Source organism: Acomys minous, assembly GCF_964271855.1.
Source record: "Acomys minous genome assembly, chromosome: 13".
Taxonomy (NCBI): domain Eukaryota; kingdom Metazoa; phylum Chordata; class Mammalia; order Rodentia; family Muridae; genus Acomys; species Acomys minous.
The window spans coordinates 107,460,900-107,601,381 of record NC_140495.1 but is presented as its reverse complement, the minus strand read 5'-3'; the positions used below and the strand labels follow the sequence as shown (position 1 = coordinate 107,601,381).

The 140,482-nt window shown below is 49.7% G+C and overlaps 4 protein-coding genes across 13 annotated transcripts; 2 read left to right on the top strand and 2 right to left on the bottom strand.

Moving 5' to 3' along the window:
• Positions 1-18,472: 18,472 nt before the first annotated feature.
• PIM1 (Pim-1 proto-oncogene, serine/threonine kinase) lies at positions 18,473-23,465 on the top strand. Of its 2 annotated transcripts, XM_084752504.1 has the most exons (6): positions 18,473-18,840; positions 18,935-19,041; positions 19,131-19,181; positions 19,272-19,638; positions 21,085-21,261; positions 21,979-23,465. In XM_084752504.1, the coding sequence occupies exons 1-6, from the start codon at positions 18,759-18,761 to the stop codon at positions 22,134-22,136; spliced, it is 942 nt and encodes a 313-aa protein (XP_084608630.1). In that variant the 5' UTR covers positions 18,473-18,758; the 3' UTR covers positions 22,137-23,465. The 2 variants fall into 2 exon arrangements, with proteins under 2 accessions (XP_084608630.1, XP_084608631.1); XM_084752505.1 differs by lacking the exons at positions 18,473-18,840; positions 18,935-19,041; positions 19,131-19,181; positions 19,272-19,638 and adding an exon at positions 20,610-20,772.
• A 19,674-nt stretch (positions 23,466-43,139) lies between these two features.
• TMEM217B (transmembrane protein 217B) lies at positions 43,140-70,031 on the bottom strand. Of its 5 annotated transcripts, none has more exons than XM_084754161.1 (2): positions 69,957-70,031; positions 43,140-43,871 (listed from the first exon to the last, which is right to left on the bottom strand). In XM_084754161.1, the coding sequence occupies exon 2, from the start codon at positions 43,841-43,843 to the stop codon at positions 43,289-43,291; it is 555 nt and encodes a 184-aa protein (XP_084610287.1). In that variant the 5' UTR covers positions 43,844-43,871; positions 69,957-70,031; the 3' UTR covers positions 43,140-43,288. The 5 variants fall into 5 exon arrangements, with proteins under 5 accessions (XP_084610287.1, XP_084610290.1, XP_084610289.1 ...); XM_084754164.1 differs by lacking the exon at positions 69,957-70,031 and adding an exon at positions 68,721-68,804; XM_084754163.1 differs by lacking the exon at positions 69,957-70,031 and adding an exon at positions 68,662-68,736.
• Positions 50,113-70,068, bottom strand: TMEM217 (transmembrane protein 217). Of its 5 annotated transcripts, XM_084754156.1 has the most exons (3): positions 69,957-70,068; positions 68,721-68,841; positions 50,113-50,866 (listed from the first exon to the last, which is right to left on the bottom strand). In XM_084754156.1, the coding sequence occupies exons 2-3, from the start codon at positions 68,770-68,772 to the stop codon at positions 50,283-50,285; spliced, it is 636 nt and encodes a 211-aa protein (XP_084610282.1). In that variant the 5' UTR covers positions 68,773-68,841; positions 69,957-70,068; the 3' UTR covers positions 50,113-50,282. The 5 variants fall into 5 exon arrangements, with proteins under 5 accessions (XP_084610282.1, XP_084610284.1, XP_084610286.1 ...); XM_084754158.1 differs by lacking the exon at positions 68,721-68,841 and having other exon boundaries at positions 69,957-70,059; XM_084754160.1 differs by lacking the exon at positions 68,721-68,841 and having other exon boundaries at positions 70,036-70,057.
• Positions 70,069-70,174: 106 nt separating this feature from the next.
• TBC1D22B (TBC1 domain family member 22B) lies at positions 70,175-130,805 on the top strand. Its single transcript, XM_084754154.1, has 13 exons — positions 70,175-70,369; positions 86,908-86,964; positions 93,007-93,314; positions 96,330-96,509; positions 97,580-97,650; positions 98,802-98,930; positions 100,875-100,940; positions 106,259-106,373; positions 121,026-121,132; positions 121,994-122,069; positions 123,669-123,796; positions 124,144-124,239; positions 128,592-130,805. Exons 1-13 carry the CDS (start codon positions 70,314-70,316, stop codon positions 128,718-128,720), a joined length of 1,518 nt encoding a protein of 505 aa, XP_084610280.1. The 5' UTR covers positions 70,175-70,313; the 3' UTR covers positions 128,721-130,805.
• Positions 130,806-140,482: the final 9,677 nt, after the last annotated feature.

Here is a 140,482-nt window from a genome sequence, read left to right as displayed (position 1 = left end):
TGGTTAATTGCTTTATTATTTTACTTTAGGTAGATTTTCAAATAGCCTAGGACAGCCTGGAATTTTCTGTGCAGCTGAGAATGACCTTAAATTCCTGATTCTCCCAAATGCTGGGATGTACGTTAAACACATTTTTTTGTTTTGTTTTGTTGTTTTGTTTTGTTTTGTTTTTCGAGACAGGGTTTCTCTGTGTAGCCTTGACTGTCCTGGACTCACTTTGTAGACCAGCCTGGCCTTGAACTCACAGTGATCCGCCTACCTCCCAAATCCTGGGATTAGAGGCCTGGGCCACCACCACCCAGCTTGTTTTTTGTTTTTCAAGACAGGGTTTCTCTGTGTAGCCTTGACTGTCCTGGACTCGCTTTGTAGACCAGGCTGGCCTCGATTTTTTTTTCTTTTTAATGCTTTTGTGTGTGTGTGTGTGTGTGTGTGTGTGTGTGTGTGTGTGTCTGTTTGTGTACATGTGTATATTTGGAAGGCAGAGAACCACTTGTAGGAGTCTGTTCTCTCTTTCTACCAGGCCTGGTGTCCTGGGATCACACTTAGGTGGTCAGGGGTGGCAGCAAGTGTTTTTACCTTCTGAGCAGCTGTTTTTGAAATGGAAGGTTGGACTTCTCTAGGTGTTGTTTTGTATTGATGTGTACTGATCTGCTGATCTCAATAGAAAAGAAAAGGTTGGAGATGGGTCTCAGTTGCTTTGCTTGGGATACAAGAGACTCTCAAAACATATAAACAAGCCAGCCTGGACTACAAGAGAAAGCCTGTGCGTACGTGCGTGCGTGCGTGTGCGTGCATGCGTGCGAGTAGGGGGGCTACAGGAACAGACCCTGCCTTGAGGGCGGAGATCCGGGCTTACGTCCAGTGGACAGTTGTTTACTGTTTTCTCTTCCCTTCTCGTGGATGGTCCTCAGCATCTGCTACCGTTGCTTTGTTTTCTGCATGGAGAGTGATGGCTCTGGCTCCGGAGGAAGAGCCTCGGGGTAGCTCCAAGTGGAATCGTCTGTGCCTTCACCTTTCTGTGCTCCAGGAACTGGGTCAGAGGAGTGCGAGTCGTGCCTGGAATGCACAGGTCTCTTTTTTCCCTCTACTGTCGCTTGATTTTGGAGAAACTCTGTAATCTTTCCTCTAAAATTCCCTGAAATGACTCTGATAGTGTGCCCTAGGAATTTAGGATAAACAGATTGCACAACACTGAAATTACCCTTCTGATAGCTTATTCTGTAGTTTTGGAAACAACGTGTGTGTGTGTGTGTGTGTGTGTGTGTGTGTGTGTGTGTGTGTGTGTGTGGTTTTACAAGACAGGGTTTCTCTGTGTCCTGATCTCGCCTTGTAGACCAGGCTGGCCTTGAACTCACAGCAATCTGCCTGCCTCTGCCTCCCAAACGCTGAGATTAAAGGCGTGTGCCACCACACCTGTCATTGTTCCTGGTTTTTGAGACTAGGCCTCACTATGTAGCCCAGACTAGCCTTGAAGTAGAAGCAATCCTCCTTCCTCAAACTCCCAGGAGTTGGGAATACAGATACCAGTTGTGTTTTTACTCAGTTTAAAGGTCGGAGCCATGATGTGGGGAGCTGAGGGGAGGGAAAGAGCCCCAGCCGCTCTGTGTCTTTTAAGTAATAAAAGAGACTTCTCCAGAATTTCCAGTAAAACCCCGTAAGATCAAGGCAGCTCATCCCCAAAATATGTGTGGGATGCTGGGAGCTCCCTGGATTTTCCAGGCAACCCCAACCCCCTTCCTATACCCCACAGAGGGTGGAGGGGGGAATACTCCCCAAGAACAAAAAAAAAAAAAGCAGATGAATCGCATCTGAACAAATCCGTCTCCCCTGGGGCCAGAGCTCTTTGCTCTAAACTCTAGCCCAGTGAATAGCCAGAAACCTACATTTGGTAAATTATTTATCTTATCTCTGGAACTCAGCAAAGCGTGGGGGACAGCGGCTTCTGAAGAAGGCTGCTGCTGTCTGTGGGCTGGGACTCCAGCTGGAATTTGGACTTTTACTAGAAAAGGGAAAAGTTCAGAGACCAGTGAGGGCTGTGAAGCAATCTTTTTTTTTTTTTTTTTAAGATGGCCAAAGCAAACTGACTTCACAGTTCCCTGGAACAGGTCTGGTTCGTGTTTTGTCTAGCAGGCTTTGCGCTCCCCGCCCGTATTAGGAGAACGTCAAAGCACACCAAACCAACAGATAGTAAAGAGCGTGAGCAACTCCATCCTGGACGCCCCATCCACCCACCCTCCCTTGGAAAGGACAGCCCAAAAAGACCCAAGGTGCTGACTCCTGTGTTGAACTGTTTTTTTTGTTGTTGGTGGTGGTGGTTTTTTTTTTTGTTTTTTTTTTTTTTTTTGTTTTTTCAAGACTGGGTTTCTCTGTGTAACCTCAGCTGCCTAGACTTACTTTGTAGTCCAGGCTGGCCTTGAACTCACAGCGATCCACCAGCCTCGGCCTCCCAAGTGCTAGGATTAAAGGCGTGCGCCACCACCGCCCAGCCTGAACTGTTATTCTTGCCAGTGCTGGGCCAGTATTTGGTACCATCTCCTATGTACTGCAGCCAGTGGTTGAGGGGTCACGTGTGGAAACCCACCAGCCTGGACTGTGGAGTGGGGACCTCAACAGTCCGGGTTGGTGTCTGTAGGATCTATGTATGCACTTTCCCTTAGAACAACATAGAGATTGGGAGGGGCTTAAGGGCTCTGATCGGGGTGTTGACCAAGGAACTAGCTTTTATAATGATCTTTTTTTTTTTCAAGACAGGGTTTCTCTGTGTAGCCTTGGCTGTCCTGGACTCACTTTGTAGACCAGGCTGGCCTCGAACTCACAGCGATCCCCCTGCCTCTGCCTCCCAAGCACTGGGATTAAAGGCGTGCGCAGCCGCCGCCACCGCTGCCGCTGCCGCCGCCATCTGCCATAATGATCTTGATGAATCAATTCCATTGTGGTTACAGATTTTGTGTGTGGGGGGGTTTTTTTTGTTTGTTTTTTTTGTTTGTTTGTTTCAGGATCTCACTACATAGCCCTGGCTAGCCTAGAACTCACGTTGTAAACCAGCCTAGCTTGGAACTCACAGAGATTCCATCAGCCTCTGCCTCTCAAATACTGGGATTAAAGGTGTGTTCATCTTTAGTTCATCATGTCTGGCCCATTACTCTTATATATTACTGCGTATTAGTTTTGCTGGGGTTTTTTGTTTTGTTTTGTTTGATTGTTTTGTGGCTTTCATCACTTTAAGCAGAAAATCTCTTTCTTATCACAGCAATGGTAACGTTAACTAAGACACAAATTGGTACCAGGAGCAGGGTATTATGCTGACAGACCTGACTGCGTTGTTTTGGGAAAGATTGTGGAAAGACTTTGGATTACAGGGTTAGGAAAACCATTGACTGTTCAAAGCCTGGTGAGCTGTTGTCTGGGAGCCTGGAGGATAAGGTTGTTGAGAGAAATGCTAGGGGATGGAAGCTGGGCTTGTGAAGTTCATGGGGAAGTTTGAGAGTTACTGAATGACTCTTTTTTAATTTTATTTTGTATTTGTTTTGTTTTGCTTTTGAAGCAAGATTTCTCTGTGTAGCTTTCACTTAATAACTCTATTGAGGCCATTGCATATTTTGAAGGCTTTGAACTCAAAGATCCATCGAAATTACAAGCGCTGGGATTAAAAGTCCCTCCAAGTGAGAATCAGTCTTGTGCAATTGATCCGGTTCCTCAGCCTTTCTGGGAGCTTTTCAACTGTATTCCTTTTTTCTTTTCTTTTCTTTTTTTCTTTCTTCTTTTTTTTTTTTTTTTCTGGAGACAGAATTTCTCTGTGTAGCTTTGGTTGTTTTTTTGTTTGTTTTGTTTTTTGAGACGGGTCTTGTGTGTTAGCCTTGGCTGTCCTGGATCGTTTTGTAGGCCAGGCTGGCCTCAAACTCACAGCAATCCACCTGCCTCTGCCTCCTGAGTGCTGGGATTAAAGGCGTGTATCACCATACCCTGCAAGCTTTTCTACTATGAAGTTCACATTAGCCCCTTCTCAGAGGGGATTGTGGGTCTCCTGTCATTTTGACTAATCTTAGCACTAGCTAAGCAACTTTCCCTAGATAAGTCCCTACCCACCGCCTTCTTTCTTTCTTTCTTTCTTTCTTTCTTTCTTTCTTTCTTTCTTTCTTTCTGATTTTTCAAGATAGGGCTTCTTTATGTTATCCTGGCTGTCCTGGACTCACTTTGTAGACCGGGCTGGCCTCGAACTCACAGTGATCCACCTGCCTCAGCCTCCCAAGTGCTGGGATTAAAGGCGTGTGCCACCATGCCCGGCATTTTTTTTTTTCAAGACAGAGTTTCTCTGTGTAGTGTTGGCTGTCCTGCTTTGTAGACCAGGCTAGCCTCGAACTCACAGGATCCTCCTGCCTCTGCCTCCTGAGTGCTGGGATTAAAGGCGTGCGCCACCACGCCTGACTTCTTTCTCTTTCTTTTTTCCAAGACAAGGTTTCTCCATGTGTATCCCTAGCTGTCCTAGATCAATTTGTAGACCAGGCTAGCCTCAAACTCACAGAGATCTGCCTGCCTCTGCCTCCTAAATGCTGATTAAAGGCAGGAGCCACCACGCCCGACTTCTCCTTTTTTTGACACCGGGTCTCGTTATGTATCTCTGGCTGTTCTGGAACTCATTATGTTGACCAGGCTGTCCTTGAACTCACAAAGATCTGCCTGTCTCTGTCCAGAGTGCTGGGATTAATGGCCTGTGCCACTATGCCTGGCCAAATCCCTAAAAAATTTTTAACATTGTTTCTAGAGTTTCACTTTGCAGCATCTTATAGCCGGGGGAATAAATGAATGGCTTCAACCAAACAATCTCACTCTTGCAATTTTAGGCAGAGGGCGTCTTCTCTGAACTCCTGGCCCACGTAGTTCCAGAGTGGATGCCTTTTCCTTGAAGTAACTCAAATGGTGTCATCCTTGTTGAGAGGAGGGGCCGACCTGCTTCTGTCATTCTGGGGTGCTGCTAACTGCATGCCTGGGAAGTTGCCAGGTCACGTGGGATAGGCAGCTGTCTACATGGTGTAATTTGATGGGTTTGAGGAAATCCCCCTGCTTAAAATATCTTCCCTATGGATGGCCTTGGCACTTGCCCTAAATGTATCACTTACCGTTGGTGCAAGGTGCTGCAGAAAACCAATGGTTACCCAAACGTGGCCAGAGAGCCACACTAGCTCCCACTAGTGCCTCCTGCATCCAAAGGAGCTCATCAGATAGGGTGAAGCAGACACAGGGTAGTTTCTTTTAATTAGAGAGTTGGTCCTCTAGGGTCAGAAGTCTGGGGTGACAGGACCGTGAAGAGGTAGGACACTTAAGTTACCTTATGGCTGGTCACAAGGCCAGCCCAGGAGACAGAAGAAGGTTGCTCTTCCCAGGAGGATTCTAGTCTGCTACTGTAGCTGGCCTGTGTGTCTTTAATCCCAGCGCTAGAGACAGATCGTCCAAGGCCAGCCTGGACTGCACAGTGAGGTCCAGGCCTCTAGCCTGACTCTGTTGTCTCAGAACATACAAAAATAAAATACACATAAAAATAAGTAAAACATTTCAAAACATCATCGTGCTCTACGTGTGCTGAACAGGTGTAAGCCTTGCAGCCTCTTCCAACAGGTCTGTTAATTACCAGGCTAAGTCACCGTGTCCCGAGTGCTTGTGATGTACTTGGCAATTATTGAGTTGTATCTATAGGATGGAGCTATTATTAGCCTCAAATTACAGGCAAGGAAACTGAGTCTTCAGAGGTTCAGCTTGCACAACCTCCAACTGGCTGAGTCAGGCCGGAGGTAAAACAGGAGCGCATGGGAAGTGTGTAACAGTGACCTTCCTCAAACATTGAACAGTCAACTATGACCTCACCGAGTCATTGAAAAAGAAGGTTGCCTTGCCATAGCCTTGGAAGAGTCTGGATTTCAGAGTCAAGTTTTGTTTTTGTCCCCCCCCTCACCCACCCAAAGCCTTGCATATGCTGAAGCAAGTAATCTACCTCAGAGTCAAAGAACCTTCTCCCCTTAAAAAAGTTATTTTTCTACTGGGTGTGATGGCGCACACCTTTAATCCCAGCACTCCAGAGGCAGAGGCAGGTGATCTCTGTGAGTTCGAGGCCAGCCTGGTCTATAGCTTGAGTTCCAGGACAGAGAGGGCTATGCAGAGAAACCCTGTCTTAAAAAACCAAATCAAGGGGCTGGAGAGATGGCTCAGAGGTTAAGAGCACTGCCTGCTCTTCCGAAGGTCCTGAGTTCAATTCCCAGCAACCACATGGTGGCTCACAACCATCTATAATGAGATCTGGTACCCTTTTCTGGCAGGCAGGCCCGCAGGCAGGATGCTGTATACACAATAAATAAATAAATCTTAAAAAAGAAAAAAGAGGGGTTGGGGATTTAGCTCAGTGGTAGAGCGCTTGCCTAGCAAGCGCAAGGCCCTGGGTTCGGTCCTCAGCTCTGGAAAAAAAAAGGAAAAAAAAAAAAAGACAAAATAACAAAAAAGAAAAAAGAAAGCTGGGCATGGTGGCACACGCCTTTAATCCCAGCACTTGGGAGGCAGAGGCAGGTGGATCGCTGTGAGTTCAAGGCCAGCCTGGTCTACAAAGGGAGTCTGGGACAGTCAAGGCTACACAGAGAAACCCTGTCTCAAAAAACCTTTAAAAAAAAAAAAAAGAAAAAAGAAAAGAAAAACCAAATCAAGCCAAATAAAATAGAGATAAATGAACTATTAATTTGTTTTCATATAGAGTCTTACTGTGTGGCCATGGCTTAGACTATATAGTCTATGTTGACCTTAAACTAAGGGGATATCTCTTCCTGCTTCTGCCTCCTGAGTGCTGGGATTAAAGACATTTCCTGTGATGCAGACTCAAAAAGCTTTGTGTGTTGTGCATTTGTGCACGTGTCCTTGGAGGCCAGAGGAGGGCATTGGATCCCCTGGAGCTGGAATTAACAGATGACAGCCACCATGTGGGTGTTAGGAACAGAACCTGGGCTTCTGGATGGAAGAGCAGTGAGCATTTTTTTTTTTTTTAAAGACAGGGCTTCTCTTTGTAGCCTTGTCTATCCTGGACTAACTTTGTAGACCAGGCTGGCCTCGAACTCACAGCGATCCGCCTGCCTCTGCCTCCCGAGTGCTGAGATTACAGGCCTGCGCCACCACGCCCGGCTCCTGGCTTTTTTTTTTTTTTAACATGCTTTTTCGAAACAGGGTTTCTCTGTGCAATTTAGCTCTCCTGGACTCACTTTGTAAACCAGGCTGGCTTTGAACTCACTGAGATTCACCTGTTGGGATAAAAAGCATGTGCCACTATGCCCAGCCACGAAGCTCTGTGGAGCTAATAAAAAAGAAATGAGGATCAGTGAGGTGACTTGGTAGGTAAAGGCATTTGCTGCCAAGCCTGATGACCTGAGTTGGATCAGTCAGCGTCCAGATGCTAGGACAGAACTTTAATCCCAGCACTCGGGAGGCAGAGGCAGGCAGATCTCTGTGAGTTCGAGGCCAGCTTGGTCTACAAAATGAGTCCAGGAGAGCCAGGGCTACACAGAGGAACCCTGTTTCAAAAAGACAAAACAAAACAAAAAAAAAGAGGCCAGGCAGTGGTGGCACACTCCTGTAATTCCAGCACTCAGGAGGCAGGGGCAGGTGGATCACTGTGAGTTCGAGGCCAGCCTGGTCTACAAAGCAAGCCTAGGATAGTCAAGGCTACACAGAGAAACCCTGTCTTGAAAAACAAAAAAACAAAACAAAACAAAAGGCAAAAGCCAAAACAAATAAAACACAAAAACAAAAAAGAAGCAGATGGTTGCGGCCACCCTACCCCCTCAACCCCAGTTTCTATACGGGTGGGTCTGGAATGGCCCCAAATTTGCATTTCTGACCGGCTTCCAGGTGCTGGGGCTCCAAGAGCCACACACTTTCAGAACCTTCCCCTCGTGACTGCCAAGACTGGGGCGAAGCAGGCAGGTGCGCAGAGAAAGGCCATTTTCCACATTTGTGCTGAGGAGACACTGGAAAGTCCCCAAGCACCTGAAAATTCCCCAGAAAAAGTTTTGGTTATCATAACACTCCAACTTGTAAACAGGTTACCGGAAAAAGCCTGCGTTGCCTATACCATTAACTTGCCCCTTGGCAAACGCAGCCTGTCATTAGCAGTGGTATTTTGGTGAGACTTCAAGCAGCCCTGCACCAGCAACCAAACTGCTTATGGCACCGCAGCCACAGGACTCTTAACAAGTCACCTGCATCTCTGTGACTCGATGCTGGTCATCTACACAGCAGAGAGCAGCAGTGTGTGTGACAGTGAGTGGGCGGCCAAAGCCACGTGTGAGAGCAGGAACGTGACGGTGCTCCTAGAGGTCAGAGGACGACCTCGGGTGTGGGTGCTTGCCCTCTGTCCTGAGTCAGGGTCTTTCTTTTATTTGCTCCCGGCAGCCACGTCTGAGAGTCTCCTGTCTCAGCTCCTCATGCTCCATAGGAACACCTGGGACTGCAGAGATAACGCCCTCCATCAGTTCTTTGTAGATTTGAACTCAGGTCCTCTTCACACTTGCTGGACGCTGAGTTATCACCCCAGCCCAGACTAGCAGGGCTGTCATTGTCCTAAAAGCTCTCAATCTCTATGAGTATGTGGACCATAACGTATATATCAAATAAATGACCATTAAACAGAGACCATGTCTTTGTTTATTCTGTTCTTTCCTGCTTCCCAGAACTTAGGGCAGGGCCCTGAGCATTGTACCCATTCAATATTAGTTATTTACTCATTTTTGTCACATTTAGTGCCACCAGGAGACTTAACAGCACAGCCAAGTGTGGAGGCACATGCTTGTAATCCAAGCACTCTGTGGGCAGGTGGATCGCTGTGAGTTCGAGGCCAGCCTGATCTACAAAGAGAGTTCCAGGACTGATAGCCAGAGCTATTACACAGAGAAACTCTGCCTCAAACAAAGAAAAAACAACAACAACAAAAATTCCAACTCGAAAGACTGTAAGAGTAAGACAGTCTTTTTTTTTAAATGCAGGGTCTCACTATGTAGCTCTGGCTAGCCTCCAATTCACTATATAGACCAGGCTGGCCCTAACTCACAGAGGTCCTCTGCTTCCCCAGTGTTGGGATTAAAGACTTGAGCAGCCAGACCAGGCAAATATCTTTATTATTATTTATTCTTTGGCAGCTTCAAACATGTAAACACAATTTATCTTAATTAATCATAAACATGTAACCACAATCTATCTTCATCATATGCACCCCAACTCCTCCTTTCACGGCTCCCAGGCATCCCCAATAAATATCCTGGGCCCTGTGATGTACTTTTTCTTTTATTTGATTTTGTTTTGTTTTTTGAGGCAGAGTTTGATTTGATATGTAATTGCTTCCTGCTAGTATGTTGCTTGGTCTTTTTGGCTTGTATAGGTTTTGTGCAGGTTCCCTAGCTGCAGTGTGCGGGCCTCCTGTCCTGCCCAGAAGGCAGCATTTCCCAGCATTCCTCCCCCTCCTCCAGCTCCTAATGTCCTTCTGATGTCTCTTCCTCCATGTGCCCTGAGCCTTGGGTGCGGTTGGTGTACACAGCCTGTTTAGGGCTGAGCCCTCAACAGTCAGTTAGTCTCAGCACTTTAGCCAGTTCTGAGTCTCACCTCCCTGGACAGTGTTCAACAGTCTCATTTTGGGCAACCATTTTTCCTCAAGAAATCTCCTCACACACAATAATTTTTGTGTTTGCATCTTTCTTTTTTTCCTTTCTTTCCTTTTTCTTTCTCTTCCTCCTCTTCCTCTTCTTCTTTGAGACAGGATCTCTCTGTGTAGACCTGACTGTTCTGGAACTCCTTTGTAGACAGGATGGCTTTGAACTCACTGAGATATAAGTGTGACACGCCCCCGTGCCCCCCCCCCCCCCCGCACTTCTGCCTTTTATATGCATTGGCCAGGATCAGGGTATCAACCCAGGCTGTGCGTGATTAGCACTCTCTACCGTGGAGACAGATCTCAGCCCTGGCTTTTAGAATTGTTCTAGGTGTCATTTCTCTTGAGCACGATGCTGTCTTTCCACCCGTTACCTCACTTCCTGATTCTCTGGAATGTGCCCCACCACTGTCAGTGATCTGAGTGTGCCTTCTAACACACAGAGAGAGACCCCAGGGATCCCTCAGGAATGAATGACAGCTTGCATCTCCTTCACCTGTGGTCCTTGGGCAAGTTATCTTATTTTCTAGGTATGCTAGCAATTAAGAGAATTAGAGAAAAATATGCACATATGTGCCATATGGCACATGCATATTCATGTATGTGCCATATGTGCCATCGAAAATGATTAATTAACACACAGCTAATATTAGATAGCAGCTGGACATGGCGGTGTATACCTGTAAACCGATGACAATGATGGGATCGGCTAAGACCAGAGAACTGTACGCAGTAAGTTCAAGGTCAGCCTTGTCTACACAGTGATGTCTGGGCCAGCTCTCGGTGAAGGTAGATTTTATTTGTTTTGATTGTTTGCTTGTTTAAAGAGAGTCTTGTGGTTTGGTGTAGTTCCGGCTGGGGTGGTTGAACTCCCTATGTGGCCAGAGATAATTTCAAATTCTTGATCCTCCTACCTCTACCTTCCAAGTCTAGGGTCGGATTCAGGCACCACCATGCCCGGCATAGGTTTTTGTGTGTGTGAGTGTGTGGTTTTGTTTTGTTTTGTTTTTGCTTTGGTTTAGTGTTTTTGAGACAGTTCCTCTGTGTAGTTTTGGCTGTACTGGACTCACTTTGTAGACAAGGCTGGTCTTGAACTCACAGCGATCCTCCTGCCTCTGCCTCTAGGATCACATTCAGGCACCAATTGCCCTATGTAGGGTTTGTGTGTGTGTGTGTGTGTGTGTGTGTGTGTGTGTGTTTGTGTGTGGGGTAGGTTTTTGTTGTTGTTTGTGTTTGGTGTTTTTGAGACAGGGTTTCTCTGTGTAGACCTGGCTGTACTGGACTCGCTTTGTAGACCAGGCTGGCCTTGAACTCAGAGATCTACTTGCCTCTGCGCCACCACCTCCTGCTGTAGGTACTATTTCTTTTATTAGACCACACCTACTTCTCTAGGCCTTAGCTTTAGAAAACTGCCCATCTTTTTATTCATTTATTTGTAGTTGTTTATTTCTAGTATTGGGGAAAGAATCCAGGACCTCGTAGTACATGTTCTACACGAGCTCTGTGCCACTAACATAGTTCCCCTAGCCTCGAATCTGGAAATCAAATTATGCAAGTACCCTTTTTTTTTTTCTTTTTGATTTCAAGACAGGGTTCCTCCCTGGCCTGGAACTCATAGCAATCTACTGACTCTGCCTCCCAAGTGCTGAGATTAAAGGCATGCGCTGTCATGCCCACCTGTGCTTACCTCTCCGGGCAGAGGACCTGAGTTCAATTCCCAGCACCCAAGTCTGGTGGCTCAGGTCCCCCTGTTACTCCAGCCCTGGTCAAATGTATGTCCTATCCTGGTCCCCTCAGGCACCTGCCCACACACACACACTCACATGTAATTTAAAGTAAAAAAAACTGTGTGTTTAAGGGCCGGGCGTGGTGGCGCACACCTTTAATCCCAGCACTTGGGAGGCAGAGGCAGGCGGATCTCTCTGAATTCAAGGCCAGCCTGATCTACAAAGTAAGCCTAGGACAGCTAAGGCTACAAAGAGAAACCCTGTCTCGAAAAACCAAAACCAAACCAAACAAACAAACAAAAGAATCAGAAAAATCATCTAAGAGGCTTTGGGAAGACAAAAGCCATAATTGTGCTGGCACAGCTAGGTAAAAAGTAGCGTTTGTTATCGCTAAACTGAACACTAATCAAAACAACCTGCAGGTCATTTCCATATGACAGAGTTAATCAACTCAGGGTCAAAGGTCAGCTGACAGTGTTTGTAAACAGATTAGCATAAGAGGAAGTTTGAAGTGCTATCCTTACTAGTTTTTTGTTTTTGTTTTTTTGGTTCTAGTTTTGTTTTGCTTGTTTGTTTTTCCAAGGCAAAGTTTCTCCATAGCTTTGGCTGGCTGGCTGGCTGCTTTGTAGATCAGGCTGGCCTTGAACTCACGGAGATCCTGTTACCTCCGCCTCCCAAGAGCCTCCCAAGATTAAAGGCGTGTGCTACCACCAGGCTTGGCTTCCTTGCCAGTTTTAACGTCCTTTTTTTTTTTTTTTCATTGCTAGGGATCTAATCCAGGGCCTTGGACTCAGCAGGCTGGGGTACACACCAACTACTGAGGTCAGTGGAACCACCCTGCTGGGCTTTTGGGACCAACTAGGACGACTTGGCTTTTCTTGTTAAGGTTTTTCAATTAATCCAGTAGAAGTAATTAGTATCTGTGTCATTTATTTCTCTCTTACAAAGTAATTATCCTAGGCTGGGTGTGGTGGTGCACGCCTTTAATGCCAGTGCTTGGGAGGCAGAGGCAGGGGGAATCGCTGAGTTTGAGGCCAACCTGGTCTATGTAGTAAGTTCCAGGCCAGATAGGAGGACAGAGTGAGACTCTAACTAAGATAATTTTTCGGGGGCTAAAGAGATGTCTCAGCTGGGTATAGGTGCTGTTGCTCTCGCAGAGGACTCCTGTTCAGTTCCCAGCATCCCCATGGTGGCTCACAACCTTCCCACCCCCTCTTCTGGCCTCTGAGCACACCATGTAGGACGTGCACTTGCAGAAGAACAGGACATAGTAGCACGTGTTGTAATTCTAGCAGTGCTGAGGAGACAAAGGCCGGCACATCTCTATGAATTCTTGAGAGGGGGAAAAGCCTGGTCCACATAGTGAGTTCCAGGCGTCTCAAAATTAAAACTAAACTAATAAATACTGTCTGTTAAAAAGAAAGTAAGAAAGGGGAGGGTGAGGCTGGAGTTTAGTCCTTAGTGTTTTCATAACAGGATTGAAGGCCTGGGCTTGATCCCAGGCACTCCTAAGCTGAAAGTGGTGGGCCAGCGAGAGGACTCAGTGTAAGGCGAGAACATAAGAAGCTGAGGGCAGCTTAATGGACCGAGCTCCAGGGCCCCCAGGGCTGTTACACAGAGAAACTCTGTCTCAAAACTAAACAAACATAAAGGTATTCCATGACTAAGTTCTGACAGTATGGCCAAGGCAAAAGGTTCAAAGAAGGTGAAGAGACCTAGGGAGGCTCCGTGTGGATCTGTTTTGGTTTTGGTTTTGCTGTTTTGAATCAGGGTCTCAATGTGTAGATCTGCCTCATCTTGGATTTACACAAACACAAATTCCCCTGCCTCCACCTTCTGCGTGCTAGGATTAAAGACATGCACCGACAACACCCAGCTTTTTAAAAAGGGATTTATTTTACTTTAAAAAAAATATTTATTTGTTTGTTTGTTTTGTTTTGTTTTTCAAGACAGAGTTTCTCTGTGTAACAGCTCTGGCTGTCCTAGATTTGATTTGTAGACCAGGATGGCCTTGAACTCACAGAGATCCTCCTGCCTCTGCCTCACCTCCCCAGTGTTGGGATTAAAGATGTGCACCACCATGCCCAGCTTAAAAATGGATCTTAAAGTATGAAGTATGACTATGTAAAAGAACCTAAAAAAGATGGGTGTGGTGGTGCACGCGTTTAATCCCAGCACTTGGGAGGCAGAGGTAGGCAGATTGCTGGGAGTCCAGGCCAGCCAAGGCTACACAGAGAAACCCTGTCTTGAGAAAAAAAAAAAAAAGAAGAAAAAATAGTAAACTCTATTCCAACCCTTTATGGGTAAAAGGGGGTTGGGGGAGGCAGGGGTTAGAGGACAACTTGGGGGCTTTGAGGACCCTGGGGATCAAACTCTGCTTGGCAGCACCTTTACCCACAAAGCCATCTCTGTTGCCCTTAACTTAGCATTTTCACCTTTGGACCCTTCCAGGAATAAGAACATTCCAACACCAGCTCCCGAGAGCTGTCCTCTGACCTCCACATGCTCACTGCCGTGGGCGCCCATCCCCCTCCCCTCGCCCCACACAGATGTAATAATAAAAGAACGTTCCAACGCTCTCTCCTTCGCGCCGCTCTCACAACTGTCATCACAATGTGCATTGTTGTCATCGTCATCCCTGGCATCAGGTCTGGGGCAAGGCCTCGCACTGACAAGCAGACTTTGCCTCTCACAGCGAGGAGGAGGTGCATGATATTACCTACATCCAGGCTACACCTTGGGAAGAAAGGTTAGGTGACCTCACCACAGCCACCAGGTACCACGTCTCAGGACAGAAAGCTGCCTAAGGGAATCTGCTGACTCATTTTTTCTTTTTCTTTTTTTTTTCCTCACCCTTTGCTTTATTTTTCCTGAGTCCACTTAAACTTCCTGGGTTCTTGTTGCCCAGATGGGGATGAACCCCAGGAATAATGGATGAATGTTTTGTCATTGAGCTACATACTCAGCCACACATCTTTTAGCCGGGCGTGGTGGCGTAGGCCTTTAATCCCAGCACTCCAGAGGCAGAGGCAGGCAGATTTCTGTGAGTTCGAGACCAGCCTGGACTATAAAGTGAGTCCAGGACAGCCGAGATAACACAGAGAAACCCTGTCTCAGAAAACTAAAAAAAAGAAAGAAAGAAAGAGGTACGGTCTTGTATATCATTGTCTGGCTTCACTACACAGCTCAGTTTGGCAATCCTCCTGCCCCAGCCTTCCAAGTACTGGGAATACAGGTTTGAGCCACTACACTTGGTTCAAAAGTGGATTTTAATCATGATCTTTATGTTGGGTCTTATCCTTTCTCTTCCAGCAGTAGCCACTGGATGAAAGGTGGGTATGGTGGGGCAGGCTTTTAGTGTAGAAACTGGGAAGGCAGAAGCAAAAGAGGCCCGCCAGGGCTCCAGAGCATGTAGTGAGACCCTCCATATACTAAGGAGTATAAAGGAAAGGCAGGTGGAACCTTGCGAGTTCAAGGCCAGGCTGGTCTACAACGTGAGTCCAGGACAGGACAGCCAAGGCTACACAGAGAAGCCTGTCTTGAAAAGCAAAACAAAGAGAAAAGTAGAAAAGAGCCAGGCACAGTGGCGCACGCCTTTAATCCCAGCACTCAGGAGGTAGAGGCAGGCAGATCTCTGTGAGTTCGAGGCCAGCCTGGTCTGCACAGAAACCCAGTCTCGGAAACAACAACGAAAAGAAGTAGAGAAGGGGGGAAAAGCGGAGAGACGATATAAATGAAGAGACAGCCTACAGGAAGCTTTTCTCCTCCCTCGTGACAGGGCCTCTTTCTGTAGCCCCGGATGTCCTGGACTCGCTCTGTAGACCAGGCAGGCAGGCTGGCCTTGAACTCACAGCGATGAGCTTGCCTCTGCCTCCCGAGTGCTGGGATTAAAGGTGTGTGCCACCACATCCCGGCCCCAGGAAGCTTTATTGTTGTTGCTGTTTTAAGACAAGGTCTTGTGTATCTGACTGACTGTGAGCTTCTGATCCTTCCATTAGCTGCTTCCTCCATTGTCCTGGGATCGCGAGCATGTGCCCACTATACCGTTTGTGCAGTGCTGCGGGGTCAAACCCAGGACTTCATGAATGTCTGGCAAATACCCTGACCATTGAGCAGCATTCCCGGGCCAGAAGGATGTTTCTTTTTTTAATAACCGCACGTGACTGTCAGATGGGTGATGGGAGGCAGTGCAGTGAATGCTCGGAGTTTGTCCAGCAAAAATGTGGAAGTACAGCCGGGTGTGGTGGCACACCCTTTAATCCCAGCACTCCGGAGAGAGAGGCATGAGGATCGCTGTGAGTTCAAGGCCAGGCTGGTCTACAAAGGGAGTCCAGGACTTCCAGGACTACACAGAGAAACCCTGTCTTGGAAAAACCAAACCAAACCAGGAAACAGAACAAAACCTCCTCTCCCCACCAAAGAAATCCCCGAAACCAAAAAGGGTGCATAATAAGACCCTGGATTTATTTCCTAACATCATATTCGTTTATGGTCCAGGGCACTTCCAGGACAGTTTGAGTTGAGTCCAGGGAGGCACAAAGTCTGGAATGCGCTAGGAAAGTGAAAACAAGAGGGAATAGTCCTGTTTGGAAGAGCTGCGGGTCTGATAGAGGACGGCTGGTGTTTTAAAAAATATGTATTTATGGCTGAAGACATGGCTCAGAGGTTATGAACAAGCCTTTTATAGCAGAGAACCCAACAACCCAAGTTCGGTTCCCAGTGTCTCCTATGACTAATCACAAGGATCTCGAAGCCCAGAGTCTGTGCATGCAATCTCTCAGAAATCCAGGGGTCGGGGGTGGGAGGGGCAGGGGAACCAATGGACAGAAAAGGAACAACAACAAAAATATGTATTTATTTAGGGACAGGGCTTCCCTATGTAGACCAGGCTGGGCTGGCCCAGGATGCTGGGATTGAAGGCTTGTGCATCACGCGAGGCATTCCTGTTCTTTTCCTGGTGCCCTGTTGAAAGCCAGTGTGGTAGGGGTTCTAAGATTGATTAAAGGGGCCGGGCGTGGTGGCACACGCCTTTAATCCCAGCACTCGGGAGGCAGAGGCAGGTGGATCGCTGTGAGTTCGAGGCCAGCCTGGACTATGAAGCGAGTCTAGGACAGCCAAGACTACACAGAGAAACCCTGTCTTGAAAAACAAAAACAAACAAACAAACAAACAAACAAAAGATTGATTAAAGGGAAGGTTTTGAACACTCAGGAGCAGAATGTGGGTCATTTCATTGGCTCCCCTGATGTTACGTTAGTTAGCTGCTGTATGCCCCTGTGTCACCCTACTTACGTTTCATTTTCCTATCTGCAAAAAAAAGGGAAGTAATTCTTGTTCCCCTGGGTTTTCCCCTTTCGTCATAAAAAATGAATGAGATAGGCCCCAGAACACAAACAAAAGGGAAATATGTAATATTTTGTAACAGGCATCCATAAAAGTTACGGAGTCTCAGGGCATCTTTTTAAGCACCATGGAAAATGTGTAAAGGAAACATTTAAATGCAGTTAATAACTGCATCTATAACAGGCTCATTCCTCCTTAAAGGTCCCCCGGACTTAAAAACAAAACAAAACAAAAATAACGGGAAAAGGACATAGTTAGCTTTCAATTACTTTGGCCACTAATACTTTAGACTTGTGGATTACATAGGAGAGTTTACTCATTCCTCACATCGTTATCAACTCTCCGTGAAGTTTAAGAGGACAAAAGATGAAAGTGGAATCGGTTGGCTTTCCGTGGTATTTCCACGTGAATATGGGGACTTTCCTTTGAGACAAGGCTCAGGTCGGGGCCAATAATAGCTGGGCTCTCCTGACTACTAATACCGAGCTGACGAGAGGGTGACTACCCGAACAACCTCTGATTAAACACCGCGGCACCCTCCCACCCTCGCCCGCGATCAGGAATTTTCCTCCTCCTCCCGCCCTCTCAGAAGGGGCTGAGGCAGCATCTGGCACGAGAAAGCTAACATTTGTGTGGTGATTTCCCCTCTCCCAGGCGCTCGGACACGGATCGTTTGTGGAGGGATCAGGACCTCCTGGCACCTTCTAGATCTCCTTATTTTGTTTACTTATTTATTTATTTTTGCATTTCTAAATTGAGAATCTTTGTCACCGGCTCCTCGCAGCCCCAGGTCTCCCCTCACTTTCCTCGGAGGCCTGTGACTCCTTCACTCCTTCGGTGTGGTGTGACTCACGTCGTGCACAGCCATCGCCCCCCAAAACACCCACCCCCACCCCCAGGATCTAGCGCTACAGCGCATCGTGAAGCCACCCCAGCAGCCTTGGAGGTCTCGGGGCTGAGTCACACAAGAGGACCACCCTAGTCGGCACACACACACACACACACACACACACACACACACGCGGTCCCTCCTCACGGCCTCCGCGCCGGCCACACCAACGCCCTTCCATTGCTCACTACTTGCTACGCTCCAGCTCGGGCCCTCGACCCCCCTCTCCACACCCCAAATCTCGGGGAAACCTAGAGCCGGCGGAGCTGGCCTCGGGCGGCCTTTGATGGCTTTGTTATTGTTTGGGTTTGAATCGATACGCCCCTCCCCATCCTTCCTCCCCGGCCGCGCGCGCCACCCAGCTCCCGCCTCCCTGCACGCCCAGCGCCCCTCCCCCTCCGTTTTGGCGCCTTTTCCTTCCCGCCACGTCGTGGCGGCGTTAGAGACCATTCTGACCGCGAGGCGCGGGGCGGGGCATGGGTGGAGCCAGCAACGCCTTATGCAGATGAGGCCGCTTCTGGTTGGCTGGAGCCCCGCCCGCGGGGCGGGGCCGGGGAGAGGGGCGAAGCCGCGAGGGGGCGGGGCGGAGGGGAGCGGCCCTGGTCCAGGCGTCTCCCCGCCCCCTCTCCGCCCTCCACCGCCGCGCCAGCCGGGCTCCCCGCCTTGGCCTCCCGGAGAGGCCCCGCCCCGTCCCCGCCCGCCGCGCGCGCCCTCCCCAGCGGCGCGCTCCGCCCCTTTACTCCTGGCGGCCGGGCGAGCCGGGCGTCTGCAGCAGCGGCCGTGGTGGCGGAGGAGGTTGGAAGGGAGTCGGCAGCGCCGGCGGCGAGATCGGCAGTAGCAGCAGCAACAGCAGCAGTCGCAGCCAGCAGCAGCCCTGGGTCCCGCGGCGCCGCTCGCCCCGCCGCCGCCTCTCGCAGTGCCTGACCCGGCCGGCGAGCCCGCCCGCCGCCAGCCCCGCCAGCGCCCTCAGTCGTCCTCCGACTCGCCCTCGGCCTTGCGCGCCAGCCGCAGCCCGAGCCGCAACGCCACCCGCAGTCTGAGTCCCGGTCGGCGGCGCAGCCCCAGCTCGCTCCGCCGCCGCTGCTGCTCGTCCCGGCACCGGTCCCGCACCAGCACCCTGGAGGTGGGGATGCTCCTGTCCAAGATCAACTCCCTGGCCCACCTGCGCGCAGCGCCCTGCAACGACCTGCACGCCTCCAAGCTGGCGCCGGGTGAGTGTCCCCACCCCATCCTCGGAGCGCGGGTCGTGGGGGGACCCCTGCGTGGGCCACGCGCGCTTAGTGTCCCTTGCTGCCCCCTTCCCAGGCAAAGAGAAGGAGCCCTTGGAGTCGCAGTACCAGGTGGGCCCGCTGTTGGGCAGCGGTGGCTTCGGCTCGGTCTACTCCGGCATCCGCGTAGCCGATAACTTGCCGGTGAGTGGGCACCCCGCCTTTGGGGAGGGGGCGCGGAGGGATGCTTTGGGCAGACGAGTGTCTGATGGAGACTCGGGGTTCTCTTCCAGGTGGCCATCAAGCACGTGGAGAAGGACCGGATTTCCGACTGGGGGGAACTGGTGAGTGAGCCGGAGACCCTGCACATGGGTGGGTGGGTGGTGACGGGCGTGCCGGAACCGGCGCGCTAACCCTCGCCCTCATCCTCGCAGCCCAATGGCACCCGAGTGCCCATGGAAGTGGTCCTCCTGAAGAAGGTGAGCTCGGGCTTCTCGGGCGTCATTAGACTTCTGGACTGGTTCGAGAGGCCCGATAGTTTTGTGCTGATCTTGGAGAGGCCCGAACCGGTGCAAGACCTCTTCGACTTTATCACGGAACGAGGAGCCCTACAGGAGGAGCTGGCTCGAAGCTTCTTCTGGCAGGTGCTGGAGGCCGTGCGGCATTGCCACAACTGCGGCGTTCTGCACCGCGACATCAAGGACGAGAATATCTTAATCGACCTGAACCGCGGCGAGCTCAAACTCATCGACTTTGGGTCCGGGGCGTTGCTCAAGGACACAGTCTACACTGACTTCGATGGTGAGCCAGGCCCCGGGGAGGGAGCTGCCCAAGGTGCCGGCCTGGGAGCCGCTGTCGGCCTCGGCTCCGGCCCTTTGTAAAGGTCATTGGGCCGCCTGGCTCAGAGCTGGCAGGGGTGGGGCACCGGCAAGCTTCCCGGCATAGTACAGCCGGGGATTTCAAGCCGGTTGAAGGAACCTGCAACATTTCTGTCGTGGTTGTTTTGTTTTGCTTTTACCCCAGTGGAATTTAATAAATTCCATGCTTTCCCGGTGAATAAGAGGTCGTGGGCAACCGGCTGTAGCCCAGATTTCTAAAGTGTGACCCACTTTTTCTAGCCAGTAGCAGGTGGAGCCGGTGGTGGCGGGAGACATTGATGCCGGTTTTGTAGTTTGTTTTTGTTTTTGTGGGGGAGTTTTAAGGTAGTTCTTAGAACTGCAGGGGTTTTTTGTTTTGTTTTGTTTTTGAGGGTGAAGGAGTAAGCGCCGTGGTTTCACTACACTTGGGGGGGTATTGTGGGGTGACGAAGCCTGGAACGAATGTTGTGAAATAAGATCTGTTGCTGGTTTGAAAATTAGTTGGGTGTCTCCGCAGGGAGGATGAAAAGATGAGAGCCTATCTATCATAGGGAGGGGCTTGGATCGCGTTCTTTCAGGAAAGGAATGGAAGGATCGTAGATCAAAGCTAGAGGGTGGGTCATGATTATGAGTGGCTCACCCCAACAAACGACGTCCTTTCAAAACTTGTGACTCTGGCTTGTGGTTTGAATTTCTTTGGAGGACGCTGGGTTGGGCTGCATTTTTTGTATTTCACAGTTAATGGCTGGCTGAGTCCTCCCCTGTGTGTGTTTTCCACCCCTGGGCAAGTCTTTGCTGCCCCCTGTTGAGCACCATGAGGCTAGCACTTTTTTTTTTTACTACCCAAAGTTTGTAAACAGGAATCACGTGGTCTGAAACCAGCCGGGCAACTCTGCCATTCCAGTCTAGGGAGGGAGGAGTTGTAGGTGTGTGTTCCTTGCTTGGCTCAGAGCTTAGAGGAAAGCTCCCCACAGGGCACCCTGACTACAGTGTTGTGTAAGGTTCCTCACCGGATCGGTCTAGGTGAGACTAATCTGGCAGGGTCCTCAGGGTCACCGCAGTTCACGGCTATCCCATTGTGAGTGGTCCGATCGCTTAGGGCTTCTAGACTTGATGTTTCTGGATGCTCTGTTTGTCTTTGGGGCAGGATATAAGGGATTTCGGCTTAGGGTTTGGGCTCGTGGAAAGGTACCATGTAACACTTAACCCATTTTCTCCGCGGGCCTAAAAAAGTATGTTATATCTCTTAGTTCCAAGACAGCCAGAGCTACACAGACAAGCCTTGGGGGGGGGGCGGGGGGGGGCGCGGGGCTAGAATTTTTAAAGAAGCTACCCAGACTAGTTGCTTTGTTTATTTTTGCTAATGTTTTCATTCTATTCCCTCTGGCAGGAACCCGAGTGTACAGCCCTCCAGAGTGGATTCGCTACCATCGCTACCATGGCAGGTCGGCCGCTGTCTGGTCCCTGGGGATTCTGCTCTATGACATGGTCTGCGGAGATATTCCGTTTGAGCACGACGAAGAGATAGTCAAGGGCCAAGTGTTCTTCAGGCAAAGGGTCTCTTCAGGTAACACCCTGTAGCCCTTGCTATGTGGCGGTTTGCTGACACCCCCCCCCACACACACACACAGGGTTTGTGTATTGGAAAGGCTAGTTTTAAGAATTCCTCCTACTTGCTAAGATTGCAAAAATGAAGAGACAGTGGGAGTTTTGCCCGGCCGTCTTTTTTATTCTTTATTCATTATCTTTTGGGGAACCCCCAAGTGCTTTGAAGCAGGTTTTATGTACATCCCAACCACTAGACCCTGTAAAGTTTTAAGTATCAGCAGAGACCTAGTCTCTTAATAAAGCTTTAAAAAAAAAAAAGGCTGTTTAAGCATCTCCCCTTAAGGCTGTAGCTCTCTAGATATTGTGGTCCCGGTGACCTCATTCTGGGTGTAAGCTGGTAGGTGAATTGAATCATCTCTTGCTCTCGGTGATGGCTCATCAAAACCCTTGTCACCCTTCCTATTTCTGGCGAGTGGGTGTCGTGGGAAAGGCCCAAGCTATTGAAGTTTGAAACCACAGGTTTAAGAGGGGAGCCGCTTTTTAACTGAAGCTGGCTGGAGGCTCTGGGAACCCATCCTTTCCCGCTGAGAGGACCTAGCAGTGTTGATATTAAAGTACAGGCCTCTCTTATAAAACAACAACAACAACAAAACAGACTTTGGGTCTTGGGGAAGAAGATCTTTTGCATCACAAAGAAAGTGAGCGTGCCTAACCTCTCCTGTCCCGCCCCCTGCAGAATGCCAGCATCTCATTAGATGGTGCCTGTCCCTGCGACCATCAGATCGGCCATCCTTTGAAGAAATCCAGAACCATCCATGGATGCAGGATGTCCTCCTACCCCAGGCAACGGCCGAGATTCATCTGCACAGCCTGTCATCGACGCCCAGCAAATAGCAGCCTTTCAGTCAGACCCTCTGGGGAAGGAGAGCTTGTCTCTGGCTTCCTGCAGGGACAGTAGTGACAACTCATTGCAGACTCCAGGACCCGGGAACAGCCTTCCACAGGAAAAGAGACTATTATACTTGTCCTGGGCCTCTCTTCCCTGACACAGACTCTCTCACCACGGAGTCTAGTGTTGCTGGGCCCCCGAAGAATCCCGGGGTGGGGGGGTGGGGGGGGCCAGAGCCCTGCCTTGGACCTTCAGTCGCCATGGAGACTGCAGGTCACCAAGATGGGCCCAGGGTAGGGACGCCGTTCCGGGGGTGGGGTGAAACTAGCACCACATATAAGTCCCTGTCACCTCTTCCAACTACTCTGAGTGCCTTCTGTGGGGACTCCGCCTGTGCTGGGAGAATTACTTGAACTTGCCTCTTAACCTGCTGCTTCTCAAATTCTGCCTGGGTTTGGTTCCCTGTTCTTCCCTGTGCCCTCCCCTCACCCCCACTTCCTAGGAACGGTGCCATGGAAGAGGCTACAGGGCCATTTGCTGAGCCACCTGCCCATTTTCCGCCTCCTATAGTAAACCTCCCAAGTGGACTGGTCTTCCTTTTTATTTTTTAATTTTTTTTTGTTTGTACTTAACTGTTTCAAAGCCAAGACCTCACATAGAATGCACAACCAATGCAACAACCAGACAAGCTGTAAATGTGTGTACAGCCGGCACGGTAGCCTGCGAAAAGGATGGTAGTTGATAGCAATTTTAAAGAAAAAAATGCCTTTAAGTTATTTTATGTGTTGGGGTTGCTTTTTTTTTTTTCTTTTCCTTTTTTCTTGTTAATTTGTTTGTTTTGTTTTTGAAAGATGGCACATTCTAGCCTGGAAGTCAATGTTTAATGTATTTATTTATTTATTTATTTGGTTACCTTCCTGTTCCAAGCTTCCACTGGCTGTTGCCCTAGGATTTTATTGTCATGTTCTGTTTGTTTGGGGTTTTTTTTTCCCTCTCCTGACTTGGGGACCTTTTGGGGGGAGGGTTGCAACGCTTGCTGGGGTGGTGGGACTCTGGTGGGACAGCCGGCCAGCCGCTGTAACTCCCTTCTGTGCGGTCCCTTGTCTACTTGCTGGAGTGGGTCCGGGCTGACTAGGAAGGAGCACTGCTGACTGTACATAAAACAGAAAGGCAGTTCTGGCATGTGTGCCTTCCGGATCCTCTCCGAGGCTGTGCTTTGAGCAGCATGTAGCCTGCTGGTTTAATCTGAGTGACATACTGTACAGGGGAATAAAAGAGATCTTATTTTTTTTTTTTATACTTGGCATTTTTTGAATAAAAACCTTTTGTCTTAACTTTGTGTTTTCCATTCATTCATATAAAGATGTATGCTTGGTCTAGAGCCAGGTAGAGGAGGAGGTACTTTTAAGTCTTGACTTTCCTGCTGGGGCGCAGAAGTACTGGGCTTTTTCAACAACCTGGTGCTGCCTGGAGCCCGGGCAGAAGTTTGGGGATGGTCACCTCAGAGCAGGTGCCAGCACCAGGACTGTGGACAAGACTTGGCTAGCACTAAGCTTTTTAGACGTGATGTCATGTGACTGGCTGGGATTGAGTGCACGATGCTGCTGCACTGCACGGCTTTCAAACGCCAGCATTCTGGGTATCACGGCAGGCTATGCTGCTTTTGTTTCCTGTAGCCCAGTCTTCCTGGGTCTCTATCATGTAGAGAAGGCTGGCCACTACCTCAGACCTGGCCACCCTGCCCAGTCAGTGTGCTGGGATCAAAGGCAAGTATAAACCTGGTGTGGTGGTGCATGCCTTTAATCCCAAGACTCGGGAGGTAGAGGCAGGAGGGTCTCTCTAAATTCAAGACCAGCCTGGTCTGCCAAGACTACCTAGAGAAACCCTGTCTTGAATGCCCCCCCCCAAAAAAAGCATGTATAACCAGCATACTGGTGGGTTTTGTTTTGAGACAAGCTTTTTTTTTTTTTGAGACAGGGTTTCTCTGTGTAGCCTTGACTGTCCTGGACTCACTTTGTAGACCAGGCTGGCCTTGAACTCACAGCGATCTGTCTCTGCCTCCCAAGTGCTGGGATTAAAGGTGTGTGCCACCCTGCCTGGCTTTGGCTGGCCTGGAACTCATCTGCCTGTCTCTGCCACCCAAGTGCTGGGATTAAGTGATTTTGGTTTTTCGAGACAGGGTTTCTCTGTGTAGCTTTGGCTGTCGTAGACTCACTTTGTGGACCAGGCTGGCCTCAAGCTCACAATGATCCGCCTGCCTCTGTCTACTAAGTGCTGGGATTAAAGGTGTGCGCCACCACACCTGGCTGGAAAAAGATTTTGAAACCAGAGGTAGCATCTGCCTAGCAGAATGGTCGCCTGAGCCCAAGGTTAGCATTACCGAGCTCTAAATAGAGGCAAGAATCAGATTCAGGGGTTCAAGGTCAGCCTGGGATAAGTGATACCTAGCTAGCCTGAAAGATAAGCACTCAGGTAGGGCCAAGTTCAGGGCCAGTCTGGACTACAGAGTTCCAGCCTCACTAAGAGGCGGTAGGAGGGGAGTGGAGGCCGAGTTATGACGAGGTGAGTAAGAGTTCTCCCAGAGGACCTGGGCTCAACTTCCAGCACCTGTGTGATGGCTCACAACCTTCCAGTTTAGAGGATCTAATGCCTTCTTTTGGCCTCCAAGGGCACCAAGCCTGAATATAAACATGTACACGTACAACTATGCAGACAAAACCCCCATTAAAAAGAAAACACTTCGGGGCCGGGCGTGGCGTCGCAAGCCTTTCTTTACTCCTACCGCTTGGGAGGCAGGGGCAGGTGGTTCTCTGAGTTCAAGTCCAACCTGGACTACAGAGTGAGTTTCAGGGCAGCCAGAAAGCTACATAGAGTAACCCTGTGGGGCAGGGGGTGGGGGCAGGGAAGAGAAAGGAAAAACTGCTGCTCTTGCAGGGGATGTAGGATTGGTTCCCAGCACAGGTATGACCTCAGAACTATCTGTAATTCCAGTTCCAGAATCTTGGACACATACACAGTGTGTATACATACATGTAGATAAATACTCAAAGGAAAAAAAAGCCTTTTTTTTTTTAATGTACCTGGGCATTGTGGCCCCTGGTCTACAAAGCAACTCCAAGACAGCCAAGGATAACACAGACTCTTAAAAAAACAAACAGCCGGGCGTGGTGGTGCACACCTTTAATCCCAGCACTCGGGAGGCAGAGGCAGGCAGATTGCTGTGAGTTCGAGGCCAGCCTCTGGTCTACAAAGTGAGTCCAGGACAGCCAAGGCTACACAGAGAAACCCTGTCTCAAAATAAATAAATAAATACATTTTTAAAAAGTGCTGAATCAGCCGGGCGTGGTGGCGCACGCCTTTAATCCCAGCACTCGGGAGGCAGAGGTAGGTGGATCGCTGTGAGTTCGAGGCCAGCCTGGTCTACAAAGTGAGTCCAGGATGGCCAAGGCTACAGAGAGAGACCCTGTCTCGAAAAACCAAAAAAAAAAAAAAAAAAAAAAAAGTGCTGAATCAGGCTGGAGAGATGGCTCAGAGGTTGAGGGCACCAACTGATCCTCCAGAGGTCCTGAGTTCAAATCCTAGCAACTACATGATGGCTCACAACCATCTATATAATGTGATCTTACGCCCTCTTCTGGCCTGCAGGGGTACATGCAGGCAGAGCACTGTATACATAATAATAAATAAATAATAAGTCTTTAAAAAAAAAGTGCTGAATTTATGTACCTTTGACGTATGTAGCTTACTGAAGTGTTTGTTCCAATCTAACTTTGTAGCCCAGGCAAGTCTCGAACTCACAGCCTTCTCCCGGTCTCTGCCTCCTGAGCACTGGGGTCACAAATGTGGACTACAGAGCTGGATTAGGGCTTGGTTCAGGTCCCTTCACCTTCAGGGAGAGTGTTAGACACCGACTAGGTGGAACTGCTGGGCTTGCTGTCTGGTTTTCCCCTGCAGCCTGCTTGACAGTTTACGCTGGGACTGTGTGAAATGTTTCGCTCAAACATCTTTAGTCCTTGGTTTCTTTTCTTTTCTTTTTTTTCTTTTCCTTTTTCCTTTTGTTTTGTTTTGTTTTCCCAGACAAGGTTTTTCTGTGTAGCCTTGGCTGTCTTGGACTCACTTTGCAGACCAGGCTGGCCTCGAACTCACAGCGATCTGCCTGCCTCTGCCTCCCGAGTGCTGGGGTTAAAGGGGTGCGCCACCACGCCCGGCTTAGTCCTTGGTTTCCTGGGTCAATCTGTTTTGTGTGTTAGATTATACTAGGAGAGGGGACACCCCCCACCCCCGCCATACCTCCCCAGTTTGCCTCATATGTGTGATCTGATTGATTCCTAATATTTGAATTACTGCTGATTCGTGTTTTCATGTACTCAAAGTAAATGTGGTTTTCTTTTTTGAGGCAAGGTCTCCTGTAGCCTAGGCTGACCCGAAACTGCTTGACTAGCACAGCGTAGCTCTGAACTCCTCCTCCTGATCTTCCTGCATCAAGGGTCACCAGCTTGCCATCCCCACACCCAGGTATAATGTTGCTTTCTTGTTTATTTATGTACATTAGTAACAGTTCTCACATTCCTAGGCCTCTGTGGGTCATCTTGACCTCTTCTCCGGTTCCATAATCTCTTAGGAACTTGGCCCCATGCACTTGTGCTGAGTGGAAGACCCAGGCCACAGCGCCCTCTCTCTCCCCCACACCCCCCTTCGTTGAACTCTCGTGTACCGCTTGATCTTGGGCTAAGTCCCAAACCCCAGCACAGCCTCCACGCGGCTGCAGAAAGGAAGGAAGGATTTCTCAGTTCTTGGGGGCTGATTTTCTTAAGTTCCTCTTTTCCTTACCCCTCCTCCTTCCCGCATACGCGCTGCCCGGCAGCTCCAGGAGGCTAGGCGGCCTTGCACCCTTTCCAGTAAAAGTTGCAAGAGAGCGATCGAAAGTTGCTAGAAACATCTAATGAACTCTGGCAGAGCCTCATCCTTCTTGTCCTTGAAATAAGCTGGGGGCCCTTTCCCCAGCTACTGGGACTGCTGGGGCCCAGACATTGTATCTAAAGAAAAGCTCATGGGTTATCACTGGGTGGAAGAGGTCAGAGTTCACAGGAGATTTTTTGTTGTTGTTTATACGGTTCTTGTTTGTCTTGTCTTTGTGAATTTTGTTTGTTTGTTCATTTTGTTTTGTTTCCTTTGTGTGTGTGTGTTTTTTTGTTTCTGTTTTTGTTTTTTGAGACAAGGTCTCACTGTGTAGCCCTGGCTGTCCTGGACCTCCTTAAGTAAACCAGATAGGTCTCAAATTCACCAAGATACACCTGCCTCTGCCTCCCTGAGGGCTAAGCTTAAAGATTTCTGCTACTATACTCTGTTTGATTTGTGTGTGTGCATGCCCACGCTCTATTTTTGAGACAGAGTTTCTCTGTGTAACAGACCTGGCTGTATAAACCAGCATTTGTAGACCAGGCTGGCCTCAAACTCACAGAGGTCGGCCTGCCTTTGCCTCCTGGAGTGCTGGGAATAAAGGGAGGTTTCTTTTCTTTCCTTTTCTTTCTTTCTTTCTTTCTTTTTTTTTTTTTTTAACAGCATCTATTACATTCCAGGTTAGACTTGAACCCTGGCATTATAGGTGTGTCATGCTGAGACCAGGCGTTCCTTGAGAAGAGGAAAGGTCCTAGCCAGTCTCTTGTCAGGATCTCTGTGGCAAGCATCCACTGGGAACCAGCCTTGAGTTCAGATCCTACTGTACCCCTCATTCTCCATGACCTGGTCATATTATCGGGCCCAACGAGGGGTGCCAGTGTGTAGAAGGACCTCTTCTCAGTTTGGTTATTAGACACAATGGTTGGATATTATTGGGTGCATGCGCTTGCAAATCACTCTTTGGTCTGGATGTAGACATGCAACCAAGTTCGGGACAATACGAGGCAGGTCCTGGGGGTGGGGGTGGGGCTCAAATTGTGGTTGTCACTTCTAAGGAGTAAGAAGGGGGTTGCAGCTGGGCAGTGGTGGCGCACGCCTTTAATCCCAGCACTCAGGAGACAGAGGCAGGCAATCTCTGTGAGTTTGAGGCCAGCCTGGTCTACAAAGCGAGTCCAGGACAGCCAAGGCTACAACAGAGAAACCCTGGGGCGGCGGGGGGTGGGGGTGGGGTGGGGCGGGTGGGGGGGGAGGGTAGAAGGGGGGTTGGGACTGGGGAGAGGACTAGGCTCAGCTATCCTAGCACTGCTTCCTGTCTGAGAAGATGAAGGTGTTTAAGTCCCTCTGGGGTTGCCTTTTAGTGTGCACCAGGTGTTTTGAGATTACGGACGCAGCTGTGCTTAGCGTACGGGAGGCAGGAGACGTGGCATGGAAACCCTAAACTGAAATGATTGGGCAAGCTTCAAAGTGGAAGCAGCATCATTGTACTTTACTGTTTTTCAGATAAGGTCTCAATAGGTAGTACTGGCTGGGTCCTGATGCCATGGTGGCATGTGGAGGAGGTCAGAGGACGACTTGCCCGATTCTGTCCTTATCCCAGGAATCAAACTTAAGTTATTGGGTGATCAGGCTTGGCAGCAAGCACCCTTACCCTCTGAGCCATTTCACTACATTTAAAAAGTATTTCAGCCAGGCATGGTGGCGTACACCTGTAGTCCCAGCACTTGGGAGGCAGAGGCAGGTGGATCACTGTGAGTTTGAGGCCAACCTGGTCTACAAAGTGAGTCCAGCCCAGCCAAGGCTACACTGAGAAACCCTGTCTTGAAAAACCAAAATAAAATAAAATAAAATAAAAAGTATTTTGATAAACTCCAGAAGCGTGGGCTCCATTTTCATATTCACCTTTTTCCATTTTATCCTATGTGTATGATGTTTTACCTACATATATCTATGGACCATGCACGCGCCTGGTGCCTGGGGAGCCCAGAAGAGAACATAGCGCCGGGCGGTGGTGGCGCACGCCTTTAATCCCAGCACTTAGGAGGCAGAGGCAGATGGATTGTTGTGAGTTCAAGGCCAGCCTGGTCTACAAAGTGAGTCCAGGACAGTCAAGGCTACACAGAGAAACCCTGTCTCAAAAAACTAAAAAACAAACAACAAACAAACAAAAACCCAAAGAAAGAACAGAAGAGAACATAGGAGCCCCCGGGACTGAAGTCACAGATGCTGTGAGCTGCCATGTGGATCCTAGAGCCTGAACTCAGGACCTCTGGAAGAGCAGCCAGTGCTCCGAGCCTCGGAACCTCTGAGCCATCACCTCTCAGCCCCTCATTTGACACTCGCACACCTGTGTCTGATGCATGCCGATCTCGGTTACTCCCCACCTGCCCCCCCCCTCTTGTCCTCTCACTTATGACACAGGGCTAGCCTCCCTTCCAACGCCTTGCTGAGTAGTAGAAGGTGACCTTGAACTCCTGACCCTCCTCCTCCAGCCTCTTGGTACTGGGATGGTAGGCTTCAGCCCCGGTGTATGGCCCAGGGACTTTTACATTTGAAAGTGTGTGATGAAGAATGATGAAAGTATTTTGAGTTTCTGTGAGACGGATCCACACTGGCAGGTTAAAGGCTCTTCCTGCCAAACCTGATGGTGTGAGTCCAACCCAAAAGTCACGCAGTGGAAGGGGAACCAACTCTAACTTGTCCTCTGACCTCCTCAAGTGTACCATGGCCGGTGCCTCCCCATCAATAGATAAAGTTTAAACAAGGAAAAAGAAAAAAAAGCATTTCTTGACATGTGAGCTGGGTGTGCCCAATCTCCCAGGGTTTGGGAGGGGAAGACAGGATAGGAGTTTGGGCCATCTTTAGCTTATCCAGTTTGAGGCTAGCCTGGGCTACCTGAAATTGTCAGGAGGAGGAGGAGAGAGGGAAGAGGAGGTATGAAAGAAAGAAACAAAGGAAGGAAAGAGAAAAATGACATACTAACACATGATAAGGAGAGACTCTTAGAATGTGGGTGCAGGTCATCCATGGGCACTCTTGGGTTACACAGCCACCTTTTCCCTCTTGGTGACAACAAGGTACTGAGTGGTTGGTCATCTCAGGTCCCCTTTGGGTTCCAGGACACGGAGGTCAGATCAGAGCTGGGGAAGGAACCAGGCTCTGTGGAAATAGACATAGCCACCACCTGTGCGTCCTGGGAGGGAGGAAGGGCTGGAGACCGCAAAGGAGGGGAAAAGGGGGGTGGGGAGAACAGGGGGGGCGGGGCGGGGCGGGGCAGGGCTCGTTTCTCGTAAGTGTTGCTCAGCTCCTTTAACTGCTCTGCTGGTTCTTGGAAACCCTCACCACAAGGACCTATCGAGAGTAGTGTTGGAGCAGATATGGCCTCGCCCCCCCCACCCCCCAGTTCATTTCCGCAGTAGCCTTGTGCTACTAACCCCAATTGCCAACAGCAAGGTTGCAGTGACCCCTCCGCTGGGCGGCTGTCTGAGGAAGTGGAAACAGAGCAGACCTGGGGCCAAGCTGAGAAGACCTATTATTTTTATTTACTGTAATAGGAGAGCCAGTGTGTAGAATTCTTGGTGACCCTTGATCTGGGATACAGTCTCATGACCTATGTAAACAAGGCTACTATTGACTTGTATCGTATTAAGCAAGCTAGGCATGTACACAGGAGCATGGCAGTGCATGCGCAGGTAACCCCAGCACTCCCGAGGTAGAGGCAGGCAGAGCTATGTGAGTTCGAGGCCAGCCTGGTCTACAAAGCGAGTCCACCTGCCTCTGCCTCTGCTGCCCTCAGTGTTGGGGTTAAAGGCGTGCACCACCACCCTAGGCTTGAAAATACATCTTAGGGGGCTGGAGAGATGGCTCAGCGGTTAAGAGCACTGTCTGCTCTTCCAGGGGTCCTGAGTTCAATTCCCAGCAACCACATGGTGGCTCACAACCATCTATAATGAGATCTTGTGTCCTCTTCTGATGTACAGGTGTGTGTGTATGTGTGTGTGTCCATGTGTGTGAAAGCAGGGTCAAAGGTGTATGTTTCTGTGCCTAGTTTATTGTTGCTGAGTACAGAACCCAAGATTAGCTAAGCCTTCTCTAAATTGAGTCACATTGCCACTTGTGGCCATAAGTTGGAAATAAATATTAATGTTATATTCTCCAAAACTTTACCATTGCGTGTAGGATACCCTTTTATCTGACTCCCCTGAACCTTGGGAGCCCACATGAAACCAGAACCCGCAGCAGTTGGTTTCTAAGGAGCAGCCCCTCCCTGACTTAGAGACACAAGCACAGTTGAGTTTTGTTCTGACTTTTTCTCTTTACATGATCTTGGCAGATATTTAGGTTATAAGTTTTGGTTTTTCTGTCCATGAAAGAGAAATGGTTATGAGTCTGTAAAGTCTGTTATCCAGTTCCTACAAGTGAGGCACAGCCTGTAAGACGCTGTCGGATGAAGATTTAGAACCAGTTAGCCTAAATCGGAATCAATGGCAGAAAGTAGCTTGGTGGTCACCTGCAGCTAGTGGGGTGAGGAGACAGACTGAAAAGAAAAAGAAATGAAAGAAAACAAAAATGCCAGAAACTTCTGGGGAGGGGTGTGGACATGTTTTTCCTCCTGAGTGTGGTAAATGCTTACGCTGCTGTGAACCTTTGTCAGGAACACACCCCACTTGCCAAGGACGGTGGCGCACGCCTTTACACCCAGCGCTTGGGAGGCAGAGGCAGGAGGATCTACGTGAGTTCGAGGCCAGTCTGGTCTACAAAGCGAGTCCAGGACAGCCAAGGCTAACATAGAGAAACCCTATCTCGAAAAACCAAATTTAGAAAAAAATAATTAAAATAAATAAATTAATTAAATAAAGCCATACTCTATTGAGCAAGCACTTAAAACGTGCGCTGTATCTTATGTGTATAAATTGTCCCCCAGGCAAAATGACTTTTTCAAGAAAATGTTCCTTTTTTTTCTTTCCCCCATCAATGAAAACACATCCCTGAGCCAAATATACCACGGAAGTTTCCTTTCCGGTTAGATAATTCATGGTAGCGCGTACACTCTCCCCATGGGTTGATAGAAATAAATGAGAATTGGCTTATTGTCCCGGCTCCCTTTCTGACTGTAGTGTAAAATTGGAGAGATGTGTCATCAGGGGGCGGAGGGGGCAGATGCCGGCACCACGCTGTGACGGAGATACACTTACATGCCACGCGTTTTTAAAAATCACAAACTAAAAAGGAGAATTTTTTTTTTTATGCCTGGCGAAACACGACCAGCCTTTTACGCAGCAAGATGATAGTTGGGTGCGATGGCGGCGGTGGCGGCGGCGATGGCGGTGGTGACGGTGGTGACGGTGGCGGTGGCGGCGGCGGTGGAACAAGCCTGGAAACCCAGCACCCTGGGAGGTGGAGGCGGGAGGTTCAGGCATTTGGGGTTCTACAACACTGGGTGAGCTGCACACGTGAGACCCTGTTGCTAAACAACAGCAAGATGAGGGCACGAGCTGCAGGTTTTGATATCTGCAGCATCCATGGGAGCCATGTAATCCACCTGCTATGTTTTCCCACCACACGGCACCCCTCATTTCTTTGCTCCTTGAGGCGAAATGTACATAACCAAAGCATCTTTGAAGGAATTTTTCTTTTCTTTCTTTCTTTCTTTCTTTCTTTCTTTCTTTCTTTCTTTCTTTCTTTCTTTCTTGTTTTATGAGGGCACCAGATCTCATTACAGATGGTTGTGAGCCACCATGTGGTTGCTGGGAATTGAACTCAGGAACTTCGGAAGATCAGCCAGTGCTCTTAACCTCTGAGCCATCTCTCCAGCCAGAATTTTTCTTTTTCTTTCTTTTCTTTTTTAGTTTCTCGAGATAGGGTTTCTCTGTGTTAGCCTTGGCTGTCCTGGACCTGCTTTGTAGAACAGGCTGGCCTTGAACTCACAAAGATCCACCTGCCTCTGCCTCCCGAGTGCTGGGAATAAAGGTGTGCACCACCACGCCAGGCGGAATTTCTCTTCAGTATTCGGTTTTGCTTACATCTCCTTGGCTTTTGTTGTGTCATGTGTCCACAGTTAGCTGCAAGAGAAACTTCAGCTACCCACGTGGCTGAGCAGAGACGAGAAGGCGAGAAGATCATGGGTTCTGGAGTAGATTTCTACCCATCTCTATGCAGATGTATATTAGGGGCAGCTGTAAGGTCAGAGCTCACTGTCCTGAGCAGGCGGCTCTCACCTGTCAGTCACCCCAGCTCCGGGAAGAAGGGAAAACAATCAGAAGGTCAGGGTTATCTTTGGCTATGTACCAGAGGCCAGTCTGGGTTACAAGAGACCCTGTCCTTTTTATTTTTTTTCGAGACTAGGTTTCTCTGTGTAGCCTTGGCTGTTCTAGACTCACTTTGTAGACCAGGCTGGCCTCAACCTCACAGGGATCTGCCTGCCCCTGCCTCTGCCTCCCAAGTGCTGGGATTAAAGGCATATGGCACCATGCCCAACTCGAGAACCTGTCTTAATAAAATAAAACAAAACTTTAAGAAAAGTTTTTTTTTAATGTATGCGTGCTCCATCTGCATGTACGCCTGTTGCCAGAAGAGGGCATCAGATCACATTATAGACGGTTGTGAGCCACCATGTGGTTGCCGGGAATTGAACTCAGGACCTCTGGAGGAGCAGACAATGCTCTTAGCCGCTGAACTGTCTCTTCAGCCCCCAAGGGGGGACATTTTTTTTTTAAGCTTCTAGGAGCTGAAGAGACGGCACAGTGGTTAAGAACACTTGCTGCTTTTCCGGAGGACCTAGATTCAATTCCCAGTGGATCCAACTTCAATTCCCATCACCCAGATGGTGGATTCATTGGCATCTGTGTGTGGTATTGGGATTTGAACTCATGCTAAGCAAGTGCTCTACCAGTGAGGTACACCCCATCGCTATAACCCACGGTGAGCACGTGGAGGTCAAAGGACACTTGGGGGCCAGTTCTCTCTCTCCCACCATGTGGGCGTAGGGGATCTAATCCTGCCCTCTAGTTTATTTTGTACTACAGGAGCTCTTATTCTTGTCACTTTGCTGTGTTTTTTTTTTTCAGAAAAGACTTATTTATTACATATACAGTGCTCTGCCTGCATGTACACTTGCACACCAGAAGAGGGCACCAGATCTCACGAAAGATGGTTATGAGCCACCATGTGGTTGCTGGGAATTGAACTCACACGCCTTTAATGCCAGCACTCGGGAGGCAGAGGCAGGCGGATCGCTGTGAGTTCGAGGCCAGCCTGGTCTACAAAGCAAGTCCAGGGCAGTCAAGGATACACAGAGAAACCCTGTCTCGAAAAACCAAAATATATATTGAAGGAGAGAAACCTGTTCTTTAGGATCCCAAGTGTGGCATCGGAACGGTCTAGTGAGAGAACAGGTGATGTTAATTCACTAGAAGAGCAACCACCTCGTGCAGGAGCTTAATTGCTACCAGATGAAAAAGATCCCGTGAACAGACTCTGGGAGGAGATATATAAATGAGCCCAGAACTGGCAGCAGGGCGGATTGAAGACTTGGGATAGATTTGGCTGTTCGTCGCTGCCCTTCAAGACGCTCCTAGAGAAAACCGCTTGAGGGAAGGCTTCAGAGCTCCGGCTCCTGCGGAGGCTCTGAGGTCTTGTCACCCCCGGTTCCAGTGGAAGAAATCTTGCGGCTCCTGATCGGAGAATCGTTCCTCGGGACTCATATCCTTAAGGTTTTGTTGTTGTGTCAATTAATCCTCATTTCCTACTGTTTTGGTTAACTGGGTTGTAAATGACGTAGGCTCGGTCAATAAGTTGTTAATAAAATATTTTGGTTAAGAAAACTGAGTCAGGGGCTGGAGAGATGGCTCAGCGGTTAAGAGCACTGACTGCTTTTTCCAGAGGGACCCGGGTTCAATTCCCATCACCCACATGGCAGCTCACAACTGCCTTTAACTCTAAGATCTGACACCCTCACACAGACATACATGCAGACGAAACACCAATGCACATAAAAGAAATAAATTTAAAAAAAAAAAAGAAAACTGAGTCAACAATATATATTTTTTTCAGGCTGGAGAGATGGCTCAGAAGAGCACTGACTGCTCTTCCAGAGGTCCTGAGTTCAATTCCCAGCAACCACATGATGGCTCACAACCATCTATAATGGGATCTGATGCCCTCTTCTGGCCTGCACGTGCACATACACGCAGAGCACTGTATACATAACAATAAATAAAGAAATCTTTTAAAAAATATATTTTTTTCTCATGTGTATGACTGTTTTGTCTGCGTGTATGTTTGTGCAGCAGGTACGGTGCCTAATGCCCTCCGAGGTCAGAGAAGGGAGTTGAGTGGGATGAGCTGGCACTGGAGTTAGGGTTGGTTGAACTGCCCTTTGAATCCTGATCCTGATTCTCCCCAAGAGCAACATTAGCTCTTAACCCCTGGGCCATCTATCTAGCCCCCCCTTGTTTTATTTTAGTTGCTGGGGGTTGATTTGGGGTCAAAAACAACTTGTTTTTTTTTTTTTTCGAGACAGGGTTTCTCTGTGTAGCCTTGGCCATCCTCGACTCACTTTGTAGACCAGGCTGGCCTCGAACTCACAGCGATCCGCCTGCCTCTGCCTCCCGAGTGCTGGGATTAAAGGCGTGCACCACCACACCCGGCAACAACTTGTTTTTATTTGCGTTTGAGGTCTCAGCAGGCGGCCTGGTATGGGGCGTGATACGGATACATTTGAGACAGGGCTTCACTGTAGCCAGCCCTGACCTGAAACTAAAGTAGCACTGGCTAGCTATCAACTTGTAGCAATTCTCCTGCTTCAGCCCCCAGGTCCTAGGATTGCAGGTGATGTGCTTCCAGGACCCAGGGACCAGAGAAGTTTTTTTGATGACTGAGTAAATGAGAAGAGGGGCACGGGGTGGTGGCGCACGCCTTTAATCCTAGCACTTGAGAGGCAGAGGCAGGTGGATCGCTGTGAGTTCGAGGCCAGCCTGGTCTACAAAGCCAGCCCAGGACAGCCAAGCTCACACAGAGAAACCCTGTCTCGAAAAACCAAAACAACAACAAAGGTAACAAATAATACCTATAATACTGCCCATTAGGCCAGGAAATGGAGCTGGCCTGAGTGGGAGGCTGAGTGGGAAGGCACTAGGCTGGGATCTGGGTGGCAGGTGACAGATGACTCAACCTCAGAGGGTGGACACCTGAGAACAGGGGCTGTGGGAAAAAAATTCGGAGACTGTCTTCTCTCTGGGGAAGTCAGTGACTGCGGCTTCCTCTAGCCACCCTGGCCCCTGTGCAGAGCCCCTCCTCTCGGCCGAGGTGGGAGGGGGTGCAGAAGAGTGCTACTATCCCGTGGGCAGCTTCATCCTCCTAGTTTCCCACCTCCCTCCCTCACTTCACCCCCTCCTCCACACTACCTCTTCTGTTTTCTGTATCGGGACTTGAACCCAGAGCCCTGCAGATGCAAAGCAAACACTCTACCACTGAGCTACACCCAGTCTTTTGCTAAGCTGCCTAGGCTGGCCTTGAGCTTGCTCTATAGCTCAGTAGTAGACTCTGTGTGTTTGTGTGTGTGTGTGTGTGTGTGTGTGTGTGTGTGTGTGTGTATGTGTGTGTATGTGTGTGTGTGTGTGTGTGTGTGTGTGTGTGTGTACACATGCCTGCATTATGTGTGTGCACTGTGTACATAGGAGCCTGAGGAGGTCAGAAGGCATCAGATGACCTGGAGTTCCTGCCTCTGCCTCCCACGTGCTGGGATTAAAGGCGCGTGTCTCACTGCGCCCGGCTGTTTTTCAAGACGATTTTCTCTGTGTAACAGAGCCCTGGCAGTCCTAGCACTAGCTCCGTAGACTAGGCTGGTCTTGAACTTACAGAGATCTACCTGCCTCGGCCTCCAAGTGCTGGAACTAAAAGTGTACTCCAAAGCGAAAGCAAAACAAAACGGAAACAAAGCCAACAAAGCGAGAAACCACCGAACCCCAAACCCTCCACCGTTCAGCATTCCTTCCCTCGGGATGGGGAAACAGGCCCGACAGGCGCGTCTGTGCAGCGGAGGGTCTGTGCGTTTTCACTCCGCAAGTATTTATGGAGCACCTGCCATGTGCTGGGCGTTGTTCTAGTTGTTGGGGGAAAGAGCCGAAAAACAAATACGGTGTTCCCAAGTCCTGGGGAGAGGACACGGTGGTGACTATGTATAGTCAGTCAGGGAATAATATGTGCTGTGGAAGAAATAGGCAGGGGTGCGGTCCTGCGCCAAGCAGGCACAAGGTCCAGAGTTTGATCTCCGCCCGGCCCCCGCCCCCCCCCCGCCGGCCCCCCTGCCAAGCAGGGGAGGAATTGCTAATAAAAGGACTTTCACAGAGGCAGGCACAACGCTGTGAGTTCGAGGCCAGCCTGGTCTACAAAGGGAATCCAGGACAGCCAAGGCTACACAGAGAAACCCTGTCTCGAAAAACCAAAAAAAAAAAAAAAAAAAAAAAAAAGATATGGTCTCTCAGAGACTCTGAAGTTAGTCTTATGGTTAAGAGGGCCCCAGCAATCCTCCAGTCTCACCCCCGCCCTCCCTTTTCAGCATGGGGGTTACATTTTTTTTTTTTTTCCTTTTTTGAGACACGGTTTCTCTATGTTATCTTGGCCATCCTGTACTCGCTTTGTAGACCAGGCTGGCCTCGAACTCAAAGCAATCCACCTGCCTCTGCCTCCTGAGTACTGGGACTAAAGGCGTGCGCCACCCCTCAACCCCCCTTTTTTAAAGCATTTAGAGGCTTTTTATGGAAAGGAGTAGTGGTGGTTTGAGGTGTGGGAAAAGATGATTGGAGGAAAATTAAGGTAACCTGTGGTCAGCACGCACGAAACCAACTTCACTGCTCTCTGTAGGAAGTGTGGACCTGTAGCGTGATCTAAGTCAGGGTGGAGGTTTGGCAAGCCAAAGTCAAAAGGTCACCCACAGGACACCCTCACAGGCACCCGTCAGGGGTCAAGGATGTCAGTCTACCTGAGCGATCTTTGAGTTCCTGAAAAAAAACAAAACAAAGCAGCTTAGGCAACTGTTATTGTTATAACTGCTGGTTAAAGGTGATGTCAGAGCCAGCCTAGCAATGACAGTGCTCCTCTTAGCTCAGTGACCTCTAGAACCAGACAGGAAAGTGCAAGCAAACTTACTCCCAGCTTGGACTTGGCTTCAGCTATTGGTGGGGAGAGAGTGGCCGCTGCCCTCCGTGGCTAAGACTCAGGGTTAGTGTGCGCTAGTTCCTGTGAGAACCCAGGGCCCCTTCCCTGAGGCCATGACTCTCTGGCAGGTTGACTAGGGGAGGATGTGCTGCCTGGGTCACTCAGGGGTTGTTCCTAGGATTCAGCTACTTAGGAGCTGTTGTTTAGAGACATTAGTGAGTGAAAAAAAAAATGAAAGAAAAGAAAGGTATGGGGCAGGAATTTGTTTGTTTGTTTGTTTTTGGTAGATGTGTAAGAGAGAGCATAGCCAGAGGCAGGGACATCCGGGAGAGTCCAGAGTGGACGAGACCCCAAGCCTGCCTTTGTGAGGAGAGTAATGGGTTAACAGAAAAGACCAGATAGCAAGAACGGTTGGATTGTATAGGGAAGGGCAACCCAGCCCCCCCTCCCCTGGGGGCTGGAGGCATGGTATGCCAGCCTCACCCTGCGACAGGCCAGGGGGCTGAGGGATGCAGGGACAACACCGACGTGTTAAATAGGAACCTCAGTTGGCTGTTTGTCCTGGGTTTGAGACCCAACAATTAGTTCCAAGCCAAACTAACCTCTCCATAGGGAGACTGCCAATTCAGACGCTGTCTTCTTGGCACCAGCAGCCCTGAAATCTGTATAGTGTTAAAAACAAACAAACAAACAAACAAACAAACAAAAAACCTTGGCTGGGCAGTGGTGGCGCACGCCTTTAATCCTAGCACCCGAGAGGCAGAGGCAGGCAGATCGCTGTGAGTTCGAGGCCAGCCTGGTCTACAAAATGAGTCCAGGACAGCCAAGGCTACACAGAGAGACCCTGTCTCAAAAAAAAAAGCCCCCCCCAAAAAACCTGAAACAAAACAAAAAGCAGCTTTTTCAAGGTGGGGGAGACAGCTTAGTGGGTGAAGAGGCTTGCTGTCAAAGCGGACAGCAGCAGAGTTAGTCTGAACCCTGTAGCTCCCATGGTCTAAGGGGAAAACAGACATCCACAAGTTGTCCCCCGACTTCCCTGCCTGCTCCATGGCACACCAACCCCTCCTAGCAAATAAACAGATGAAACATAAAATTTAAAGAGATGTCATTTTCTTTGTTTCTTTAAAGACAAGGTTATAGGCTGGAGAGATGGCTTAGAGGTTAAGGGCAATGGCTGCTCCTCCAGAGATCTTGAGTTCCATTGGCAGCAACCACATGGTGGCTCACAACCATCTATAATGTGATCTGACGCTTCTGGCCTGCAGGTGTACATGTAGGCAGAGCATTGTATACATAAAAGTAAATAAATAAATATTTAAAGACAGGCTGATACTGTGTAGCAGCTTGGCTGGCCTGAAACTATGCAGACCAGGCTGGTTTTGAATGGGAAGAGGTCCTGGCCTTTGCTTCTAGAGTGCTGGATTAAAGGTGCTGTCACCACCGCACCTAGACAAGATTTATTTTATTTTATTTGTTTTTTTCAGACAGAGTTTCTCTGTGTAGCCTTGGCTGTCCTGGACTCACTCTGTAGACCAGGCTGGCCTCAAACTCACAGAGATCCACCTGCCTCTGCTTGCCTGAGTGCTGGGATTAAAGGTGTGCACCACCACCACCCAGTAATTTATTTTATTTTTAAACTGTGTATGTGTGAGTGTGCATGCATGCATGTATACACACCTATATACATATATACACATGTGTGCGTGCGTGTGCATGTGACTGTGTGTACCTGAGTGCATGTGTCCTCAAAAGCCAGATCCTCTGAAATGAAGCTACAGGTGGCTGCAATGGGTCCCAATGACAATTATGTTTGTTTGTTTGTTTTGAGACTGGGTCTCTATGTGGCCCTGGCTGTCCTGAAACTCTGCACAGGGATCAGGCTGGACTAGCTTTGTGGCTTGAGTGCTAGAATTAAAGGCCTGTGCCACCACACCTATCCCCAACAATAGAAAATTTAAATAGACTTTATGTTAAAGATTTAAATTACCACAAGCAGTAGTGGCGCATGCCTTTAAATCTCAGCACTTGGGAGGCAGAAGCTGGCAGATCTTTATGGAGTTCAAGGCCACCCTAGTCTAAAGAGCAAGTTCTAGGACAGCCAAAGCTACACAGAGAAACCCTATCTTGAAAAACAAAAACCAAAAACCAAAACAAAACAAAAAAGAAAGGATCCGGGCATGGTGGTGCACGCCTTTAATCCGAGCACTCGGGAGGCAGAGGCAGGCGGATCGCTGTGAGTTCAAGGCCAGCCTGGACTACAAAGTGAGTCTAGGACAGCCAAGGCTGCACAGAGAAACCCTGTTTCGAAAAAACCAAAAAAAAAAAAAAAAGAAAGAAAGAAAGAAAGAAAGGAAAGGAAGCAGGCAGAGGCAATCATGCCTTTGGGGGTTGGGGTATATGTAGGAGCTCAGTTTTGTGTATCCTACACCAAGTATCTTTTTTTCTTTTTTTCTCGAGACAGGGTCTCTCTGTGTAGCCTTGGCTGTCCTGGAGGCATGCACCACCACACCCGGCTTTTTTTGTTTTCATTTTTGTTTTTTTTCTCCACCAAGTATCTTTCATTGTCTCTTTAAAAAGCTAAAAAATTTCGTGGTTTTTGTTTGTTTGTTTGTTTGTTGTTTTTTCAGACAGGGTTTCTCTGTTTTAGCCTTGGCTGTCCTGGACTCACTGTGTAGACCAGGCTAGTCTAGAACTCACAGTAGTGCACCTGCCTCTGCCTCCGGAGTGCTGGGATTAAAAGGCATACGCCACCACGCCCGGCTAAAAAGCTAAAAATTTTGTCATAGAGTCTTACTAAGTTGTTAGGGTTGGCTTTGGATTCTTACTCTGTTGTCCGGGCAGGCCCGTAACCTTCTGATCCTCCTGCCTCCGTGTCTGCAGGTGGAATGGCCCACTACACCTGGCCCAGCCCACGTATCTCTTAGTTAAACTTATTTCTGGAACTCTCCTTGCTTGTCACTGTTTGACACACAGGTTCCTAAGTTCTCAGCCTCCTCACTTTGGTCAAAGGCTAAAAACACTAGGGTTAGTTAGATCCGGTTACAGGTTCCAACTCTGCTTGGAGAATCTGGTTTTGGGGGGAGGGGGAAACGATACAAACTGGAAACTTGTCGCCTACTGCCATCTAGTGGCTATCTGAAGAACTGCATTGGGTCCAAATTCATTTTCTTGCAGCTTGCTGGGAAAAGGTGATGCTTAGGTTTGGGAGGAATGTGGTCCAAACGGTCAGTGCTGGGGTCGGGGAGAATGGCTCAGTGGGTAGGAGCTGAACGAGCATGGGTTTGGATCACAGAACCCAGCCTGGAGGGTGACATGCACCTGGAATCCTGGTACTGGGGTTGGAGACGGGAAGATTGCTTAGGTTTTGCTGGCCAGCGGCTTAGCCAAGAAGTAGGAAACTCCAGCTTTAGAGACTGTCTCTAGGGGATAAAAAAGACTGGTAGAGGACATCTGCCAGCTGCCTCTGGTCTCCACGCATGTGTATCACCCTGTGACTTAACAGCTCTCCTCAATTCTCAAAAGTTTATTTTATTTTATTTTTTGAGACAGGATATTTATTTTTATTTTTCCTCCCCAAGACACAGTTTCTCTGTTTTAGCTCTGGCTGTCCTGGAACTCTCTCTGTAGACCTTGCTGGCCTTGAAATCACAGCGATCCGCCTGCCTCTGCCTCCCGAGTGCTGAGATTAACACCACGCCCGGCCAGGGTCTTATTATGTAAACTAGATCCCTCTCTGTAGAGCAGGTTAACTACAGCTCCCAGACACTGGCCTCCCAAGTGCTGGGACAGAAAGTGACCCACTGTACCCAGCTCCTAACTTTTTCATTGTTGTTTTGTGTTTCCCACACAGTGTCTCATGCTCCCAAATAGCCCAGGCCAGCCTAGGCTAGCATGGAACATGAGATGCTGATGAGGGTGACCTTGAACTCCCAATTCCTCTGCCTGCAATCGCTTAGTGCTGGGATTCCAGGCCTCCGCCTCTGCCATGCCTCCATTTAGCGGGTCACTTATTATTTAGTTAGCTAGCTTGTTTTTTGAGACAGGGTTTCAAAGGAACTGGGTAGCGTGTAAGGGCAAAATTCAGAGAGGTAACCCCATTGCCCCATTCTGCATTAGGGTGGCTGCATGCTAGGCTTTAAGAAGTGAAAGGAAGGTACTAGAACATACTACATCTTCTCCAGGAGGTCAGCCAGTATGACCTAAGTCCTGCTTTTATTATTTTATTTTATTTTTTATTTTTATTTTTTGGTTTTTTGAGACAGGATTTCTCTGTGTAGCTTTGGCTGTCCTGGACTCACTTTGTGGACCAGGCTGGCCTTGAACTCATAGCAATCCACCTGCCTCTGCCTCCTGAGTGTTGGGATGTGCCACCATGCCTGACGTTTAAAGATGATTTTTATAAAAAGATTTATTTATTATTATGTATACAGTGCTCTGTCTGCATATACACAGGAAGGCCACAAGAGGGCGCCAGACCTCATTATAGATGGTTGTGAGCACCGTGTGGTTGCTGGGAATTGAACTTAGGACCTCTGGAAGAGCAGTGAGTTCTCTTAACCTCTGAGCCATCTCTCCAGCCCTAAAGATGATTTTTTTAAAAATGGCTGTGTGTGGTGGCTGGTCTAGAGGTCCAGACAGGAAGATCTCTGTGAGTTTGAGGCCAGGACAGCCAGGGCTACACAGTAAGATACTGTCTCACAAAGAAAAGAAACAGCCGCGGGTTGGGGGTGGGGGTGGGGGTGGAAGGTGGGGCATGGTGGTGGCGGTGGCGATGTAAGCCTTTAATCCCAACACTCGGGAGGCAGAGGCAGGTGGATCCCTGTGAGTTCGAGGCCAGCCTGGTCTACAATGCGAGTGTAGGACAGCCAAGGCTACACAGAGAAACCCTGTCTTGAAAAAAAGAAAACAAACACAAAGAACAATTTAAAAATAATTAAAAATAGGCACCAACAAGATTGTCAACACAAAGATAATTTTTTATATATTAAGTAACCGATACTAAAATAGGCTGCATAGAACTTGAAAATTCTGAAGAGACAAGCCGTGTGAACAGCTCGGAAGCCAGGAGGGGTTCACCGTGCCTGAGCACCACCCGACTCCTGTTTCAGCTTGATTTGCGGTACAGAGACCCCAGCCCGACAGGCGGCCACGAGTCCACGGTGCTGATGGAAGAGCGCTTGCGGCGGCCGGCTATGCTCACGGTCTTGGGGTCCTTGTAGAACATGAAGCCTTGCCTGACAACGAAGGGCAGGGAGGCGAAGTGCAGGAGCATGCGCGAGATCTGCAAGAGCAGGTACAGCTGGCTCAGCTCTTTGAACTGCTCCTTGATGGTACCGTGGATGAGCAGGACCATCGTGAAGCTGAGGAGCTCGTACGCGACGATCCACACGGTGTAGATCAGCAGTCCGATGAACATGTTCCTGTCGAGGCAGAAGAGCAGGAAGCAGCTCACGGTGATGGTGGTAACGGACAGCCCTGTGCAGATATTATGCCTGTAGACCACCGCCCACAACGAGACCTCGTAAGCGGTGTCCACGTAGAGGCTGTATTTGTCTTCGAAGCCAATGTGTGTTATCTGGTTCAGCTCAAAGATGATGAATTGGATGGTATTGAGGATGGAGAAAATGCCCGCCATGGTGGTTATCATCCTGGAGTTCATTTTATACCGGATTCAACCAGGGTGGGTCCTGAAGGAGAGAATCGGGTCCCGCGGGTCAGGGGAGGGGGCAGGAGTGGGGGCGGGGGAGGTAAGCGTGGTGAGAGGCAGAGCTAGTCCAAGACCAATTCCCCAAGTCACCGGCTATAATTAAGGCGTGGGAGAGCAAAGATGATACGTGGGAGGGCTGTGGACCAAGGATCTGAGCCATGCTCGGCCAACAGTAAGCTATTACCCTGTGTATGAGGTCACATAACTGATTGAGAGAATCACACGTTTTTTTTTTTCTTTTCTTTTCTTTTCTTTTCTTTTTTTTTGAACGTTGTATCACGTGCCTCACTGCAGGCTTGGTTCTCAACATGCATTGCGGAGCGTTACCCAAACTCATGCCTGTGCCTGTGGAGGCCGGTAGGGAGTCACCATGAGGGTGCTGGGAATCAAGCCTAGGTCTTGTGCCAGAGCAGTGAGGCACACGACACAGTGATAGGCGCTGCCAGAAACACTTTGGATTCATTATATGTTTGGTTTGCTTTCTTTCTTTCTTTCTTTCTTTTTATTTTTTGGAAACAGGGCTTCTCTGTGTAGCCTTGGCTGTCCTAGACTCTCTTTGTAGACCAGGCTGGCCTCGAACTGATTGCCATCCACCTGCCTCTGCTTCTCGAGTGCTGGGATTAAAGGTGTGCGCCACCACGCCCAGCTTCTCAGCTTTTCTGTGATTCCCTCTGATCCCTCTATCAGTTACGTGACCTCACGTACTGTTTGAGAATATGTCTGCTAGAGAGCAGTTGAAAGCCTGGCCCGGCGTCTCTCTGAGGAGATCAGAGAAGAGTCCTTTCCAGTCAGTCAGAGGCAGGTAATGCTGCCACTGGCCTCCAGCTTTCTTCCACAGTGCAGATCAGGACAGGAGCTCCAGGCTTGTCCTCGAACCCTGTACAGCCGAGGATGAGCTTGAGTCCTGCTCTTTCTGCCGCCACTTCCCAAGTGCCCGGATTACAGGCATCCGCTCCCACTGCCAGATAATGCAACGCTCAGAACTGAACCCAGGGCTTCCCGCGTGTCAGGCAACCTCTCTACCAACGGAGCCACGCACCCATTTCTACCTGCCCTTTGTAAGACAGTCTTACATAGTTGACCTGGACTCACTGTGTAGCCCAAGGTGACCTTTAACCTCTCCGATGCTGACCCTGCAGGAGTGTGCCTTGACACTCAGCCACCCCTACTATTCTTTTGTTTTGTTCTGTTTTATTTTTCTAGACAGCCTTTCTCCGTGTAGCCCAGGCTGTCCTGAAACTAGTGCTGTAGACCAGGCTGGCCTCGAACTAAAAGAGCCACTTGCCTCTGCTTCCTGGGTGCCGGGATTAAACTTGTGCCGCCATGACCTGATGCTGTTCTTAGTATAAGGTTCATCCCAGCCGTTGCTACACTTGACGCCTCGCCGGGTACACAGACCCCTCGTCCCCCGCATTGTGTCCTGCTCTCGGAGAGGCCCGTGTGGTTGGTGGATAGCTGCACTGACACCTCCCATTACGTCCACGTCCCTTGGTCTCCCCCACTTCAGACTCCTGGAATAACCTGGCAGAGTTTCTTCTAGCACATTCTACTCATTTGACACTCAGCTAGCGAACATCTGTTGTCTACCGAGTGCAGAAATATGTTCTATAATTTGATAAATCAAGACAGGGTGGCGGGTCTGCTCTGGCCTGCACATATGGGCAACTCGGCTGCAGTCAGTTCTCGCCTTTCGTCCTGTGGCCTCTGGGTCTTCAGGCCTGGCCACGGGCACCTCTACCTGCTGAGCCATCTTGCCAGCTCAGCTCAGAGCGCCTTGGACACAGGAAGAGGCCTAGATCCAGGGGCCAGATCAGGACAGAGCCTGACCTGCCTCTGATTGTGTGGACAATACCCTAGAGCAAAGAGCCAGAGGAGAGAGAGGGAGAGGGAGAGAGACAGCCTTTGTTCTGATGATACTTTTTAGCAGTTTCTACCCAGCACCAGGGTCTGTAGAGAGCCCCATCCCCCCCTCCACCCCCTCTATAACATCAGACATGATCTCTCTGCAGTTTGTGACAAACCCTTACCTTCCCCCCCCCCCCCCCCCCCCCCCGAGACAGGGTTTCTTTCTGTAAAGCCTTGACTGTCCTGGACTCGGCTTTGTAGACCAGGCTGGGCTCGAACTCATATCAATCTGCCTGCCTTTGCCTCCCATGTGCTGGGATTAAAGATGTGTGCCCCATACCCTGGCACCCCTTAGCTTTTAAAAGTATGGAATGGAGGGCTGGAGAGATGGCTCAGAGGTTAAGAGCACTCACTGTCTGCTCTTCCAGAGGTCCTGAGTTCAATCCTCAGCAACCACATAGTAGCTCATAACCATCTAAAAAGAGATCTAGTGCCCTCTTCTGGCATGCTGGTTCACATGCAGACAGAATACTGTATAAATAATAAATAAATAAACCTTAAAAAAAAAAAAAGCAATGGGCTTGGTGTGCACGCCTTTAATCCCAGCACTCGGAAGGCATAAGCAGGGGGATCTGTGTGAGTTTGAGGCTAGCCTGGTCTACAAAGCCAGTCCAGAACAGCCAAGGCTACACAGAGAAACCATCTCTCCAGAAAAAAGAAAAAAGAAAAAAAAAAAAAAGAGTACATAGTGAAAATCCATCTAAAACAAACCCAAAACAAACCAATAAAAGAAGCCAAAAAATAAAAGATGTAATGAGCGGCTGAGCTTAGTCCCAGCTCCCACAGCAGGTGGCTTATAACCACCTATAACTCCAGGTCAGGGGATGCCACCACCCTTATGCTGGAAGGAGAGGACTGACTCCCACAAGATGCCTTCTCACCCCCGCACGGCGCATTACACCCCTCCCAGATAAACAAATGAAACAAAGCTTACCCCCCTTTCCAAGCCAATTGACTATATAGAAAATGCAACATTTACAAAAACATTGCAAACCGCCGGACACGTGATCAGTTGGTAGAGCGCTGGTGGCCCCAGAACTCCAGAGGTGGGGACAGGAGGATCAGAAGTTTAAGGTCATCTCAAGATCATCCTTAGCCACATGGTGAGTTCAAAGCCAGCCTGGGCTACATGAGACACCTGTCTCAAAAGCAAAAACAAAACAAACAAAAACCCCTATTGTCTGTCCCAACATATAAATGAAGCTGCATTGTGGTGTGTAAGGTCAACACTGTTTCTGTGTGCTAATGGCAAACCGTTAGATGTTGACGTTAAGAGATGACGTCATTACCACAATGTCAAAAATATGTAACAAATGGCTCCAGTGTAGGTAGGGAATCCCTTTAATCCCATGACTCAGGAGGCGGATGGAGGTGGGCCGCAGTGAGTTTGAGGCCAGCCTGGTCTACAGTAATGAGACCTTGTGAGCATGCATGATGTGCACATGGAGAGAGAGAGAGAGAGAGAGAGAGAGAGAGAGAGAGAGAGAGAGGGGGGGGGGGGGGGAGACCTGCTAGCAATCAAGGATTTGGATCTGAATAGAGAGATTGCGGTTGTTATGGCTCAGAAGACACAGTGGCATGAAAACGAAACTCTTACTGAGGGGACAGCCTAGTGAAAGGACACTTGCCTAGTCTGTGTGAGGCTTTAAGTTCAATTCTTAGTACTGCCCCACCCCCACCCTGAAAATGTTCATCTGACCCTACAGTTCACATGTAAATACATGCATTGCCTGGTTTTATGTCAACTTGACACAAGCTAGAGTCGTTAGGGAGGAGGGAGCCTCAACTGAGGAAACCGCCTCCATCAGACCATGCTGTAGGCAGGCCTGGAGGGCATTTTTCTTTTTTCCTTCCTCCTTTCTTTCTTTCTTTCTTTCTTTTTTGGTTTGCTCAGAAAGCAGACTGAGCAAGCCAGGGGAAGCAAACCAGTCAGCAGTGCCCTCCACGGCCTCTGCATCAGCTCCTGCCTCCAGGTTCCTGTCCTGCTTGAGTTCCTGTCCTGACTTTCCTTTGGTGATGAACTAAATTGCTTTGGTTATGGTGTTTCTTTCTTTTTTTCTTTTTTTTAAAGATTTATTTATTTCATTTATTGCATATGAGTGCTTTATCTGCAGAAGAGGGTATCAGATTGCATTATAGATGGTTGTGAGCCACCATGTGGTTGTTGGGAATTGAACTCAGGACCTCTGGAAGAGCAGGCGGTGCTCTTAACCACTGAGCCATCTCCCAAGCCCCTGGTTATGGTGTTTCAATACAGCAATGAAAACCCTAAGGAAGACACTACACACAGGACCGTATTGTGTCTGTGCGATTGTCCTTTCTGAAACTCATGCTAAATTTTGTCATTGTGACAGTATATTGAGGGTGGTTGGGGCCTTTGAGAGACACTGGGACCCTGGGCGTGGTGGCACAAGCCTTTAAATCTCAGCCTTCGGCAGGCAGGGGCAGGCCGAGTTCTGAGTTTGAGGCCCGCCTGGTCTACACAGGAAGTTCCAGGACAGCCAGGGTGACACAAGAAACCCAGTCTGGAAAAAAGAAAAGAAAACAAAAGAGGCGCTGGGAGGCTACGGTGGGGGATTGGTACCATGACAAACAGGCCCAGAAGAGTGACACTCTGACCGTAGTGACCTATGCCATCATGTATAAAAGGAACTTATTGTAAAACGTATACTTCAGCAAAACAAGGAGATGTGTGCAGACTCACAGAGAGAGAGAGCTACACCTCAGCCAGGCTCCCCGCCCAGAAATACTATCAAAAGAGCTTGCTTCTCTTCTGAACAGAGCAAGCCCTCTCTGGGAACACACCTGTTGTGCCTTTTATAACATATTTCAATACATTCCTTGTCTCTGATCTAGAATCTGGTAAATTCTATTACTGTCTGTACACCTGGCCTTGCTGATGTCGCCAAAGACAACAGCCACGCCTGGCTCAGCTTCATCTTTTCCTTCTTTGGAAAGCAATAGTTTTTCTCCGGTGGGGTGGCACGTTCCTTTAACTCCAGAACTAAGGCGGCAGAGGCAGGGAAATCGCTGAGTTTGATGCCAGCCTGGTCTACATGGTGAATTCCAAGCCAGACAAGGCTGCATAATGAGACTCTTGTCTCTAAACAAGTCTTATTTTTATCTGTATGTACATGTGTGTCTGTGTATATATATGAACACATGTGTACAGTGGCTGCAGAGGCCAGAGAAGGCATTAGATCTCACCAGAACTGGGGCTACAGGTTCCTGTCAAGTGCCTGATGTGGGTGCTAAGATTTGAACTCTGGTCTTCTGAAAGAGTAGCAGGCATTCTTTTTTTTTCTTTTTCTTTTTCTTTTTTGGTTTTTCAAGACAGGGTTTATCTGTGTAGCCTTGGCTATCCTGGACTTGCTTTGTAGACCAGGCTGGCTTTGAACTCACAGAGATCCACCTACCTCTGCCTCCCCAGTGCTGGGATTATAGGTGAGCACCATCATGCCAGTGTAGCGAGTATTCTTAATCACCGAACCATCTCTTTAGCTTTTTTTTTTTTCCTTTTTCTTTTTTTGGTTTTTCGAGACAGGGTCTCTCTCTGTAGCCTTCACTGTCCTGGACTCCCTTTGTAGACCAGGCTGGCCTCGAACTCACAGAGATCTGCCTGCTTCTGCCTCCTGAGTGCTGGGATCAAAGGTGTCCGCCACCACACCCAGCTGTCTTTAGCTTTGTTAGAGGAGGCGTGTCTCTGGGGGTGGGCCCGTGCCAGGCTCAGGCTCTCCCTCTGCCTTCTGCCCGTGGATTAGGATGTAAAGCTCTCAGCTACCTCTCCAGTGCCATGGGTGTCTCCATGCTCCCTGCCACGATGATAACGGACTAAAGCTCTAAAACTGTAAGCCAGCCCCAGTTAAATGCTTTCTTTTGTAAGCATTGCTTTGGGCGCGGCATGGTGGCTCACACCTTTAATCCCAGCACGTGGGAGGCAGAGACAGACAGATCTCTGTGAGTTCAAGGCCAGCCTGGTGTACAAAGAAAGTTCCAGGACATCCAGGGCTATTACAGTGAGAAACCCTGTCTTGGAAAAAAAAAAAAGCATTGCTTTGGTCATGGAAGTCTCTTCACGGTGACAGAACAGTGACTGTTGGTCACTGTCGTGCAGTGCCTGTGTAGTCCAAGAAGAAGGTACTGGACCCATCGATCTGGAGCTACAGATGGTTGTGAGCCGTGTAGGTGCTGGGAACCAAACTCGCCCCGTGGAAGAGCAGCAAGCGCTCTTCACTGCAGAGCCCTCGCTCTCCAGCCCCTTTGACCACTTCTTGCCAGACTATGTATGATGTGTATTGGGGGTGAAACTGAGAAACTCAGAATTCTTATGGTTTTACTTATCAGGTGTATGACAGAAGACATAGCTAGGGGTTGAGGCAAAAGAAAATACAACATATCAAAAGCACACAACCCCAAATATGTATGGGGGGGGGGGGCCGTGATTAGGACTACCCTGAGAACCTCCAGGGATGGAAAATGGCCGCTGTTAATCATTGTAGTGGTGGGAAAAGCTTATAATCCTTGATTTCCGCCGTGGAGCGTCTACGATCCCCAAAGAGGTGCGCCTGTGGTAAGAGATTATGTTGCCTTGTTTTTTACTCTGGTAGATGGTTTGGGCGTGGGTGAAGACGAAGTAGAGCCAGAAGCAGTGGAGGGAAGCCCGGGACACCCAGCCGAACCAGCGCATGGCTCTGACGAGGGCGATGCTGAACTCGTCCGTGAGGATCTGGACGGTCAGGTTGGTGAACTCATAGGTCAGGATCCACGCGACGTAGCTCATGAGGCCCCCGTGGATCTTGGCGTAGATGGAGTACAGGAGGAGGCAGCTGACCATCATGGTGGTTAGCGACATGAAGAGGATGACCCTGAAGCTCCAGCAGATGAGGAAGCGGCTCAGGACGTTGATCTTCTGAGTTTGGAGGCTGTCTGTGCAGTTGCCGTTGCCAAGGTGTCTCCTTTCAAAGATGAGGTGCATGTGGGTGGCCATGATGGAGAAGACCCCGGCCAGCACTGCGCCCATCTTGGCTGTCAGTCCACACCAGGTCTGATGCTTCATGCTGGCGGCGGCCCCTGCGGAAGGAAGTAACCCCACGGGAGTTCACTTTCTGTCCACACAGGAAGTACCGGGCTCTCCGAGCCCCATCTCTGTCCCTCTTGGATGCAGCGAGAAGAGAGGAAGGTGGGAAAGAACAGATTTGGCTGACAAGAGATGTTGAACTTGACTGGGGGGGTGGGGCGTGTGGGGGAGGGCTGGATGGCTCCTTGTGGGTCAAGGGCTTGCAGAGGATTTGGGTTCAGGGCCCATTTAAAAAACCCCTGCGCTGGCCTGTTTCTGTAATCCAGGTCTTTGGGTAACGGGAGGGATGGAGACAGGCAGATACCAGAGATTTACAGGCCAAGGCAGAACAGAGAGGTTTAGTTTCAGTAAAAGAACCCATTTCATAGGAATATAACAGAAGCTGGAGCAGAGTGTGGTGGTGCACGTCTTTAATCCCAGCACTTGGGAGGCAGAGGCAGGCGGGTCACTGTGAGTTCGAGGCCAGCCTGGTCTACAAAGCGAGTCCAGGACAGCCAAGGATACACAGAGAAACCCTGTCTCGAAAAACCGGGGGGTGGGGGGTGGGGGGGTGGCAAGAATATAACTTAGAGCAATAGAGGAAGACACCTGACATTCTCCACAGTCTGAAGGACGGCCTCTCCAGAATGTTCTAGAAGAGCAAGCCAAGCAAAATAGAATTGTCTCATCATGTCTTGGCCTGGATCCAGAAGTCCACAGTGACCATTCCAGCACTCTCTCTGCTCCTCAGAAGCCAGCCCCACATGGTGGGCCAAAGACAGAGGGAGGAAAATTCCATTCTCCCCAGTGGAGGAGGCTTTTGTCAATGTACAAGGAACGAGTGTTCATGATCCAAACCTGAGTTTGCCACATTGGCCAAAGACACAGAAGACATCGCAGCGAGGAAGGATTCACAGTGAGTTGATAAGCCCTGGCATTTCTTAGCTTCCTTCTGAGACTAAGGGCTCTGTGTTTACCACTACGTCAAAGGCTCTTGGCTAGTCTTTTCTTGAGTGTCTGATGTTAATGACTGATGGCACGTGCGTGCGTGCGTGCGTGCGTGTGTGCGTGTGTGTGTGTGTATGTGTGTGTGTATGTAAATGCACGCATGCACACACACATTTTACAGGAGAGTGAAGTGCTCACACAGCCAATGCTGAGCCACACACAGTACCATAAGAAAATGCAGTTTGACAGGTAGTGAGCGGACAACAGAAATCAATAAAAACACAACAGGAGAGCTGGGACCTGGCCGAATCCATACAGTGCTTGCCCCCCATGCACTAAAACCCAGGTTCCATCCCCAGCACCACATAAAACTGTGTGCACACTTGTAAAGCCAGTACTTTGGAGTGCGGAAGCAGGAGGATGGGAGTTCCAGGTCATCTGTGGCTGCCCAGTGGGTTTTAAAGGACAGTTTCAGTTACAGGAAAACCAGTCTAAAAGAAAAGAAAAAAGAAAAAGGAAGGAAGGAAGGAAGGAAGGAAGGAAGGAAGGAAGGAAGGAGGGACTTCAATAAAGAACGGGCTGCAGGGGGCTGGAGAGATGGCTCAGCAGTTAAGCGCACTTGCTGTTTTCAACCCAGAGGATCCAGCTTCAATTCCCAGCAACCACAGGGCAGCTCACAGCTGCCTATAACTTCAGCTCCAGGGTTTCTTTTGCTTTTTTTCTTTTTTTCTTTTTCTTTAGTTTTTTCCGGGAAGGGTTTCTCTGTGTAACAGTCCTGGCTGTCCTGGACTCACTTTGTAGACCAGGCTGGCCTCGAACTCACAGCAATCCGCCTGCCTCTGCCTCCCAAGTGCTGGGATTAAAGGCGTGCGCCACCACCACCTGGCCCCAGCTCCAGGGTTTCTGACACCTGCACCCAAACATACATGCAGGGAAAACACAAGTGAACATAAAATAAAAATAAATCATTAATCCCAGCACTTGGGAGGCAGAGGCAGGTGGATCTCTGTGAGTTCGAGGCCAGCCTGGTCTACAAAGTGAGCCCAGGACAGTCAAGGGCACACAGAGAAACCCTGTCCTGAAAAACCAAAGTAAATAAAAACTAATAAAATACAAAGAATGGGCTGGGGCTGGAGAGATGGCTCAGAGGTTAAGAGCACTGACTGCTCTTCCAGAGATCCCGAGTTCAATTCCCAGCAACCACATGATGGCTCACAACCACCTATAGTCAAATCTGGTGCCCACTCTTGGCCTGCTGGCTCATATGTAGGCAGAATACTGTATACATAATAAATAAATAATTTTTCAAAAGATTTATTTATTATGTATACAGTGCTCCATCTGACTGTACACCTGCATGCCAGAAGAGGGCATCAGATCGCTTATACATGCTGGCCCGAAATTAATCCCCAGACTAATCAGAAAGGAGAGAACCAGCCCATAAAGTTGTCCTGGGACCTTCACACACATGCCACAGCACACATATGTTGGGGGATGGTCTGATGTATTTTAACGCTAATTACTGCTTCTTGTCCTGTGTCTTACCTTTTGCTTAATAAAAAGCCGTCCCACCTGAGCAGGGCAAGGAGAGAGGTGGGGCTTAGAGAGGAAGGAATTCTGGGAAGAAGAAGAAGGACCATCACCAGGAGAAAGGAGACCTGAAGGGAAGAGAGGAAGGCCACCATGGCTTAGCTGGAAGAGAAGCACATGGCCGGCGTGGATGGAGAGTTCTGCCCAGATGAAGAACATGAGCAAGTATTTGGGATTATAGATGGGAGGAGCTTGATAGAAGTTATTAGGAGCAGATGGCATGGGATTGAGGCAGGGATCCCATGCCTGCCCCACTATGGGAGGTAGTTTAGAGGATTAATGTCTGCCCTGCCGCAGGTTAACTAAGGCTATTTTAAAATATAATAAGTGTCTGGGTCTTAATTGATCGCTAGGCAGGCCTACAGATAATGTAGATAATACATGTAATTTTAAAAACAATACACATCACCCCCATTATACACACATGATAATAATTAATGAAGATATAAAAGTAGGAACAGCCGGGCAGTGGTGGCACACGCCTTTAATCCCAGCACTCGGGAGGCAGAGGCAGGTGGATCCCTGTGAGTTCGAGGCCAGCCTGGTCTACAAAGCGAGTCCAGGACAGCCAAGGACTGTTACACAAAGAAACCCTGTCTCAAAAAACCAAAAAAAAAAAAAAAAAAAAAAAAGAGAATGTTAAATGGTTGTCAAAATGAATCTCACCTCAGTGGCAACAGACTACAGTACGTTTGAATCTTAGTCTGGTCCCTAGGGCCCACAGGGTGGAAAGAAAGAACCGGCTCTGGGAAATTGCCCTCCGTCAGTTTCCACAAGACTGCCACGGCACGCAAGGGTACATGCCTTGACACAAGATGGGGGGGGGGGAGATAATTTTTTAAAAATTAATATAAAACTTGGCAAAATCTCCTGAAGGCCTAGATGAGCAAATATGTTTGGAGGGTTTTGCGCAGGAGAGCACGGAGCGCGGGCCGGTGCTCCTCAGTCTTTACGCCAAGGGCTGACCCCTGCTTACTCTGCGTGTTGAGTACTGTTTGTTAAGCTTTGTGCTTTCCACGCTGGTTAGTGTGCCCTTTGCCTGCCCGTTTCCCCCCTGGCTAAGAGAGTCGGCTTGTGTTCACGATGGCAAGAAGCCTAGATCCAGCCACTGCCTTCCTAGACGTGGCCTTGACGTAGGCACGCCCACGGACGCAGTTCTACATGAGACACGCATGGCAATCCGCAGGGCGCTCTGTCAAGACACTTCCTTCCTCATAGTGGAGGAGGATGTGGGTGGTACAATTCTTATATTTTATTTTCCCCTTTTATCAAGATTTGGGGTGTGTGTGTGTGTGTGTGTGTGTGTGTGTGTGTGTCCAGAACAGGGCATCAGATCTCTATGCTGACCACCCATGCTTTGAGCTCACAGAGATCTGCTGCCTCTGCATCCCGAGTGCTGGGATTAAAGGCATGTACCACCACACCCTGCTAAAAGCTTTTTATTTTTTATTTTTTTGGTTTTTTGAGACAGGGTTTCTCTGTGTAGCCTTGGCTGTCCTAGACTCACTTTGTGGACCAGGCTGGTCTCGAACTCACATCGATCCACCTGCTTCTGCCTCTGGAGTGCTGGGATTAAAGGCGTGCGCCACCACACCCAGTAGTAAAAGTTTATTTTTAAAGGTAGGCTCTCTCATTGGAACTCATCAAGTAGGCTAGGCTGGCAGCCATGTGAATCCTAGGAATCAGCCTGTCTCCATGCTTGGATTATAGGCATGTCTGCCTTATTAAAAAAATGTGGGCTTGCCGGGCGGTGGTGGCGCACGCCTTCAATCCCAGCACTCAGGAGGCAGAGGCAAGTGGAATATTGTGAGTTCGAGGCCGGCCTGGCCTACAAAGCAAGTCCAGGATAGCCAAGGCTACACAGAGAAACCTGTCTCAAAAACAAAACAAAAGTGGGCTTGGGCCTGGAGAGATGGCTTAGAGGATAAGAGCACTGGCTGCTCTTCCAGAGGACCTGAGTTCAATTCCCAGTAACCACATGGTGGCTCACAACCGTCTATCATTAAGGGCCATTTGAGGGGTAGTATGGAAACCTAATACAGTAGAAAACTACTCAAATATATATGCATGTGAAGGCGATCTAACAGAAACCACCAAACAATGGGGGAGACAGAGCCCTAATCAGCCATCTCTTGTCACCAAGTGAAGCTTCCAGTCCCAGGATTGGGTTTACATCTAATTGAGCTGTTGGCCAAAAGGGACCCAATAGGAATCCCCAAACACCCCAGGCTGTTGCCAAGGCTACAGGTTGCTCTTCACAAACTGATGGCAAGGGCCCTTGGCTTAAGACAGCACCTATGTAACTCATGGGACAAAGGGAGGTCAAGCTGGTGTCCACATAGAGCCTTCACCCCTACGTCCTGGCGTCTTTGGTGCAGGGAGGTACGCTGCGCACTACCAACAGAAAAGCATACACACCAACCCGGCCACAAACCCGTGGGTTGACAATGGTGTCTTGCCTGCAAGATGCAGTGGTGCAACGGTGGCCTGAACCTTGTGGGGGTAACCACCCAGTACCTGATTTGGCCTGAGGCCCACTCCGTGAGGTGGAACGCATACCTAACACTGCTTGGGTGGCCAAGAACCCGAGCCTGCATAGCCTAGGGTGCGAGGGGAAACCAAATACATTGGTCTAAAAAAAAAAAAGCAGCAATAAAACGACTCCTAAAAACATTCTGCTACACTCATAGAAGAATACCTTGTTCTGCCGTCAGAGAAGCTTCCTCCCGCAGCAAATGGGAACCAATACAGAGACCCCCACGGAGACATATTATGCCACCTTGGGACACTTAGCCCTGGCCTGGCTATCTTCATCCAATCCCTCCCCTCAGGGCTCAGGGAACCTGGGGTAAGAGGAGACCGAAAGAGTGTAAGAGCCAGAAACCAAAGGCCCTCAAAATCAACGTTGTAAGTGCTCGCCTGGACTCACGGGGCCTATGCGGGTCTCCGCCAGGTCCACTGTGCTTACTTACATCATGGCTTCCAGGTTAGTGTTTTTATGGGACTCCTGAGTGTGTGAATGACAGAATCTGTTTCTTGGGCTTTTGTTTTTTTGTTGTTGTTGTTGTTGTTGTTGAGACAGGGTTTCTCTGTGTAGCCCTGGCTGTCCTTGACTCCCTTTGTAGACCAGGCTGGTCTTGAACTCACAGGGACTTGCTTGCCTCTGCATCCCGAGTGCTGGGATTACAGGCGTGCGGCATGACACCTGTTTTCTAAGGAGAGACAGAAAGGGGGTTCAGATGGGAGGTGAGGTCAGGAGGAACTGGGGGGAGTAGAAAGGGGAAGCCATAATCAAGATATATTATGTGAGAAAAAAAATCAATTTTTAATAAAAGGGAAAAATATGATGCTAGCATCTTGTTTTTTAGAAAGGCAAACTAAATAAAATAACATAAATCCCAGCACTTGGGAGGCAGAGGCAGGTGGATCTCTGTGAGTTCGGGGCCAGCTTGATCTACAAAGAGAGTTCCAGGACATCCAGGGCTATTACACAGAGAAATCCTGTCTCGAAAAGCAAAAAAAAAAAAAAAAGGCCAGCACAATGTTGTACGTCAACCGCAAACCTCAGCAGTTACTGCAATGACAGTGTCTTTATCTCACCTGTCTGTGGAGTGAGTTCAGGCTTATCTTGAGGCTGGCTGAGCTGGCCTGAGCTCAGCTGGGCTCACTAGAGTGAGTGCGCGTGGATTGTCGGTTGGCCAGGAAGCTCTGTTGATTTTGGTTGGGCTCATTCATCCAGCTGCAGCTCAACTTGTCTGTTGGCTGACCTAGCATGACCTCAGGCGGCCTCTCTTGGAGGGGGTTGGCCCGGGTCCACATCCTGCGCAGGGCGGCTAGCCCGGACAGGCTCTCACGGCGGTGGGTGACAGCAAGCCCAATTCCACAAGCGCTGTTTTCTGTCCTGCTTGTGTAACGTTCCCAAAATCCCCATCGACAAAGGCAGCTGTAAAGGTGAGCCTGGGGCCAGAAAGGAAAGGTCTCCAAGCGAAGAACGAGGGCGGCCATTGATGCTTGCAGGCAACCAAGGCGCTAGCCAATGGCACGCCATGGCACTGGGCCACCAAAGACACTGCTGAGCCAATGAGGAGCATATGACTGTGTAGTTACGCTGGGAGTCTTTTGGCAGCAGATCCTGGGGGCTACCCCTCCCTCCCTTTAATGTAACAGCCTTTTTCTTTTTAAAAATCGTCTGCTTTGCATACTCCTGACTCAAAATCTAGAGCTTTTTTGGTTTTTCGAGACAGGTTTCTCTGTGTAGCCTTGGGCTCCCTTTGTAGACCTCGAACTCACAGCGATCCGCCTGCCTCTGCCTCTGCCTCCCAAGTGCTGGGATTAAAGGCGTGTGCCACGACGGCCAGGAACATTTTTTTTTTTTTAAATAGAGCCTGACTTAGTTCCTAAGGAAGACGGAAGAGGGGCGGCTTCAGTCTCTAGCGCTGAGGAAGTGAGTAGCTTGTATGTGTGGCTGCGGGTGGCAGCAGGGGTGGGCTCAGCTCCCTCAGTGACAGAGCCTGGGAAATTCCCCACGAATAGCAAAAGGGCTTGTCTGGTGGGTCACTAAAAAACCAAGACAGCACAGTGGTGAGCACGGGAAGGGGGAAGAGAGGATGACAAAGTGGAATTCTTTCATTCCCTTGTTTTTTGTTTTTTTAATTAAGCAACGCCTTAATACTCTAAGAACTAAAAATTATATTTACTTGTGTTTGTGTGAGACGGAGGTACACGTGCAAGCGCCGTAGCACACGTGTGGAGGTCAGAGGACAATATTCATGGGTCGGTACTCTCCTCTGTCGTGCAGGTTCCTGAGGATCTAAATCCGGCCACCAGGATCAGCAGTGAGCGTCTCACTGGCCCAAACTAATCTTCAAGTTTCTCTCAAGTCATTGGTAGCATTGCTGCTTTTCCAAAGATTCCCAAATAGGTTCTGAGCGCCCAAGTCAGACAGCTCCACAGGCGCCTGTAAATCCAGCTGTAGGGATCTGGCGCCCCCCTGTGGCTTCTGTGGGCACCTGCATACAATGGACTGTGAATGCACACACACACACACACACACACACACACACACACACACACACACACACACAAATGCACACGGGAACACGTGCACCCCTCCCCCCCAATCTTTGTTTTCCTTCCTTCCATTCTTCTTTTTGGCTTTGTTTTTGAGACAGGGTTTCTATGTCTAGTTGTGGATATTCTCACTCTTTAAAGAAAGATCAAAGCATCTAGGCAGTGGTGGCGCACACCTTTGACCCCAGCACTCGGGAGGCAGAGGCAGACAGATCTCTGTGAGTTCGAGGCCAGCCTGGTCTACAAAGTGAGCACAAGGACAGCCATGACTACATAGAGAAACCCTGCCAAAAAAAAACAAAAAACAACAACAACAAAAAAAAAAAGAAAAGAAAAGAAAGAAAGGAAAAGAAAAAGAAAAGAAGAAAGGAAGGAGCAGGACAAAACAAAACAACAAAACTTGCTGACACAGTGCTGCTCAAAGGCGAAACTAGTAGTGATGAAAACGAAGACGCACTTGCGCATGGCTGTGTGTGCCACTGTGGAGAATAGACTTGAACTCCCTGTATTAACAGAACGCTGAGGGAGAGAAGGCAGGTGCCTGAGCATATGTACAGCGTGATGCTATTTATAAACTTTCAAAACACAAGAAACGTGTTGTTTCTGCGTACACACATATGTAGTAGTCTGCAGTGCGTGTGGAGACTCTGCCTCCGGGCGGGGGCTTCCTATGCAGAAGGGAGGAGAGCAAACAGGGAGGGGGTGGGACCTGCTGCTGTAGCCACGGCTCAGTCTCTTCATCACCTGCTGTGTCCTTACTTACTGCCTGGGGCAGCCAGCCAGCCGCTGTGGGACGGATCTGCTGTGTAAGGCCTGTGAGCTAAACATGGCTGTTACATTTTAAAATTGTTGGGGAAACCGAGAGAACATTTTGTGATGTGCGAAAATGTCACAAAGTTCCAATTTGCTGTTTATGATAATTCTTATTGGAGCACGGGCTTGCTATTTTACCTACCAATGGGCTAGTCAGCTTTCCGGTCGCAGGGCAGTCCAGCGGGGGTGGGGGTGGGGGGTTGAGGGCTGGGGAGGGAGCAGGCGGGGTGTGGGGCTAGAATGTTTAAAAGACCTAATTATGGGCTGGAGAGATGGCTCAGCGCTTAATAGCATGGGCTGCTCTTCCAGAGGTCCTGAGTTCCATTCCCAGCAACCACACCATTTATAATGAGATCTGGTGCCCTCTTCTGGTGTGCAGACCTACATATAGGCAGAACTGTATATATAGTAAATAAATAAGCCTTTTAAAAGACGAAAAAAGAGGAGGAGGAGAACTAATTACTGTCAGGCTGTGGTGGTGCACACTTTTAAACTCAGCATTCGGGAGGCAGATGTAGGCAGAGTTCAAGGCCAGCCTGGTCTACAAAGCAAGTTCCAGGACAGCTAGGGTACACAGAGAAACCCTGTCTCAACAGTCCCTGCCCCCCCACAAGTACTAATTATTTCTCTGTGTTTGAGTGCAACTCTCAGGAATGGGCTCTCTACTGCCACCTCCTGGATCTCAGGGATTGAACTTCAGTTGTCAAGAATGGCGTAAGTGCCTTTATCCACTAAGCTCCTCACCAGCCCACTCGTCACTGCTTTAAAAAAAAAAAACCAAAAACAAAAACAAAAAACTAATGTGGGAACTGAAGAGATGGCTCAGTGATTAAGAACACTGTCTGGCCGGGTGTGGTGGCGCATGCCTTTAATCCCAGCACTTGGGAGGCAGAGGCAGGCGGATCGCTGTGAGTTCGAGGCCAGCCTGGTCTACAAAGTGAGTCCAGGACAGCAAGGCTACACAGAGAGACTCTGTCTCGAAAAACCAAAAAAAAAAAAAAAAAAAAGAACACTGTCTGCTCTTCCAAAGGACTGGGGTCCAATTCCCAGCACCCACATGGCCGCTCACAACTGTCTGTAACTCCAGTTCCAATGGCTCTGACACCCTCACACCAATGCACATAAAATAAAATTAAATAAATTATTAAAGAAAAAAGAACTAATGTATGCTTGTGTGAGCGCGGGTGGCTGGAGGCTGGAGGGCAGCCTCGAGTGTCCTCCTTTGGACCAGTACCTATCTGCCTTTCTTTTGGGACATGCTCTTTCATTAGACTGGCTGGGCCAGCAAGCCTCAGGCTTCCTCTTGTCTCTGCCTCTGGGATGCTGGCCCAGCATCCTTCCACGGGTTCTGAGGATGGAAGTCAGGCCCTTAAGCCTTCGATGCAAGTGTGCTACAGAAGGCATCACCTCCCCAGCCCCTTTTCTGGCCCCTTATAGAAAAGATCTCCAGCCCTGCCTACTGCCAGAAGAGGGCGCCAGATCCCCTGTAACTAGAGTTACACAAAGTTGGAGACGCCCTGCAGCGGCTGGGAATTGAAGCCAGGTCATCCCCAGTGTCATCTTCTGGCCTCTTCAGGCACCAGGCATGCAAGTGCACAGACATACAGACATACCTGTAGGCAAAATCCATAAAATTAAATGAAAAATTAATTTGTGTCTGTGTCTGTGTGCTTGCACAGGACAACGTTCAAGAGTTACTTTTCTTCTACCATGTGGGTTTCTATGGCTCCAACTCTTGCCATCTGGCTTGGCAGCAAATGCCTTTGCTCACTGAGCCATGTTGCCTGCCAGTCTCAGGTTTGTACTTTTTTTTTTTTTTCCCGAGACAGGGTTTCTCTGTGTAGCCTTGGCTGTCCTGGACTCACAGGCTGGCCTCAAACTCACAGCGATGCAACTGCCTCTGCCTCTGGAGTGCTGGGATTAAAGGCGTGCACCACCACGCCTGGCTGTTTGTACTCCTTCTTCTTCTTCTTCTCCTCCTCCTCCTCCTCCTTCTTCAAGATTTATTTATTTTTGCCCAGCAGTGGTGGCACATGCCTTTAATCCCAGCACTTGAGAGGCAGAGGCACAGATTGCTGTGAGTTTTAGGCCAGCCTGGTCTAAAAAGCAAGTCCAGGACAGCCAAGGCTACACAGAGAAACCCTGTCTAGAAAAAAAAGAGATTTATTTATTTTTATGTGTATTGATGCTTTGCTGCATGCGTGTCTGTGTGAGAGTGTCAGATTCTCTGGAACTGGAGTTACAAGCAGTTACAAGTTGCCATGTGGGTGCTGGGAATTGAACCCTGGTCCTCTAGAAGAACACTCAATGCTCTTAACCCCTGAGCCGTCTCTCCAGCCCCTCTACTCTTTAATAGCATAATATAACTCAAGTTAGAAACCACAAACTGTAATTTGTGTGCTCGCTTTCTCATGTTTAAACCTTACACTGTATTGTTTTGAAGGGTCCTGTGTAGCCCAGGCTTGAGCCTCTGTGTAGCCACACATGACCCCGAGCTCCTGACCCCCCTCCCTCCGCCTCGCAAGCACAAGATACGGGTGTGCACCACCACGGCTGCTTATTTCCTTCAACTTCTTAACCGTCACCAAGCCAGTAATAGTGTGCGCACAGTCTCTCACTCCTTTCTTCCAACGTGTGCCCCCTCCTCTCTCTCTCTCTCTCTCTCTCTCTCTCTCTCTCTCTCTCTCTCTCTCTCTCTCTCTCCTTTTGGTCTCTCAAAAGTCAGGGTTTCTCTGTGTTATCTCTGTCCTGGACTCACTTTGTAGACCAGGCTGGCCTTGAACTCACAGTGATCCCTCTGCCTCTGCCTCCCAAGTATTGGGATTAAAGGCGTGCGCCACTCTACCCTGCTCTACAACTGGTTTCTCAATGGAGACTTTTAAAGCCTCCAACTGTTTTTCTTAGAATGAATTCCTGGCAACAAATTGCCACGCCCACCCGCCCTCCCCTCCCGCCCCATGCTCTGGCTGCTGTCTCTCTCACCCTCCCAATCCAGCAGACTCTGGCTTCCCTGCTCGTCCACCTTCTGAGCCACCCCCTTCTTCCTTGGCTCTCCCTAGGGGAGGCTGGCAGCTTAGAGGGATCTCCTGCCCCTCAAATCCCAGCCCAACCTAAGGCTTCTCTCCCACAGACCAGGGCTCCCGCTCAGTGTCCCCAAGTGCACCGTGCTGCCTTTCCTCTGTCAACGCTCCCTCTAGCCACACTGCCCCTCCTCTCCATCCCTCTCTTCCCCGGGGTTAAATAAAGTTCACCTCCTTTCTCTCTGCAAGTCCCAAGGCCTCTACTCTCTATTGACATCGTCCAGTGGCATCTAATACCTGAAATTAAGTGAGGGGGGCCGCACTGAGAGTACTCTATAGTTTAAAAAAAAAAAAAAAAGGCCGGGCGTGGTGGCGCACGCCTTTAATCCCAGCACTCAAGAGGCAGAGGCAGGTGGATCGCTGTGAGTTTGAGGCCAGCCTGGTCTACAAAGTGAGTCCAGGCCAGCCAGGGCTAACACAGAGAGACCCTGTCTCGAAACCCACCATACTCCCAAAAAGGTGAGGTGGGAGGAAGCACTGAGGTGGACCAGGAGGGAAGGGCATGTGCTGCCACATTTGACGCCCCGAGTTTGGGCCCCCAAAGACTGGAGGAAGAAAACCTATTCTCCCAGGTTGTCCTTTGACCTCCACTCTGTGGCACGGGCTTGTGCTTTTGTGTGCATATGCACACAAATAAATATGCTTTTTAAAATGAGACATGTCTCGGGGCTGGAGGGATGGCTCAGTGGTTAAGAGCACTGCCTGCTCTTCCAAAGGACCCGGGTTCAATTCCCAGCACCCACATGGCAGCTCACAACTGTCTGTAATTCCTGTTCCAAGGGATCTGACACGCTCACACTAATGCACATAAAATAAAACTTAATAAATTATTAAAATGAGACATGTCAGCCGGGCGTGGTGACGCACGCCTATAATCCCAGCACTCGGGAGGCAGAGGCAGGTGGATCGCTATGAGTTCGAGTCCAGCCTGGTCTACAAAGTGAGTCCAGGACAGCCAAGGCTACACAGAGAAACCCTGTCTCGAAAAAACCAAAAAAAAAAAAAAAAAAAAAAAAAAAAGAAAAAAGAGACATGTCTCATAGAGAGACCCTGTCTCAAAAAAAAAAAAAAAAAAAAAAACCTAAAATAAATAAATAAAATGAGACATGTCTCAATAAGGGTTCTATTGCTGTGAAGAGACCATGGCAACTCTTATAAAGGAAAACATTTCACTGGGGCTGGCTCATGGTTTCCGAGGTTTAGTCCATTACCATCATGGCAGGAAGCATGGCAGCGTGCAGGCAGACATGGTGCCGGAGGAGCAAGAGTTCCACATCTTGATCCGCAGGCAGCAGGAAACTGCGTGCCACATAGGACATAGGAGCACAGGACACCCCCAATGCCCGCCCCCGCAGTGACATGCTTCTCCAACAATGCCACACCTCCTAACAGTGCCACTCCCTGCCCAAGCATTCAAACACTTAATTCATGGGGCCTTTCTTATTCCTTTCTTATTCAAACCACCACAAGACAGAGTCTCACTCTGTAGTCCTGATGGCCTACAACTCACCACATGGACTAGGCTGGCCTGAAGCTCACAGACATCCACCTGCCTCGGCCTCCTGAGTGCTGAGACTAAAGGTGTGCACTACCACACCCGGCTCAAATCAATGCACATACTAAAATATTTAAGGAAAATCCTTAAGGCAAGTACAAGGACCATGGGCGCATACCATGGTGACAGAAGGTCTGAAAAGCGAAGTCGTAGGTCCACATCAGTGTCACCGAGGGCATTCAGGAAACGCAGACTTTGGGCATCACCTCAGACCCACTAAATTATAAGTCAGGCTGTTTGAGACCAATTTCACACTGTAGCACAGGCTAGCCTGGAACTCACTAAGTAGCCCAGGTTGGCAGGAAACTCACACATTTCTCTCGCCATAGCCTCCCGAGTGCTGGGATTTCATGCCTTAGCCACCACGCCCCACTAGGATTTGGTCTATAACACAGCCCACAGTGCTGAGCGCTCCACGGAACCTCAGACCATTGACTGGTCAATGCGTAAGGATGTAAGGGTGAGCTGGCCTCAGAAGCCATATTCCTTTAAATTATTTTTTAAATATTTATTTACTTATTTTTGTTTTTTATGTACATTGGTGTTTCCCCTGCATGTATGTATGTGTGAGGGTGTCAGATCTTGGAGTTACAGATAGTTGTGAGCTGCCATGTAGGTGCTGGGAATTGAACCCGGGTCCTTCAGAAGAGCAGTCAGTGCTCTTAACCGCTAAGCTGTCTCTCCAGCCCCAAGTTTTATTTATGGATCCAGGCGTGGTGGCCTGATCTACAGAGTGAGTCCAGGACAGCCAAGGCTAACATAGAGAGACGTGAAAAACAAAAAAACAAACAAAAGACTTATTTTTCATGTCTACAGTGTTTTGCCTGCATGTGCACTTTCACGCCAGAAGAGGGCACAAGAGGGTTGCTGGGACTTGACCTCAGGACCTTTGGGAGAGCAGCCAGTGTTCTTACCCTGAGCCATCTCTCCAGCCCCTAAATTTTTTTTAAACTACTGACTTATTTATTTTGTGGGGCAGGGGCTGGTGAACACACCCCAGCATGCAGGTGGAGATTAGAGGACAACTTTCTTTTTTAATTTTTTTGTTTTTTTGTTTTTTGAGACAGAGTTTCTCTGTGTAACCTTAACTGTCCTGGACTCGCTTTGTAGACCAGGCTGGCCTTGAGCTCACAGAAATCTGCCTGACTCTGTCTCCCAACTGCTGAGATTAAAGGCGTGTGCCACCATGCCCACCTAGAGGACCACTTTCTTTTCTTTTTTTTCAGTTTTTTGAGGCAGAGTCTCTCTGTGTTAGGCTTAGATGTCCTGGACTCGCTCTGTAGATCAGGCTGGCCTTGAACTCACAGTGATCCTCTGCCTGCCTCTGCCTCCCGAGTGCTGGGATTAAAGGCCGTGCATCACCACGCCCGGCTGAGGACAACTTTCAAGAGTAGTTTTTTTCCCTTTCCTATATGGGTCTTGAGACTCAAACTCACAGCATCGGGCTGGACAGCACGTGTCCTTCATTACTGACTGAGCCATCTTGGCAGGCCACTATCACCACTCTCTGACAGACAGAGCCGCTGCTGCTGTTCTGGCTAGGCAGGTAACCTCTCTGCCACGTCATCTGTGGCCTCATCTGTATATGGCTCAGCCCGCTGAGCCGCAAAAAGCCTTGAGGAAGACACTGTTTTCACAAGTTGAAGATCTTTGACAGCAAGAGGCCATGCAAGACTTTACATCTTTAGTAAGTGAGGCAAGTACTTTGTAGGTAAGGATACAGTTGTTCCCAACCAAAAATGTGCGAAACTGCGCCTGGGTGGGGTGGCCCAGTGGTTGAGAGCACCTGCTGCTCTTGCAGGGGACCCAGGTTCGGTTCCCAGTACCCACATCAGCAACTCATGACTGTCTGCATGTAACTCTGGTTCCGGGGGAATCTGACACCTCTGGCCTCCCCGGGCACCAGGCCTGCATGTGGTGCACACATACACGTGACCTCGCTCACACAGACACATCACTCTTTTAAAATGCACAGGACAACATGAACCCAAAGACACTATTTACCCTTCACCTCCCTCAACCAGTGACGACGGAGTAAGCGCCTGAACTATGCTGCTCTCCGAGAGATGTCAGACACACAGCAGGCTACCAAAGTCCCTGCTTAGTGATGCTCACATTTCCAGGGGTGGAACTGAGTCACAGACGTGTGTATAACTCAGCACCTTAGCCGTTGCCTTAGATGAGTGGTTAGAGTGGGGCCAAGCAAGGTGAGGGAGCTTGCGGCTATCGAAGGCCATGAGAGAGTAAGTTATGGGGGGAGGGGGGCCCCCGGGGGAGAATTCCAAGCAGAGGAAAGAGTTAGAGTAAAGATCTGTCTTAGAGAGTCAGCAAAAGGCTAGACTCTTGCTCGGAAGTGTAGAGCAGTGAAGGGTCAAATGAGGCTGGTGGGATGAGTGGGTGGGGCCAAAATGGGCGGAGTCTATAAGGAGTATGGGTTGGGGGCTGATGAGTTGGCTCAGCAGATAAAGGCACCTGTCTCCAAGTGTGAGGGGTTGAGTCAGAGTCCCAGGACCTACATGCTGAGAGGAGAGAACCACACACATACACACGCACACTGCACGCACACACACACAGTAGCTCCAGGTAGACCTCTGTGGCTACATAGTGGAAACTCTATCTTCAAATAAATAAATAAAATGAGAAGTGTGCAATGGTTTAGATTAGGGCGGCTGTAGTGATGGTGGGGAGAGAGGGTTTAATATTCTTGGCTCCTCTAGCACATATTATTTAAAATATTAGCACCAGGAGGCCGAGGCTTTTCTTTTGGAAGAAATTTTGGGTAGAAACTGGGTTAAAAATCCCAGGACTTGGGAGACAGAGGCAGGCAGATCGCTGTGAGTTCAAGGCCAACCGGGTCTACAAAGTGAGTCCAGGACAGCCAAGGCTGCATAGAGAAACCCTGCCTTAAAAAACCAAAAAAAAAAAGGAGAGAGAGGGAGAGAGAGAGAGAGGGAGAGAGAGAGAGAGAGAGAGAGAGAGAGAGAGAGAGAGAGAAGAGAGAGAGAACTGGGTTAAGTGCAGAGAACAGAGAGCAGGGACTAACAGGGCATTTCACACAGGGAATAACACGTCCCTCAGGAGCTAACGGTATTTAACAGTTCATAGATGATTTTTTTAAAGAAGGAATTCTTTGGGACACGTCAAGGTGCATAGGATATCTTTTCACTTCCAGGTAGTAAAATGTCCAGACCACAGAGAGCGTCTGAGCCGGGGAATCATAGTGATAGCCTGTCATCCAGGCACTTAGTGGGCGGAGGATCCTGTAGGATTGGGAGTTCAAGGCCTGCCTAGGACGCGTGACATCCCGCTTCAAAACAACAGTGACAAAAATAGGGAGTGTGATGGCTAATCTCAAATGACGAGATTCAGAACCTCAAGGAACACAGGCCTCCGGACACTCCCGTGGGGGGTTATGCTGGGTAGGTGAGTTAAGGTGAGGCGAGCCATGATGGCTGAAGCCATTCAGAGGGATGGGATCCTGGACTGTATGAAAGAGGAGGAAATGGGACCGAGCACAAGCATTCGTTCCCCTGCTTTCCTAACTGTAGTTGCCATGTGACCAGTCACCTCAAGCTCCTACTCCGTGATGACGGCAGCCTGGAACTGAGAGCCAAAAAAAAAAAAAAAAGGCCAGCAAAAGTTCTGGCCACTTAGAATAAAGACAAAAGAAGCTGGAGAGATGGCTCGGTGGGTAAGAGCACTTGCTACTTTTACAGAGGACCCAGGTTCAATCCCCAGCACCCACATGGTAGCTCACAACTGTCTGTCACCCCAGTCTCCCTAGCCCCAGGGGGATCTGATGCCCTCTTCTGACCAATGTGGGCATCGGGCACTCACATGGTGCACATACATTCATACAGACAAAACACTCATGTACATAAAATAAAAAAATAAGTGTATCACTGAGAGTTCAAGGCCAGCCTGGTCTACAAAGTGAGTTCAGGATAGCCAAGGCTACAAAGAGAAACCCTGTCTTGAAAAACCAAAAAAAAAAAAAAAAGAAAGTGTAAACACATTAAAATGAAAGAATAAAGACAATATCATCAGCTGCGACAAGACTTCAGTCTTCTCTCCTGTTTTGCAGCATTATCCTCAGAGCTAAACAACTGCCATCTTCAGGACTTCGGCCACCTGTTTGCAGAAGACCATCCTAGACAGGCTTGTTGGTAGCTGGCATTCCCTTATAGAGGGAGGGAGGGAGGGAGGGAGTGGGGAGGGCCGTGGGGTCCTCACTTGAGGGTCCAGTTACTCCCCCCAGTCACTCGTCTTAGAGTTTTGCCCTAACTGAACGTGGCTTTGGGGTCGTGGGGAGGAATCAGCGTTCCCTGGCGGGGGAAGGGGCTCCATCTGGGGTGCCTGTGGGTGAGCAAGCGTTTGTGCGCCGCGTGGACTTTGCAGTGTGGCTGCTTTAGGTCACCCACACTCCTGGCTACAGCCCCTCATGTGCTCTGAAAGCAAGCCTACTAAACTCATGCGTTTCCTAGGGTGAACTTTGGCAGAGTCAAACTTTTGGGGTTTTTTTTTTTTGTTTGTTTGTTTGTTTTAGACAGGGTTTCTCTGTGTAGCCTTAGCTGTACTAGACTCACTTTGTAGATCAGGCTGACCTCGAACTCACAGCAATCTGTCTGCCTCTGCCTCCCGAGTGCTGGCATTAAAGGCGTGCGCCACCACTGCCTGGCTTCGATACAGCCCTTTTCATACAATGCTACTGTTCTTTTTAAAATGTGTGTTTGTGTGTATGTGTGCTCATCACCTGCACGTGATGTCCACAGACAACAAAAGAGCCTGTTATCACAGGCCATGGTGAGCCACCTGTTGTGGGTCCTCGGGAACTGAACTCAGGTCCTCTTCGTGAGCGGCACATCCGTTTAACCTCTGGGCCATCTCTCCAGGCCGACAGTCGTCTTGTTTTACAGTTAGCAAGCAGAAGAAGCTTGAAAACAAAGAGTAATGTCTGTGTAGAAAGCTATCAGTGGAGGACATATTTAAAAGGCCTTCCTTCAGGTGAGGAGAGAAGGCGACTTAGGAATCCTCCAATGTGTTGGGCTAGCAGGATAGCTCAGTGGGCAGAGGTGCGCGCTGCCAAACCTGAGGACTTGAGTTTGATTCCCTGGACATAAATGGTGAAAAGAGAGAACTGAATTCTGCAAGTTGTCCTCTGACCTCCACACTTCACACACACACACACACACACACACACACACACACACACACACGCACACACATGCACGCACGCATGCACGCACACACGTAGAAGGATGGATTGGGGGCAATCTGCACACATCCACAGTCTCTTGTCTAAGCAAAAACTTCTTAGGAGTAGGAAGTACCCTCCATCTTTCCCCAAATTGTCCTAGGACACAAACATTCAAAACGAGGAGCAATTAATTTAACACCCAAAGGAGGCAACATGTTAAAATTGGATCTCACTTTGAGTCAAAATTAGATTGAGAAATGAACCTAAAGGTGGAAGATTTATAATCGGTTAATAAGAGAGTTAAAGATATGAGGGTACATCCTTCATCTTTCTGATTGTTGCCATGGAGACGTCCGACGACGTCCTTAGAGGAAATGGTACTTGGAAATCGGAACTGGGAGGATAAAATAATATTTCCCAAGCATGATTTCTCAGTATCCGGATCCTCATAAACAGAAAGAGTAAGGCCCGAGGGAGGGATTACATCACGGTGTTCAGTTAGCAGAAGAAAAGGGAGGTTCTGATAAGCCAACTGCTGCTCCGACAACAGTTTCCCACACTGGGCTATGGCCCGGGCCTATCTTCCAAGAAACTGGGATCATAAGGCAACAAGGCAGGGGTAACAACCCTGGGTACCGATGAGGTGGGAGACGTTCAAAAATGGCCCACAGTTATCACATGAGGCCTTTCTTGTAGATTAAAGACTTTTGTATATAAGTGTTATGGTTTCTCCTTACCCCTCCCCCATCCCCACCTCCCCCCAACTGAGACCCAGGACCTCAGAACATCAAAGGCAACAGTCTCATCTCCCTCCTTCTTCCCAGTAGGTCTTTTTCTTTTTTTTTTTTTACCTGGTTCACTGCCACCTCCTCTGAGTAGGAACTTTCAGCCCCGCCTTCCTGCCCATCTAAGCCCCGCCTCCCGGCCCACCTGTGTGCCCAGCCCCTGACGTTGCCGCGGGGCTTCAGCGGCCCGCAGGATCCCGGATTCTCATTGGTCAGTCCGTCCACCGGCCTGCTCAGCCCACCAATGGCAACGGCGCTGGGCGGGGGGAGTGCCCACATCCAAGATGGCGCCCCCAGGAGCTGGGAGCGGGTGACCGGCGGCGGGGAAGCGGCCTGGGCTGGCCCTCAGATTGCGGGGTCTCGGGGGCCTGTCGCGGGGCGCCCCCGTGACCCACCGACCAGGCCTTCCCCCGGGCCGGAGCGATGGCCGCCGAGAACAGCAAGCAGTTCTGGAAGAGGAGTGCCAAGCTGCCGGGGAGGTGAGCCCAGGACGCTGAGGGGAGTGGAGATTGGACCCAAAGCCTTCCAGATCCCCGATTCCTGAATCCCACGGGCCTGGGGTGAGCCGGGGGCCGCCCCCGAGGCCGGAGGGCTGGTGTCCGGGTAGCCCAAGCTGGGACAAGCTGTCAATCAGAGAAGCCTGGCCAGCTTGGGTGTGGGGTGCAGACTGGGGTCTGGGGCTGGGGAAGCTCAGCTCGGAGGTGTCGGGGGACCCGGTGTGAGGGGCAGTGGAGTTGGGCGAGTTGCTGCTGTCAGCCAGGTATTGGAGGACCACCTGCAGACCGCTTTCCACTTTCTACAGAACTCCTGGGGCGGGGGGTCTCTAACAGCATTGGTAGCTGCTTGCATGAGGATAGCCCTTGGCCTTGGCCTCCAGCCTAGCCCACTGCTCTTTCCCTTTTGGACTCCATAGGGGTTCTGATGGGGAACCTGGGGCAGGCCTGCGGGGGAGGGGGTGTGAGCAGGAAACGTGAGGGGGCATTCTCAAGCCTGACCTTACTTTGTCTCGAGTTGGCCCTTACTCATTAGGAATTATTGCGGGGTGGGCACAGGACGGAGAGTAAGTTACTCCTTTGGCACTTGCTAAATCGTTTGTGCAATCCAATGTAACCTCTCCCCCGCCCTCTCCCCACCCTGAGAGGTAATTTTCTTTTTGTGTAGATGGCATTAAATTCTTTGATCCCTCAGTTTGGGTGGGAGAAGTGGGCCGCCCAGGCAACTTGTCTTCTTAGTTTTTCTTTCTCTTCTTGGTGTATGTTGACATTCGGAACACCTGTCCATCCGTCGTCACTCTGCCCTTGGTTTATTGGCTCAGGTTGTTTTGGGTGATCCTGACAAGTGAAAGGAGTATGTGTTAAATTGCTGAACGTAAGATTTGTGCCAGCCACAGGCTGCTTTGTGTGAGACTTTGTGTCTGGCCAGGCTATCTCTCCTTATTGGTGTGCCTGTAAGTCTCTTTTGTGCAGGTGTCATCCTTTGACCTGTGACTTCTCTCTCTTTTAGCCTCCTCCCTTCTCTTCCTACATTGCTGCATACCTCCCTCTTTACCTCTCCCACTCCCTCTCTCCCTCTCTCGCTTTCCCTCTTTCTCCATCTCTTCTTCTCAAGGCAGACATCGTACCACTGAGCTACAGCCCCCACCCCACCCCCTTCTCCAAGCAAAAGAGATATGAGAGGCAATATTGGCTGTGTAACTTACCTAAGGTGCTATTAGAGAAAACCAGATTTTGTGTGTGTGTGTGTTTTCTTGAGACAGGGTTTCTCTGTGTAGCCCTTGCTGTCCTGGAACTCACCCTTGTAAACCAGGCTGTCCTGGCACTCGAGACCCGCCGGCCTCTGAGGAGCCAGATTTCAGTGACACGTATTAGTATAATCCCGGGGAGGAAGGTAGCTTTGGATTAATGCTGTGGGGTTATGGTGTTCACACATTGTACAGTGACACTCTGTGTTTTTAGATAAGCTTCATTTCCTGCCGCCGATTTCGCTTCCTTCCTGCTTGAGTGAGCTCTCCAGCTGTGTGGACTGCTCTTCTCTGGGAGTGTGCTGTGGAGGGATTGTTACTATTTGATATCCTAAGATAATAATCAGTGGGAAAATGGCCACACCAGGAAGCAGTGGCAAGGGCAGTGGGAGGCGGGTGGTCTCTGTGACTTTAGACTGCCAGATCTGGTGAGTTCAGAGTCTGTGGTTACTTCTACTGGACTATAGGAAGTCAACGTCTTAAAAATACTACTTTTACAGCCGGGAGGCAGAGACAGGTGGATCGCTGTGACTTCAAGGCCGGCCTGGTCTACAAGGCGAGTCCAGGACAGGCAAGGCTAACACAGAGAGACCCTGTCTTGAGAAAAACAAACCAAATCAAAAAACAATAAAGCCCAAAACTTCTTTTAATAATTATTTTTATCTATTATTGTGTGTGTAGGTGTGTACATGCCACAGAGCTCATGTAGAGGTCAGGGGACAATTCGTGGGAGTCAGTTCCCTGCTTCCACCTTGTGGGTCTCAGGACTCGAACTCAGGTCGTCAGGTTTGGTAGCAAACACCTTTAACCTGCTAAGCTAGATGGCAAGAGTCTTAAGTTTCTTCACATCTCTGGCATTCTTTTCCATTTTGGAACATAGAGCGGGGCAGGCAAGGGCTCTGGCGTCCAGATGGTGGTGATGATGATGATGATGATGGTGATGATTGTTACTCAGGGTCTCTTACTTGGATGATGGACAGTATATCTAGCCTTCAGTTTCCTAATCTATGAAACGGAGAGTAAGACACTTCCCTCAGGGTTACAGTGAAGGCTGAATGAAGTGCCCATTTGTAAAGAACCCAGCACAGCGTTTATTTAGTGCACTGTACTTGTTCCCATAAACAGTCGCTATTAATTGCGTTGTTGTTGCTGTTAGAGCAAGCAAACATTTAACAGGATGCGTCTCAGTTCCCCAGGACCAGTTGTTTGTCTTGTTTATTACTGGGGCATGAAAATGTTGCCATGATGCATAAACCGTGGTCCGTACTCTGCCCTGTGAGGGAAGTACTGTCCCCTGTGTTCGCTTGGCAGAGAGCCCCAGGCTCAGGGCTGTGGGGGAAAGCTGGGGTGCTTTTAATTCCAGAACAGAACTTTTACATCTGAGCTCCTTGTGCCTGGAGAAGAGACATCTACTCCTGAGCCAGGAGCTGAGTGAGCCTGTGCTGGGTCCTCAGAGGCTGGGAGGAAACTGCTTTGCTCTGCTCTGCAGTTGAAAAGGTGGGAAGAGTCCAGGCAGTGGCTGGTAACTTTCAGTTTCTTTGATCATGATGGAGTGACTTTAGTGACAAGTAGAAATTTTGTTAAGAGTAGCCCAAGTTAAAAACCAAACAAACAGCTGGGTAGTGGCGGTGTATGCCTGCAATCCCAGCACCCAGGAGGCAGAGGCAGGCAGATCTCTGTGAGTTCGAGGCCAGCCTGGTCTACAAAGTGAGTCCAGGACAGTCAAGGCTACACAGAGAAACACAATCTCTCAAAAAACCAAAACCCAAAACCAACCAAACAAATAAACAAAGGGGGCTGGAGAGATGGCTCAGCAGTTAAGAGCACTGGCTGCTCTTCTAGAGGACCTGAGTTCAATTCCTAGCAACCACATGGTGGCTCACGACTATCTATCATGAGATCTGATGCCCTCTTCTGGCCTGCACTCATATACATAAAAATACATACATACATACATACTTATTAAAAACCCCAAAACCCAAAGCATTCTTTAAATTTTGTTTGTTTTGAGACAAAGTCTCACTATGTAGCCTTGGCTATCTAGGAATTCACTATGTAGACCAGGGCTGGCCTTGAACTTACAGAGATCTGCCTACACCTGCCTCCCTAGGCCTGCCTCTTTAAATATTTTTTAAAAATTGCTTTGTTGTGTGTAAGTTTTAGCTATGCATGGAAATCTTTGCATCTGTGTCTAGTGCCCACTGAAGCCAGAAGAGGCCATCAGATCCTCTGGGACTGGAGTTACTGACCTTATGGCCATGTGGTGGGGAATAGAACCCAGGTCATCTACAAGAGCAGCCAGTAATCTTAATTGCTGGGCCATTTCTCTAGCCTTTTTCTTTCTTTTCTTTTCTTTATTTTTTTTTAATGTTATTGAGATATAAAATTCACTCTTTAATTAATTAATGAAATTATTAGTTTATTTAATGCTTTTTTTTGAGACAAGGTTTCTCTGTGTAGCCTTGGCTGTCCTGGAGCTAGCTCTGTAGACCAGGCTGTCTTTGAATTCACAGAGATCCGCCAGCCCCTGCCTCCTGAGGGCTGGGATTACAGCTGTGCACCACCAGGCCCAGCTTATCTTTATTTTAAGTGTTCAGTGTTCTGCCTGCATGTGTGCCTGCGCAGCACCACACGCACGCCTGGTTTGCTGGTAGAAGTCATAACAGCGATTTGGATTCCCCAGGAGCTGGAATTGTGAATGGCTGTGAGCTGCCATGTGGGTTCTGGGAACCACACTCGGGTGCTCTTAACTGGAGACATCATTCCAGCCCCAAATCAACTTATTTATTTTTCCCTTATTCACTCGTAAATGCATGCTCCAGTAGTGTGCAGTGGGTCCACCCTGAAGGTAGATGCTTTTGACTATCTACCACCACTGATTTCAGACCGCTTAAAGGGATTGGCTTTTATTTTATATGTTTGTATGAAAGTGGATCCTGTGTTTGCAGAAGTCAGAAGAGGGCAGCAGACCCCTCAGAACTGACGTTGCGGGTGACTGAGAGCTGCTGAGACCTGACCTGGGTCCCCTGCAGGAGCAGCCAGTGCTCTTAACCACTGAGCCTCCTCTCCAGCCCCTGACCTCAAGACACTTCTGAAAAAATATTTATCTTCAGACAGTGTTTTATTATGTAGCTGTGCTTGGCCTAGAACTCACTGTGTAGTCCAGGGTGGCCTTAAGTTTACTGAGATACAAAAATCTTAGCACTTGGGAGGCAGAGGCAGATAGATCCCTGTGAGTTTGAGGATAGCCAGGGTTACCCAGAAAAACCCTGTATCAAAACAAAACAAAGCAAAACAAAACAAAACAAGCCATAGCCACATGCCTCTGCCAGGGCTGGAGAGGTGGCTCAGAGGTTAAGAGCACTGTCTGTTCTTCCAAAAGTCCTTAGTTCAATTCCCAGCACCCATATGGTGGTTCACAACCATCCATAATGAGATCTGGTGCCCTCTTCTGGCATGCTGGGCACACATGCAGGCAGAGCACTGTATACATAATAATAAATAATCTTTAAAAAAAAAAAAAGAAAGAAAGAAAAACCATAGGCCTCTGCCCCTGACCTTTGGTGTTAAAGGCCTGTGCCACCACGCCCAGTTTAGGTCATTGTTTGATGTGCAGGCGGATAAGCAGAATGCTTATCTTACAGAATGCAGGCTGTGACCCGACTGACCCCAGTTCTGGCACTTTCTAGCTAGGGGACCTGTCTCAAAAAACAAAACAAAAAACTAAAAAGAGGGCTGGGATATATAGCTCAGTGGTAGAACACTTGTCTGAGACCTTGAGGTCAAGGGCCATTCCAGCAGACCCGAGAAAGTGGCTGTAAGCTATTTACACTCCCCGCTGCTTTTACCCACTTAAGGTTAGGAAGGTGACCAGATACTGGGACAGAATACTTTCCTCACATGTATCAAACATTACCAAACCTTGCAGCACCTCCCCTAAGTTCTGCGAGTGTAGGTGCAAGAGGCCAGTCAGGTGGCCACTGTCTTCACAGTGAGCAAGGTGGTGACAGCTGTGCCAGGGCAGGGAGTAGGAAAGAACAGTTGAATTTGGATCCTCAAGACTTTGCAGGTCATTGAAGGCATAGAATAGAAAGAGGGAGGAGGGGTCACCCCCAAGTGCTGAACTTCAGAGAAGGAGTCAGGTGGAGAGGTTAGAGGGCAAAGGTGCTGCTGTCAAGCCTGAAGACCTGAGTTCGGGCCCCAGGTCCTACATGGTAGAAGGATAGAACTGACTCCCCAAATTGTCCTCTGGCCTCTATGTATGTTATATGCACACACACTCAGAGTAATTAAAAAATAAGCCAAGTTATACAACAAAATCCTGAGCTCCGCCATACATGATTTCCTTCTCTATGGGATGAAAGGCTTAGATTGAGTGAGCCTTGAGGGCTGGACCAGTCCTGAAGCTGAGCATTGCATGCACACGTCAGCTCCCACTCACCAGGCACGACTGGTGTGGATCGGAGCAGACCTGAGGGCTGGTGCAGAAGATGGGCCCTTCCGTGTTGTCCTTTTGAAAGTAGCAAATTGCTGGCCCGGGTGAGCAGCTGACAGCGGCAGAATTTGCTGAGTGCTAGCACTCGAGGCTGAGACTCCCTTTAGTTAGGAAAAGTGAGGCCAGATGGGGAGGTGACTTTCCCGAGGCCACAGAGCAGACTTCAGGGTTCCTTGCCCCAGTGCTCTCCTGCCCCTCTCTCCCCAGTGCTTCTTGTTCCCCTCAGCCCTGGTTGTCAAGGCAACTCTGCTGACCGAGGAGTGTGGTCACTAGTCATGATGGGATGGGAGAGACAAGTGTGAGCTGCTGGCTCCCCGCATTCTAACCCCCAGGCCTACTGCAAGGCTTGTCCTAAGCAGAAAGCTCTTCTGAGGTTTTATTTTTGTTTCTGTGTATGCCTGCATGTGTACCTTGGAGGCCAGAAGAGGGCGCTGGATCCTCTGGAACTGGAGTTACAGACAGTTGTGAGCTGCCACATGGGTGCTGGGCTTTGAGTCTGGGTCCTTGGGAAGAGCAGCTAGTGCTCTTATGAGCCGATCCATCCCCCCAGCCCCCAAATGCTTGTTATTAAAGTCGAGGGCTGGGGTATAGCTGGGTTGGTAGAGTGCTTGGCTAGGATGCATGAAGAAGGCCTGGGTTCAGTTCCCAGCACCTTAGAAAACCATGTGTGGTGGTGCTGCTGTGTGCTTGTAGTCACAGCACCGGGGAGGGGAGGCGGGTGGACTACACGTGGAATTGGAGATAACCCCGTGCTACCCGAGTCTCAAAAAAAAAAAAAAAAAGAGTCATTATTAGAATTAAAGTTGAGGCTATTAGTATTAAAAGAAGTTGAGGTGCTGGCCCCTACTCTGGAATCTTAAAATTTGTACAGTGGAGACAGGAGGACCAGGAGTTCAAGGACAGTCTAGACTATTTGAGATAAGAAAAAAAAAGGCGTTGTTGAGAAGCTTGGGGTGGAGTAGTCTGGCCAACACTCGGTTCTGTCCCCTACACTGAAGAAAAGAAAAGGAAAATTTGAGAAAAGTGGCCAGTCTTTTTGTTTGTTTGTTTTTTGAGACAGAGTTTCTCTGTGTATCCTTGGCTGTCCTTGACTCACTCTGTAGACCAGGCTGGCCTGGAACTCACAGGCATCTGCCTGCCTCTGCCTCCCGCATACTGAGATTAAAGGCGTGTGCCACCACACCTAGCTTGGCCAGTCTTGAAGTCCCCAGTCACTCACGCATTTTAACTGAAGTCTTTCCCTGTCATTTGAGGAAAGCCCAGTGTAATGGTTGGAGTTTGCCAGGGCAGGTCTATGACATCCCATTTTCGGCTTAGAAATGTCTTTGCTGATAGAGTGAGTGACTAGAAGGTTCTGAGTTATTGCTGAAGCCGTGAGCCGTGGGCTCTGGAAGTCTTCCACAGAGCCCTGGTGTGAACGGAGTTTTGTTGCCAGAGTTCTTGGCATTTAAAACGGACAGCTCTATTCCGGTGTTTGCTCAGCTTCCGGGTTGGTATAAGCCACCTGCTGGCCTTCCCACCAAGGCTTTCCCACTGTGGCCACTGGGTAAGACGCCTCTGGCAACACTTTCTGTGGGTTTGTCTTCTCCAGCGTGGCATGGCTCCTTGGCTGCGTGCTGTCTGTTCAGGGCATGCGTGGTGCCCTCTGGGCCACAGCACCTCAGTCTGTGGCTTTCAGGTCTACCAGCAAAGAGTCAGCTGAAGTAGAGCCCAGGCCTCTGCAGTTCTCACCGACCACAGCATAGGAAGTGCCTGCTGCTGTTCTGCATTCTCACCTGTCCTGAGGGAGCCACAGACAGGCCACAGGTCTCTAGAAGTTGGAAATCTGCTCTGCACTGCTTTCCCTGCTGAAGACAGCAGACGACCAGCTTTCCGGTTTTCCCACTAAGCATGTCAGGCTTGTTATCAGATAAAGTAGGCGTGGAGCTGGGTGGCAAGAGCCAGGTGTGGAGGGATCCTGCTGGGCTGGGCCTGGAGCTCAGGGTCAGGGTGCTCACCTCTGGGAGGTGAAGCCCTTGTTCTCCCCAGCATCACAAGAAGAGGAGGAGGAGGAGCCACAACAGCAGTGACACTGATACATAGACATTAATTAGGGCTAGTGAGCATGCTCAGTGGGTAAGAGACTTGCTCCCAGAGACCTGACCTCCTGGGTTTGATCCCTAGAGCTCACCATGGAAGGAGTGACTCCTAAAAGTTGTCCTCTGATCTCCAGCCATGAGCCATGGCATCTGCGCTTACAGGCACACATCATACACCAAAACAACAGAGAAAAGAAATTAGTGAGGAGTGGAAGCAGACAGAGAGGTCCCTGTGCCTTAGGCAGAGCTGGCCTGTAGGGGGGAGATGTAGGAAAATCCAGTCTCCCTAACGGTTTATCTTCCCTGGGGGCTGGACACGGGCCAAGTGTTACCGTGAGACTAGACCCGGTCATTTTTTTTTCTTTGCACTTTCCTTTTTGCCTGAAAATGGTGATGAAATGCTTTTATACATTTTGTAAGGTAGAATCTCATGCTGTAGTCTACCCTCCCTGTAGCCAAGGCTACCCTCAGCTTCCCAAGTTCCAGAACTACCGATGTGTGCTGCCACCCCACCCTGACCCCTGATGAGGTGGCGTGGTGACAGCTTGTTCTAGCATTGAGTGTATATGGAGCTGTGGAGGGGCCTGGTTGACGCAGACGTGTAGGTGAATTATATATTTTTTAAAATATTGAATTATTTTGTGTTTATGTCTGGGACAGAAAAGGGTGTCAGGTCTTCCGGAAATGGAGTTTGAGCTACTATGTGGGTGCTGGGAATTGAACCCATGGCCTCTGGAAGAGCTTCCAGCACTCTTAACCACTGAGCCATCTCTCCACGCCCCATAGGTGAGTGATAAAGTCAGTAGGTGGGCACCTGCGCTCCGGCTCTTGCAGTCTGTCTTTGTCCAGCCCCTGTGATAGCCTTGGCTTCTCCTTTTATAACTTCCCACCTGTCTGTATTGAGGCTCAGCAAACCGATTTATTATACACGGTGTCCTTGGCTCACATACATCATGGTCTAGTTGAAGAGCAGGCTAAGAATTCAGGTTGCGATCCGATGCCTCTGCTGCTGGGGTCCGCTGTCCGTCTCAGCCCTCCTGCCTGCGCTGCCACTTCAGCCAGTGTCTTTGAAAAGCAGTCTCCTGCGACCTGAGGAACCTCTTCCTCCATAGGTGGTGGCCTCTGGCCTGTAGGTCCATATGATGAGAAAATTTGAAGATCTTACTTTTTTATCCACTCAACTAACCCAACTGGCCTGGTGGGATCCGCCTGCCTTGTAGCATTTAATGGTTGACTACAGAGAGAGCTTTGGACTTGAGACTTCAAGTGCCCGAATCTGAGAGGATCTGAAAAATGTTAAAATGCAAACCTGTGACCCTCTGGATCTCTGTGGTTGTGTTTTAATTTATATTTTTGTGTAAGCCTCCTTGTCCCTCGTTATGGGAGCCAGACTCTCCCTGTACTCTCTGGTACCTCCCGGCTTTTTCCTTTCCTTTCCCTCTGTCTACGAAACACTAGGAACACAGCGGCATAGCCTGAGTGAATAGTTGAATAGGGGAATGAATCACTTAGTAATCTCCCAGAGAGGCTTAGGGAGTTGACATCCTTACAGCCGAAAAGGTCCAGAATGTGCAGAAGTCAGACTCGCACGTGAGAAGATTCCCTCCGAACTCCAGACAGGCACAATGTGGACACTTTGTTGGAGAATGTCATAGTGATACCTCAGATCTGATATGCTACTCTAAAAATTAAAAATGACATGACGAGGAAGTGATTGACTGGACTACATTCTTATTTGAAAGCATCTTACGGATTTCCTGTCATAAGAAACAAAAATGCTGGGCGAACGCGGGAGCTGGAGAGCTGGCTTAGTGATGAAGAGTGCTCACTGCCCTTAGGAGCATCTGGGCTCAGTTCCCAGCACCCACACCAACTCCAGATCCAGAGGGTCTTATGCCGTCTTCTGGCTTCTGAGGGTACCGCATGTACGTGGTGCATGTGTGCGGTGCATGTATGCTCACACAGGCACGCATGCAGACACATGAATAAAGGAATAAGTCTGAAAATAAAGCTTGCTAAACCCATTCTGTTTTCTAAACATTGGGTGAAGATTAAACTATAAACATGGGAGGGAGGAAGCAAGCCAAGGTCTCTTGGCAGCGGGTGCTGGGTTGAATTCTTGTGTGTGTGGTCCCACCTCACAGCCTGCTCACCACCCACCGGGAGCTGTGCTGAGCCTCCCAGCCCTCTCAAGGGTGGAAAGGAACACCCTTTGCAGGGAGAGCAAGCGTGCTGCCTCCCCGCGGCCTGCCGTGCTCTGTAGCCTTCCACCAAAGCTCTGCACCTGCTGTCCCCCAGTTGTAAGATACATTTCATTTTAATACTTTTGCAGGATATGTGGAGTCATTATGCACGCAGGCCTGCGTTGTATGCTATTCTTGGTTGTCAACTTGACTATGTCAGCAATCAACTAAAACCCGAGTGGGTGGGTGGGTACACCTGTGAGGATGTCTTTCCTTTCCTTTCCTTTTTCCAGACAGAGTTTCTCTGCAGCCCTGGCTGTCCTGGAACTCACTCTGTAGATCAGGCTAACCTTGAACTCACAGAGATCTACTTGCCCCTGCCCTGGCATATGCCACCACTGCCACTGGGCTGATGTTTTTCTTAATTAAATCATTTGAAGTGGCAAGAGCCATTTCTTTTTTTCTTTTTTCACTTGTTCTTCTCTCATACAATACACCCCCTCTGTTCCCTCCCCTCTCTCCTCTCTGCCCAGCCTCCAGCCCCGACCCTCCCCGCCCAGATCCACTGCTCCTCCGTCTCCCTTCAGAGAAGAGCAGACCTCTCAGTGATAGCATCTGAACATGGTATAACAAGATGCAACAAAACTAGGCACGCCTTTAATCCCAGCATTTGGGAGGCAGCAGCAGGTAGACCTCTATGAGTTCAAGGCCAGCCTGGTCTACAGAGTGAGTTCCAGGATAGCCAGGGCTGCAGAGAAACCCTGTCTTAAAAACAAAACAAACAAACAAACAACAACAGAAAATAACCTGAAAAAACAAAAAACAAAACAAAACTAGGCACAAACCCTCATATTAAGGCTGAATGAGGTAACCCAGTAGGAGAAAAAGGGTCCTAGGAGCAGGCAAAAGAGTCAGAGACACCCCCTGTCCCACTGTTAGGAATCCCACAAACACCCCAAACTAAACACCGTCAGTGTGAATGCAGAAGACCCAGCAAAGACCCATGCCAGCTCTGTGATGGCCGCTTCCGTCTCTGAGCCCCAGGAGCCCTGCTTGGTTGGTTCTGTGGGCCCTGTTCTGGGGTCCTTGACCCCTCTGACTCCTACAATCTGTCTTCCCCTTCTGTAGGGTTCCCTGAGCTCCAACTAATGTTTGGCTGTGGGTCTCAGCACCTGCTGCTCCCCATCAGCTTCCAGAGGGAAGCCTCTCTGATGACAGTTGGGCTAGGCACCAGTCTATGAGTATGGCAGAATACGTTAGGAATTGTTTAATTGACTTTTTTTTTTTTAACCAGCAATATTTGTTCTGTCCCAGGTCCGTGATGCACACAGTGTCCCGTTCCTGGCCACGCAGGCAGTGTCAGGCATGGGCTCCCTCTCGAGGCTTGGCTCTCATGCTAGACCAGTGATTGTTTGGACATTCTCACAAGCTCTGAGCCACCATGGCCTCAGCACACGAGGCAGGACAGGTGTGAGTGGAAGGTTTTGTGCCTGGCTTGGTGTCCCGGTCCCACCACTGGGAGCCTTGCCAGGCAATTGAAGATGGCCAGTTCAGGCTCCATACCCTCCGTTACTAGGAATCCTCGTTAGGGTCACCCTCACAGGTTCCAGGAAGTTTCCACTACACTGTTTCCACATCTCCCCTAAGTCCCCCCCCCCCCCCCGTTCCAGTTGTCTCTCCCTGTACTCTCCCCCTCCATCTCTCTTCCCCCACCTGGCGCCTCCTATTCTCATCCCCACCCAACCCTAGAATCTATTCTGTTTCCCCTTGAAGGCCTCCTTGTTGCTCCGCCTCTCTGAGTCTGTGGGTGGTAGCGTGATTATCTTCAACAGCTAATCTCCATGTGCATAGCATGTGTGTCTTTCTGGGTCTGGCTTGCCTTGCTCAGGATGATCTTTTCTGTTTTCATCCATTTACCTGCAAATTTCCTGAGTAATTTTTTTCTAACATCTATGTAAAACTCCGTTGTATAAATATACCACATTTCTTTATCCATTGATTGGTTGAGGGACATCTGGGTTGTCTTGAGTTTGAATCAAGCCACTATGAACATAGTTGAACAAACATCCTTGTGGTAGGATGGAGCATCTTTCGTGTATACGCCCAAGAGTGGTATAGCTGGGTCTTGAGGTAGATCCATTCCCAGCTTTCTGAGGAAGCGCCATATTGCTTTCCACTGTGGCTGTACAAGGTCTCATTTCCACTAGTGATGCAGGAGTGCTCCCCTTGCTCCCTGCCCTCGCCAGCATGAGCTGTCCCTTGTGCTACTGACCTTAGTCATTCTGACAGGTGTGAGATGGAACCTCAAGGTAGTTCTGATGTGCTTTTCCCTGGTGGCTACGGATGTTGGACATTTCTTTAAGTGTTTCCCAGCCATTTGTGATTCCTCTGTTGTGAAGTGGGACAGACCCACTCTCTAATTTGGATCTTTGAGGCAGGAAGATCCACCTCCTCTGGGGCACACCTCTGGCAGCCTGTGTAAAGGACACGGGAGCTTGTGCTCTTTGCCTGTTGCTTTTGCTGTCACTGGCAGGTCCTTTCCTTCGCTGGCATAGAGCCGACTTCTTCGGGATTCTGAGGTACACTGAAGACCAGCTGAGACATCCAGGCTCGTGGCTGAACACTGCTGGATTGTTGACCTCCCTTTGGTAGACAGCCATGGTTGGACTAGCTGGACCACAGCCTGTGAGACGTTCTAATAAATCCCCTTTCTTTATATGAAGATTCATTCTCTAAGTGCTGTTCCTCCAGGAACACTGACCAATACAGCAACATATGCAGTTAAGTTGGCATTTATTTCATGTCAGTGGGGACAGAATATTCTATTTACTTAAGATGCATGTAATTTATTTAACTAGCTCCTTTTCTGATAGAGATCTGTTGTTGCTGTTTGGTTGGTTTTTTGAGCCCTGGACTCACTTTGTAGACCAGGCTGGCCTTGAACTCACAGAGATCCTCTTGCCTCTGCCTCATGAGTGCTGAGATTAAAGGCGTGCGCCACCATGCCTGGCTATCTTTTAATTTTTTTAATTATTATTATTATTATTATTATTATTATTATTACTATTTTTTTTGGTTTTTGGTTTTTTGAGACAGGGTTTCTCTGTGTATCCTTGGCTGTCCTGGACTCACTTTGTAGACCTGGCTGGCCTCGAACTCACAGCGATCCGCCTGCCTCTGCCTCCCGAGTGCTGGGATTAAAGGCGTGCACCACCACGCCCAGCCTATCTTTTTATTTTTTAAAGTCAGTTCAGGTCACTTTTATTTATTGGAGTAATTAATAATTGGTCTTTGTTTTCTTTTCTTTCCTTATTATAATTTATTAATATTACATCCTGATTGTTACCCCCTCACTTGTGTCTTCCCATTCCCACCCTCCCTCCTCTTCTGCCCTAGACCTCTGGGGTTGTTGCTCCTCCCCCACTGTCTGACCACAGCCTATCAGGTCTCATCTGGATAGCCTGCATCCCCTTCCTCCCCACTGAGGGTTGGTCTTTGTTTTTCTTTTCAGTTTTTTTAAAAATAATTTTTCCCTAGGTTGAGGTAGTGCATACCTTTAATCCCAGCTCTCTGGGAGGCAGAGGCAGGTGGATCTCTGTGAGTTCGAGGCAAGCCTCCTCTACAGAGTAAGTTCCAGAACAGCCAGGGCTACACAAAGAAACCCTGTCTTGAAAAACAAAAATAAGTAAATAAATAAAATAAAAATTAAAAATTCACATTATGGACTAGATTGTGCCTACATGTATGTAATCTGCAAATTTGGACGTTTTATGTATTCTAGCCATCATGCTTGTAACTTTTTATTACAGTTATTTATTTATTGTGTATATGTATATGTGTGGGTGTGTGCATTTGTGATGCACGTGTGGAGGTCAGAGGACAACTTACAGGCGCTGGTTATCTCCTTTCAACCTGTGGGCCCTAGGACCGAACTCAGGTCCTCAGGCTTGGCAGCAAGTGCCTTTCCCCTCACAGCCATCTTGACAACCCCAGGTCAATTTTATTGTGTCATATTACCCCACAGAAAACGGTACGAACCACAAATGTGTGGTGTAATGGCTTGATGGGTAATCAAACTGAACATATGTGCTTATTCCCCAGAAGCCTCTGGGTGTCTTGCTTCTTCCCTTCCACAGAGAGCCTGTCCTTGTCTGTTGGCCATTCCTTTTTGTTTTGAGACACGGTCTCTCTATGTGGCTCTGACTAGCCTGGAATTCACTATATAGACCAGGCTGGCCTCAAGTTCATAGAGATCCACCTGTTTCTGCCCCCACTTCCCAAGTGTGGGGATTAAAGTCGTATATCACACCCAACAGAAAGATAGTGTTCACTCTAGACTTAGCTTTTGCTAGGACCAGTAGAGATAGATTCACAATGTTATTTACAGGCTCATTTCCTAGTGTCACTGGTCTGTAATGTCCTGGTAACATGTTACCGTTTATTTTACTGGGTTGTAGAGGGACATTTGTGGTGTTTCTCCTTTGAGTTTCAGAGAACCATAGTGATTTGAGTACTTTTAGGAACAACTCCAGATACACATGGCTTTGTATTTTCCTTAAGGCAGGTGCTTGCAGGGGAGGGTCTGGAGAGGTAGTTTAGCAGTTCCCAGCACCTATATGGCAGCTCACAGCCCTCTGTAAATGCAGTTACAGAGGACCCAGTGCTCACTTCTGTCTGCCCGGGGCACCAGGCACACAACACATAGACATAGATGTAGGCAAAACACCCATTCACACAAAAATAAACTTTTTTTTTTTTTTTTGAGGCAGAGTCTCTCTACGTAGCTCTGACTGTCCTGGATCTCACTATGTAGACCAGGCTGACCTGGAACTCTTAGAGATCCATCCACCTCTGCCTCCTGAGATTAAAGGCGTGAGCCACCACACATGGCCTGTGGTTTTCTTTTTAAAGATAGGCATTTGGAAATGAGAATATACGGGTCTTACGTTATATGTGCCTCATTCCTCTTGGAGAGGGCCACATTAATTAATTTAATTAATTGATTGATTGATTGATTTTAGCAGAACTAGAGTTCATGAAAAGGAAGTGTTTAACATATGTTTAAGCAGATCTTATTAGAACCTGCTATGTACATTTCCTCCAGATGGAAACATTAGCTCTTGGAGCCAGGAAGATCTGAAAACTCTGGGAGATAGGCAATTTACTAATTCTCAAAAGAGCTGGGTGTGGTGGCACACACCTTTAATCCCAGCACTCAGGAGGCAGAGGCAGGTGGATCGCTGTGAGTTCGAGTCCAGCCTGGTCTGCAAAGTTAGTCCAGGACAGCCAAGGCTACACAGAGAGACCCTGTCTTGAAAAACCAAAAACCAAACCAAAACAAAAACCAAACTCTCAAAAGGCAAGAAAGTTGCAGGAGTCACAAATCTTTCCCATTCTTATAAAACCAGTAAGCTGGGGTTGGAGAGATAGCTCAGAGGTTAAGAGCACTGGCTGCTCTTCCAAAGGTCCTGAGTTCAATTCCCAGCAACCACATGATGGCTCACAACCATCTGTAATGACATCTGGTGCCCTCTTCTGGTGTGCAAGTGTTACATGCAGTCAGAACACTGTATAATTAATAAATAAATAAGTAAATAAATAAATAAATCTTAAGGAAAAAACAAAAACAGTAGGCTGTTGCCAGAACAGTGCAGCTGCCTGCCAGTTGTGCAGAGAGCTCCAGGGTGCTGCTTTCACAAGTGGTCCATGTTAGCGTGGCTTTAAGTGATGCAGTGGCCTTTGAGTGGCCATGCTAACTTGCTGGTTTTCCAAGCTGGACTTGCGTGGGATGGTTTCCCTGGTTCATTGTTGGTGTCCTGTCTTTGGAGAAGGGACATTCATTCACATCTTCCCAGGAAAAGTCATACAGCAGAAATGCTTAGCGAAGTCTAATCCACACTTCCCTTCATGTTGCCATGCTGTCTTCAGTGGCCTCATCTTACAGTGAAGGTAGTGTCAAAGGAATCCAGTAACTGCTGGATGCTCAGGTTGGCATTGGTTGATAGCGATGGCACTAGAACTCTGCTCTCACAGGCTCTGTCGCCTGTGGTCCCTCATGCTGCCTAGTTTGTTATTATCACAGTGTGTTGGAATAGGTGCTATGGAGCATGTTTGGTCAAAGGAACTTTCAGGGGGTGCTTTTCCCTTCTGGCTTCTTGAGGCAGGGTCTCTTGTCCTGCCAAACTGCGTATCCTTGGCTAGCTGGCCTGCGACCTTCCACAGTCAACAAGCTGGAATGGTTTTTGGATATGGATAGAAAACACTTTACCAGTGGCGGCATCTCGCTGGCCCCACCCTGCTAGTCTGTAAAGACAGGACTGACTGCCGGTCAGGAGTGCTAGGGCACTGGGACTTCCCCAGGGAAAACGAGCCCTGTCTAGGGCTGCCTTGAAGCGCAGGCTACTGTCTTCTGGAACGATTGGGTGTCATTCCTGGAAGCAGGCTGCTCCTTCAAGTCACGTCAGATTCCCAGCGGGCACATTTCGCTTCCTCACTGAACTTATGTCTCCCCTGCTTCTAGCATTCAGCCCGTGTATGGAGCCCAGCATCCTCCTCTGGACCCTCGGCTCACCAAAAAGTAAGTCCCTCTACTCAGCTTTGGCCGTGGCCCACCTGTCCCCTCTATTTTGCTGAATGACTGTGGACCAGTAGCAATCTTCTCACTAGGAAGATTCTCACAGAGATCTACCTCCCTCTGCTTCCCGAGTGCTGGGATTTTAAAGCATGCATCAGTTTGCCTGGCAAAAGGGACAGGTTTTTAAAATTAATTTTGTATGTGTGTGTGTGTGTGTTTGCCTGAGCACATGTGTGTGTACTGTGTGCACCGTGTGGGTACAAGAGAGAGTTGGATCCCTGGAACTGGAGTTGCAGGCAGTTGTGAGCAGCCATGTGAGTGCTGGGAACTACATCCAGGTCTGTAGCCATATTTTTTTGGCTGCTTTATTGGGTTCCTATATTTACCTCCCTTCTCTATCCCAGTCCCTTCCAACCCCCCAACATTACGTAGGTGAGAAAAAAGGTTAAAGGGGAAAGAAAGGGCATAGACCTCTTCAGACTGCATCCTGCTGATTAGGAGCGTCAGGTTCCTAGGGGCAAGTTCAATCTTCCTTGTCAGAATACCCAGCAACCCAGCCATAGCAAGTGTAACAGCAGGAACCAGCAGCAGCAGGGGAGCAGCAGCTGCCACAGGCCCTCTCAGGGCTCTCCCATTCATACCCTGTCCAGAGTCCCCAGAATTAAACTATCTGTAGCTACCAAAAATCATGCCCCTCCTAGAGCATGAGCCAATCAGAGTTAACAGCTGTGGACAATCTGAAGCACACCTGGGATTACAACAAAAACATATTCACATAATATAACTTGTGTGTTGTTTTGTTTTGTTTTAAGACAAGGTTTCTCTGTGCAGCCCTGGCTGTCCTGGACTCACTTTGTAGACCAGGCTGTCCTTGAACTCACATATATCCTCCTGCCTCTGCCTCCTAGGTGCTGAGATTAAAGGCATGTGCCACCATGCCCGGTTTAACTTTTTGTTGTTGTTGTTGTTGTTTTCCGAGACAGAGTTTCTCTGTGGAGCCTTGGCTATCCTGGACTCACTTTGTCTTAAAACTTTGTAGACCAGGCTGGCCTCGAACTCACAGTGATCCACCTGCCTCAGCCTCCCGAGTGCTGGGATTGAAGGCGTGCGCCACTATGCCTGGCTAACTGTTTTTTTTTTTTAAACTGGGTTTTTAAAGAAACTAAAATTCTTACTACATTTTCCCCTTTCAGTCCAAGTAAGATTATATTTTATTTATTTATTATTATTTAAGAGTTATATTTATAATATCCAGTCTATATGTATTTGGCAACCTTGGAGAAAGTACTCTACTATCTGTCCTTTCCAGATGAGTCTGAAGTTTTGTACCTATATCATTTTCTTATCACTTGCATTACAACTTTTATTTTATTGGTTTTTCCAGACAGGGTTCCTCTTTGTAACCATCCTGGCTGTCCTGGATTCACTTTGTAGACCAAGGTGGCTTCAAACTCAAAAAAAGTCCACCTGCCTCTGCCTCCTAAGTGCTGGGATTAAAGGCGTGCACCATCACTACCTGGCTACATTTACCACCTTTAAAATATCTTCTTAGACCCTAAAACATTTTTATTAGATCTTAAACAACTTATTAAACTGTTACGTCTTTAATCTTTAAGAAGGAAAACTAAGGCTATAACTATTTAGTCTTCAACCCCATCAGAGACCTGAGAAGTACAAATATTACCTGAGAAAACAGAAAGTACAGAGCAAGCAGCTTCTAAAACTATAGAAATGACAGAGACTGCAGCTGCCTGGACAGTCACCCACGGTTCCTCTGTGTGGTTGGGGCATCTATCTTCGGCCTACAGGCTCAGAGTATCTGACTTTTCTGTGAAGCAGGAATTTTGAAGGACTGGCCTACCTTATCTTTGTAAAGTTGGTCAGTTGACTTGCCAGCGTTCTGCTTGTCCAGTTTGGGCAGCATGCCTGCTGTCAGTAGTTGAGGTAAGAGCAGTTGTTTTGCCTAGTGGCCAGCTTTGCCATATTTGAAGCAAACTCCATATGGAAGTTCTTCACTGCCCATCATCTTCTTTGAAATAGATTGGGAGCGCTGCTAAGGGCAGATGTGTCTCTTTGTCAGTAAAGCCTTTTATTATTAAAACATCTTAAATGCCCTATTCTGCAGTTTTCGAAAGTGTTTGAGGACCATCTGTCCATCTGTAGTGTATTTGAATAGACAAATGTTGCTTGTTTCTGTCTGTTTACTATCTGCCTAACTTTGAAACCATATACAGGAGGCTATTTATTTAACTAACCAGACTGGTACCTAACAAGACTACAAGTAAGACAGGTCCTCTACAAAAGCAAGTGGGGTTTTTTTGTTTGTTTGTTTTTGAGACATGGTTTCTCTGTGTAGCCTTGGCTGTCCTGGACTCACTTTGTAGACCACGCTGGCCTCGAATTCACAGTGATCCGCATGCCTCTGCCTCCCGAGTGCTGGAATTAAAGGCGTGTGCCACCACGCCTGGCAAGCATTTTGTTTTGTCTTTTCAAGACAAAGTTTCTTGTGTAGTCCTGGAATTCACTTTGTAGGTCAGGCTGGCCTTGAACTCACGGAGATCCACCTGCTTCTGCCTCTAGAGTGCTGGCATTAAAAGCGTGTGCCACCACCACCTGGCCTAGCATGTTCCAGGTCCAGGAAGGAGCAATTCTTTTTTTTTTTTTTTTTTTAAGATTTGTTTACTATATATACAGTATCCTGCTTGCATGTGCCCGCCACAAGAGGGCAGCAGATCTGACTACAGATCATCCCAAACCTCAGTGTTGTGTCCGAAAATTGAACTCAGGACCTTTTGAAGAGCAGACTTCACCTCTGAGCCAGCTCTTTAGTGCTGAAGGAGCAGTTCTTGAGTCAGAGAACTGCTATGTAACCCAAGCTGGTTTTGCAGTCTGGCCCTTCCTGCTTCTGCCCTCCCAGGGCCAGGTTATGGGCATGCACCACCACTGCCCAGCTTCATGGAAACTTTTAAAAAGATTTTTAATTTTTAATTTTTGGTTTTTCAAAACAGGGTTTCTTCTCTGTGTATCCTTGGCTGTCGTGACTCACTTTGTAGACCAGGCTGGCCTGGGACTCAGAGCGATCCGCCTGCTTCTGCCTCCCTGACTGCTGGGATTACAGGCATATGCTACCACACCTAGCGTTTTTTTAAATCTTATTTTTAATTGTGCGTGTGTTTATGTGTGTGTATGAGTGCCCACATAGGCTAGAAGAGGGTGTTGGATCCCCAGGACCTTTGAAGTTATAGGCATAGGTGAGCTGCCAGACATGGGTGAACTCAGGTCGTCTGCAAGAGCAGTAATCGCTGTTAGCCAAGCAATCTCTCCAGCTCCTTTGAAGTTCTTTTTAATGAGGCAGACAGACAGACAGATGGACAGACGGACAGTATGAATGAAGTGAGTGAACTGTGACCTGCGTCCTGCTTCCTTTTGAAGTTGGTGTTCAGGTAAGATACCCTGGGCTGTGGCCAGTGACTGCAGCCCCAGGAAAGGCCAGGGACTAGAGGTGTCCACCCAGGGGCTGACAGCGTGTCCTCTGCAGTTGAGTATTACTGTAGAGAAGCTCCCCATCGCCCAGAGCCAGCTGCTGGGAGATGCCGCCCAGCAGTCTTACAGTTGCCCAAGAGCCACGTAGCTCGCGTGTAAACCCACTGTCCACACATCCCACGGGCAGTGGGGACACTTCTATGTTCAGGTGCTGCCCCTCCACCTCACTGTGCCCATCATCAACTGAGTCCCCTCGTTCTGGCTCGAGGGTGGATCTTCAGCAATCAGGAATATGGCCGTGTCCCAGACTGTGCAGCACACTTTAACAGCTTTGTTTTCTCACTTGTTAATGGCGTAAAACCGAGGACACTTTCCCTGGTCACTCCACAGAGTCACACTGTAGTTGGCTTCACTTGGCTTCACAAATCAGAGTGAATTCCCTCTGATTAGCGGCTTTCCCATGTGTATATATACGCTGGCTCGGTGTTAACATCTGAGCTCGGGCACCATGAGTGCAGCTGCAGGCTGTTTACAGCCTCAGATTGTTGCTGTAAAACATTTATCGCCCTTGGGTTGGTACCTTTGGACGTTCTGACTGCTTTCTCTGCTCAGCTCCAGACCATCATCAATTACCCTGAAGTTAATCTCCATCCTAATAGAAGCTTCCACATCCGGTCTTTAATGATCTAAGCTGCATGAACACACTAAGTCATCTCCTGTCCATGGGTAGTGACTCCAATTTGTTAAATCATTGCTATTAGTGGCAGTATCACCTGCAATAATTTTTATAGCTTAAATAAAACCCGTGTTATTGCTGAGCAGCCCCGTCAGCCACTTGCTGGCACGACAGGCTTCTAAGTGGGTTGTTTCCTAAATGTGGGGCCAGACGGGGCTCCAGGGGACTGCGTTTGTGTGAGTGTCTTTGAATTCCCTACTTGTTTTATGTCAGTCACCCAATCCCAGACATTTTTCGAATATAAGTCTCCACGCCCTCCTGAATATGTACAGCCCTCACGTCAACCCCAGCAGTTCTGTAAGTAGGGCAGTAGTTGGGGTGAAGCAGGGCAGTGTTGTCAAGTTATAAGATGACGGCGCTCTTGTGTTCCGAACAGTATAACCCATGGCCACGCCTTTTAAAAATGTCCTTCACCAAGTTCACTCACAGGTATCATTTGTTGTGCGTTTGAGAATTTGTAGTGCCACTTAGACTTTTTCTTTTTTGATTCCTTTTCTAAAGATTTCTTTTTCTGTGTGTGAGTATTTGCTCCATGAGTGTAAGTGTGCTGTATTTTTTTGTGCCTGGTGGCTCAGGAGGCCAGAAGAGGGCAGTAGAGCCCCTGGAACTGGAGTTATGGGAGCCAGCATGTGGGTGCTGGGGACTGAACTTGGGTCCTTTGCAAGAGCAGCAAATGCTCTTAACCACAGAGCCATCTATCCAGCCCCAAAGATTTATTATTTAGTAAAAAAAGGTGTGTGTGTGTGTGTGTGTGTGTGTGTGTGTGTGTGTGTGTTTCTGTCTCTGGTGGTATGTGCTCATGAGTGCAGGTGCCAGAGGAGGTCAGGGGGGTTGGATCCCCTGGGAAGATACTTTAGAAATAGGGACTCTAGCCAGGCGTGGTGGCGCACGCCTTTAATCCCAGCACCCGGGAGGCAGAGGCAGGCAGATCACTGATCACTGTGAGTTCCAGGCCAGCCTGGTCTACAAAGTGAGTCTAGGACAGCCAGGACTACACAGAGAAACCCTTCCCGGAAAAACCAAGAGAGAGGCAGGGGACACACAACTCTAGCTCTTCTGGCCCAGTGGCCCTGCTATCTGGAGTGGCCTGCCTTGCGGCTCAGCGGGTGAGGGGAGCGTTTTAGTGATGTCTTTACGGCACTGCACTCGGTTTTCCATGTACTGTAGACTCTGCTGTGGCTTTGTCCCTCTGTGAAGCCTGAAGTTAACTGTGATTAAGGGGGAAAGGCCCAGAGCAGCACCAGGCTCAGACATCTTTCTCTAGGTTGGCAGAGTGAAAAGAGGAGCCTTTTCATTTTGAGACTTAATGCCGCGTGGATGGAAAGTTAACATTATCCCCCCTGGCTCCCCTCACTTCCTTCCTACTCTGACAGCTACTCTAGCTTATGTTAGAGTAATCAACCTTGACACCTCCATGGATTCTACAGTCAGGGCTTGGTTCTTGCTTATGGATGCCGAAGTGGGGTGGGTCGTGGTAGAAGGCGGGCTGAGTCCACCTAGTCACTCAGTGAGTCAGGCAGAGGGAGGACCTGCCACCTGGAGCTCTGCAGCTCACGTGACCAGGTGGGGCCACGGGGCGCCTACCAGCATGGCATGGCGCCTTCCTTCTCTCAGCTCAGACTAGTGTGAGTGTGCTGTGCAACGAAGAGCGTGTGGAGGCTGATGGCCCTGGCTCCGCGCCATCTGCCTGGGATGCTCCTCACGGGTGAGCAGTGGCTACGGGGGGTCTCTCTGAAGGTGTACAAGTGTAATTGGTTATTGTATGGCAGAGCTAATGGAGTGGTCAGGTGTCATGCTGCTCAGTAATGCCCTCTCCTTTCTTGAAGCTTCATCAAAGAACGGTCAAAAGTCAATTCGGTTCCTCTGAAGAACAAGAAGGCCTCTAGTTTCCATGAATTTGCCCGGAATACCAGTGACGCTTGGGACATTGGTGATGACGAGGAAGAGGACTTTTCCTCACCTCCTTTCCAAACTCTGAACTCAAAAGTGGCTCTGGCAACTGCAGCCCAGGTCCTGGAAAACCACAGCAAGCTAAGGGTAAAACCGGAACGGTCCCAGTCGACAACATCGGACGTCCCTGCCAACTACAAGGTCATAAAGTCCAGCAGTGATGCCCAACTGTCCCGAAACTCCAGTGAGTCCATCCTGCCCCTCCATAGCCCCAGCTGCTCAGCGGAGAGCAGCGAGGGAGAAAAGAGGTCCCTTCAAGCTCCTGCTCAGATCTTCCATGGCCGGAGGTCTGCCACCAGCAAGCCTACCATCCGCTGCGTCTCCACTTCCCGGCCGTTCTTACCCTCTTCCCTTCCCTGATGGGGATCCCCAGCTTTCATGGTTACGTTGTTCCCCATTACTTTAGGCCTAGGCAGGTTCACAAATACTAAATGTACTTAAAGGTGTCAGTGAATGACGTCACAAATGGGTCACCTCGTCAGCCCTGGCCACCCACCTAACGAGGCCTTTTTCCTGTTTGTGCTGCAGGGCCAGGTCATGCTTCCTGACCTCAGCTTGCCCAACAGTGGGATGGGCTGCAAGGAGAGACCTGCTTTGTTTCTTAGTTACTGTTAGATGTCTGGGGACTTTCTGTGTACATTTTAAAGGCCCCATCGCTGTGCTTGATGCTGCTCCACAGGGTTTTATATAAATATGTTGGCTACTCTGAGGTGGGCAGGGAGTGCCCTCATCCTCGGTACAGCCAAAAAGGCTCGCATACAGGTCATGGGTGTAGAGGGCAGAGGATGTTGGCGCTCCACGGTGCATCCTCCCGCAGGTTCTGTGAGGCCTCAGTCATCACACAAGGCCATGCAGTTTGGCTCTAGGGTCTTTACTGAATTGCTGTCATTTGCCTCTGCTCAGGCAGGGCCCAGCTTGAACCCACAGTACCAGTCTGACACAGGCATTCAGCGTTGGTTGGCCAGGTGGCTCAAGCTATGGCTGAAGTTCCCAGTGACAGGAAGGCCCCTGTGCGATGGCTGCAGGCTGCCCTGTGTAGCTGGACCACCCGCATTTTCTCCTGTGGCGGTTCCCTCTGTGTGCATCTGCCTGAAAGCAGCCAGTGCTAGAGATGCCCTACTGTCTAAGCATTCTGCTTGTGTTCTGCATTTTCTAGGCCCCAGTTGTCACTGTCAGCATCCCAGCCAGGTGCCTTGTGGCAGCTGTTGCAAGCTTCTGCAGTGCTGACTCATTTCTATTCAGTGTTCAATATGTTCATTTTAAGGCCCAGGTATTGAAGGATGGGACCCAGCCCTAAGAGGCAATCCCTGAGACGGTTTTCTTCTCTTTCTTTCTTTCTTTCTTTCTTTCTTTCTTTCTTTCTTTCTTTCTTTCTTTTTTGGTTTTTCGGGTCAGGGTTTCTCTCTGTAGCCTTGGCTGTCCTGGACTCATTTGTAGACCAGGCTGGCCTCATCCTCTCAGCCTGCCTCTGCCTCCCAAGTGCTGGGACTAAAGGTGTGCACCACCATGCCTAATGAGACAGTTTTCTTTATGGCAATTGATTATGAAGTGTGTAAGGCTGGAAGCAGTTGAAGGAAGAGAGGGAGCAGGACAGGAGCCCAGCATAGATGGCACCTGAAAGACTCCACCCAGCAGGGCGTGGAAGCAGAAGCCAGACTTTGGGCAGAGCGCAGGGAGTCTTATAGATAGAAGGACCTGGAGGGGACAGGAGCCAACAAATCTGGGCCCAGGGGGCTGGCAGAGACTGATGCACCAAATAAGAACCATGCTTGGAGAGGACCTAGGCCCCCTGCTCAGATGTAGCCCATAGGCAGCTCAGTCTCCATAGGGGTCCCCTAGTAAGGGGAGCAGGGGCTGTCCCTGCCATGGACTCTGTTGCCTGCTCTTTGATCGCTTCCCGCTGGTGGGGTCCCTTATCAGGCCACAGAGGAAGAGGATGCAGACAGTCCTGATGAGGGTTGATAGGCTGGGGTCAGTTGGGAGTTGGCAGTGGAGAAGGGTTCCCCCTTTCTGAGGGCTGGGGGAGGGGCATAAGGGAAGGGGGGTGAGCGTGGGACTGGGAGGAGATGAGGGAGCAGGCTACCCAGATAGCCCTGAGGCATCACCTCCCCTACTTCCCCAGGCTGAGTCTGTTCTTTCTTTCTTTTTTTTTTAATTCTTGTTACATCTCAATGGTTATCCCATCCCTTGTATCCTCCCATTCTTCCCTCCCTCCCATTTTCCCCTTATTCCCCTCCCCTATGACTGTTCCTGAGGGGGATTAATTTTTTTTTTTAAAGATTTATTTATTTATTTATTATGTATACAGAGCTCATATACACAGGAAGGCCAGAAGAGGGCACCAGACCTCATTATAGATGGTTGTGAGCCACCATGTGGTTGCTGGGAATTGAACTCAGGACCTCTGGAGGAGCAGTCAGTGCTCTTAACCTCTGAGCCATCTCTCCAGCCCGAGTCTGTTGTTTTGTAAAGTAGTTATTCGTTCTTAGCAGGTGTCATAAGGGACCATGTGAGAGACCATGCTGAAATGGCCTTGATGAGCACCAGGCCTGCACTGGGACTCCCTCCACCCGCCAGCTGGTTTAGACCGGCTCTAGTGAAGCACAGAGCTCGGTTCTGCTGCTTCCACCGCTTCGCTGGTAACACAGCAGAGTTCAGAGCTGCCCTGCGAGCGGGGAATGTGGAACACAGAGGACCCAGCCGCTCAGCCTGGGTTGCCTGAGGCCAGAGCTTAGTACCTGCCTCAGGGCTCCCTGTGGGCCAAGTGTGGGCTACAGTTGTGCCTGGCTGTGAGGGCAGCGTGTCCTCTACAGTGTCATGGCTCAGCCTTTCCTATGCTCTGCTTCGGGCTGTGTAGCTCCTGCACTCCGCAACAGGCTCTGAGGACGGATCCAGTTAAGGCAGGAAGAGTTTCATCTCCTTGGCATCACCACACACATTCTTAGAAGTCACGCATGGCAACATCCGGGACAGTCAGTCGGCCACAGCTGTCCTCTGGGTACATGTGTGGTCCCTCCCTCCTCTGTGATGGAGCAGAGCCCTCCTAGGCCTCATCCTCTCACTGCCCCTCAACTGGAGCCTCAGGGAACGCCCCAGGCCCAATCCTGGAGAAGGCACCATAACACCTGGCCTGAGCAGACCCTGGGCATCTGATCCATGGTCTTCCCATGCAGTTCTCTCTCTCTTCCAAATCCCTCAGGTGACACGTGCCTGAGGAACCCACTCCATAAACAGCAGTCTCTCCCTCTCCGTCCCATCATCCCCCTTGTCGCCCGGATCTCAGACCAGAATGCATCTGGGGCCCCTCCAATGACAGTCCGGGAGAAAACTCGCCTAGAAAAGTTCCGCCAGCTGCTTTCCAGCCACAACACTGACTTAGGTGAGTTCCCTAGAGCCCCGGGCAAGGTAGGTACTGTGGTGCCTCCGTTCTCAGAGGCTGGAAGCAGTTCCTGGTCTCGTGCCAGCGTGGTGATGTACAGGCATTTAGGCAGAAGTCTGTTACCAAAGATGATGCACCAGAGTCAGTGGGGCTGACATCGGGGGCCCTCCAGACTGGGGGACGTCTAGTCCAGGCGTCTCTGCTGCCTCCAGGGTTCTCACAGAAGTCCACACCTTTATGGGCCAGCGCTTACTTACTGGGCCAAGCTTGCCTGATGCGGCCTATGAGAAGTGAGTCTTGACCAGGTCAGGGCGAAGGGAACACAGCAAGACTCATGTTGTAGCAAGTTTATTGCAACCAATCAGACTTTTTGTTTTTTGTTTCTTCGTTTGTTTTTTTGAGACAGGATTCTCTGTGTAGCCTTGACTGTCCTAGACTCAATTTGTAGATCAGGCAGTCTGCAAACTCACAGAGATCCTCCTGCCTCTGCCTCATGAGTGCTGGGATTAAAGGCGTGCGCCACCATGCCCGGCCCAGCAATCAGACTTTTTAAACACTTACCAGAAACAGAGTACAGTGATGGTTGACAGAAAGAATACAGTGGTGGTTGCCAAGATACCGTGACATTTACAAGCTATGCAAGGCACATAAGATTAATGTCTAAGACCAATTGTCCTATCAAACTTTTATATGCTTCGCTGACTTCTAGGGAATGCAGAGAAACACAGGCGGCCTGAATGCTTCACTGCCTGAGGGAGTGTGTGCCTTGGTTTCTCAGGAACTGAAAGGCACACAGTGCCTCAAAAACCCATGGTGCATGCCTCTCAAGGCAGCTAGACCAGGCCAACTCCATGACTCCTCACACACGCCCACAGTTTCTCTGAGCCTATGGCTGCTGCTGGTGCCCTTGGCACCCTGCTGCTGGGGGCTGTGGTTTAGAGCCTCTCTCTGCAGCTCTCAGCAAGTAGTGGCTGTGGGGATCTTATTTGGTGGTAGGAGTCCCCTGGCCAAGGTTGGCTTTGCTCCTTTGTGGGAAGGGCTGGTTCAGTGAGCTTGTTTTCTGTTTGTAGATGAACTGAGGAAGTGGAGCTGGCCAGGTGTTCCCAGGGAAGTCCGACCAGTGACCTGGAGACTCCTGTCGGTGAGTGGCACCCACCTCGAAGAGAAGCGTGGGCCTCACATAGCCCTCTGCCTGCCAAGGTTGGTCTGGGCATGTTGGTCTTATACCATAGACTTCTCTAGTCCTGCAGCCTGGCCCAGCTGTGGGGCTGTGTCCAAAGAGACACATCCTTGAGAGTTTATTCCCACGCCTGCAGGTGAGTGTATTCCTACAGCCCTGTGTGGAGAAGGCCAGGGGCTGGCTCCTGTGGTCACACTGTCACTTTCTTAACTATGGGGAGGAATGGAGCAGGGCGGAGGACCCAAGCACTGGCTTTGAGCAAGCGCCAACACTCCTGAGGGCTTTGAATCTGTTTCTCTGCTGTGAAGACTCAGTCCGTGGGCCTCTCAGAAGCCACACTAGTCTCCCTTTCAGGACACTGGCTAGCATCGAGCCAGCTCCTGCTTTGCAATGGCTGGTTTTAAGCCTCTGAAATCTGGTCATTCCTTCAGTAAGGATTTTCAAAGGCCTGTGTGCCCGCCCAGGGCCAGGTGCTGCGTGCGTACCCCAGATCCAGCAAACCCCACGCCAGTTCTATAGCCCCCCACTGTGGAACGTACTACGTAAGTGCATTTGAGAAGGATCTCTTGTCATTGTGCCCTCTTACAGCCACGTAATCAGGGCTCTGCCGCTCCTAGTTCAAATGCTGCTCAGAATGAGTGTGGCAAGCAGAAAGGAGACTTCGGAGGAGGAATGGCTTTGAGGCTGCCAGAGCTCTGCCCCACCTCGTGACTGCTAAGTCACAGGCCCCATTCTGCTCGCCCAGCTGATGGTTCCAGTGTTACACTGGAAAAGAGTGTGTACTCTGTACCACGAAGTGTCACAGAAGTTGTCAGGTCTTGGTAATTCCTTTGGAAGCTCCAATTCGGGTCCAGCTCCCTCCCGCTGACCGCCTTTTCCTGCTCCATGGTGTGAGCTCTGGGAACCACAGTGCGAGGTGTGGGGCCAAAGCAAAAGCAGGCCAAGAAAGCTGGCTTCGTTTCATCTGCCCATGGGGGGCCACTTACCAGGAGAGGGTGTGCACCTCTCTGCAGTCTCTTTTTGTTCCTTGATGGTGCCAAGCCAGGCTCAGGCTAAAGTGAGCGCTCATTCTCGGACCCCTGTGCCCCTCTGACGGGCGCTGCTGTCTTTAGGGCTACCTCCCGGCCAACACCGAGCGGCGGAAGCTCACCCTGCAGCGGAAGCGTGAGGAGTACTTTGGCTTCATTGAGCAGTACTACGACTCTCGGAATGAGGAGCACCACCAGGACACCTACCGGCAGGTAGGCCGCCTGCGCTCTGTGTAGGGCGCCCGGAGCCTCCTGGCATAGCTAGGCATCCAGTGCACTTTGGGACTCCTCTCCCCGCTCTCCTCTTCCCGCTCTTCTCATTTAGAAGCTTTGACGTAACTTACTATAGGTGTGTGTGTGTGTGTGTGTGTGTGTGTGTGTGTGTGTGTGTGTTTTAAATTTACTTTTACTTTTCTCTGTGTGTGTAGATATGTGCATGTGAGTTCAGGTGCCTGCGGAAGCCAGAAGAGGGTGTTGGGTCCTTGCAGCTGGAGTTAGAGACGGTTGTGAGCTCCATGTGAGTCTGAAAACCAAACTCAGGTCTTCAAGAAAAACAGCCTGCACTCTTAGCTACTGAACCAACTCTTGGGTTGGTTTGTCTTTGTTTTTTAAGATTTATTTATTTTATGTATATGAGCACTATTTGCATGTACACCTGCAGGCCATAAGAGGTCGTCAGATTGCATGACAACCACCATGTGGTTGCTGGGAATTGAACTCAGGACCTTTGGAAGAGCAGTCAGTGCTCTTAACCTCTGAGCCATCTCTCCAGCCCTATGTATGTATGTCTGTCTGTGTGTATGTATGTATATATGTATGTATTTATCTGAGAACAGCATCTTACTCTGTAGCTCAAGGTGACTTTGAATTTGCCTCAGTTTCCTGATTGCTGGGATTATAGGTATATGCCACCTATATCTTTAGATAGGTGTGTCTTTTAGCACTGGTCAGTGGTGTTCTCATCTTTAATGTGTGTACAAATAACCACACACACACATACACCAGTATAGTCAGATTTATACTGCACACACATGTACACACTATACACACATGCACACACATGTATGCACGTGCGCGCACACCTTGGATTTCCAGTAGGTGCAGGACTTGCGGTGAGGCCTGAACTTCCAGCATGCTCCTATCCTGTGAGGGTTAAGGACCATGGGACGCACAGTAAAGGCAGAAAGCTCGGAGGCGGTCAGCCCTGTGAACTGTGGCATCAGTGTGTGCCTGTGGCTGCTACATGCCTACTGACCACCCACTTGCCCGCAGACGTCCTCAGGCCTGCAGAAGTGTCTGCTGGGAGCCTCACAGGAGGGAGAGGTGGCGGGGTTGGTAAGAGGTGGACAGTAGACAGCTGTTATGACTGTCTCCAGAATGATGTGGACGCTGTCTTTAGGAAGTTAGCCTGGGCATTGGAGAGGCCTCAGAGCCTATGCCAACCACAGTGACCTGTTGGGTAGCAGAAGTGAGAACCGCAGCTCTGGTTACTGAAGGCCAGCTGCCCTCACCCTTCCTCACCCCCTGACGTCAGGAGCACATCCTGTCCTGGTTCGCTGCTCTTGCGCACTTTTAGCAGCTCCTTTATTCTTAGCAATAGCTGTGGGTTCTGTTTGCAACTTATACAGGGTTTCACTATGTATCACTGGCTGCTGTTTAGCCCAGGATGGACTCAGTCTCCTGCCTCTGTCCTGGTACTAGAATTACAGGAAGGATTTTTTTGAGACAGAGTTTCACTATGTTACCTAGGCTGGCCTTGAACTTGCAGTGTAGTCTCAGCTCTTGGGAGCTGGGAATACAGGCATGCCCCACCACACCAGACACTTAGGACTTGAGGCACTGAGGATGGTTATGATCCTGAAAGAGGATGCACCCTTGGTCGTATGTGATAAGCGGGTACCGTCCCAGACCAATCCAACTTCAGAGAACCAGAGGAGAGCCATGGGTTACCACCTCAGGGGAGACGCCTGCCTGTCTAAGTGGCTGAACTTGGGGGGTTTTCCTCTCTGAGCTGTGGCTGACATGGGGACATACTCCTTCTAGGAGGGTCTGGCTGGGGTCTGAGTGTGTGAGCTGAGCTGGGCCCTGAGTGCCCTTTGACTCTGCCGCCCCAGACACTCTGGCACTGATGTCTGGGCTGTGGCTTCTGTTTTTCAGATTCACATTGACATTCCAAGGACGAACCCTCTCATCCCACTGTTCCAGCAGCCACTTGTCCAGGAGGTGAGTGGAGCCCTCCTCCAGCCTGGGCCCAGGGGCACCTATTTGGCACGCCATGTCTACAGGTAGCACTTCAGGACAGAGCACTTTCTCGCAAATTCTCATCCGCCCTTTATCACAAGCCTGGGTACCAAGTGGTGCTATGCCCTGAGGCTTGAGGCAGTAAGATTCCTGCCTCAATTAAAATTCCTATTCCTGGGTTTGTTCTTTTTAAAGCTGGAACAGTGACTTTTTTTGTTTTGTTTTGGTTTGGTTTGGTTTTTCGAGACAGGGTTTCTCTATGCTATCTTAGCCATCCTGGACTTGCTTTGTAGACCAGGCTGGCCTCGAACTCACATCGATCCACCTGCCTCTGCTTCCCAAGTGCTGGGATTAAAGGTGTGCACCACCATGCCTGGCTGACTTTTTTTTCTAATTGTGATCAAATATATGTAGCATGAATTTGCCATATTGTTCCTCTTTTTTTATGAACAGAGTAGGTAATTAATAGTTTCTAGCTTGGGCTGGAGAGATGGCTCAGAGGTTAAAAGCACTGTCTGCTGTTCCAGAGATCCTGAGTTCAATTGTCAGCAACCACGTGGTGGATCACAACCATCTATAATGAAATCTGGTGCCCTCTTCTGGCACATAGATGTACATGCAGGCAGAGTACTGTATTCATAATAATAAATAAATAAATCTTTAAAAAAAGTTTCTAGCTCAGTGGCATTACATGTGTTTGAGTGTTCTTTGAACACCACCTTCTTCTGTCTCCAGACATCCCCACTTCCCACACTTAAGTTTAGTGCGCATTAAATAGCAGCCCCTTCCACCTGCCCCCATCCTTCTGCTTTTTGTCTATGGCTGTGACCACTCTAAATACCTCAGATAGGCAGAATTATACAGTTTGTCATTTTGTGTTTGGCTTAATTCACAGTGTCAGAAAGTCCCTATATTAAAATGTTTTTATTACATTTATTTATTTATTGACTTATTTATGTTGTGGTAGGCACACAATGGGTGTGTGCTTGTGTGTATGTCAGAGGACCACTGATTGGTTTTCTCCTTCTACTGTGTGGGTCTTGGTCCTTAGTCTTGTCAACAAATACCTTTAGCCAACAAGCCATCTCTCCTGTCCCCTACAAAGACATTTTATTTATTTTTATTCTTTTATGTGCATTGGCATTTTGCCTACCTGTATGTCTGTGTGAAGATGTCAGATCTTGGAGATACAGTTGAGAGCTGCGATGTGGGTGCTGGGAACTGAACCCAGGTCCTCTGGAAGAGCAGTCAGTGCTCTTTAGTACTCTTAACTGTTGAGCCATCTCTCCAGCCCCCAGCTCCCTTTTTAATCTTCCATCGTCATTGCTAGAATTCCACCACGTGAACGTAACATGCATATGGACACGTGGGTTGCTTATCCCTTCGGCTGTGGTGGCCAGTGCTGCACTGAGCATGGATATGCAAATACCTTGTAGACCCTGTTTTAAGTTCTTTTGGAACTAAATCCAGAAGTGACATTGGTAGTGATTATTTCAAGACCTCTAGCTAATGACGCACACGGGAGCACACGGGAGGTTCCAGGAGTGGGGGCACTCGCTCGTGAGGTCAGCAGATTCCTTTGCAGTTCTGCTGTAGTCAGGACGTGGAGCGTCAGTGCTGTTGATTCAAGCTTTTGGTTCTCTCGATAGCAGAGAGGGACGGTGGGAAGAAACCTTCTGAGCCTTTGGATAGTATTCACGGTTCCTTTATGTATAGCTGTCTCCTGAGATTTATCATAACTTTCAATGCCAAAGGGAAGATTGTGGGTGACGCCATTATCTCACCTATGAGATGCAGCATGGGGAAAGCTGGAAATGCACTCCTTTCCCCCTCCCGTTCTGGTGTGAAGCTCGACCCCGCTTTCTCCCCAGACCGCCCTATTCATGCCCTCGCCTTTCACTCCTGCATGCGGCTCTCATCTTAGGGCTGTGACCTGCAGCTTAACAGGTGTCTCCCACTAGTGGGACCGGAATACAAAGATGGAAACTCACACTTTATATACAGAGCATTGTCTGTAGGGAGTCCAGCTTGCCCCACTCGTGGGTGAGTTAGGTGTGGGAACCCTTCATGTCTGTCCCGTTATCCCCATGGGGCAGAGCCTGTGTTTATATGGGGCAGCCATGGCTGACTCCTCCCTAGTGCAGAGCCCGTGTTTATATGGGGCAACCATGGCTGACTCCTCCCTGGTGCAGAGCCCGTGTTTATATGGGGCAGCCATGGCTGACTCCTCCCTGGTGCAGAGCCCGTGTTTGTATGGGGCAGCCATGGCTGACTTCTCCTTGGTACAGAGCCCGTGTTTATATGGGGCAGCCATGGCTGACTCCTCCCTAGTGCAGAGCCCGTGTTTATATGGGGCAGCCATGGCTGACTCCTCCCTGGTGCAGAGCCCGTGTTTATATGGGGCAGCCATGGCTGACTCCTCCCTGGTGCAGAGCCCGTGTTTATATGGGGCAGCCATGGCTGACTCCTCCCTGGTGCAGAGCCCGTGTTTATATGGGGCAGCCATGGCTGACTCCTCCCTGGTGCAGAGCCTGTGTTTATATGGGGCAGCCATGGCTGACTCCTCCCTGGTGCAGAGCCCGTGTTTATATGGGGCAGCCATGGCTGACTCCTCCCTGGTGCAGAGCCCGTGTTTATATGGGGCAGCCATGGCTGACTCCTCCCTGGTGCAGAGCCCGTGTTTATATGGGGCAGCCATGGCTGACTCCTCCCTGGTGCAGAGCCCGTGTTTGTATGGGGCAGCCATGGCTGACTCCTCCCTGGTGCAGAGCCCGTGTTTATATGGGGCAGCCATGGCTGACTCCTCCCTGGTGCAGAGCCCGTGTTTATATGGGGCAGCCATGGCTGACTCCTCCCTGGTGCAGAGCCCGTGTTTATATGGGGCAGCCATGGCTGACTCCTCCCTGGTGCAGAGCCCGTGTTTATATGGGGCAGCCATGGCTGACTCCTCCCTGGTGCAGAGCCCGTGTTTGTATGGGGCAGCCATGGCTGACTCCTCCCTGGTGCAGAGCCCGTGTTTATATGGGGCAGCCATGGCTGACTCCTCCCTGGTGCAGAGCCCGTGTTTATATGGGGCAGCCATGGCTGACTCCTCCCTGGTGCAGAGCCCGTGTTTATATGGGGCAGCCATGGCTGACTCCTCCCTGGTGCAGAGCCCGTGTTTATATGGGGCAGCCATGGCTGACTCCTCCCTGGTGCAGAGCCCGTGTTTATATGGGGCAGCCATGGCTGACTCCTCCCTGGTGCAGAGCCCGTGTTTATATGGGGCAGCCATGGCTGACTCCTCCCTGGTGCAGAGCCCGTGTTTGTATGGGGCAGCCATGGCTGACTCCTCCCTAGTGCAGAGCCCGTGTTTATATGGGGCAGCCATGGCTGACTCCTCCCTGGTGCAGAGCCCGTGTTTATATGGGGTGTTCTCCATGGCAGCTGGGCTTCTTGTCTTCATTTCACATCTGTCTGGCACCTTTCGAGTATGGCGCATGCATGTCTGCTGAAGTGGCGCTGCCGCTCTCTTGCTTCCATGTAGTTGGCCACGTAAATGCCAGACACCAAGGCTGAGACTCTGGAGTAGCAGGTGCCCTTGTGAGTCCTCCCAAAAGACCAATCTGGAGACAACTGTGGGTTTTTTTGTTTTTGTTTTTGTGACACTGGAGATCAAATCCAGGGCCACTTACACACTAGGCAAATGTTCTGCACAAGACAGATACAGGTAACAGAGATGCAGAGAAACAGTTGGCCTGGGAATTCTTGTGACTTTTTTTTTCCAGAACACAGTGGGTCAGGCCTGGGATACATTTTGAGGAAGAAAGGGGTAATTTAGCAACAGAGGACAGAGTGCAAGAGGCCTCCCTATGAGAGTTTAGTACAAGGATTCCACACTCCTTCAGTCACACAGGACGCGTGGGGAGCTCCGTTGGAAGCAGTGCAGCCAGCTCACCTCAGGGGCACTTCCCAGCTCTGCCTGCCAGACTCTCTGAGAGCGGCTGGCAGCCCTCAGTGTGCCTCTAGCTTCCTTACGTCGTCCCTACCCTAGATGACCATCTCCAACAGCCGCCTGTCATATTCCGTCCTCTCCTCTTCAGGGCTGCCTGACTCCTCCGCCCATCTGCCTGTTTTCACATCATCTCTGCTGTTCCTCCTGTGTGTGTCATAGAGACCCAGGGTAGCACAAAGCCATTCTCCAGAACTGCCAGGCCATCAGCATAGAGCCATGAGCATGTGTCAGTTGAGAAAAGATTAAGGGAGAACTCAAAAGGCCCAGTGACAGCAGAGGGGGCAACTGCTAAGTGGGAGGTGGCAGGACTGTTAAGGGACCATGGAGATCTCTTTTTGTCCCCAATGAGGCCTCTTATTTTAATTGATATATGTAACCCCCAAAGGCTCTCCAGTGGGGTCCCTGGCTGATTGATTTCTCTCTCTGAACTCCTGACTGCAGAAGGCTTAGGGACCTGTATCTTTTCACTTTTGTGTTATTGCATTTGTTTATTTTGTGTGTGGGGGTGTGCGTGCCATGGCATGTTTATGGAGATCCAAGAGACAGGTTGTCAGGACTTTCCTCCTGTGGGTGTTGGGGATCAAGCTCAGGCTGTCAGGGTTAGGTGGTGACTGTCTTTAGCTGCTGATCCACTTCGCCAGACTTTCCTCAGCAGATATGTGGTGGCATCTTGATACACAAAGGGACGTCCTACAAGAGTAGATTGTCACCAGTCCTAGTCAGGCTGAACCAGAAAAATCTTTAAAAAAAATTTTTTTTAATGTGTATGAGTGTTTGCCTGCATGCATTTATGTGCATCGTGTGCCTGCAGTGTCCATGGAGGCCAGAAGAGGGCATCAGGTCCCCTGGAGTTACCAATAGTTGTAGGCCACTGTGTAGGTGCTAGGATCTTAGCACTGAGCCATCTCTGGAGTCCTGGGAATGGCATCCTGACCTCCCTCCTTCTCAGCGGCAGAGTGGTGCTTCCTCTCTGACTCCTGTGGTGACCAAGGAAGGTTTAGAAAAACACATCGAGTCAGCCTGTGCGATACCTTGCTCCCAGACACAGAAGCGGCTGAGTTCACGGCCCCATCGCAGATGTGTCTATGTCACGGTCATCAGATACTGCAAGGACAGGGTGAGAAGCACGGAGCAGAGTGGCGCGTGTGTGCTGAGCTCTCCGTGCTCCTCCTCTTCTGTCCCTCGGCGCTTAGAAATTTCCCTAGAACTTTTCACTAATCCCAGATAAATGGTGAAGTGGGAAAGCGGAGAAAGAATTATATCCCAAGATTAACACTCACGTCCCCTTTCCTTCTCGTCTTCCTAGATCTTTGAAAGAATTCTCTTTATCTGGGCCATCCGACACCCCGCCAGTGGGTATGTCCAGGGAATTAATGACCTGGTCACTCCGTTCTTTGTCGTCTTCCTCTCGGAATATGTGGGTAAGAGGCACAGGTACCACGTCGAATGTGCTAATGTGTTGTTGCTTTCCTATCTGCCGTCTGCTCTTGTGTTTTCCAAAGTGTGCCACTGCTGCCAGTGTCTTGCTAGGAACGAGGCAGGTAGCCCTTTTGCTGTTCCCAGAGTGTCTGGGCAGCTGAAGCAGCCTGAAGTTTCTCTCTCTCTCCCTCTTTTTTTTTTTTTCCTTTTCTAGTTTTTCGACACAGGGCTTTTCTGTGTAGCCCTGGCTGTCCTGGACTTGCTTTGTAGACCAGGCTGGCCTGGAACTCACAGAGATCCTCCTGCCTCTGCCTCCTGAGTGCTGGGATTACAGGTGTGAACCACCATGCCTAGCTTACTGAAGTTTATCTCTTGAGATGATCATACACCTCACCTACAAAGGCCTGCTTCCTCACAGGAACGGTCACAGGGGCACACTCTTGTCTGCTTCCTCACAGGAACGGTCACGGGGGCACACTCTTGTCTGCTTCCTCACAGGAACGGTCACGGGGGCACACTCCTGTCTGCTTCCTCACAGGAACAGTCACGGGGGCACACTCCTGTCTGCTTCCTCACAGGAACGGTCATGGGGGCACACTCCTGTCTGCTTCCTCACAGGAACGGTCACGGGGGCACACTCCTATCTGCTTCCTCATAGGAACAGTCATGGGGGCACACTCCTGTCTGCTTCCTCACAGGAACGGTCATGGGGGCACACTCCTGTCTGCTTCCTCACAGGAACGGTCACGGGGGCACACTCCTATCTGCTTCCTCATAGGAACAGTCATGGGGGCACACTCCTGTCTGCTTCCTCACCGGAACGGTCACGGGGGCACACTCCTGTCTGCTTCCTCACAGGAACGGTCATGGGGGCACACTCCTATCTGCTTCCTCATAGGAACAGTCATGGGGGCACACTCCTGTCTGCTTCCTCACAGGAACGGTCACGGGGGCACACTCCTGTCTGCTTCCTCACAGGAACAGTCATGGGGGCACACTCCTGTCTGCTTCCTCACAGGAACGGTCACGGGGCCACACTCCTGTCTGCCGTGAGCACGTAGCTTGATGGTTGGACTGGATTATTTTAGGATTCTCTAAACGTGTCTCTGATCCGGTACCCATGTGTGACACTGGCATTTGAGGTTAAGTACGGCATCCTTGCTGGATCTCACGGTTAGGATGCTAGAAGACAGAGTGCGCCCGGCCTCTTGCCACTCTTCTGTCCTGACCCTGCTGGGCTCTTGTCACTAGGGAACTACTTCTGAGCGCTGGCTGAGGCTGCGCCACAGTTCAGCCTCTCCCTGCAGCCCAGCCAAGCACAATCTCAAAGGAGCCAAGGACTCTGTTTTCCCTCTTGGGTTTCCTCAGTTTCTGGGCTTAGAGGGTCACAGGAAACCTCCTGGTGGCCAGTACAGTTCCCTTGTCAAGTACACAAAGGTATGTGAAGGGGCCAGCTGCCAGGTGGCTCACACTTAGCATCCCAGTGTGAGGCAGGAGGATTACAGGTTCTAGCCTGGACTGCATAATGAAACTGTATCTCAGAAGGCCAGACAAACAACAAGCAGGAAAAACTCCTAAACCAGCAAAAAAGAACATTGGAAGGGTCCCCAGAAACCCACCCACACCCCAATTCAAGCCCCTTTCCATTTGCCAAGTGCTGTGACGTGCTGACCTCAGGGCCCCAGCAGCTCTGAAAGGAGGAAGTCTCAGCCCACTTTACAGGTGAAAAATCCAAGGCTGAGTACCTTAGTGAGCTCGCTCGCCAAACTCAAAGGCAGAGCTGACCGGAGCTCTTCATGTGACATGACCGTGGCTGAGCTGTTCCGTGGCTGCTAAGGTACTGCCTGCAGGGTCAAAATGCCAGCACAGTCCTGTGGTCCTTAATTCCCTCCTTAAAATGTTGTAAAACTGACTGTGTATATGCATGTGCCTGCCTGTCTGTGTGTGTCCCCTGTGAATACACATGCCCTCAGAGGCCAGAAGAGGGCAGCAGACCCCTTGGCACCGGAGTTAACGGTGCTCATCAGCTGCCCAGTGTGGGTGTTAGCAGTCATACCCTGGCCTTCTGCCAGAGCAGCCAATGCTCTTAAACACTGAGCCACCTCTCTACCCAACTGTTGGGTATTTACCTTCTTTAAATATATACCTCTCTTTCTAGAAAACTTTCTTTTATTACTTTATGTATATAAGGGCTGGAGAGATGGCTCAGAGGTTAAGCACACTGATTGCTCTTCCAAAGGTCCTGAGTTCAATTCCCAGCAACCACATGGTGGCTCACAACCACCTGTAGTGAGATCTGGTGCCCTCTTCTGGTGTCCAGAAACACAGGCAGGCAGAACACTGTATACATAATAAAGAAATAAATTTAAAAAAAAAAACAACTCAGAAACTTTATGTATCTAACTCTTTGCCTTGCCTGAGTGTAAATCAGTACATGTGCGGAGCCCAGAAGAGGGCGTTAGATCTCCTGGAACTGGAGTTATAGATGGTTGTGAGTCATAACGTGGGTACTGACACACACACACACACACACACACACACACACACACACACTTCCTTTTTCTGTAAGTCCAGTTAAATGGCAAATTGTCACAACACCATAAATGTAAACTGCACACCTTTTTAACTTTATCTTTCTCTACTACTTTTTTTGTTGTTTTTTCGAGAGAGGGTTTCTCTATGTGGCTGTCCTGGAACTCACTTTTTAGACCAGGCTGGCCTCAAACTCACAGAGATCCGCCTGCCTCTGCCTCCTGAGTGCTTGGATTATAGGTGTGCACCACCATGCCTGGCTCTCTATTGCTTTTATAAAAACACTGCACATACATGCATGTGGAGATCACAGGACACTAATGGGACTTGGTTTTTTCCTTCTCCTGTGTGACTCAGGGCTTGAACTCAGGTCGTCAGGCAGGCACTTGGACGTACTGCGCCATCCTGCTGGCCCTCTCCAGCCTGTACATATTAGCACCAGAACTGCCTTGTGCTCTGTCATATTCGTTGCACAAGAGTTGAAAGCAGCAAACAGCGCTGGATCCACTTGGAGTTGGTAGAGATTGTCCACAGCCACGCCATTCTTCCGTGCCAGCCACTCACACGAGGTCTTGGCCAGGTAGTTCCTGTCCTGAGACACTTTAAGTAGCATCTGTCAGCCACTGTGTAAACTGCCCAGTTTCTCCAGCTTGATGGGTGAGGCTCTGTGAGTTCCACTCCTTGACTCACTCCCTCAGCTCAGCAGTTTTATTTTTTATTTATTTGTTTTTGTTTGTTTTTTCTAGACCAAATTTCTCTGTGTACCCTTTGCTGTCCTGGACTTGCTTTTTAGACCAGGCTGGCCTTGAACTCACAGAGATCTGCCTGCATGTTTATTTGTGTGCAGGCATGCATGTATGCGTTTGTTGGGGGTAGGGGGCAAAGGACAACTTTCAGGAGTCAGTTATCTCTTTGCACCATGTGAGCTCCAAGAGTCAAATTCAGATCTTCAGGCTTGGGGTGACAAGCACCCTTCCTGCTGAGCCATCTTTTGGGCTTCTAGAATGACGCTGTAAGCCCGAAGCCATATTGCATCCTGTCTCCTTACGCTCTGAATCCTTGTTGAGAAGCCCTCCCGAAGCCGCCGGGCATCCCGCCCCATCATGCCCTCCTGGAACTTAGTAGTCCCCGTAGCTGAGTCACTTTCTCCAGCAACACCTCACATGCCACTAGTTACCTCTCCCCTCCCTCACCAGACTCTCAGGTGTGGATGCCAGCGACTAGCTGATTCTCCCCTTCTCCATGCCTTCCTTGTGGCCGCCACACAGAGAAGGATGAGACCCATAGCCCATGGTCTGGGCACAGGATCCTTGGAAGCTGGTGGAGCTGTGCCAGGTGTGGCCACTTGGGGGCAGTGCATCACTTTTCTGATGTTGTGCCCAGTGAGTGTCAGGTTGACCTCTGAAGCTTAGGGACCAGGAGGGGACCTTGAACAAAGCAGCCAAAGCATTCTGCCTGCCACTCATTTGTTTGTTTGTTTTTTATTTCTTGTTTTTCAAGACAAGGTTTCTCTGTGTAGCCTTGGCTGTCCTGGACTCGCTTTGTAGACCAGGCTGGCCTCGAACTCACAGCGATCCCCCTGCCTCTGGGATTAAAGGCGTGCCTGCCTTCCACTCTTAGATATTTATTTAAGTAGAATGAAGAGCTCTAACCCCAACAAGACAGAACAAGAAGATCCACAGCACCTTATTCATAGACAAACGCTGGACATAACTGCACCAGCCACCTACAGCTGTTCATCCTGTGGGTAGTACTCAGCACTAAAAGGAACATGCTACTGATTATGCATCCGCGTGCCAGCTATGCGGAAAAGCACGTGTTGTTTGATTATATTCAAGCCCAAAGTGAGCAAAGCCAGTCTGCAGCACTGGAGGTCAGGACTCAGGGTGCTTTGACTAGTCCACCTGGGAGTGGGCAAGGAGGGGGCTCCCCTGTGTCACGAAGGCTACACTGTACCGCACTGCCGCAGTTTTACAGTTGCTAGCCACAGGCATGGGGATGTGTCAGAACTGCGCGTGTCCATGCAGTTTGCGGTGTGCCATACCTTCAGAAAAGCCCTGTCCGTGGCGTTTGCAAGCCTGGTGGGTGGGCTTGCTCAGCCTCTCTCTGAAGGCCCTCTCCTTCTGCCATGTGGCTGCTTGTGAGACCCCACGGCAAGCAGAATGTCTCCTCCTCCTCCTCCTCCTCCTCCTCCTCCTCCTCCTCCTCTTCCTCTTCATCTCCTTTCTCCTGGAAGTCACTGGGATGTGCAGTGGCCTCTCTTGTTTTTCTCTTAGATGCTAATAAAATTGTCCTAGAGTGAAAAAGCATATGTATTTATATATGTGGTTAGGAGAAACAGATGCTAAACTGAAAAAGGTCAAAAAGCACTTATTAGATTTTGTGAAGTGTTGTTTTAGTCTGTTTTTCGTTGTAATGGCAAAATACCCAGGACTGGGTACATTCAGAGGCCAGATGGCTGGGTACTTTGTAAGTAAAGTTATTTTATTTATAATGGCTCCTGAGTCAAGACAGCATGACACCGTTGTCTCAGTGAAGGGCCTGCCTCGCCACAGCATTTTGTGGTGCCAAAGCAGAAAGGGGTGTGGTCTGTGGGGGACGCCCAGCTAGGGTGGCCTTATTTCATAGTGGTATGCTCATTCTGTGGAGCGCGTGCATGCATGCCCTTGAAAAGGCACTACCGCCAGGTGTGGTAGTGCATGCCTTTAATCCCAGCAAAATCAAAAGAAAAAAAAAGAAAAGGCACTGCCACCATTGCCACTTCTGAATGGTGCTGCATGAATGGTGTCACCCTGGGCTCCAGCCTCCAGCCCAGGAGCTTTGCCTTCCAAAGCACAGTAAGTGCTGAGCTGACAATAAATCAGAAAGAGGCGGCCGAGGCCTGGGCTGTGCTGGCCATGGTGGAAACAAGAGGCAGGGAGTTCTGTTTTCTTTTGTTTTTTCTCGAGACCGGGTTTCTCTGTGTAGCCTTAGCTATCCTGGACTCGCTTTATAGACCAGGCTAGCCTTGAACTCACAGTGATACACCTGCCTCTGCTCCCGAGGGCTGGGATTAAAGGGGCGCACCATTATGCCCAGCTAGGGTGTTCTGTTTTTAACTGAGTTTTAAAGGAAACCAAAACTTCCATTTCCGTATTGTTGTTTGTTTTAAGTCTGATTTGAAACAAGGTTGCACCTCGTATCTTTGGCTGTCCTGGAACTCACTCTGTAGACAAGGCTGGCCCAGAACTCAAAGGTCCACTTGCCTCTGCCTGCCAAATGCTTGGACTAAAGGTGCGCACCGCCAAGCCTGGTGAGAAGCAGGTTTTAAACAGAGCAGTGGCCAGGCAGTGGTGGCGCATGCCTTTAATCCCAGCACTCGGGAGGCAGAGGCAAAGGCAGGCGGATCACCGTGAGTTCGAGACCAGCCTGGTCTACAAAGTTAGTCTAGGACAGCCAAGGCTATACAGAGAAGCCCTGTCTTTAAAAAAAGAGGAGATGCTGAGCAAAGTCCTGAAGAGGACTGCTATGCTGCTCACACCACCACCCCTTCCACCCTACCAGCGTGAGTGACACTGCCTCTCACATGGTCAGTTCTGAGGGACCCTCACCTCCATCTCCTCTCTGACTCTGCCTATGCTGTGAGATGACAGATGAAACTGGAGGAACAGCCACAGCAAAGATAGGCTTGTTCATTACAGCCTCAGAGGCCATCCCTTGGGTGTATCTTTTGTTTTGTTTCTCTGTATAGCCTCGACTGTCCTGGACTCGTTTTGTAGACCAGGCTGGCCTCGAACTCACAGCGATCGACTGCCTCTGCCTCCCGAGTGCTGGGATTAAAGGCGTGTGCCACCATCACCCGGCCCTTGGCTTTATCTTTTAAAGTCTTCTTTCATTTTATTTATTATAGTGTATGCACGTGTGTGTGTGTGTGTGTGTGTGTGTGTGTGTGTGTGAGAGAGAGAGAGAGAGACATACATACATATATACATACATACGTACGTACGTACGTACATACACACACAGGTCAAATAAAGTGGTTCTTTCCAACCCTTTACAAGGGTTCTGGGGACCAAGCCCAGCTCCAGGCCTACACACACAGCAGATGCCTTTACAGCCGAGCCATCTTGCTGGCCCTTTGGTTTGCTTCTTGAAATGTGAACTTTGTGTTGAGCTCTCATACAACGTGGACACATCCACCTGTCTCACATAAATCACAGCAGCACAGGAAGACTCGGAGCTTCTGCAGCCTCCAGAGCACTCCCTTCAAGTCCCCACTCCAACCCCTTTCTCTGCTCCGCAGGGGGCTGGTGCTCACTGACTTCCTTTTGTTTGTTTGGTTTTTGCTGTTTTAAAAAGCTTTATTTTTACTTGGTCCAAGAGTTGGGAGCCTGGTGGCCTGCAAAGTTCAGGTGAAGGTCCCGACGCTGGCCGGTGCAGAACAGAGGAGGGGCTCCTCGGAAGGCCAGGAGACCTGCTAGCCGAGCTTGAGAGTCAGTAGCCAGAGGGGAACAATCCCCTAGAGGTGGCTGGGGTACGCCAGTCTGCATTTGCTGGCTGTGGCCTGGGCAGCCTGTGGAGGTTGGTCATGTGGTCGCTCATCTTGATGAGCTTCCCCTCCTCATCCAGGAAGTGGTTTTCTAAGAAGAGATGAGGGTTTGTTTGTTTGGGCAGAACACAGTGAAGGAGGATCTGAGAGGGCCTGGCTCAGGTCTTCGCCAGTGTCAAGGCAGCGCCTGGGCTTTGCCACACTCCTCTTGAGATGGCTTCTGCGCATCCTGGAAGAGCTCTGGGAGGAATGCTCAGCCCCCATGATGGCAGCGTGAGGTGCTTGGCCCCTCAGGCTCCTCCTCAGCCAGTATTTGGAAGAAGTGTGTCCCATACCGTCCTGAGCCATATTGTCCTGGTAAACTAGCCCAGAGAAGTGTGCAGGAGAGCTACAGATGCAAGTTGGCCAGGTGGTTCTCCACAGCTTTGGCAGCTTCCACCTCAATAGAATAATTCTATTGAATCTGGGAAGCCATGGCTGACCGGCAAAAATACCAAAGAGACAGCGCTGGCTGGTTCTAGGAGCAGGTGGTCCTGGAGGCTGTGCCTGTCAGGAAGCTGAGAAAGGAGTCCCCAGGTCTGTTCAGTCCAAACACTGTGGAAGCAAGGCAGAGCTCCCGGAGCCTCAAGGTGCTGCTCCTCACTGCCTTCTAATACCCGCATCCATCTGCCCACTGCAAACTTTATCTCAGTTGAGTCACACGGTGAAGTTCCCTGTAGTCAGTGAAGGGAATGCGGAGTAGGGCTGACCCCGAGTCTTCTGACAAGTGTCCCTCTTGGGACCCCCAGAAGCAGCCTCAGGTGTGACAGGCAGGCAGAGTGTGAGGTCGTCCCATTGCCCGCTGTGTGGTAAGAAGGCTAGAGTGCTGAGCTGCAAGCTGTCCTGTAGTGAGTGCTCCCTGGAGAGTCCTCTGCTGGGTTTCCTGTCACTAGGGCATGAGTGCTCCACTGGCAGGTGTGGCCTTCTCTCCAAGCAGTGATTGCCACCATCTCTGTGGTAAGTGACCTTTGGAAGGCCAGATAGTGATGGCACATGCCTTTCACTGGAGAGGCAGAGGCAGCTGGAGCTTCAAGGCCAGCCTGGTCTACACAGCAAGTTCCAGGACAGCTAGGGCTACACAGAGAAACCTTGAAAACCCAAGCCAAGAAAGAAAGAAAAGAAAGAAAGCCTTAGAAGTGGGCTCTTCCTCTGCCCACTTACCTTGAATCCCGTGTTGTTTGGGCTCACATGACCAAGGGTCCTCCGTCCAATGCCCAAGGCTGACCTAGTAGACCAAGGCTGCTCTTTGCTAAATAGTGGTGATAGAACCTCAGAATAGTAGAGAAAACCCAGAGGGGCGTTGGCAATTTTGTTTAGGTTTACTACTACTACTACTAATTATTATTAGTGTGTGTGTGTATGTGTGTGTGTGTGTGTATGTATGTATGTATGTGTGTGTATGTGTGTGTGTGTGTGTATGTATGTGTGTGTGTATGTGTGTGTGCACATGAATGCAGGTACGTGTGGATCCTAGAGGGCTCCGCCCCCTACAGCTGGAGTTACAGGAGTTGTGAGCTGGCAACCAAACTCATGTCCTCTGCAAGAACAGCATGCACCCTTAGCCTTGAGTCATCTGTCTAGTATACCAATATTGGTGTGTGCGCGTGTAGGTGCCCGCGCAGGCCAGAAAGTGGCATTTGATCTCATACAGCTGGAGCTGCAGGCAGTTGTAAGCCACCCCGTGTGGGTGCTGGGAACCCAGCTCAGATTTTCAGCAAGAGCATTAAGTGCTCTCAACCGCTGAGCCATCTTTCTAACCCAAGCATTGTTTTGTTTTGCTTTGCTTTGCTTTGCTTTGTTTTAGGTTTTTCGAGACCGGATTTCTCTGTGTAACAGTCCTTGGCTCCTGGACTCACTTTATAGACCAGGCTGGCCTCGAACTCACAGAGATCTGCCTGCCTCTGCCTCCCAAGTGCTGGGACTAAAGGAGTGCACCACCACACCTGGCACCAAGCATTGGTTTTTAAATTAATTGTAGCCAGGGTATTGTTATACCCATCTGCCTAAGCCATCCCATACTGTGTAGCCAGACCTTATGTGTCATTCTGAGCCAAGAGTCAGCGCCCCAATTGACAGGCGAGTGTGATGGGGCCTCTGTGGCCAGCAGCTTCTCTGCACATCCAAAATGACATTTTCTGTGACAAGCAGAACCATGGGCCTTGTGGAACAGAGTCCTTCCCTGCGGGTCTCTTCTCCAGGAGAGCCTGAGACCGGCTTTCCTCTCCTGCCTTTCACAGAGCCTGTCTCCCTGTTGGGCTCTGGCTTCCTGGCTTTAGCCATATGGTCCCTGCACCTTTTCTGTATGTACTGAAGATTTGCGTTCTCACAGTCCGGCCTGGCCACTATTGAGGGGCTGACTTTTATACGGCCGCTGGAGTCAAGCTCAGGCCCTCACACTTGCAGGCAGCTGCTTTCCCCTCTGCACGTGTCCACGGCCCCAGTGTGCTTCTGTAATCAGAAAATGTATGCGAGGGATTCTTTTCTCCTCCTCTTCCTCCTCCTCCTCCTCCTCCTCCTCCTCCTCCTCCTCCTCTTCCCCCTCCTCCTCTTCTTCCTCCTCCTCTTCTTCTTTTCTCCTCCTCCTCCTCCTCCTTCTTCTTCTGTTTAAGATAGAGTGTCACTATATAGCCCCGGCTGTTCTAGAACTTGAAGTGTAGACCAAGCTGGCCTTGAACTCACAGAGATCCACCTTCCTTTGCCTCCTAAGTGCTGGGATTAAAGGTGTGCACTACCATGCTCAGTTTGTGCAAGAGATTTTTTTTTTTTAAGATTTATTTGTTTATTATGTATACAGTGTTCTGCTTTCATGTACACCTGCTGCCAGAAGAGGGCATTAGATCCCAGTATAGATGGCCGTGAGCCACCATGTGGTTGCTGGGAATTGAACTCAGGACCTCTGGAAGAGCAGTCAGTGAGTACTCCTAACCGCTGAGCCATCTCTCCAGCCCCCTGCAGTTGATTCTTATGAGTCTAATTTGAGGTGTGAGGGGTAGAAAATGACCATGAGAGGCTCTGGGAATTATGTCTGACTGAATCATAGAAGCTGGGACCCTGGGACCCCACAGGGCTCCTGGGAAGTGCCTGGAGTGGTGAGCAAAGCCAGCTCTGCTCTCCTCAGAGCTGCCACTGATTGCTCTGGGGCCTAGGACTCTTGAGCAAAACCAGCTGTTGACTGAGCCACTGCTCCAGAGCATTTTATCAGCTAATCAGTGGCCGTGTTCTCACCAAGCCCAGAGTGGGCAATTTTGTTTTCATAAAGAGCTTTTTGGTCTCTCCCTTTTGGATGCATTGCCTTTTAAAGTAGCCATAAACTCCTTAAACTTGCTCCCTGTGGTCAGTCCCAGCTGCCACCCACTCGTCGTGACAACCAAAGGCGAGGCACTCGCCTGGGACTGAGAGGCTGGCGCTCTTTCCTGTTGAGCTTCAATTATGTGTGGAGTTTCCTCAAGTGGACAGTTAATGATCCTTCTGAACAGATTGTTTATGCTGAATGCAGCCCTCCAGAGCTCTGTCCTCCCTGTCCCCTGCTTTTCTGCTTTTAGCTCAGTGGTTGAGTGTGTGGACTCCATTTTCCCAGCAGGCAGAGAAGGAGCAATGCACCCTTCACCCCCAGGAAGCGCAGTTTGCTATCCACCCTCAGTGAATGTCAAGGGAACATGGCTGACCACAGCCCCCTCAGTAGCGCTCACTTTATCTGTAGTCCCTTTGCTGCTTGTACAGCTGAGGGTTTGGAGATGGTACAGTTACCCAGTGTAGCACATTGGCAACTCGAGACTCCTCATAGTTAAATGTGATTTTTCCGACTTTTTATAACCAAAAGATGGGGCCAGAAACCTGGAAATTAGGGCTGGTGACCTGGCTCCTTAGGTGAAGGAGCTTGCCACCAAGCCTTAGGACCTGAGTTCAATCCCTGGGACCCACGTGGTAGAAGGAGTGCAAACCAGCTCTCACAGGTTGTCCTCTGACCTCCACATGGGCGAGCTCGCTCTCTCTCTCTCTCCCTCTCCTTCTCTCTCTCTCCCCCCCCCCCTTACACACACACACACACACACTGTGGTACTGTAGGTTTACCCCCTGGATTTGAGGTGGCTTCAAATACAAATGTCCTTGGCTTAAACAAGGTAGGGGTGTATTTGCCCCTTACGTAATGATGGTAATAAGAGTCCCAGCCCACGGTACATGGTGCGTGTTCCGCGCCTGCACTGGTGCTAGCACTTGTCATATTTAGCCACCCGTCCAGTGTCCCTGACACCGTCCTGGTGGTCGTGCTTGTTGATAGATGAACTGAGGGGCAGAGGTGGTGGTGATGATTGAGAGAGACAGCCAGTGAGAGGCACAGCCAGGACTCCGCGGCCTGGGGACAGCCAGTGGGCCCTTCACCAGTGCTGCTCTGTCCAGCCTTAAAAGTCTGAGCGCTGATGCCCAGAACCCACATGAAAGGCTGAGCGCTGCCCTGTGCACCTGTGGTCCCAGCAGGCCTTCTGTGGGAGGGGAAGGCAGGAATGAGAGAGCCCGCCTCAGCAGGGTGGAAGGGGAAACAGACTCCTGAAGGTTGTTCTCTGCCTGCCACATCCATGTCCCCAACATGCGCTCACCCAGATGAAAATAAAAGTGGCTCAGAGAAGCCGGGCATGGTGGCGCACACCTTTAATCCCAGCACTCAGTGAGGCAGAGGCAGGGGCATCACTGTGGGTTCGAGGCCAGCCAGGCCTACAGAGCGAGTCTAGGGCAGCCAAGGGTACACAGAGAAACCCTGTCTTAAAAAGAAGGGGGGAGGGGTGGGCTCAGAGAAATGGCATAGCAGTTGCACACACCGGCTGCTTCACCCTGGGTCAATTCTCAGCCCCACGTGGTGGCTCAAAACTGTGTAGCCACAGTCCCAGGGAAGCTATGTGATGCGCAGATAAACATGAAGGCGAAATGCCCGTAAAATAAAGGTAAATTAAGGCTAGAGAATGGCTCAGCCCTTTGGAGCATTTTTGCTTTGCATTGTTGGTCTTGCAGAGGACCCAGGTTTAATTCCCAGCCCCCGCCCGGTGACTCACGGTCTTCCATAGCTCTAGTTCTAAACGGTTCTGGACCATGTTTTGGCCATGGTGGGCACCAGGCATGCACACGATGCACATATATGCATGTAGGCAAAACACTCACACATATAAGATAAATTCTAAATAAAAATTTAAATAAGTAAAAGTTAACAAATCAAAAATAAATCTTGGAGCCCTGCGTTTTCCTTTGGGAACTGTGTGCTGAGTTGGGGCTGTCTTGTCTGAGCCTGCTGTCTCATGCGGGCTGGGTTACCAGAACCATGTGCCTACTGGTGAGGAAAGAGTCCTGCCACAGGCCCGGGCCCTGGTGCGGTTCCGTTTGGCAGGACAGTGTGAGCTTTGGAGGCAAGCTGGGTACACGCCCCAGGGGAGTGGAGAGTGGTGGAAGCCCCTGTGCAGAAACAAGCGGGAGGTCTGCAGAGCACCTGGGAAGAGCCGGAAGTGTAACACAGAAAGAGAGCTCTGAGTGGAGTCTGAGGGCCCAACTTAGTCTAAATGACACACACGGCCACCCCAAAACCACCACACAGGAATTCTTATGTTAGAGAAGTGATAGTTCTTGGAAGACTTTTTGTTGTTGTTGTTGTTATGTGATCTCCCAATTGGATTTTGTTGTTGTTGTTGTTGTTTTTTGCTTTTCAAGGCAGTGTTTCTCTGTATAGCCTTAGCTGTCCTGGGCTAACTTTGTAGACCAGGCTGGCCTCGAACTCACAGCGATCCACCTGCCTCTGCCTCCCAAGTGCTAGGATTAAAGGAGTGCGCCGCCACCACACTGCCCAATTGGATCTTTTTGTTGTTGTTGTTTTTTGAGACAGGGTTTCTCTATATAGCCTTGGTTGTCCTGGAACTTGCTCTATAGACCATGCTGGCCTCGAACTCACAGCGATCTGCCTGCCTCTGCCTTCTAAGCACTGGGATTAAAGGCGTGCACCACCGCCGCCCGGCTCCCAATTGAATCTTTATGTGTTGTCTGAATTCTTTGTTTTTGCAAGGTTAACATTGTTTTTACAAATTCTTTATTCATTTTTGGTGATAAAAAGGAACTGCAGTCAATGTGGCTCTCCCTCAAAAACAGTTTTAGCCTACTATAGAAATTATGCTTATTGTGGCAATCTTTAGAAATCCAGAAAAACTTAAAGGAAATCAGATCCTGTCTTCTCTATTAAAGGCACAGGAAGCTGGGGAGGTGTTTGTGTCAGCACACGCGAACACAGTGTGCGCAGCAGTTGAGAGTCTGCCGTGAGCAGTGTCGCTTCCCCATGCCTTGTTCGTGTCCCTTAAAGCTTTGTCACGCCTTCTGCATCACTGTAACGTAGCTCACCATCCTGAGAAGCGTCATCTCAAGTACTCTGCGTGCCTCCTGTGTGCGAGGCACGACTTTATCACTTGACATGTTAGCTCTGGCGGTCTATCCTAGCTTTCCTGACAAAATACCCCATTGTCTCCAACAGCTCCACCCCTGTCTCCCTGACGCTGTCCATCTCTAAATAGTCCCTGATGTTCATAAAAGCTACAAAAGTGGTTCTTGGCCAGGTGAAATGGCTCAGTGGCTAAAGGTGCCTGCTGGCAAGTCTGAGGGTCTGAGTTCAGTCCCCTGGAGCTACATGTTAGGAGCGAACTGGCTTCCACAAGTTGTCCTCTGACCTCCACACACATGCTGTGGCATTGCGCGCGTGTGCGCGCATACACACACACACACACACACACACACACACACACACACACACACACACACAAATATAACTTAAAAAATACCATTCTTTGAGCTGGAGAAATGACTCAGTGGTTAAGAGCACTGTCTGCTCTCCCAAAGATCCTAAGTTCAATTCCCAGCAACCACATGGTGGCTCACAACCATCTATAATGTGATCTGATGTCTTCTTCTAGCCTGAAGGTGTACATGTAAGCAGAGCACTGTATACATCATATATAAATAAATAAATAAATCTTTAAAAGAAAGAAAGCCGTTCTTCGAGAAGAATGGGAGTCCAGGGATCGTGCTGTGACGCTGTGGATAAAGGGTTCTGTAGTCATTCCCCTGAGTGCAAGGGTTAGGACTCTGAGTGGGTTTTGTTGGCTGACTGTGTCCCAGCACAAGGGGCTGTGTGCACTGAACACATTTTGTTTTATTGTTTTTTTGTTTTTCGAGGCAGGGTTTCTCTGTGTAGCCCTGGCTGCCCTGGACTCACTTTGTAGACCAGCCTGGCCTCGAACTCACAGCGATCCATCCGCCTGCCTCTGCCTCCTCAGTGCTGGGATTAAAGGCGTGCGCCTGGTTGAGCAGTCATTTTTTTTTTTAAAGTCTAAATGATAAATGCCAAGGGAGAGCAAGGCTGGCATGAGAAGTGGCACAGGCAGCGTGAGAAGCGTCACAGTCAGTGTTACAGCGACATCCCTCCACGTCAAGAGGCCCGCTTCTCTCTGGCTCTCTCCATGGGGACTGTAGACTCTGTCTTTCTCCGCTTTTAGACAAGGCCTCTGGACTTCCTTCACCCTTTGTTTTACAGAAGAGGACGTGGAGAACTTCGACGTGACCAACCTGTCTCAGGACATGCTGCGAAGCATCGAGGCCGACAGCTTCTGGTGCATGAGCAAGCTGCTGGATGGGATCCAGGTGAGCGGGGCGGGGCTCCCTCAGGCCTGCTCCTTCCCTATGCCCTTCTGCGGCAGGCGGCCCCCACCCCCACCCCCCCACCCCCGTCCCGCCAGTGTTCACTGCCTCTTTGCGAGTGTCACTAGTCACTGGTCTAGTGTCCCTCTGGGTCTGAGGCCACATGCAGCACTAGCTCTGCCGTCAGAGCAGCTGCTCTCCACTGTGTGCCCAGAGCCTGTGGGCCAACCGCAGCGCAGGGCTCCCCACCCTGCCACCTCATGCTGCAGCCTTATGAGTCCCTTTATTTCCAAACGCTGTCACTAGCTGTTGGCATTGGTGAACTTTTAAAATATGTTTGTTTTACTTTTAATCCTTTGTGTGTTGGGGGGCGTGTGCCCGTCAGGGCAGGTGTTTGTGGTGGGGTTGGATCCCTGTGATCTGGAGTCTCAGGTGGTTGTGAGCCACTGGATGTGGGTGCTAGGAACATGGTGGGTCCTCTGGAAGACAGATGCACTCTGCACTGCTGAGCCATCTCTCCAGCCTCTGGTGTCCTTGAAAATGTGCTTCAGGGACTGGGGAGATGGCTCAGTTAATGAAGCAAACCTGAGTCCAATCCCTGGCACAGGGGGGAGGCGTCTAGCCTAATTTGTGAGCTCCAGCCTCAGTGAGACCCTCTCTCAAAAACCAAGATGGCCCGTTTATGAGGAAGGATATCTGAGCTCTCCCTGACCTGTGCAACACACACATGCGCGCGCAGCACGCATACACACACACGCACACACGCAGCACGCACACACAATCAGCAATGATTCTCCATGAGTCCCAGGTGTGGCGGGCAGCTGATTGGACACTGCTCACCCCCAGGCTCTGTGTCCTTTGCAGGATAATTACACCTTTGCACAACCAGGGATCCAGAAGAAAGTCAAGGCACTGGAAGAGCTTGTAAGCCGGATCGATGGTAGGTTGAGAGGACTAGCGGTAGCCCAGTGTGTCCCCATGACCCTGTGACCCTGTGACCCTGTGACCCTTGGCCTCCCTGGCTGCCTTCCCAACCTGTCCTTGCAGGGACCACTGCCTTGGCAGCACTGTCTTCACTCAAGGCACTCCCTAGTCACTCCCACCCCCTTCCTGGCCCGCAGCCCTGGTCCAGCTCTCCGCTCTCTCCACCCCCCTCCTAGCAGGACTTACATGCTCTCGCTTGTTCCTCTTTCCAACTGTCGTCATGTGATGGCTTCTCTAAGCTGTGTTGTGGCAGTGCCCTCCTTCCAGAACCACCACTGGCTTCCCCTTGCCTTTGGCATCCAGGTTGTGGGCTGACGTAACAGGCGACCCAAGTCTGGCTGACACCCCAGTGGGACCCCCCTACACCCTGCTGGGACCTGAATGCGCTGAGAACCTCAGCACAACTCCCTGTGAGGCAGATGGCTGGGAGAAGCAGGTGCCTGCAGGAGTGGGGCTGGCTGGCTCTGGCCAGGCAGGCGCTGTAGGAAGCCCTGTGGCCCAAGACACCCACAGTGGGTGGGAGGTTGACCTTCACTGCAGCGTGGACCTAGCTAGTGGGGGGGGGGCCTGTAACCTGAGGTCCTGTAGGCCAGTGGGCCTGCAGTGGCTTCTTAAAGACTGCCAGTGGCTGTACAAATGTCACCGCCACCTCTCTGCTGCCGCACTTCCTGCTCCATCCCTCCTGTCACTGCACAGTGTGTCTTTCTCACTCATTTCCCAGGTTCTCCCATGGAAACATCCTAGGTTTGTCTTCTCCCTCCGCCTTCCCAGGACCTAGCATCTCAGGGCTCACCTTTGTGTGCCACTCACAGTAGCATTCTGTGAGTGGGAATTGGAGTGCATAGTGGGTTTTTTAAAAAATGTGTACACTGGGCCAGGGACCTGGTTCACTGACAACTGGATCCTCATGGTAGAAAGAGAACAGACTACTGCAAGTTGTCCTCTGACCTCCATAAGACGGAGTGTACAAACACACACACACACACACACACACACACACACACACACACACACACACACACGCCCCCCCACACTATACACACACTATACACTGCATTCTTCTTTTTTACATATTTTCTCATTACAAAAACCTTAAACTGCAACAACAACCTCACAATCTGTTCACAAGTCCCCTCTGCCTTAAATTCTAGTCCCCTGAATGACCGTTGTCATTAGCTTCTCTGAAGGTAAGTACTTACCACCCGTCAGGCAGGCACTGTTTTACAGACTCTGCTCAGGCCTTCTCGTTTTTTCCTCCCCAAAGCCCTGAAATGTGAGCAGTTATCCTCACTAAAACTGGAGAAAAGCAAGCGGACATGTCTTTGGGGAGGGGTTCACACACCACCACGTGGAAGGGGGAGACAGAGGACAAGCGCCAGGAGCCTGTTACCTGTGTCCGTCATGTGGCCTCCAGGGAACAGGCCCTGCCCTGCCTAGCAAGTGCCACTGAGATAATGGGCTGAAGGTCGCCCGCAGCGGGAGGGGCTGGTGAGGAGCAGCGCCTGCTCCTGGCCCCGCGGCCTGCTGCTGTCTGCTGAGTGCGTGTCCCTTCCAGAGCAGGTCCACAGTCACTTCAGGAGGTACGAGGTGGAATACCTGCAGTTTGCCTTCCGGTGGATGAACAACCTGCTCATGCGGGAGCTTCCTCTACGCTGCACCATCCGCCTGTGGGACACCTACCAGGTGTGGAGGGGACCCTGTCCCTGGTGGGCCCAACTCCCTGCCACCTGTGGGACCCCTGCCAGGTGTGGAGGGGACCCTGCTGCTCCTGCTGTCCCTGGTTGGCCCAACTCCCTGTGGGACACTTACCAGGTGTGGAGGGGACCCTGCTGCTCCCCTTGTCCCTGGTGGACCAGACTCCCTGCCAAGTGTCACTGTGTCTGCTGTGGGCTTCAGCAATCTTTATAGCCTGTTTGCTGCCGTGTCACATAACAGGTGCTGGCCTGGGTTTTCCACCTTCCAGGTGGCTTGGAAGTGAGAGGCCCGCAGCTACGGCTCAGGGGCCTGCCTGACTCTTGTTTCCTCCTCAGTCTGAGCCTGAAGGGTTCTCGCACTTCCATCTCTACGTGTGCGCAGCCTTCTTGATCAAGTGGAGGAAGGAGATTTTGGATGAGGAAGACTTTCAGGTGAGTGGCTAGAGGGAGCGAGCCCTTGGCCTGCTGAGTGGACAGAGGGTGCTGCCATGGAGGCTTGGCTGGGAGTGGAAGGGAGAAGGTTCTCAGGAGAGAATGCAGGATGTCACTGGGGCCCATGGTCTTCCCAGTGATCTCTGTGCCAAAAGGGCTGCAGAGTGGCTGCGCAGCTCCGAGAGATCCTCACTCATTCATTGACAGGTGTTGATTACAGGCATGCCCTGGGGGTCACCATGGAGGCACAGCAGCGCATCTCAGGAAGTGGACCAGACAGGGCTGTTCTGGTAGCACACGTGCTGAGGGAAGGCGGATAGTAAACAAACGTGTAGGGAGCTTGCAGTGCTCCTGGGGCATAAGTGCACATCACTGCAAGGCTCAGCAGGAGGGAGGCGAGCTGCAGTTCAGAGCAAGCAGTCAGGGTCAGCTCACCAAGAAGGCGGCATTTAAGCAAAGGCCTAAGGAGGGTAAGGGAGCGCATCATATTGCTACTAGGGCTAGGAGCGGGCCGCCAGCGTAGAGGCTTTGAATCAGCCCCGTGCCTGGCTGTTTATGGGACTATGACATGAGGCCTCAAACAAGGTGGCCAACGGAAGAGCAGGGCAAGCGAAGCGGAGACATCAGGAAGGACTTGGCATTGCTGTGAGCGCCTTGGCTGTTCCTGGATGACTTTGGGGCACGGACCACATATGGTCTTAACGGCTATGCTGCCTTTTGTGTAACTTCTGCATATGGGGAAGGTGGACACAACAGCCACCCAGGACACTGCCGCAATTCTCCAAGGGACACATGGTCCAGGGTGACGATAGTGGAGGTGTGAGTTGCCGTGTTTGGGGTCTTTTGTAAGTAGCGCCTGGGGTTCTTTGATGGGCCGGTTGTAGACTGTGACAGAGGGGCTGTCTAGGATCACTCCTGCATGGAGGCTGCAGGGGTCATGTGTCTATGGCGATGAGGGCTTTGGTGTGGAGAATGTTGTATTTGAAATGTCAGGCCAGGTGTGATGGTACACCCGGTAATCCCAGCACTCAAGGAGGCAGAGGCAGGTGGATCTCTTCAAGGCCAGCCTGTTCTACAAAGTCCAGATAGCCAAAGCCACACAGAGAAACCCTGTCTCGAGAAACAAACAAAACAAAAAACAAACAAACAAACAAACAAACAACAAAAAAGCAAATGGAGATGACTAGGCAAATAAATGTACTTTTGTTAGTGGCCTAGTTTCTAGCAGACAGCACAAACTAGACGTATGAATTTAGAAGCCGTTGGCTTGGGCAGGGTGGGGCGGGGGAGGGGGTAGAGAGACAGCTTAGTTAAGATGTCATAATTGGCACATGCAGTAGCAGGTGGGGCCTGGCTTCCCAGGCCTGAGCCCTAGGAGTACAGGTGTCTGGGGTGGCAGTCAGAGGCCTGGACAGGCATCTGTGCCAGTGCGGGTTCTAGAAGGAACGTACAAGCAAGGGGAACTCTTAGAGGAGGGATCACTCTTGAGTCCCCAAGGGCTGAAATGTCCACTTCCCTACTGACACTAGGCCTCCTGACAGCGAGTCTTGCCCTGAACTCACCCCCACACTGGACCTGCCACATAGAGGAGCAGTCAGCACAGCCCCAGCCAGCCACGCAGACATCAGCAGGACACAGTGAGAGGCAAAGCACAGTGCTTACCTGATTAAGAGGGCGTGTGGCACAGCTGAGGCCACCTGACACCCACAGAGACCATGGGGAGATGGCAGTGAGTCAACACGCGATGTCTTATTGATTCAAATACAGTTTTGCCACCTTTGCCATTAATTCCTTTTTCTTTTTCTTTTTTTCTCTCTCGAGACGGGGTTTCTTTGTTTAGCCCTGGCTGTCCTGGAATTCTTTTTGTAGACCAGGCTGGCCTCAAACTCAGAGATCCACCTGCCTCTGCCTCCTGAGTGCTGGGATTAAAGGTGTGCACCACCATGCCTGGCAGCATTTATTATTTTTAAATGTTTTGTTTGGTTGCTTTATTTTATATGTGTGTCTTGCCGGCACGTGTATATATACACCATGTGTGTGCCTGGTGACTTTCGTGTCCAGAAGAGGGTATCAGGGCCCATGGGGCTGGAATTGCAGATGGTGAGCCACCATGTGGGTTCTTGGGAACCAGACTAGGGTCCTTTTTTTTTTTTTTTTTTAAAGATTTTATTTATTATTATGTATATAATGCTCTATCTGCATGTACCCTACATGCCAGAAGAGGGCATCAGATCACATTATAGATGGTTGTGAGCCACCATGTGATTGCTGGGAATTGAACTCAGGACCCCTGGAAGAGCAGATGGCACTCTTATCCACTGAGCCATCTCTCCAGCCCCTTTAAAAATTTTTTTGAGACGGGTTTCTCTGTGCAGCCTGTCCTGAAGCTCACTCTGTAGACCAGGCTGGCCTGGAACTCACAGAGCTCCGGCTGCATGCGCCACCACGCCGGCCCTAGTGCTCCCTTCCTTGGCCTTCCGTGTGGTTGTTTTCTTCCAATGCTCATTTATGCTGACAGCTCCTTTTCTGGCCTGTTCTCCTTCCTTGAAGATGCTTGGGTGTCAGCAGGTGCCCGAGCCAGGCCCTGCTCTGCAGCCTTGGCCCTCTAGTTCTCTGAAAGGCAGCTGCCGGCTTCCTCCAGTGCTCGCCCACAGACCCTCAGACCCGCTCACTGCTGTGCTATTACACTTGACTAGCACCCTGCTTACTTCTGAGGAGCTGCTTGGTGGAAATCTTCAGTCCCGCTCTGGCAGTGTCTCTTCTGTCACCCTGCTAAGCACACCTGACTTGTGACCAGCACCTCTGCCCCTTGGCTGTGGTTTTTTGGTTTCTCCATCTTTATCTGAAGACTGGTCTGTACTTTTTGCAGTGCTGTGCTAAGTGAGCTAAGGTGGGATGGGGAGCAGGGATGGGAGAAGTTGCAGTTCCAATCTCTGCCACCAGGTGGCGGAGCAGCTCCTTCCAGCTAATCCTCTTTCTGTGTGACAGGCAGCGGATGGGGGGCAGCCCATGACCAGGGATAGAATTTACTCAGAAAGCATCTACTAAAGCTAGGGTTAGAAGTTAGAAGTGGCTCCCATCCCAGAAATGGTGCTTGGCCACTCGTTGTTGGTTGGTTGTTGTTGTTGTTGTTTGAGACAGGGAGACAGGGTTTCTCTGTGTAGCCTTGGCTGTACTGGACTCGCTTTGTAGACCAGGCTGGCCTTGAACTCACAAAGATCCTCCTGTCTCTGCCTCTCAAGTGCTAAGATTAAAGGCATGCAGCACCACACCCAGCTATAAAAAGAGAAAGTTTTTGAGACAGGGTCTCTTTATGTAGCCTTACCTATTCTAAAACTCACTATGGAACTTGCTGTGTAGACCAGGCTGGCCTGGAACTCACAGAGATCTGCAAAGGCATATGCTACCACATTTGGCTTAACTTCTGATTTTTACATTTTATTATTTTATGTGTATGAGTATTTTTGCCTTCATGTTTGTTTGTGCACCAGGTGTGTGCCTAACTAACCCTAACCCTACAGGTACCAGCTGGCTCTGCCCTGGGACCAGCTGGCCACCTAGTAGAGGCCAGAAGAGGGCACTGGGTCCCCTGAACCTGGAGTTATATGGTTTTAATCCCCCACGTGGGTACTGGGAAACTAACCTAGAATAGCAAGTGCCTCTAAGCGTCTCTCCAGCTCACCTTGTTTCTCGAAGTAGACTCTTTCCCTGAGATCCGGGGCTCATCACCTGGGCTAGGTAGGTTGACCTGCAAGCCCTAGAGGCCATCCTGTGGCTTCCTCCTCAGTGCTGAGAGCAGAAGCACACTGGCCACCAGGAGCAGCTTCCCCAGTGCTGGGACCGAACCCGGGGCTCCTGCTTTTGAGGGGAGCACCTCACCAGCTGACCTCTCCCCAGCCCAGGACTGTTCTTTCTATAATTAGAAAAATAAGAATGAATATCCAAGTTCTGAACAAGATACATAGATAGATGATAGATAGATGGATGAATGGATGGATAGATAGATGGAATCTGAAAAGACCAAACCAAAACAACAGAGTGCCCCTGAGAAACAGATTCAGGGAAAAGGCTAAAAGAACACCGCAGGAGCAGTCATGTGCACTTGGGAGCCAGTGACCATTTGCTCTCCGACTGGCTTTATTGTGGTCATTCTCCGCTCACAGGATTTTGAAGCGGCAGGTGTTAATGTGTCAGAGAGTCTGTGGAGTTTTCAGACTTCCTGGACTAAACAAGGGGCCAGGGGCTGCATGGTGTTGAGGAGGCAGCCGCCTGGGCCTGAGGGCTCATGTGGTCCAGGAGGAGGGAGCCCTCCCACCACAGGTGCAGACGGGAAAGCCTTCCTTGCCTTGCAGGGCCTCCTCATGCTGCTGCAGAACCTGCCTACCATCCACTGGGGCAACGAGGAGATCGGGCTGCTGCTGGCCGAGGCCTACAGACTCAAGTACATGTTTGCAGACGCCCCCAACCACTACCGACGATAGGTGCTGTCTCCCTGGGGACCCAGACCCCCCCATCTCTGATGGCGATTTCATCACTGTGGCCACTGTGCAAGCCATGGGCCCCGGCCAGGAACCACTCCTGCTGTACAAAGCTCGCCCCCCGCCACCGCTGCCACCACCGCCACCCAGGTCTTAACTTCACAGCATCCGCCACTTTGTGACTCTGGATGTGTGTCTGGGACCACTGTCAGTATTCTGTGCCGTGTGTATGGGCCGGGCTCTGGGAGGGGGCAGAGGAGGCGACCGTTGTTTTTTTTCTCCAGAAGACACTGGACAAAAGAAGAACAGGGGCAGCCCTATGTTGTCCCTACAGGTACCAGCTGGCTCTGCCTTGGGACCAGCTGGTATTGTTTTTCTTTTACTTTCCTTTTTTTAAACACAAAAACCACAAATATTCTAATATGCCCAAGGCATGGGGTATTAGGCTCTGATGCTGTTGGTTTTTGTGACTCAGTTTGATCTAGTTACAGGTCAGAGGTATTTTGTTTCCAGCAGACTCCTGGCCCCGGCTTTCTTCCCCTCATTTCCGGTCCTCCTCCTGCCCCAGCTGAGCCAGTGACATAGTGAGTGAGGGAGCCCTTCAATCTCAGGTGGAGGAGACACTGTGTTCATAACCCTGAGGAGAGGAGTACACTCAAGGGCTAGGAAGTGCGTTTTCCCTTTCCTTATCTACTATCTGTCTTCCTCTGGTATGCATGTGTGTGTGTGTGTTCCACTGTGTGACTGTGTGTGTGTAAGTGTGCATGTTCCACTGTGTGTGTGTGCGTGTGTGTGTGTGTGTGTGTGTGTGCCACTGTGTGACTGTGTGTGTGTAAGTGTGCATGTTCCACTGTGTTTGTGTGTGTGCTCCACTGTGAGTGTATGTGTGTGTGTGTGTGTGTGTGTGTTCCACTGTGTGAGTGTGAGGGTGCATGCTCCACTGTGTGTGTGTGTGTGTAAGTCCAACAGCATTGTGTCAGATATCTGAATTTGTGTCCAGACTAACCCATCAGAACCAGCTGGGAAGGACCCCAAGGACCAAGCATCAGATGGCCCCTTGAGAGGGACCAGGGCAAGGGAGAGAGAAAGAAGGTTTTGTTTTGTTTTTTTAAAACCACCTCCTCGAACCCTTTCTCCAGAGTGAACCACTCCAGGATATTATGTATAAACTGTGTTATTATGTGTATGGGTAAAGGTGTACAAGTCGGCGTCCTCTTTGTAGCAGCTATGACGTTATATTTACAGTGTGCATTGACACGTGAAGGCAATCTAGGTCATTAGCACAAGGCGAAGCTGCTGGGTGGGGGGCTTACGGGAAGGGGCGGGCAGTCATCTGGAGGGCGTGGCCAGCAGCGGAAGGGGCTGGCAGTCATCTGGGGGGCGTGGCCAGCAGCCAGCAGCCAGCTGCCTGTCAAGAGTAGCTCAGCCTTTCTTCCCACCCTCCCCGGGCCTCTGTGGAACACCTGCCCTGTCCTTCCCTTTTCCCCTCTCCTCGCCCCCAGCTGCTTCCCAGGAAGGACGGCAGGGGCAGAAGGCCTCCCTCAGGTTTTGTGGCCCCAGCTTTTGTCTTCATCGGTTAAGTCAGCACTGTGGTCAGGACAGAGCTGGCTAACACGTCAGTGCCAAGAGAAGGGACCCATGTGTGTCCCCACGATTGGGGCTCTTCCCAGAAGGCGGCACTGGAGGTCCCCGCTACTATCACCATCACACTCCCCACAGCTCATGAGGTGTTTGGTGGTGGAGGAAGGGCGCATGGAGGCCGCAGCCACCGTCCTCCCTAGGCCAGGCAGGGCTCACGTGCCTGTGGCGGTCACCCCTGTGAGTCAGGCCCCTCAGCCAAGCTGTTTCTCAGGCGTTCCCCACCCACCCCTCAGTGTGCCTCAGCAGTCTCCTTCACAGAGGATAGGACTTGTGACCCTCCCTCAGACAGATTGACTAAAGAGAGACACTTGTGTTCCCAAGTGGTGGTTTTATTTTTTCAGTTTTATGTTTGTATGGGAAATTGTGGCTAAAGTGAATGGACTGTAAATAAACAGTGTCTCCTCCTCCATCATGAGCTTTTGTCTCATGAGTTCACATTACCGAGAATGATGCGTCTTTCTTTCCTGGGTTTTCCCTGCTGGTACTTATCAGTATGGAGGGGGTCAGGAGCCAGACAAATGGCTCAATGGCTAAGAGTGCCTGCTGTAAGCCGGGCGGTGGTGGCGCACGCCTTTAATCCTAGCACTCAGGAAGCAGAGGCAGGTGGGATCACTGTGAGTTCGAGGCCAGCCTGGTCTACAGAGTGAGTCCAGGACAGCCAAGGCTACACAGAGAGACCCTGTCTCGGGAAAAACAACAACGACAAAGAGTGCCCACTGTACTTCCCAGCACCCACTTCAGGTGATTCACAACTGCTTGCAGCTCCAGCACCAAGAAATCTGTCGCCCTCATCTGTCCTCTGCAAGCACTGTACTCTTGCAGCCTATATTCATACAGATACACAGACAGACAGATAGACAGACAGACACACACACACACACACACACACACACACACACAGAAATCTTCAGAAAGAAATGGGGTCAAGCCTTGTATAGGACAAATAGCATTCCCAGGTGACATCAGCATCTGGGCAAGAGACTGCAAAGTGAGTAACTAACCAGTTTCCTCAGCTGGTGTCTAGCAGAGCTCCTGATCTCACAGGTCCTGTGCCAGCACCGAGACAAAACCTTTATGTGGATTATTTATCGTGTTCAAAGGAGGTAAGGATGACCCTGGACTTCCTGCTGAAGGAAAGGCTCAGGAGACCCGGGTGAGTCTACCGCCTGAACTCCCATATCCTACTTGATCTGACCAGGTCAGTACTTAAAGAGCAGGCTTAATAACTTCCTCCCACACTGGGCACTCGGAAGGCAGAGGCAGGTGGATCTCTCTGAGTTCGAGGCCAACGTGGTCTACAAAGCAAGTACAGGAAGGCCAAGGCTGACACAGAGAGACCCTGTCTTGAAAAAACAAAAACAAAACAAAACAAAACAAAACAAAAAACCAACAACAACAACCAAAAATCCAAAAACAAAAACAGAAAACTTCTTCCCTTGGTTTAGAGTGCCAAGGGTCTTTTGTAGCTCAGCCTGGCCTCACGCCCAATAACTAGCTGAGGGTGGCCTAGAACTCCTGACCCTGCTCTCTCAAGCCTCCCAAAGGCTGAGGCGTGTGTCCATGCCCAGCTTCCACCATCCCCATGCATAGAGCAAACTCTAGCCCAGAGCCAAGGTCAGCAGCAGCAGGGGCGGGAAGCATGCTGCTCCCTCTGCTTCACTTCTCCACACCGCAGAGAGAGAAGGTATGTGTGGGACGGACACTGTCCCTCTTGACCGCTAACAACCTGCCTCCATTAGGACTTTTGGGTAATTGGCCATTGCTTCACTCTTTACATTTTATTCATTTTTGTGTGTTTCCGTGTGTCTGCCACACGTGTAAGTGCTGGCCAAGGCCAAAAGAGGACATCACATCCCCTAGAGCGGAGGTTACAGGCACGTGGGAGCTGTCCAGTGTGGTCCTGGGAACAGTAAGCACTCTTAGCCCCTGCCCCCACCCCATCTACCCCCAAGACAAGGTTTCTCTGTGTAACAGAGCCCTGGCTGTCCTGGACTCTCTTTTTAGACCAGGCTGGCCTCGAACTCACAGAGATCTGCCTGCCTCTGCCTCTGCCTCTGCCTCCCAAGTGCTGGGATTAAAGGCGTGCGCCACCACTGCCCGGCTGCAGTAAGCACTCTTGACCCAGGGCTGCATCACCTCTCAAGCTCTGTGCTGCTTTGTTCTTAAGAACTTCGCTGTGAGCTATCTCAGGAGAGTTTATTGGCCTGTGTTTTCCTCTAAAAAGGATGGACTGGAATTACGTCTCTATTGCACAATTACTGCCTAGACTCCACTTAAGAGAGTTTCTTGAGGTGCTGGAGAGATGACTCAGAGGTTAAGAGTGCTGGCTGTTCTTCCAAAGGTCCTGAGTTCAATTCCCAGCACCCACATGGTGGCTCATAGCCATCTATAATGAGATCTGGTGTCCTCTTCTGGGTATGCAGGCACACATGCAGGCAGAATACTATATAAATAATAAATCTAAAGAAAAAAAAAAAGAAAGGAAGGAAGAAGGAAAGAAATCAAGAAAGAAAGAGGGCTGGAGAGGTGGCTCAGAGATTAAGAGCACTGACTACTCTCCAGAGGTCCTGAGTTCAATTCCCAGCAACCACCTGGTGGTTCACAACCATCTATAATGAGATCTGATTCCTTCTGGCCTGCAGATGTACATGCAGGCACAACATAATAAATAAATCTTTTTTTAAAAAAAGAAAGAAGGGGGCTGGAGAAATGGCTCAGCAGTTAAGAGCACTGACTGCTCTTCCAGAGGTCCTGAGTTCAATTCCCAGCAACCACATGGTGGCTCACAACCATCTTTGATGTGATCTGATGCCCTCTTCTGGCCTGCAGGTACACATGCAAGCAGAGCATTGTGTACATAATAATAAATAAATACATCTTTAAAAAAAGAAAAAGAAAGAAAGAAAAGGAAGAGCTGGGCGTGGTGGCGCACGCCTTTAATCCTAGCATTTGGGAGGCAAAGGCAGGGGGATCGCTGTGAGTTGGGAGGCCTGCCTGGCCTACAAAGTGAGTCCAGAACAGCCAAGGCTACACAGAGAAACCCTGTCTTGAAAAACGGGGGAAAAAAAAAAGGACAGGATGGAGAAAAAAAAAAGGAAAGAAAGAAAAGACAGGAGACTGGAAAGTGGCCTGGCAACTTCTGCCCGAGGAGAGTGGAAGAAAGGGAAGAGGAGGAAAGGCAGAGGGCAGATACAAGTCTCAGAGCAGAGAACCTGCAGGCCTTGGCTGCCAGAGAGCTCCAGAGCCTTCAAGGCCAAGGTCCCAGAGCTCAGGGCAAGAGTGTGACCCTGGCTGCTGCTACCCGAATACCTAGGCCTACAAGGGTGCTCACAGAGACCAAAGAAGGGTGCCAAATCTCTGGAGCTACAATTGCAAGCAGTTGTGAGTTACCTGTGGGTGCTGGGAACTGAACCCAGGTCTTCTGCAAGAACAGTAAGTGCTCTTAACCACTGAGCCATCTCCCCAGGCCCTGCTTTCAACAATTTTCTAGTCCGAGTCCAAGATACTCCAGAAGACATCCAGTTCTCTCCATAAATGAAAACTAGATGTTTTGGGGTTTGTTGGTTTTTTTTGTTTTGTTTTGTTTTTGTTTTATGTTTTTAATTTTGGTTTTTTGAGACAGGGTTTCCCTGTGTAGCCCTGGCTGTCGTGGACTCCCTTTGTAGACCAGGCTGGCCTTGAACTCACAGTGATCCACCTGCCTCTGCCTCTTGAGTGCCGGGATTATAAGTGTATGCTACCATGCCCAGCTCAAGAAACACCTTTTTAAAAAAAAAGATTTATTTGTCTATTATTATGTATACATTGCTCTGCCTGCATGTGCACCTGTACACCAGAAGACCGCCTCCTCTTTCCTCTCAGCTGAGGAACCGGGAGAGTCAATCTGATGTCACCTAGGTCACTCACATTTGTAATTGCAAGTGGACTTACCTCCCTGTTTCACCTGTTCATTTTCAAGCTTGTCAGGAGCATGGCCTGACCATAGGTGAGCTTGGCTGTTAGTAATTTTGCACCTCACACTTCCAGTTTGGGTGGTGTGGTGGGGTCTAGCTTAGCAGAGTTTGGGGGAGAGGATCAGGTAGACTAACAGGCATTAGCAGGGGTCTAGAGTTTTCTGTTCGACTGTAGCTGGCCCTAGGCTGGTGGGGGCACCTTTGAAAGCAACCATCAGATTGTATTTCTCACATTTCAGCTTGAATCTTTCCTACATTTGGGGGTGGGGTGCAGAAGAGTAGTTAGATAAAAGGCAGGACCAACCAGCATGCACAGCCTCAGGCCCGGCCCCCTGCTGCCACCAGACACATGGAGGGTGGCCCATCCTGGGGGCGGGAAGAAGATGTCACCCTGAAGTCACCCTCCAGTATTCACAAAGCTCAGGTGTCCAGCTGTGTCCTCCCTCACCCCAGCTATGGAACAGGTAAATGCGGGCTTGCCTCGCAAAGCTGGCTTGTGAGTGCCGATGGGAGAACAGGCAGAACGGCAGGACTTCGCTTGACATGCTACATCAAGACTCCTTTTTGCCCAGCTCAGTCGTTCAGGATGTAATGAAAGAGCCTCAGTGTCACCTCCCTGGCCCCATGCAGGGAGACCGCAGTCCACATCATTAGCCGAGCTGCAGCCCAACACGGAGCCGCCCCTGCACACAAAGGGAACTGTTTGCTTTGGGCTTTTCAAAGACGAGTCTTGCTTGAACGTGGCTTATAGATAAAAATCTAAAGCTGGCAGAATCTCTTTTATAACTTTACCAACTTAAAGAGAGGAAAACATCTTATTTTTATGTCTCTTGGATAACAGAGGGTAGAAATATTATAGGTGAGGGTTTGGCGTGTGTTTCACTAGCTAACCCTTGTCTAGAGTGCACAAAGACTCCGGGTTCTTCAGCAGCAGCACCACCACCAACAATATAGAATAAATAAAATAGAGGTGGAGGTGCAGCATAGGGGATCGCAGTGACTCCCACAGAAGCTGAGTCTCCAGTCTCCTGCACTGGTAGTCAGCCACGGTCGGGGGCATCTGACAGGAGTTTATCTTCCGAGCAGTTCCGTAACTGTGTGCTGTCATTAGCACTGGTCTCATCTTCCAAGTGGGGAGGCTAAAGCTTGTAGCAGCCAAACAGCTTCCTCAGCTCCTATAGCAAATAGTAGGGTTAGGATTTGAACTCGGGCAGCCTGGTTCTGCAGCCCACGCACCTCACTATGCTGCCGTAGCCTCCAGTTTACTCTCAAGTCCAGGGAGTTGGTCACACATCCACAGAGACTAAAAAGAAGAATAAACAAAACCCAGTTTCAGCAGGCTGGGGAAGTGGCACGTGGATTAAGATGAGCTGTTCCTCCAGGGCACATGGGTTTGGTTCTTAGCATCTGCATGGTGGCTCGTAACCCTGGAACTCTAGTTGAAGGGGATCCAGTGACATCTTCTGGCTTCTGCAGGCATCAGTTGTACACTTGGAGCACAGACATCCATGCAGGCAAGACACCTATGCACATAAACAAACAAACAAACAACCTCAGGCTAGCCCAACCTGATCCCTAGAATCTACATGGTGGAAGGAGAGAACCGACTCCTTTGACTTTCCGCATGCACCCTGCAGCACACACACACAAGAAATAAGCACGAAAAACTTATTTTCACAAAACGTTGTCAAAATCGGCCTCAGTTCATTGACTTAGGTTCTGGAGTCTGGCCATGTGGGCGTGGCCAATTAGCCAGCAATAGCAGTTCCCCACCTCCACAGATAGGGGTCATGGCCAGTTCTTCTCAATAACATACCATTAGCAGGAGCTGGAGAGATGGCTTGATGGTTAAGGGCACACACTGCTCTGGAAGAGGACTCAGCTTCCTTTCTTAGCATCCATGTTGGTGTAGCTCACAACCATTTACCACTCCAGCGCCAGGGGATCTGGCACCTCCTCATAGCCTCAGTAGGTACCTACACACACATGCACACACATAAATAAAATAAAAAATAAATCTTTTTTTTTTTAAAGCTGGGTGTGTCAAAAGGCAGAGGCAGGCGGATTGCAGTGAGTTCGAGGCCAACCTGGTCTACAAAGCAAGTCCAGGACAGCCAAAGCTACACAGAGAGATCCTGTCTCGAAAAAACCATTTAAAAAAACAAAAACAAAAACAAAAAAACTGGGTGTGATCGTGTATGCCTTTAATCCCAGTGCTCTGGAGGCAGAGGCGGACGGATTGCTGTGAGTTCGAGGCCAGCCTGGTCTACAAAGAGAGTTTCAGGCCAGCCAAGGCTACACAGAAGAGACTCTGTCTCCAAAAAACCAAAAATAAAATATTCTGGGCAGCAGGAATACATGTCGTTTGCGGGGAGGGGCCCACAGTCAAGCAGGTGTGTCTTCTCCCACCTCCCTTCCAGGTTAACATTCTGCATGCAGACGACTGACTCCGCTAAGCTCTGAGGAGTACACGCCGGAAGCTGTTGGGGTTCAGGGGTCAGCCTAACAGAAGGTTGTCCACCTACCAGGAATCCTGCCACAACCAAATGTAGTCCTCCTTCCCGGGGGGTGGGGGGGGTGGGGGGGTGGGGGGGGGTGGGGGGGTGGGGGGGGTGGGGGGGGTGGGGTGGGGGTGGGGGGGGTGGGGTGGGGTGGGGGTGGGGTGGGGGGGGTGGGGGGGGTGCGCTGTACCAGTGGGGCTAGCCAGCCACTGACTGGAAATCTGTGCTTATTTTGAACGTGTCAGACATTTCTTCCTAGTCATTCTCTCACCTGTGTAGCTGAAACAACTACTTAAACACAGCATATACGTCACATTAGCTATGGTAATAGATGGTTTAGAGCGGGGGTTCTCAACCCTTCCCACAGGGGTTGGCCAAGACCGTTAGAAAATGTAGATATTTATATTATGATTCATAATAGTAGCGAAATGGCAACTATAATAATTTTATGTTGTGTCTTGGGGGGGATCACCACAACATTAATTTATTTAATGTATTTAAGGGTCACAAGCTTTAGGAAGGTTCCGAACCACTGGTTTAGAGTATATGAGAGGGTGGACAGGGTGGCTCAGCGGGTAAAGGTGCTTCCTGCCAAAGCTGGCAGCCTGAGTTCAGTCCCAGGAGTACACATGCCGAACAGAGGGAGCTGCCTCCCGTAAGCTGTCCCCTACCTCATTTGTGTGTCCTACACACAGTAAGTCCACGGAATTAGAACGTAGGACGGAATGGAGGGTAGCGTATATAAACATGCTACATTCTATTTTATTCATTAAATGTCTCACATTTACCTATCATGTGTACATGGGGAGCATGTGTGTGACAGCCAGAAGACCGTTTGCAGGAGTTCTTGATTATGTTGGTCCTGGGGATCTAACCCAGGTCATCAGTCCGGGGCAAACGCCTTCACCTGCAGAGCCATCGGGCAGGCCCTATCTTACTGTTTTTGTTGTGGTTGGTGTTTTGTCTTGGTGTTTTGGTTTGGTTTGATTGGTTTTTTGAGACAAGGTTTCTCTGTGTAGGTTTGGCTGTCCCGGACTCACTTTGTAGACCAGGCTGGCCTTGAACTCACAGTAAATCTGCCTAGCTCTGCCTCCCGAGTGCTGGGATTAAAGGTGTGTACCACCATGCCCAGCCCATCTTGTTTCTTTATGCTGGGATTATAGCCACCATTCCTGGATCTGCTTGTGGGAAAGATTAAGCTTTGTCACAGGTGGAAGCCGTCTTGGCGGGCTTTACCCTTGGGGCACACCATGAATACCTTGTGAGAGACTGTTTGGAGCCTTCCTGGGCTTGGAATTCAGGAAGCCTACCTGGGAACCCCACCGTGGCTATTGTTTTCCTAATTGACCCTCGAAGGGAGAAGGAGACCTCCCTTTGCATGTGACTGGGAAGGTGGGGGAGAGAAAAACAAGAGGTTGAGAGAAGGCGAGCAGAGAGCGGGGAGAGAGAGGAACGGACCGGACCAGCTCGTGGGTCAGAGAGACACCTAAAGACCTATCCCGTGGAACGGAGACTGGAAGGTTCATTCTTCTGTCCCTTTAACCTTTTTTCCTTCTTGTGTATGCTAGTTGGGTTGTATAATAAAGTTTAATTGTTAATAAACAGAGCCAACATCTGACGCCCAACGTGGGGCCCGATGGGTTCCACAGTACCTAATAATATGAAAAAAGATTCAGTATTCCAAGGGATAGAAATGTTGTTTCAGGCTATTGACAAAATTACAACTGCTGTTACAAAACTCTTTCCTACATTATACTTAGAGGAAATTCTTTGTTTTCTCATTGTCCTTTTATTACAATATTTCGTACTTAGAAGGATTAGAAGACAGGCTAATGGCATAAAAAAGCCAAAAGGGTCAGTAAATTCTATCCTTTTAAAAAAGATTACAGATTTGACTGGACAGATAAAAAGGCTAAAAAATAAAAATAAAAAAATAAAAAAGCAGATAAAATTTTTGGCATTTGGTAGTGATAAAGGACAGAAAATAGAGAGACCGGAAAGCCAAAAAAACCAAAAAGGGACCAGACCAGCTCGTGGGTCAGAGAGACACCTAAAGACCTATCCCGTAGAACGGAGACTAAAAGGTTCATTCTTCTGTCCCTTTAACCTTTTTTCCTTCTTGTGTATACTAGTTGGGTTGTATAATAAAGTTTAATTGTTAATAAACAGAGCCATCATCTGCTGCTAAATTAATTAATGTGTGTGTGTGTGTGTGTGTGTGTGTGTGATGTGTGTACATGTGCCACTGTGTGTGGAGATCAGAGGACAACCTCAGGTTTCATTCCCTACCTTTCCACCTTGAAACCTTTTGTTGTTGTCCTTTTCAGGCTTCCAGGGTCTCTCCTGTCTCCACCATAGGAACGTAACTAAAGCTATAGATGCGCACTCTCACTGCTGGCTTTTATGTGGGCTCTATATATTCCAACTTAGGTCCTCATGCCTTTGTGGCACACAGTTTACCCACTGAGCTGTTTCTGAAGCACCAGTTCTGCCCTTCTAAATAAGAACCTTTGGGGCTGGAGAGATGGCTCAGTGGTGAAGAGCGCTGGCTGCTGTACCAGACGACCTGGGTTCAATTCCAAGCACCTATATGGCGCCTGACAACTGTCTGTAACTCCAGTTCCAGAGGATCTGAGATACATGCAGGCAAAACACCAATGCACATATTTTTAAAAATGTGTAAGTCTTGAGCATGTGTGGAGCTTTGTACTTATCTGAGGGGTGTCCTGAACCAGCTTTCACAGACACCAAGATCACAACTGGCTGTGACCCACAGTCCCTGCTCCCCATGGCCACATGTCCCTGAAGTTATTGTCATTAATAGCTTCAATTTAGTATTCCAACATCCCAGCAAGGGATCAGGGAATGTAGTTGGGAAAATGTCAGTTGAAAATCACTGCTCTAAAGAACCAATGAGATTTTAAAGATTATATATACATATATATATATATGTGTATATATATATATATATATATATATATATATATATATATATATATAATTTTTTTTTTCTCGAGACAGGGTTTCTCTGTGTAGCCTTGGCTCTCCTGGACTAACTTTGTAGACCAGGCTGGCCTCGAACTCACAGCGATCCGCCTGCCTCTGCCTCCCGAGTGCTGAGATTAAAGGCGTGCGCCACCACGCCCGGCTTAAGATTATATATTTTTATTTTTTGGTTTTTGGAGACAGGGTTTCTCTGTGTAGCTTTGGCTGTCCTGGACTCACTTTGTAGATCAAGCTGGCCTTGAACTCACAGCAATCCTCCTGCCTCTGCCCCCCAAATGCAGGGATTTCTAAAAATTCAGTAACAAAATGAGGTCATGCAAAAAAAAAAAAAAAGATACTAACCAACTTTTTTTTTTTAACTAACCAACTTTTAAATGACCATATTTTAGAAAGTTACTCAACAGTGGGCTATAATGGGTTGGAGGTATAATTCAGCTACAGAGCATGTTCCTGGCATTCTCTTGGCCCTGTGTTCAGTGTTAAGTACCTCCCATCTCCAACCCAAAGTAGGCTACAGTTTTAAATAGCTTGACTATGCTCATCATTGGATTGTAGTTATTTGTTTTGTAGACCGGGTCTCATATCCCAGGCTGGTCTCTAACTCTTGTCGTGGTGAATGCCTCTGAGTTCCTTCCCTGTCGAAGAAAAAGAGAGGCGAGGTGGA

Coding starts and splice junctions, on each gene's coding strand:
- PIM1 (XM_084752504.1), top strand. CDS start 18,759: ATGCTCCTGTCCAAGATCAACTCCCTGGCCCACCTGCGCGCAGCGCCC. Junction 18,841..18,934: donor CGCCTCCAAGCTGGCGCCGG/GTGAGTGTCCCC, acceptor CCCCCTTCCCAG/GCAAAGAGAAGGAGCCCTTG. Junction 21,262..21,978: donor CAGGCAAAGGGTCTCTTCAG/GTAACACCCTGT, acceptor CGCCCCCTGCAG/AATGCCAGCATCTCATTAGA.
- TMEM217B (XM_084754161.1), bottom strand. CDS start 43,843: ATGAACTCCAGGATGATAACCACCATGGCGGGCATTTTCTCCATCCTC.
- TMEM217 (XM_084754156.1), bottom strand. CDS start 68,772: ATGTGCCGCTCACGAAGAGGACCTGAGTTCAGTTCCCGAGGACCCACA. Junction 50,867..68,720: donor TTCCCGAGGACCCACAACAG/GTGGCTCACCAT, acceptor TTCCTTCCGCAG/GGGCCGCCGCCAGCATGAAG.
- TBC1D22B (XM_084754154.1), top strand. CDS start 70,314: ATGGCCGCCGAGAACAGCAAGCAGTTCTGGAAGAGGAGTGCCAAGCTG. Junction 106,374..121,025: donor CTTCCTCTCGGAATATGTGG/GTAAGAGGCACA, acceptor TTTGTTTTACAG/AAGAGGACGTGGAGAACTTC. Junction 124,240..128,591: donor TGGATGAGGAAGACTTTCAG/GTGAGTGGCTAG, acceptor CTTGCCTTGCAG/GGCCTCCTCATGCTGCTGCA.